The following is a 125984-nucleotide window of genomic DNA, read 5'->3' as shown; positions in this document are numbered from 1 at the left end:
TAATAATGGTTGCAACTTACTATCAGCTAACATTTTACTTGTTGAATCCCCTCCACCTGGGACTCAACAGAACATAGAAGGCACAGTGACTTCTTGAACAAAACAAGTAGAATGGAACTATTTCACTTTGTTGCACATTAGTTGTTGTCCCATTGAAACTACTTCTGTAGATATAGTTAGCTTCAGAATGAAGGAGAAACCTTTAGGATGGTAAGTGTGTAAGTTGATGCCACACCTTTTCTCATAGGGTTCATTGGAACACACAAGCCCACTCACCACTACAAGGTGATCATCTTCCATCTGGAAACCTATGTCCTCACTGTGGGAGGCTGTGTGGATCCAGAATTGGCTTCCACAGTCACTTACGGACCCACTGTTAGAGACCTTACCCTGGAAGACAATCTTACTCGGCCACAAGTAATTGCCAATGAAAATGAACACCTTTTCTGCATCCTGTACCACACCATGAGACTGCTTTGTGTGACAAAAATATGCTCTCATTATGAGAATGGCTATTCTAAGTATAGGGCCACCAATCCATACTATTGCACTAATATCCCAAGACAGTTCTTAGTGCTAGCAAAACCCTATAGGTAATAAGAAACTGCTTGGACAATATTAGGCTGGCTTTATTGGAGTTATAAGTAGAGTTCTGGGATTTTATTTTTTTACAAAAGCCCATAAACGTCAGCTCTTGAAAGTTGCATAAAGATAGATGATACATACAATAGATTAAAGAGGAGAGCTGACTCCTAATTCTGTGTCCATGAGCAGATCATGTGAAATTGCTGTGACATGCACATACCATAAAATGAGGCTTCATCACCATGTATTTTAGAAATAATTTTTATACCCATAAAGCCCCACATACATACATCCCTGGGGATGTGTTGGTATAGTTTGGTCTTCATTGTTCTCCTACATCCTCTCCACCTCCAGATGCTTATTGTGAGAATTGTGCAATTGTGTATTCATTAAACTCATTTGTACCTGCTTTTAATTAAAAAATACTCTGCATTTTCAAGGTTATTTCCTATCTAAGATCCCCTAGAGAAGCATCTAGTGCATGCCTCCAATTGTGCAACAGTAGAAAATACTGAAAAAACCATTGCTTCACTTTGGTAACCAGGAATAGATACAGGTGCAGGGATTGAGGGAAGGGGGCAATAACACAACAAACTCTGCCCACAGATGAAACCCCTGGTGTCCTATTCACAGATTTTTGTCTACAAACATGTCTGAAGTGTGGTAAATTGAAGTGGGGTAACCCCTGTTCAGGGCAGTACAAGTTTCTTTGCAGCAACACTCATGTTGACATTACAGTGCAACAAGGCAATCTGGGTGCATCATCTATACTTCCACCCTAAAAATGCAGTCCAGTTCTGTTAAGCCAGTTGGTTTCAGAAAGAGGTGGCTTACACTCTTAAAGCAAAGGTAAAGTTCACAGGTGCCTTCCTAATATTGTTCCAATAGGAGACCAGATTTCTGAAGATTAAGTTAGGTGTGGGGTCTTTATAGGACTCTTGGCTCATCTGCAACTGACTGAGGCTGCTGTCCAGCACATGTCTACTCTGAAGTAAGTTCCACTGGGTTCAATGGGACTTACTCCCAGGTAAGTGTGTATTGGATTGCAGCCTTACAGCAGTTTCACTAAACCCAACAGAGCTTACTTCTGAGTTGACATGTATTGGATTGCAACCTTAGCAGTGCTAAGATTTTTTTAATCTTTTGCGAAAACCAGCACATCTATAATGAGTATCAACAGTTAAGTAACCTCCTAGAGTTTACTTCTGTCCTTTCAAAGTCACCCCTAGCTAGAGATGAAATTTCCAGAAATTTTGAACCCATGGGAAAAAACCTGGGATTTTTTAACCTGGGTTTTTTTACCCTGAGGGAAAAATGGAAAAATATGCAGTACTTTTGTTTTAGCACCTTTTACAGACTGAAAGTCACTTTGTTACTTTAGGGAACATAACATGTATAACTTGCTTTGCCATTCAATTATCGTGTTTAATATATAAAAAACAGTTTATTCAGCCAATAGTTACAAATTTAATTTATTTTTTAATTGTTTAAATTTTGTGTTACAAATGGAGCTCTAAGCTGCTGAACTGAAAGGAACCTAGCATCTTTTTCATTTTGCTGGTTTAGGAGAAGCAGGCAAACACGATAAAAAAGTGAAACCATCAACATTAAAGTAAAAAAGAAATTATGTACAGTGTTCTAGGAATTAATGTGTATTGTCTACTCCTACAGTGTCAAGCAGACCTAAAGCACTCATTTCCATAAAAAGAGCTGAGGAAAAGAGGGCAGAAAACCAAGACTTATTGAATACTACATGAAATTTAATCAGTCTCATTTTCTGAGCTGTCACTATAGTTTCTTTATTCTTCATATTTGTCATCATATTTATCATGGACTTCTAAAAATTAAAGGTTTGTCCCAAATAAAATAAGCTTCTATACCATTCCACATGTCATAGTCCAATTTTTTTCAATTTTGGGAGTGAAAAAATGAAGAAAAAACCCATCCCCATCCCATTTTTCAGTTTTTCCTCCAAGCCTCCACATCTCTATTCTTAGCCCCAACATGGAAGCCACTTGTTGAACTCTCTCTTTCCATATTATATGTATCTTCCTTGCTTTTTCTTTCTACTTCTTTCTCCATTTAGAAGTAAATTAATTCCTAAACAGAAAAGATGGAAACAATGTTGTCAGTGTAAGCCATACTATGTAGCAGGTTCTAATCCACCAGTTAAAGACCATTATCCAAGAGCTGCAGTTGATGTTCCTTAGTTCACAGAAAGGACTGTGGCTGATAGGTAAGAAAACTTAGGTATGGCACGAGAACAAATGCTCCAGAGACCTGTAACAGGCTGCCGTTTGAAATGTGTCTCAGTATCATCTAGGCCCTCTTGTCTTAGTTTAAATAGATAACAGTGACTCAACCTGTGCTGAACCTTATCTGCAAAATCATGAAATAATGGAGCAAATATTAAATCAGATGAACACATAACAACTTAGTACACATACTCTCTGTTTAAAAAAAACTTTGCTGGCGCAAAATGATATCAACTCAAAAAATTTTCTGCACTTTTAGCAGCAGCTTTTTACATAGCAAGCTCTTCAGGGTAAAGAACACATCTTAATCTGTGTTTGCAAACCACAGTGTAAATTTAAAGTCCCATAAATGTGGAATGTCCAGGAATAATAAAGATATATGCGCTTTATCATGAACTGTTTGCAACTGTTTCGCGCGATCAGCTGTAGTGCGGAGAGCTCCAGCCACTGTGCTCCAGCTGACAGCAAACAGCTGGAGAGTGCAAGCTCCCACACTCCAGCTGAAGCACATGAGCTCCCCGTGCTACAGCTGATCAGCTGGAGAGCGGGAAGCTCCATGCTCCAGCTGATCCCTGTCAGTTGGAGTGCACAATCAGCTAGAGCACGGAGAGCTCGCGAGCTCCAGCAGATACCTGTCAGCTGGAGCATGGTGGCTGGAGCTCCCCGTGCTACAGCTGATCGCCCCACTGGCACCGCCGTATTAGTGGAACGCCGAGAAGCGGGGCCCTACTGTAGTAGGAATGGAAGAGAAATTCAATTTGGTTCAGCATTTAAAGGAAAATCTATCAAATTCGCACTTTCCAAACCAACATGAGAACCGATGAAATTCACACATATCCAGATTTTGGGATGCAGTTCTTCAACCAAACAATGTTTACAAAAATGCATATATTAGGGGATAGTGTGCATGAAAATGAATATATTCATGAAAATAACAGACAAAATGCATTCTATTAAGAGAAATTCACACTAAAAGCCTGAAGAATTCTTATGAGGCTTTTTTTTTTTTTAATTGCAAATTGCTGCAGAAATGCGGAGAAGTGAATTTCAGGTTAGAAAAACTAAAAACTGAGGAAACCAAAACTGACAGATCTTTCTATCCCCGATCAGTAGAGATAACATTCACACAGCAGCGTAGACTTTTCCTAAATGAATAATCAAACAACTCCATTCTTGATCCAAAAGACAAATTTTGTATAGAATTCTTAATATTATGGTGGATGGAACAATTGCTCCCTTAAATGACACAATTAAATGTGCAGTTTAAAGACAAATATGGATTCATATTTGACATTAAATCTTTGGTTAAAATGGGAGATGATGACCATGTAGAGCAAGAAGTTTTTTAGATTATATAATCAACTTCAAGAAAATACACAACTTTAGTAGCCCTTCAGTTTATTCATAAGTGCAATATTAAATATATTTTCCCCAATTTATGTGTAGTACTACACATTATTCTCACTCTACCTGTAACTGTAAAAAAAAATTATCTGCACTCTTCTATATCGCAAGAATGACATAATTTCTTTAATTTCATCAAATAGGGTACTAGAGAATTAACTCTTAAATGATTTATCACAATACTGTTATTTATCAGTTAAATGGCTATCACCAATTCATCATATGTCCCTCCTACAATATGCTTCTTTTTTCCAGGGTACGTGTGTGTTTCTGTTTATACAACAGCATCACATTTGGAGGTAGTGGGTTGTTTCTTTTTGTTTATGACTTGTATTCATGTATTTACACTGTAGTGTTGATATAATTCACTAATAGGCAAAAGACCTTGCGGTTTAAGAACATACAGTACCTATAGCCCACAGCTATTTCTATCAAACTTTAAAAAGCAGGGAAATTGCGCAGCTATAGTGAATGCACCAGGGGAGCAGGAGACCTGAACTCCTATCTGAGATATTGTACTGCCCTACAAAGTTGTCAAAATGCAAACACCATTTGGGTTGGTCTTTCACAGTCCAATCCACTTCCTGTGTAGCTTGGAAGAATTTGGTAACATGTGCCTCTGAGCATATGGTGAGTGGTGGCAACACCTGCAATCAGCCCAAATAATAGAAAGAAGACATGTGCTGTGTTGATCCTGTTTTAGCAGGGAGGAAGCAACATTATTAATACAGTTGATATAGTTCAGATGGTCACTGAATATGTCTGATTTCCTTTGCAATTTTAGTGAAGTTTCTTATATGACTGTCTCAAGTGAAATCAAAGTCTGGTGTGGGTGTGGCCCCCTGATTAGGCAAACCCAGCAGCTGTGAGTCTGGCGTTTAGAATTCTGACAGTTGGTTCTTACTGAGCATGCCCGTGTTATCATAGGCTGCCAGCCAAGATTTCTTAAATTAATTAAAAATCAGCCAGGCATTTTTTTTAACTTTTAAACTGCAGAAGATGAAGGTCAGAGTATGGGACAAGGTCAGTATTAGGATTACAGGTACTCTGTGAATATGGCTGATTTTTAATGAATTTCAACAGATTATGAGAACTCTCAGAGAAAAAAGTCCAAAAGGGCTCTGGGGTTCCCCCCCCTTTTTAGACTTTGAACTCTCGATCCTCTCTGACTGTTTTGTATATCGCCATGAAAATTGACAGGGTTGTTAAGCAAGTGTTTCTGAGTTCAGAACTATAAGTTTTGTAAGGTTTTGTTTTGAAATGTGCTTATGGGAAGCATCAGAATGGCATGGGGGGCATTTTCAATTTAACACTGGGGAATGTGAAAAACCCACACTGGCTATAGTATACAGCCCCTCTCATGGCTGTATAATACATTAAGTAATGTTCACTACTCCAGTTGTAATAAAAAATTACCACAATGAATGTAGCTTCATATATACAATTAAGTGAAACTTTATGCCGGACATGCTTTCATACCTTGAAGGGCCCCCAAATGTCTCTCTTGCCTGTTGTTGGCAGGCTGGCTACAAGCCTATAAACCTGAGACACACTCCACCCCAACATGGCCTATATGATTTTTAAAATGGCTTCAGTTTGGTTCATTTTACAAAGATGTTGCTTGAGACCTGATGGAAAAAGCAGCTGAAAGAGTTTAGTCTGTCATTGCAACCGAGAAGATGATACCAGTCATATGCACAGGACATCACCCTTTGGCAATCCAATCAATGCAATGCCAAAAGTAATTGTAAACATTGGCCCTCAGGAGAGGAGCCTATTATTCAGATCTTATTAAGCTTGCTAAAAGGTAAACGCCACCACCTGTCTTCACAAAAGAAAAGCCCATCACCCTGACCATATGACTCATAATAGGTATGGAATTAAGGAAGGACACCTGCCTGATCCAATTAATTCTGTATTTTCCTTTGAGGCTTTTGTCTAGAAAGGTTTAAAAACTGGACTCCTAGAGCTATGTCCAGGGGTTCTGGGTGTCCAGTTCCACTATGAAATCACCTGCTGAATCGCTGTTCTCTCTCTGGGACTTGGTCACCCACCATGCTGAATATCACTGTACCTAAAATTTCCTGCTGAATCACTTAGCCAGCCAGAACCCAGAGATCTGACTCTCCCCTGCTTTTCGTTCACTATCTCTGGACCCCTGCCTGCTGAAACAGAGGTCCCTGCTTGCTGAAGCTACTTCAAAAGCTCTTTTCAGGGCTCCATTACTTTTCCGGCTTTGCTCTGGACTTTTGCTAGCCAAAACAGAGATCCAATAAGACATTTTAGGACCCCTGCCTGCTGCATCTGCTGTTTCCCTGTGTGGCCCAGGAGTCTCAACGCACTCCAGTTCAATTTCTAGATTGCCCATCAGGGCTGGGAAAGATGTATCTTGCTCTATCCTGTCTTCTGGAGGTCCTTTCCCTACAAATTGTAGCTTCCACATCTGCTCCCTCTGCCTATCTTTGACTGTGTGTGTGACTGGTCCTCCCTGCCCAGCTGCACATGACTGAGGCCTAATCTGCAAAGTGAGCCCAGAGAGAGGGCAGGCTAGTGTGTCTTCCTCAGTTGTGCTGAACTCAACCCCTCCCCATCTCCTCTTATGCCTTGTGTGCTTGCTCCTTTGTGTGTGTTTTGAGAGTGTATGTGCTATGATTAGATTTAGCTATGATTAGGCTTATTTAGCTAATTTCCTCACACACACTGTTACTGAGCCAATCCCCACTGATGTTCATAGGTATGTACTGTTACTGAGCTATTCCCCATTGAAGTGTTAAATGTGTATATTTTGATTCTGTGTTTATATACTCAATAAATATCCCCATGTTTAAGATCTGTATCAGAGCTTGGAAAAGTTACTTTTTGGAACTACAACTCCCATCAGCCCAATCCAGTGGTCACGCTGGCTGGGGCTGATGGGAGTTGTAGTTTAAAAAAGTAACTTTTCCAAGCTCTGATCTGTATGAGTGTAAGTTACTGGGTAAATCTGCCAAAATGCACTATTGCCAATATCAAAAGATCCTAATTCACAAGATATAGAATATGTGAATGTGAAACATGTGTTTACAGAGGAGTCTAGCTAACACCAGGGCCCCCCAAACCTTTGGGCCACTACTGCTACAAAAGATAGTCCTTAAGTTCCCCAGATCCCAAATCATGCAGAGGTGTTTTTTTCCCCCCAGACACCTTGAATTAGGCCTGGAAACCACTAGACAATCAATGGAAATTACAAAGGACCTGAGTAATATGCTCCATCCAACCAGTCTCAAACAACAATCTGGAATAAATAATTGAGGTTTATTTATTTATTTAGATGTTTATATCCCACTTTATTTTTTGAGAGGCTGTTGGCAGCAAATTACACTATTAAATTGCATATATTTCATGTCCATCAAACCACTCCAAAAGACTGTGTAAATGGACCCAGAAGGAAACAGGAAAGAGGGGGAGAATGTAAGAAAAGGTGGTCAACAGCCCCCTCTTTTCCACCAACTTTAATTAGCAAAAGTGTAGCTAACTATTATTTGTTCTAGTTCACTTTGTGGAAACCTCTATGTTATTGTACTCTAATAAGCTAACAGTCCATCTTTCTAATTATCCAAATTGCTCCCAAAATGCTCAGTTTAAATTTAAAAAGTCACATGATTAGAAGGGTGGAATTAAGCAATCCTCCCTGGTAAGAGGAGGGAATAGTTATGGTAGAAATGGGTACAGGCAGTGTTTTCCCCCCACACCCCGATGTTCCTTCCCATTGGTCTCAATGAGAGTTTTAGGAAATGGGAGGGCTTTGGATCCAGCACAGCCCCTTTTTGCTATTACTACTATCAGAGTATGAAGGTTGACAGGCAGTTCTCAGCATGCAACAGGGGGGCTTCCAAGGGGAGACTTTCTCACTCATGTACCTGCCTCTCCATGGGTGGAGATTCAGAATGGGGGAGAAATTTGATTTGGTTTACATTTAAAGCTGCATCTCTCAGATTTGCACTTTCCAAAACAATATGAATACAAAAACAAAGCCATCCTTTAGAATTCACAGTTATCTGAATTTTGCAGTGCAGTTCTCCAACCAACCAATTTATAAAAATGGATCTACTCAGGGATAATGTGCATAAAAATGAATGTATTAGTGAGAATAACATACAAAAATGAATTATCTTAGGAGAAATCACTTGCAAAATTGTGCACATTAGTCAAAATTGCATAGAGAAATGTGTTTAGTAGGAGAAATTTGCACAAAAATACTGAAGAATTTTCATGAGGAGTTTAAAAAAATCAGAAATTGCTGCAGAAATATGGATAACTGAGGTTAAGACTGGAAAAATGAGAATATCAAAGCAGTTTGAAGTAATACTGCAAACCTATATTTTAAAAAATCAGCAACAAAGCATCACAAGTTCAAGGATTTCTGAAAATATAGCAAATAACCACAGATCCAGGGCAGTACAGCTGTAAAATGCCTGAGTAGAGAGGTATGTTTTTAACAGCTATTGGAAGCGCACCATAATTTGTGCCTGCCAAAAAATGTGGGAGGGGCATTCCAGAGGGTGGGTGCCACTATGGCAAGGGCATGGTTCCTTGTTGCCTATTAGGAGACAGCTCAGCACAACTAACAAAACCTTCCTCGTTGACTGTAGTGATCTAGAGATAGAGATCTGCTCTCTCTCTTATGGCCCCTTTGAATATCCTTCTAGTTCTAGGGACCATAGGATTGGTCTATAAATCTATTTAAATCAATGGGACTAACTTTGGCTGCATTATGCCAATATTGTATACAGTATCTATTTTATTTATTTATTTATTTATTGAATTTTTATACCGCCCCACTAGCATAGCTCTCTGGGCGGTGTACAACAAATATGAATGAATACAATAAATGAATACTCTGTAACAGAGTACATAGCTTTAACAAACAGGATCTGCAACAAAACATTGCAGCATGGACTACTCTTGTTCAGGACACAAAACAGACAGCTATGCCCTCCTCCAGGAAACCACTTACTCACATGTTCTATTCCTCCCAACAATCCACATTTCATGGCCACTTAGCATGCTCAGTTCTCACTGACCTAGTGTATTTGGAGTAGAGAGGGGTTTGCCCCCTTAGGGTCTTTTTAAAATATGTTGTGTGTGTATTTCTGCAAATCTTGGGAGTCCTACAAGGCTACTGATACCTCTCTCTGGTACCTGGATGGTGCCATTTTGGCTATGTAAAGATGGGCTCTTAAGAGACTGAGTTTGCTATTAATACATATGGTATGAGTTTCCTACTAGTCAGTGTGGCATAGTGGTTAGAAAGTGACAGATTCGGACCAGGATTCAAATCCCTGCTCAGCTGTGAAGCTCACTGGTTGATCTTGGGCCAGTAGTGACTCTCAGCCTAACCTACCCCACAGGATTGTTAAAAGGATAAATGGAGAGAGGGAGAACCATGTCTGCCACCTTGAGCTCCTTGTAATAAATAAAATATATAGGATTTCATGCATAAATTTCTCAATAGTTCTATCAGTATTTCCAATCACCACCCGAGTAATTATTTGGGTTTGCCATAGGTTTTAAACGATTCAGATATAAAATGAAGTGGTGGCATACTGTTTTCCAAATACATTCAAGGGCATTCTTCCACATGCAGGTAAATCAGAAGTTGCAGGTGGCCTACTTACAATAACATAGCTCCAGGTTATAGAGATAGAGAAAGCGAGCACAGCTGAACAGTTAGGGAAACACAGCATCTGGAACCATTTTATGCCTCATCTATCAATCTGCTTTATGGGACTAGAGAATTAACATTTCAAACCACACATCATTGCTTCGTGACTGATATATCCCAGAACTGTGGCCATTACTTCACCCCAAAGCAATGTGGATGGACATCTGCAGAGGTCACATTGAAGGAACATGGGTAACTACCTTCCAATGTCTTTCACTTAAAAGTTATAATAAAATTTTATATGTTATAAAGTTAGCAGAGACTGTAAGAAATATTCCAATATAACCCCACATTTCCACATCTACAAAGGTCTTTCAAGGATCTCAGGAAGCTTATATTTCTCAGTGACAGGAGGGGTGTGTGTGCCAAAAACCATGAATACTTTTAGATAACTGCAGAAGTGTTTTTTTTAAAGTCAGTTCAAAGTTAGTTTCTACACAAATTAACAGGCTTGGCATCATATAGTGTATGTTGTGTGTTCTTTAACAATCCCCCTCCCACACAAAAAAATTGCCAATGAAAATAGCTTCAGGAACTGTTTAATAGGATCCTACACTGAGATTCTGGGGTATTATTTGTCGTCATGCTGGGACAATAACTTGGGCAAGATATAGCAACTACCTTTGACGTGCTGTTTCATACCCAATCCCAGCCCTGAAGAGTTATACCAGGGGTGGCCAAACAGCGGCTCGCGAGCCACATGCGGCTCTTTGACATATATGTACGGCTCTTTGACATATATGTGTTGGAGCTTATTGTTTCTATTATTATTACTATTATTACTTTTCTTGAAGAAAAGATTCTATCCTTTGAAAATGATGGATGCAAGATCTAATGTTCCTTACTGATATAATGAATCATCTACAAACTCTAAACTTGGCACTCCAGGGGAAGGATAAGATTGTTTCTGATCTTACTCAGACAATTTTCAGCTTTCAGAATAAAATAAGAGTTTTTCAAAGAGACATACTGACAAGAAACTTCCGTTACTTTCCCAATCTCAAAAGGAGAGTAAATACATTTCCTGATATTGAAATAAAAGACCACAAACTGGAAGAAAACAAAGATAAATTACAAGGACTGCTTGAAATTTCCTAGACAGGTTTGAGGACTTGCAGAAGCTGCAGCCCTGCTTCGCCTTTCTTGTAAATCCATTCATGGTTGATGATCAATGATGGTTGTCCAATTCTCAAACCTCTGGTTACAGAATCATCTGCTGTGGAAATGGAACTAATAGAATTACAGGAGGACCTGGGTCTAAAAATGATCCATAAATCCCAGTCTACAACTGAGTTCTGGAAGCAAGTTCCAGAAATAAAATATCCTGAACTGAAGAAAACCAGTGTGCGACTCATCTCAATTTTCAGCACAACATACTGCTGTGAATCACTGTACTCCGTAATGAAGTTTGTGAAGTCGAAGCATCATGCTATCCTTACAAATCAACACCTGACGGAGCTAATTCGTACATCCTTGACAACATATCAGCCGGATTTTCGACTCACAGCCAAGATGGAGACTCATAAGACCTCTACTAGCAGTAAATAGCCTGATAATTGCAGCAATGTCTGTTTGTGTAATAAAAATATGATTATAATTTTGTAAGGTGGTATCTAATTAAAATATCTCTAATTTTATTGGTTTACATATTTTCCTCCATGTTTTGACCAGATATTTACTAAGACAAATAACTATCATTAAAATATCTGTTTTTACCCCTTTTATTTGCATATTTTTCTTAGATGTTTCTGTAGTTCATTATTGTATTAAATATGCTCAATATAGTTAAAACAATAATCATTCAGGATTTTGAAAACATTTGGTATAGACATTTGTACTTTGTGATTATTGAAACTAATATAAATTAACAGTTTAAAAACTACACACATGAATAAATATTATTGCGTACATATATTTCTTAATATTTATATAATTTTTTTGTAACAGAATGTGCATGTAACAATAAAAACGTGTGTGTAATATTTGTTCATGTCTTGAGGCTCTCAAACATCTGAAGTTTATCGTATGTGGCTCTTACGTTAAGCAAGTTTGGCCACCCCTGAGTTATGCTGTACAAGAACTATTTCACCACTCTAGTGTGGGGTTAAGGGAAGTCAGGATCTTCTCTTCTTGGCTTTTCTGGTTCACAGAAGCTGTAGAGATCTGCATACTTCTGCATCAGCCACAGGGACTGGAGTTTCCAGAGAAACAAGGCAGTCTCAACTTGCTCAGAACTGAATTCTACTTCACCTTCACTGGCACAAGCTGCTACTTGCACAACAGGCCAATAAAACAAGGTCAAGGTACTACATAGAATGTTATCTCTCAATGAAATATTTGCAAAATATAAGGATTAGTCTATACTCCAGCATACCACAGATCAAATTTGTTTAGAATTAATCCCAGTAAGAGTTGTACTTGACTCCATACTAATCTAGGAGGGAAAATACATATTTACCTATCCATAGGAACAATATGGTGGGGAGAAACAGAGCACCCGTAAATCCAGAGACAGGTTTTTCTCATACTAGAAAGTGTTGTGATTAACCCATAGATGACTACCACTTATATCTTAAATCCAAAATACTACAGATGAAGAAATGAAACTGTATGCAATGATCTTGAAGCATCAAGATTACACAAATATATAAACTACAGACAGAACATCTACACCTATATAAAACAAAAAACACCCGCCCACTTTCATTCATGTTTATGCTAACCCCACTTCTCTGACCAATAAGAAGGGCCAAAGGGGCAGTGATTACCTAAACGTTGGTTTCCTTTGGAAGAAGGTCACTAGAGGCTTATGGCACTGTAATATTTGAATTTATTTACAGGCAGACCATCAGTGAAGAAAGCCTGCAATAGAAGATCAAATCCACTGCCCCGCATAGATCTCCAGAGAGAGGCACATCAATGCTGCTAGCATAGGGAGCCCCCAAAACTCAATTCTCTCCTTACGTTCAGATGTTATGTTAAATTACGGTTTGGTAAGCCTAGTCTCAGGTTCACACTCTTCCCCACTCCCACACAGACAACAGGAGGAGTTCAGAAGCTTCCCTTCTGCTTTTGATCAGCAATAGCTTGCCATTTTACCCAGATCTGGAATTGTGGTTAATCCTAACTATGGCTGGTTTAAACAAGCCAAGTTCTGAAATGACAGCTTGAAGTTGGCGTGTTTGAAACTAATCATAATTAAAGTTCAGACAAGAAAGCAACTTGTAGTTAATCAAAAGGGAAGCAGAAGCTTTTCAAGTTGAGGGGCGGGGGAGAAGGGAAGGGGAAAGCACATGAACCTAGCAGGAGGCTAGGTTTGTTCACCTTGCTAAACCATACTTTGGCTTGACATCCGAATGCAGCCTGTATCTCACTCCAGAAATTGCTTTGATTGTTTCCTGCTCATAGCTAGCTTGCCCCCCTCCCTCTGGCCAAAAGAGGGAATAAGGATGAGCCATCTTCACCATCTGTCATCTAGCCTTCTTGGGCCTTTTACCGGTTGTTTCCTTAGCAAAAGATCTGCTGACTTTGCCAGTCTCCAGCCGTACTTCTAGCTCTATCAAACTTCTCCTGTAAATTTCTAAATGGAAAACAGACTGACTTGGTGTCAGATAGCACCAACCCTAAGGTGAGAAAGTCAGTAAGATACAATGAAATAAAAGTATAAAACAAATTTCAACCTAATCTACACTGCTTTACTAAGAAATAGAAAGAGCAATCCATCTCAGGGAAAGCTGGCATAAGTAGTGCTGGCACAAGAGAAGTCGGCATAAAGTTCCACCGCATCCAATTGCTGTTCAGGAGCCTCTGGGTTGGCTGAATGCCAGTTTAGCCAGGAGCTGCACACAGGGAACAGAAAGTAAAAGCCTGTTGTCCCAAATATCCCTACCAAGGAGTAAGCCCTCTCCATCGATTTCCATTGTATTAATTTTCTTAGACTGACCTTTTTCCTAGCGTAACTTTTGCCTGAATTGGGACCTGCAGGAGTGCTCCGATCACGAGTTGGATGTCTATGTTCCCTCACTGTAGCCCCTTCCCTAACACATTCCTGGCACACCCCTTTTTTGAGATTTACACCGCCTTCACTTAAGACAGTCTCAGCTGAGCCAGGCTGAGGGACTTACTCCACCTCATCCAACTCCCCTCAGCCTGGCATAAATGCGAAACGGATTGCACCCTTAGTCATTTACATGTACAACAACATGGTTCCCCACTAGAGACAGCTAAAGACATATATGTAATAGAAATATTTTTATGCTGTATTCATAAAGAGTCTTGACTAACAGATAGGGAGATATCATCTAATCAGTTAAGATCCTCGAGACTACCAGGTCCAACATGTAGGCACAAGAGACACAGGATAAAGCAGCGTTACCCAACCTTTTTCGACCCAACACCGTTGCCTGGCCGCGATAATGGATTGGATGGGAGCTAACAGACTGAAGCTTAATCCAGACAAGACCGAGACGCTGTTAGTGAGTGCCTTCTCTGCCCAGATGGTGGATGTTTACCCTGTTCTGGATGGGGTTACACTCCCCTTGAAAGAACAGGTTCGTAGCTTGGGAGTTCTTTTTGACCCTTCCCTGTCTCTTGAGGCTCAGGTAGCCTCAGTGGCACGGAATGCTTTCTACCATCTCCGATTGGTAGCCCAGCTACGTCCCTATCGGGACAGTGACGACCTCGCCTCAGTCGTTCATGCTCTGGTAACTTCTAGATTGGACTGCAATGCGCTCTACGTTGGGCTGCCCTTGAAGATAGTTCGGACACTACAGTTAGTCCAGAATGCAGCGGCCAGATTGTTGACGCGGACCAGAAGGTCCGCTCATATAACACCTGTTTTGGCCCGTCTGCACTGGCTTCCTATTTGTTTCCGGACTAAATTCAAAGTGCTGGTTTTGACCTATAAAGCCTTACACGGCATGGGAACGCAATACCTGGTGGAGCGCCTCTCCCAATATGAAACTACCCGTACACTGCGCTCAACATCTAAGGCCCTCCTCCGAGTACCATCCCATCAAGAAGCTCGGAGGATGGTGACTAGAAATAGGGCCTTTTCGGTTGTGGCTCCCGAACTGTGGAATGGTTTCCCCGATGAGGTGCGCCTGGCGCCGACGCTGCTATCTTTTCGGCGCCAGGTGAAAACCTTTTTATACTCCCAGGCATTTTAAAGTGTATTTTTATAGTATTTTATTACTATGTTGTATTCAGGATGTTGTTTGGTTCTTGTATTGTTTGTGTGTTTTTGTTTTTTGAGTTATGTATTTATTGTATTTATATATTGTCCTTGCTTTTACCTTTTATGTACACCGCCCAGAGAGCCTTCGGGCGGTATATAAATTAAATTAATTAAATAAATAAATAAACACCCCTTTGCAAAAACATTTTGTGCTCAATGCCCCCCTCAGATTAAGTATGTGCCCATGCTTCCTATTCTTCCCTTAAAATATGAGTAATGCATAAAAGGTATTTTCAATGATTATTACTGATCGTTTTGAACATGCCTTTTTATTGCACTTAGATTACACATTGAATTCTTAGTATGATTTATTAATATACATACATAGTTATAGAAAAGTAAATAAAATGAGATTTGTTATAAAATACTAGTGTGATCCTTGAGCTTGATGAGTTTTGGCTAACTTCACAATATCTGGAGTATATAAATCCATAAAATACACGCAAGAAACAAATTGCAGATATAGTTGTTTCTTATTTCACAAATCCTAAAAACATAAACAAAAACTAATTAAGTCCACACAGTATGAACCAATAGAATACAGTGTGTTACTTAACAACAAACTCATTCAGTTTACCGGCATTGTTTAGTTAAACAAGTTCATTTAAACATCACAGAAACAACGGGTAGCGAGTGTGTCCCGTTCCTGAAGAAAGCCAGCAAATAACTGGTTGTCTGCGTCACCCGTTTGCACACGGCACTCATCCGTTGGAAGAATGCGCCCTCCACCAATACACCCAGCTTATCAAACACTCTCTCGTGACTGGTTCCAACATCCCTCAAGACAGCATCAGAATATTACCTAGTGCCGGGGCGTGGCTAATATCCCCATTCCTTGATATTACGCTGGCCGCTATTCAGAATTTCTTTACTAAAGAGCACACACTATTTATAGTGTTATTTCCATGAATTGAGACTATTAAATACATTCTAAGTAGGGACAAAACAGTATAAAAATTAATGATTTGTGTATTAAATAAAATTAAACTTAAATGCTTCAACTGTCGCATCAGACCGCCAAATGTCAATGCCCCCCTAATGAACCCAAACGCCCCCCTAAAGTTTGTAGTCACGCCATTGCCTCCCTGAAAGGCTGTAATGCCCCCCCAGGGGGGCACTACTGCCCACATTGGGAATTGCTGGGATAAAGGAAGGCATAAGCTCAATCCATCTATGCTGCAGGCATGATGGTCATATCGGAAGCTAACAAACACCTCTCTCTCTGGACACATTTTTGTGAGCAAGAAAAACATACCCCTGTTTAAAGAAAAGTCATTTAAACTTCACAGACCAAAGTTCCCTGGGGCTTATGCAGATGATGATAATAAATGGCATTGTAAATTTCATAGTCCTTTTACTTGCTGCTCAATTTTTACTGTTGATTCCATGGGTCATTTTTCTGTTTTGTATTTTGCATGTATACTTGTGAGCCACCCTGAAAACATTTTATGTTGAATGGAGGCTTATACATTTTAGAAATGAATACATAAAATTATGGTTTTAGGCTAGCAAAATCAGCTTCAGCTCAGTATGTCTCTGCGACAGACTAATTGGGTAGTCAAACTTTAAAGATATTTGAAATACTGCCTAGTTTTTGGGTAGTCAAACTTTAAAGATATTTTAAATACTACCTAGTTTTTGTATCTGTTCTGCTCTCATACCTACTGTATTATTATGCGTGTGGCAGTCACAAGACCATTGTACTATGCATGTACAGATCACACATCCATAACAACACATAGCTTTTTTTAACCTGTTCAATACACTTTGTAAATGTATTGAAGTTGATTAGATATAATACACTGTGACCGTATAAATAATTTAAATATGAGCAAAAAAAGCAGGATGGGATGAGGGGCTAAAACATGAAGAGGGGAGATGGAAGAGGGGATTTACTAGTTAACTTTTTCAACTTCCTCACCTATTAGACAGCAAGTGATTATGCCACTTACAAAAGCATGGATTGTTTAGGTAAGGCAATGACAGCCTGAATAATTATTTTTCTTTACCTTTTAGCATACCATTTGTACTTATGAGCAGCAAACCCCTTCAGTCTTTTTAGGTTGTATCCAAATAAGTTAGAGTAAATTCCAGGATAATTGGCACTTCCAGGATAAAATCTTTAGCATCTGCCAGGACAGACTCCAGTGTTATAGGAGGTGAATCAGGCGGGCTATCCAGAGCACAGCCTTGTCCCAATTTCGTGGATGAATTTCAGTTGGTACAGCTTGTGGACGTTGACAAGGTGCTTGGACAGGTTTGTGCAACCACTTCTGTGCCGGATCCTTGCCCTTCTTGACTAATAAAAGCTAGCAGGGATGAAACAGCCGGCTGGGCCAGGGAGGTGCTTAATGCCTCTCTGCGAGAAGGGGTGGTCCCTGGCTGCCTGAAAGAGGCAGTAGTGAGACCACTCCTGAAGAGACCCTCGCTGGACCCAGAAAATCTTAATAACTATAGGCTGGTAGCAAGTGTTCCATTCCTGGGCAAGGTCCTTGAATGAGTGGTGGCAGGCCAGCTCCAGACACTCTTGGATGAGACCGATAATCTGGATCCATTTCAGTCGGGTTTCAGGCCTAGTTGTGGCACATAAACAGCCTTGGTCGCCCTGTATGATGACCTCTGTCGGGAGAGAGACAGGAGGAGTGTGACTCTGTTGATTCCCCTTGATCTCTCAGCAGCTTTCAATACCATCGACCATGGTATCCTTCTGGGAAGACTGGCTGAGCTGGCAGCAGGAGGGACTGCATGGCAGTGGTTCCACTCCTATTTGGCGGGTCAGCTCCAGAAGGTGGTGTTTGGGGAACATTGCTGGGCACCCTGGACTCTCCAGTATGGGGTTCCGCAGGGATCAGTTCTGTCCCCATGCTGTTCAACATCTACATGAAACCGTTGGGTGCAGTCATCCAGAGCTTTGGAGTGCGTTGCCATCAGTATGCTAATGACACACAGCTCTATTTCTCCTTTTCATCTTCTTCAGGTGAGGCTGTTAATGTGCCGAACTGGTGCCTGGCTGCGACAATGGACTGGATGAGGGCTAATAAACTGAGGCTCAATCCAGACAAGACTGAGATGCTGCTAGTGGGCGGTTCTTCTGACCAGATGGTGGATGTCCAACCTGTCCTGGATGGGGTTGCACTTCCCCTGAAGGGGCAGGTTCGTAGCTTGGGGGTTCTCCTAGAACCATCTCTGTCACTTGAGGCTCAGGTAACCTTGGTGGCACGGAGTGCCTTCTACCAACTTCAGTTGGTGACCCAGCTATGCCCCTATCTGGACAGGGATAACCTGGCTTCAGTAGTCCATGCTCTGGTAACCTCCAAGTTAGATTACTGCAATGATCTCTACATGGGGCTGCCTTTGAAGATGGTTCGGAAGCTGCAGCTTGTGCAAAATGCAGCGGCCAGATTGGTAACAGGGACCAGACAGTTCCAACATATAAAACCGGTTCTGGCCCGCTTGCATTGGCTGCCTGTATGTTTCCGGGCTTGATTCAAGGTGCTGGTTTTAACCTGTAAAGCCTTACACGGCCTAGGACCACAATACCTGATGGAACACCTCTCCGAACATGAACCCACCCATACACTACGCTCAACATCCAAGGCCCTCCTCCGGGTGCCTACTCCGAGGGAAGTTCAGAGTCTGGCAACAAGGGAGAGGGCCTCAGTGGTGGCCCCCAAATTATGGAATGATCTCCCTGACGAGGTGTGCCTGGTGCCAACACTGTTATCTTTTCGGCGCCAAGTCAAGACTTTCCTTTTCTCCCAGGCATTTTAGCATGTGTTTTTAAATTGTTTTTTGTGTTTTAAAATTTGTATATTTGTTTTTAATGTTTTTAATTCCTGTAAACTGCCCAGAGAGCTTCAGCTATGGGGCGGTATATAAATGTAATAAATAAATAAATGAATTCACTTAAATCAAGGGTCTTCCATTAGGCAAATACATTTATTTCAGTTAGTTTATCCTGATATAGGCTGCACTCCTAAGCCCCACTGAATTAAATAAGTCTACATCTGAGTAGACACTGTTAAGATTGTACCAATAGCTACAGTCCTTTGATTTTGGAAATCCTGCCACAATTGCATTTATTTACATACACTTCATCCAATTTGCTTGTATCAGTTCACATTCCTAATATTAAGCCATAACAATGAGACTGAAAGTAGATTGTGGTGATGGAGTACCTTGAGAATCAGAACCATGTTCTGTAACCATAATGAAAATATTTTTCTCTTTAATATCTTATTCTGATGGATAATCACTATCTTTCCTTATAACAGGGGTTGTTAACCTGTGGTCTATGGACCCCTAGGGTAAACTGGGTGCAAAAACAACAACAAAATTTCCAATGCAGTAAAATAAATTGCATTTATTTATTGATGTAGCCCGTAGCTTTTATTAGATTCTCAAAGGGGTCCATGACCCAAAAAAAGTTAGGAACCACTGCCTTACATTATATTTTTAGGTAGGCTGCAGTTATTCCCAGATAGATCTGAAGCTACTTCTACAAGAAACAACTACAAAGACAAGTGTCCATACATTTGCATACATAAACATGCAACACATGGTGTGCATTTCTTGTAGAACATGATATCCTGAAGATCTATCTTTCACTCATGGTTGTAGATTAACACTGAAAAAAATGTCCATAAAACCCACTTCCAAGTCCTTAGTCTTTGTAACTTCTTTCATTATTGGTTCCAACACAGGACTGGCTGTGAGATATACTATGTAATTAAGGGCATTCAATATGTATCCTGAAACTGTGCTGTTTTGAAAAGAAGCAAATTGGAAAATAAAGATATTCTGGCAATCACACACAGCCCTCATCTTTGGTGACATCTTTGTCTCATATACATTGCCAGCTGAGAGACCACTGGTGCTTAAAAGGAATGAATGAGGCCAGTTGGTAGAGTATTGGTCCTGGGAAATGTTGAGCTAATCTCACTTCAGACAAGGTAATAATTAAATTGAGCCAGAACTGACTACTCAACAGCAATACAGTTTCCACACAATCAGATTCTGTGTCTGGTTCTAAAACACATCCTCAATCCATTCAGTTTATTGCTTGACCTGTGTTTCTTCAGATCATTCCACTGAAATCTATATATAGGATGTGGAATTGAACTTAAAACACCAGAACTCTCCAACATCTTCTCTTTTAAAATCTGATCAAACCCTAAGGTTTTTTTTAATTGACTTCTTGCCTGTTTAATAAAAGGCTGAAGAGATTATGTGTGGGTTAGACAGGGTTGTCACTGCCCCCAAATCAGGGGCAATGTGCATTTAACAGCTGCCTGGAAAAGACACTGCTCTTCAAAACATGGAAGTGCTGTAAAGGTAAAAGCTTTGTCTGCTGAATTTCTGCTTGCCACAAGGCTGTGAAAAGCTAGTGTGGTGATGTAGTAAAGTGTCTGACTAGGACTGGAGAAACCAGGCGTAAATCCCAATTCAGCCATAAAGGTTAGGCCAGTCACTATCTCTCGGGGTTTTTGTGAGAATAAAATGAGGGCGAGAAGTTGGGAGGAGAAAGAGAGAGAGACTATGTAAGGCAACGTTGAGCTCCTACGAGGAAAATCGGGATTGAAATAAAATAAAAAGATGCAAGCACAGGAACGGGGGCGGGGGGATGGCAACCTTCATCTCAGCTGTGCAGCATTTATTGATTCAGAAATCCCAGAATTCAATAGTACTAATTCCTAAACGTGCGTACGATTGCAGTCATAGTTACTGGGGTCATTTAATCCCCATTGAACACTGTGATTTACTTACTTACAAACATTGCATGGGATGGGGCCACACACCTTTAATCCACTCCTCACACCTACTGGAGAATTAGTCCCATGAGGTTTATTCCTGAATAAAGGTATTTAGGATTGAACTACCTCAGCCAGTGTAGCCGGTCCGCCTGCGCTCTTGCCTGCCGCCTTAGAATCCCCACCCCCAAGTTAGAGCAGGAAAAGTCCTAATTACGAAACCAGCTGCCGCTACAGCTGTAGCTCTCCCCTTTCCGTCTCAAGCGGAACCTTTGTGATGAGACTCGAGGGCAAAGGGGAGACAATTCACCGGCAGCCCTGGCAGAGGCGGAGCAAAAGGCGAGGCCTACTGAGCGCTGCTGGTGCCGCAGAAGCCGCTTCCTTTCTTGTCGCTACCAGGTCGGTGTCAGTGTCCCGCACGCTACAGCCTGGTCCTTTTGGCGCCACTGCTGACGCGCCGTGACCTGCTCCTTACCCCTTCTTTTGTCCTGCTGTGGAGGAGGCGGCAGCGCAAGAAGGGGAAAGAAAGAGGGCGAGAAGGTCACTGCGCGGTACCCCAGCGTCGGCGTCTTTCACTTTCGTATTCTTTGCCGGGGCTCCCCTGGCGAGGAATTAGAGGACTCGTCGTTTGGACAGTGTAAGGTGGCTCTATTTATCTTCCCTCCGCAAGCTCACGCAGCTCTTTCGAGAGGCCTCAAAGCCTGGGTGACTTTGGGAGAGGAAGGTGAGTCTCTTTCCCCCCGTATTTTACCCTATCTTGCTTTTCTGTGTGTGCCAGGCTCTCCCCCCTCCCCTTTAAGGGCAACCCTTACTGCTGCTGATCCAAGGTCACTCCATGCATTATGGGGCTCGGTTTCTCCATTCCCTCTTAATATCCTCCAACAGAACCTGTGTGTGTGTGTGTGTAGCTGATACTGTTAATAACATATGTACACAACACTTGATGTTTATATAATGCTTTAGAGTAGCTCTCCCCTGCCTTGTGCCCTCCAGCAGTTTCTACAACTCCCATCATCCCTGACCACTGGCCGTGCAGGCTGGGGCTGGTAGGAGTTCTATTCTGGAAGCCACCAGGTCGGGGAAGGCTGAGTAAAGAAGTAAAGAAGTACTTCTTTACTGAGCGCATAGTTAAACTACGGAATTTGCTCCCACAAGACGCAGTAATGGCCACCAGCTTGGATGGCTTTAAAAGAAGATTAGACAAATTCATGGAGGACAGGGCCATCAATGGCTACTAGCCATGATGGCTGTGCTCTGCCACCCTAGTCAGAGGCAGTATGTTTCTGAAAACCAGTTGCCGGAAGCCTCAGGAGGGAGGAGTGTTCTTGCACTCAGGTCCTGCTTGCAGGCTTCCTCCAGGCACCTGATTGGCCACTGTGAGAACAGGATGCTGGACTAGATGGGCCACTGGCCTGATCCAGCAGGCTCTTCTTATGTTCTTATGCTTTTGAGTGGCATTTCTGATGAATGTTGGACTCCAGCTCCCATCAGGCCCAGGCAGTATGGCCAATTGCCACAAATGTTGGAAGCTGTAGTTGTATGTCTGGAGAGCCACAGGTTCTCCATCCCTGATTTAGAGTGTTTACCTACATTTTTTGACCATTGCTGTATACGGCAGGTTAGTCAGCATGTAGCCTGTGCTGATTCCTGTGTTTTCTTTCTCCATCCATGTTTCTGGTATGAGTAGCTGCGTGCCATGTGTAAGTGATGTAGTTAGCACAGGGAATATTGCTATGGTAGTGCATAGAATCAGGCTCCCTGCTGTAAATTCCAGTGGGGACTGTATCTATCTGTAAGGCTTTGAGCCAAAGTGTCACGTTAAATAAGTTTCTTTCTTTGTGGGTGTGCTGTATATGTAGCAGTTACTGATGGATTAATGAATATGAAATGTATATTATCTGTTTTATTTGATGTGGAAAGATGCGTCATTCAGTACATCCAGTCTATATAGTTTGGCTGATGCAGTTTTACTTCACTCGTGTAATGCAGCTTAAATAAGGTCAGTCCTTGCCTGCTGGCTTACAGTCTAAAAGACATGATGCAGAAGGGGGGGGGGAGAATGAGGAGGAAAGAAGAAAATAAAGGATGGTGACAATTGTATTTCTTCAACTTTTGGAGGGCACCAGATGGGGTGCCCAGCAGTACTCTATTCCTTCTCAACTGTGTGCTGCTTAAGCACAGCTGATAATTCCCATCAATTGCCATGTGGATGGACAGGAGGAGTCAGCAACAGGTCACTCCAGTGGCCCTTCTGAGAAACCAGCTCCTTTTGATTCATCTCCCTGGAATGGAAACAGTTCAGAGAGATAAGGAGTCAAATAGAACTGGTTTCTTAGAGCTATTGGAGTGACCCTGGAGTCCCATTTTTGGCCTGCTGCAACATGATGGAAGAGCAGGCAAGAATTGAGAAAGGAAGGCAAGTCACATAGCACCTACATACAGGCGACCAGAAATGTACACAGTATTCTAAATGCTGTTAGAAATGCAGGCTTGCAAGGGCAAGCAATCAGTTTGACCCAAACACCAAGTAGGTCGGCCTGGGGCACAAAGGCGTTGATGTTTTTGAATTGCAAGCATTAGTCAGTACAGGCAGTATGAACATTTTTGTATCAATATCATATATGAAGGCTATGTCTTTTCATGCTTGTATCTCGAGGAATCATTCTAAGGGCAATACCATAGGCCCCCAGAATTACATAGAGCTGGGCCCATATACCAGATCTGGCTCCTGGACAGAGTTTGTACCTGAAGAAAAAGGGCTGAGAAATGAGACGAGGTGTTTGCAAAGGCAGTCGTAGACAGCAGCTTCTTCACATTAGTTCAGGTGTTGTTCGATCAGTTTGCAGTTCCGAGGTTGAGGAGCTTCTGCAGGTTTACATTTGGCGTAGGGTGTTTTAAGGGTATTTTTAAATGTATCTTAAGATGGGAACAGTGCTTGATACTATTGCAGTAGATTGCTAACAAGTAGGAGTGAAACCACATGAGCTGAACACATCAAGAGTCTTCCCACTTTATAGTTAAACACTTTCTGGAACACTCTTATGAACACTGTAAGGAAGGAAAAAATCATTCTTTTTGTGTGTGAATTAGTAACAAGTAGTAATTATATCATAAAGAGACAATTATGTTTTATACCTTCCTAGCTTTTTAAGAACATACGTCACCTGTGATTTCTCTCTCCCATTTCTTTTGTTGTAGGTGAAAAAGGCAAAATGGTACATGCTGAAGCCTTTTCTCGTCCTCTCAGTCGGAATGAAGTTGTTGGTTTAATTTTCCGCTTGACGATATTTGGTGCTGTGACCTATTTTACTATTAAATGGATGGTAGATGCAATTGATCCAACAAGGAAACAAAAAGTAGAAGCTCAGAAACAGGTAGAAACATATAGGAAAATATTTCTTCTTAATCATTTATTCAGATTGTCATTGAGGAATGTAAAACATAAAAGCTAATGACATGATTGGGAAGGCAAACAGCTCAAGTATGTTTTCTAAATAAAGTTATTATTATCATTAATTGCTGCTAGTGTCTAGGCCAGAGTTGGGGTACTGACTCTGATCATTGGTGGGCTATTTTGACAGGCGGGCAGGGGTGGCCCAGCTGCCAATCACCTGATGTTGCTGTGGCATCAGGTGACCCATTTTTCCTTTGCAGTGCAGCAAGCCTTGCTAGAAATGAAAATCCAAGCTCAACCAAGCAGGGCTTTTAAGTTTCCAGTGACATTAAATTCCACTTTCTGCTGGGATTGAGCTAGCTATGGAGTTTCCTGTGGGGGACTCAGTAGCATAACTGCTTGAAGCTGAGAGCCCTTGCTCATTTTTCACATCCTGACCTACACTTTTCAAGGGAAGCTGCCCTGGGCACCTACTGGGAGAAAGGGCGGGATATAAATCTAATAAATAAGGGAGAGAATAAGCAAGAGCTCAAACTGAATGAAACTGCTTCTATTCTCAGTGCGAATGGTCCCGTTGATTTGAATGGCTCTGTACTGCATTTTTAACAGCCCAACCTTGTCTTTAGTTCCAAGTAAAACTGCAAATTTTAGGGTGAGGGAAACCAGCAAAATGTGCCCTCACTGTGCCCTCTGCTACCATTCGAGAAGCTGCTCAGCAAGACGTTTTAACTAAAATGTTGTACAGTTATTGAAGGAGATCCAGACATTTTCAGTACTTCCCCATCTCTTCTGATGCCTGTTGAGTGCTTCATTGGGAATCACCTTCTCCTCCTCTCCAGCTGCACTTTTCCCCCCAAGCTTGCCTCTGTGTGGGTCACCTCCACAAACCAGCGCTAAACAAGCAGTGGCGAAATGAGAGCCTGGACATTCAGCCCCCTTTTGCTCTCCATTGCTGCCCAGCATGCTCTGAGATGCAAGAGCACATTTAATTTCCTGACCCACTTTAAGGCTCTGCCAAATGTTTCCCCCATTTTCTGGAGAAGCATCATTAAATGTGTAGGGAGGAGGGAAGTAAAAGCAGAAACCACCATGTATTTCATACACTTTCATCAGAAGCCCCATCTGTTTTCCCCAGAGTGGACCAATCATTTCCCACTTTTTCTGATCCTCACCAAAAATCACAGTCCTCCCCCAGCTTCTGCCACTGTCCAGCTGACTTGTGCGAGTACATACGGAAGCAGGGAATGGCCTCTCACACCACTGGCATGTACTCACCAGCTGACTACTCACAAGGAAATTGAGCCCTGGCGCTAAAAATGGTTCCTCACTCTAGGACTAGTTAGGAACATAGGGACAAAGGAAGTTGAGTCAGACCACTGGTTCAGTATTGTGTACTCTGAGCAGCTGCTCTCCAGAGTTTCAGGCAGGAGTCTTTACCAGCCGGACCTGGAGATGCCGGGGATTGAACCTGGGACCTTCTGCATACAAAGCACTTGTTCTACCACTGTGCTACAGCCCCTCCTCGGTGTTGATGTTAAATCTACCCTGCACTAATTGCTGTTCCTATGTGGGTGCTGCTTTATCCATGTCTGCAAACTACAGTCTTTGCTGTTGACTTGATTCCTGTGTGAAAATTGGTTGAGTCTTTCATCTTTCTTTCCTCCTGGCACAATCTCTTTTGTTCAGATAGGACACTGTGCCGGTGCTGTTCTTGATAAGCAGAGGAGTGGCACATACAGGAATAGGTTAACTTTTCCTGGAGGCACAGTCAAATCACTTTAAAAAAATGTGTTAGTGGCAAGCTGGAAGTCTCCATTTCATTTGTCCTGTATGCCCTTTGTTTGTTCTTTGTCTCTTGGCTGGCTCTTCAGAGGGAAGCTCAGAGGCTTGTGCCTTGTTGGCACTGGCACGCACCTGGATGCAGAGGTAGCCGGATCAATCCCTGCCCCCTCCTGCAGTTCCTATCTACTGTGCTAGCTTCATCACAGAGGGGAAGCTCTCAGTTGGGCACAGAGCAACACAGAGGTCTCTGGAGTAGCACAAATTGGTCCCTTGCACTCTGGGCCTTGACTGCAGAGAGGAAGCTCCCACCTGGGTGTGGAGCAATACAGGGGCCTCCAGAGTAGCAGGGTTTGGTCCCTCATCCCCTACCCCGAGTCTTCATCACAAATAGAAAGCACCCAGCTGGGTGCAGAGCAACTTGGAGGCCTAGCAGAGATTGGTGCATTATTCTCTGGGCCTTTCAGCACAGCCAGACTCTTCAACAACATGCCTCCACTTTGAGCAGTAGCCACCTTGCTACGCAGGTACCTAACTTTTGCCTGGAAAAGGGGGAGTGCACTCCAGTCCTGGCTCTCACGGCCTGCTGGGGAGGCTCCTCACGCTGCTCCTCTGCTGAGGTGGACAGTGGGTCTCTTAAGGGGGGAGAAGGGAAGCTCTCAGGTGGGAAATCTGTGGCAGGCGGCATTTTGGATTCTCCTGAGGTGATTTAGGTTTCTCACTTCCTCTCCACCCAGCTGGGGGGTGGGATGTTGGGCTGGTGACCAGTAGGCATTACTGTCTCTAGTAGTTTTCCATGAAACCTGCAAGTTTGAAGACGTAACTGTGGTTAAGGGGGAGTTATGTCTATGCTCTGTCTGGGAACGGACTGCCAGGGTCGTTGCTATGGTAGCCATCTGATAGCGACTGGGAAAGTTCTAACAGAGACTATGTGTTGTGCTCTTCTGAATTATGCCTCTGAGCTGAGAGGCTGTCTTTTGTGTTTATCTATGGAGAGAGATGTCCCAGAAGGGGGGTGACTGAAGAATCTCTACATGTATTTACTCTTAAGCCTCTGGCCTTAATGTCTTTCAATAAAGACTCTTACATGATTTAAATGCTCTGAAGAAGTCTTCTTGCTCAACTTAACTCCAACGTAATGTATGCTGTTTCACACAACAACGCACACAAGCCAACAGTGGTAGCAGAGGATGGTTACGCTCCACAGCGCATTACACCGGAGTAAGTTGCTGGTCTGAAAGGCAGACGGAGTTCCAGAGAGGGCAGCTTGATTGATTGAACCAGACGGAGGTGAGCAACATGGCTGTAAACCTGTCTGGGGGAGGCTTGCCGATGGAACGACTTAATGAGAAGAATTTTGGCAGCTGGAAGCCGAGGATGAGGGCTTTGCTGATAACAGAGGATTTATGGGACGTGATTGAGGAAAAAAACCCGGCGGTACCGACCGCGGCCTGGAAGTGTCGAGACCAGAGGGCGCAGGCGTTTATAATCTTGGCTCTATCGGATTCTCAACTGATGTGTGTGAGAGATGAGCCGTCGGCTAAAAAGATGTGGGACGCGTTGCAGGAATTGTCCCAGGAATGGCAGCGGAGGCAGGAGGCGCAGAGAGCCCAGCCGGTGGAAGCTGTCAGAAGCAAGGAGGAGAAATATGCCGAACCGGAGCAGGCTGCCGAAAGCAGACAGGAAAACAAGCGGGAGCAGCAGCGGCTGAAGTCTTGTTTTGCCAGTGGGGCTCGTGGGCATCTCCGTAAAGATTGTCCAGTCAAGCGAAACTCCAGGGACGGAGGCTTGAAGCAGGGAAGTGTGAACTTTGTTTGTAAACAGAAGTCTAAAGACTTGGAACAAATTAACTTTATTGTCGACAGCGGAGCAAGCCATATATTAATCAAAGACAGGAGTCTGTTTTACACGTCTACAGATGAGCAGGACTTTGTTTTACTTGCTGATGGATCACGGAAATCTGTAAAAGCACGTGGTCTGGTGAAATTTGACAAACTTGGACTAATGTCAGAATGTTGGTTTATTCCAGGATTGGCTCATAATATTTTATCTGTGAGAAAACTGGTGAGTTGTCAATTTTCAGTCTGGTTTGATAAAGGAAAATGTTGGGTGCAAAGAGGAGAAAATGTTGTGTCATGAAACCCTGACAGACAAGGGCAGTTTAAAATGACCGTGGGTGTGAAGTGTGCTGATGCCTTGAGTTCAATGGGGCGGAAAGGGAATGACGGTCAGGGCTGTAAACAGACAGCCGTAAAAGGCATGCCGTCGGTATTCACTGCCCAGATGGAGGAAGTTCACAGAGAACTAGAAGAGCCAGCATCATTTCAAGCAATCAGGCTGATGCCTGAGGCAGAGCAGCACAAATGGCAGCAGGCCATGCAGGAAGAATTACAAGCCATGCAAAAGAATGGCACATGGACATTAGTAAAGTTACCCATGGGTAAAAAGGCCATAGGTTGCAGATGGGTGTTTAAGAAGAAGAAAGCAAGTTCCGGGGAAGTATAGAGGTACAGGGCACGTTTGGTTGCCAAGGGATTCACCCAGCAGCATGGGACAGATTATGATGCTGTTTTCGCCCCGGTTGTGAAACATGAGTCCATTCGTGTGCTGCTGAAGCTGGCAGCGATGCAGAACATGAGTGTAAATCACTACGATATAGGGACGGCATTCCTACATGGTGATTTAAGAGAGGAGATATATATGGAACTGCCTCCGGGTTCTGTGTCAAAGGAAGGGTTCGTGTGTAAACTGCATAAATCAATATATGGACTGCGGCAAAGTGCACGCTGCTGGAATGAGAAATTGGACAGAGTGTTGCATGGAATGGGATTCCAAAGATGCAAGGCAGATCCATGTGTGTATATAAAGAGACAGGGGATGAAAACCACGTTCTGTGCAGTTTATGTTGATGACATCATGTATTTTTATCATGAGCAGCAAGAGGAACAAGAATTTAATGAGCAACTGGGCAGGCAGGTGGACACAAAGAATTTGGGGCCTGTCACACACTATTTAGGCACGGATATTGTGCGTGCAGAAGACGGAAGCATAACATTGAGTCAGGAAAGTAAAATAAATCAGATCATAGAAGAATGCAACATGACAGAATGCAATGTTGTGAAGACTCCAATGGTTGTGGCTTTCCAACAGAATGTGCAGGAGACGCCTTGTACAGATCCTGAGAAGTACAGGCGCATAATAGGGAAATTGCAATATTTGGTGAAGGTGTCTCGCCCAGACATATGTAATGCAGTCAGTATTTTAAGCCGGAAGGTAGAGCATCCTTCAGAGGCTGACTGGCAAGGGATTAAAAGGATAGTGCGTTATCTGAAAGGCACGAAGACAAAGGGTCTGGTTTTGTCAGGAGCAAAGACAGGAGGTCTTGAATGTTTTGTGGTTCCAACATCAAGTGCAGAAGCCGAGTATGTGGCCCTGTCACAGGCCTGTAATGAGCTACAGTGGTTCGCAATGCTCATGCAGGAGATAGGCATTGATATGCAATTTCCGATTACTGTATATGAAGACAATCAGACCTGCATTAAGATAGCCACATCAGAAGCTCATACCAAGAGAACAAAACATATTAGTGTCAGATACTTTCACGTAAGGGATTGTGTGCAGCAGGGGTTTGTTAACCTAACATTTTGTGACACTAACAACATGGTGGCTGACATAATGGCCAAGCCTTTGTGTGAGGAGAAATTTGGCAAACTGGTGACAAGGCTTGGAATGAACCAAAGTGTGAGTGAATAAAGTTTTGAACTGTACTGAATTGTAGAAATGTATGACTGTATGACTATGTATTATGGAGATGTATTTCATGTGTATTTTGCAGTCTTAATGGAAAAAAGGGGGGCTGTTGGGCTGGTGACCAGTAGGCATTACTGTCTCTAGTAGTTTTCCATGAAACCTGCAAGTTTGAAGACGTAACTGTGGTTAAGGGGGAGTTATGTCTATGCTCTGTCTGGGAACGGACTGCCAGGGTCGTTGCTATGGTAGCCATCTGATAGCGACTGGGAAAGTTCTAACAGAGACTATGTGTTGTGCTCTTCTGAATTATGCCTCTGAGCTGAGAGGCTGTCTTTTGTGTTTATCTATGGAGAGAGATGTCCCAGAAGGGGGGTGACTGAAGAATCTCTACATGTATTTACTCTTAAGCCTCTGGCCTTAATGTCTTTCAATAAAGACTCTTACATGATTTAAATGCTCTGAAGAAGTCTTCTTGCTCAACTTAACTCCAACGTAATGTATGCTGTTTCACACAACAACGCACACAAGCCAACATGGGAGAGGCCAGGTCACCACCCTGGGGGGGGGGGGAAGTGTGCCAAAACCCACCATTTTCAGCTCTCTCTTTCAGCAGCCATGCTGGCCTGGCTTAAAAAGACGATGATGCAGAAGGTGTGGGCTTCCCTAGCCAAGGTTGGATCGGCACCCATAAGAGAAAGAGCACCAAACGTTCCAGGGCTCACTTCTCCTTACGGTGTTCCCTCTCCTCTTCCTTGGACTCTAGCCCAGATAGGAGGAGGGGGAAGAGCAAGCAAAGAGCTTCTGTTCCCCAGAAGTCTAAAGCCTTTCATGAAGACAAACATAAGAGGCCTTCTTGTAGCTCTAAGATCCTGTCTGGCAAATTCTCCCTCAGTCCTGATTCAGTTGGGGAGGGTGGCCACTTGTCATCGAGTTCCTCAGGCTCAGAAAGGGAAGGAGGAAGCTCTCGAGAGGATTCCTTGCTCCTTTCCTCTGCCATGCATAACAGACTGTTTTCATCTGAATCTTGTCACATTTTAGTCACCAAAGCCGTGACTTACCTCCAATTGGAACTCCTTAAAGAGATTGCTGTCCAAGCAAAGGAAACTGAGGAAGGGAAGCGGGGTCCTCGGTTGTTTTTCCCAGATCCAGGGACCAACAAATAGTCATCCCTTTTCCTAAGTTCTTTAAGGATAGTGCTAAAGAAGAGCAGAAACAACCAACTAAGTGTAAGTCTGCTCACTCGCCCTTCAAGAACCTCTCTGGCTTGTCTGCCACCATTATGGGCAGTTTCAAGGTCCCAGCCATTGTTGAGGCAATTTCTGCCCTTGGGACCAAAACTACTGTTAACTAGGAAGGGGGGGGGCACGCTATCTGATCACAACAACAGACTCAGCAAGGCAGCTCTAAAACACACTTATGAAGTCTCAGCTATGGCTACGAGAGCTTTAGCAGTTAACTCCTTCCTTATCTGGGCTGCAGTCAAATGGGCCAGGCCTTTTAGCCGAAGTCCCGCCAAACACATCAGGAAGGGACTGAACAAGCTAGCAAAAATGGGTGAGTTCCTGATTGACTCATCAGTGGATAGCCTACAGTATTCAGCACATGCATTGGGATACTCTGTAGCAGTGAGGAGCAACATCTAGCTAAAACAGTGGGACGTGGACCACCATTCCATTGGGGGGAATGTTCCATTCAGACTACTGCAAACAGACCTGCCAGCCTACTGAAGAGGCAGCGACAGTGGCCGCCCAAGGAGGCTCTCCTGCCCGCAAAGTACCAAGATTATCAGGAACATCTTTGACAAGAAGGAGGCTGACCAGTTGCCACCCTGTAGGCATTACGACTGCCATAGACTTGCTCCTGGGGGCCCAAGTTCCCTCTGGGTGCATATATTCACACGCCCCAGCGGTCTTCCAGCATTTTATGAATGACATCTTTCAGGACTACCTAGATCGCTTTATGACTGTTTATCTGGATGATATTCTCATTTACTCGGACTCCCCGGTGCAGCAGAGATCGACATGAGAGCAGTGTTGCAGAGGGTAAGGGAGCATCAACTGTATGCTAAGCTGGAGAAGTATGGGTTTGACCTAAATGCTTTGGACTTTCTAGGCTATCGTATCATGCTGGCAGAGGTAGAGATAGACGTAGGAAAGGTGCACTGTGTCCTCTCCTGGCACCCCCCCCAAGACTAAAAAGGACTTGCAGCAGTTCCTTGGGTTCACCAACTACTATAAACGGTTCATCACAGCTTTCACCAACTTGACATCCCCCCTGACGGACTGCCTCAAGGGCTTTGGGCCGTTTTGGTGGTCCGAGGCAGCCCAGCTAGCCTTCGAGCGCCTGAAAGAGTTATTCTCTTCAGAACCGATATTGCAGCACGCTGACCCCACCAGCCTTTTGTGGTGGAATCAGATGCCTCGGATGCGGCCATCGGAGCGGTGTTGTTACAACCCGCCAAAAAAGGGGGTGAGCTGCTTTCCTATACCTGTTTCTCCCAAAAACTGACTAGCTCGGAGCAGAACTATTCTGTCTGGGAGAAGGAGCTATTAGCCATTTGAGATGCGTTGGAGGCCTGGCAACACCCGCCCAGCATGACGTGGAGGTCCGCCCCAACCATTGGAACCTCAAGAGCCTACGAACGGCCCATAAGCTCAACCAACAGCAATTGCGCTGGGCCCAGTCCTTCACTCGGTTTTGTTTCCACATCAACCATGTTCCCCAGGCTCAAAACCGCAGGGCCGATGCACTTTCCTGCAAGCCTGAGTACAATGAAACCTGGTCTGAGCCCCACTACGCCACATCATAACCCTATTAAGCTGGTGGCGATGGCCTGTCCCGACCTGTGGATCGAGGAGCTGTGCATTGCTCAGGAATAAGACCCTTTCGCTCAGGAGCTGGTGCGAGAGCTAAAGCAGCCCCCTCAGGACCAGATTCCTGGCTTCTCCCAGGGGGGCTGCTCTACCATTATGAGGCCCTGTGTGTGCCCCCAAGGAGATCTGAGCCAAAGTCCTATGGCAGTGCCATGACACCTTGACCGTGGGGCATTTTGGGATGTTCAAAACACTGCAGGCCATCATGCATGATTTCTGGTGGCCAAGAATAAAGCATGACGTCAAGAGATATGTTCAAACTTGCCCCACATGCATTAGAACCAAGCACACCCCTGGGCGACCAATTGGGCTACTGGAGCCAGTCCCCACACCTGAGGGACCCTGGCAGATCGTAACCCTGGACTTTATCATGGACCTACCTGCCTGTCTGGGAAAAACTACTGTTGTGGTGGTCGTGGACGCCTTAAGCAAGATGACCCGTTTCATTCTGTGTGCCAGCATACCGACAGCCCGAGACACTGCGCAGTTTATTCAACACATTTTCCGGGTGCATGGGCTCCCAACCAGCCTGGTCTCAGATCGGGACCCCCAGTTCACTGCCTGGTTCTGGCGTTGTAGCTGCTACATATTGAGCTATGACTGTCTTCATCACACCACCCCCAGACAGATGGGCAGACAAAGTGAACGCCACCCTGGAGTGATATCTCTGCTGTTATGTCAGTTATCAGCAGGATAATTGGGTGTCTTTATTGCCCCTGGCTGAGTTTGCCTACAATAACTCTGTGCATGCCCGTACCCAGCAGACTCCCTTCTTTGCCAATTTGGGCTACCACCCTCACACTTTCTAACTCCACCCTGGCAGTTCCTGTGGTGGCAGAGTTTGTGCAAGAGTTGCTGGTGATGCAACAACTGTTACAAGAGCAACTGGCAATGGCTAAGGCTGCCTCTAAGAGAGTCACTGACCTGCACTGCCAGCCCAGCCCCGAGATACAGATGGGAGATAGAGTATGGCTATCTACACGTTATTTGCCAATGAATGCGCCTTGCCACAAACTAGAGGCTAGGAGAGGGGGGCCTTTTGAAATAGAAGCACAGATCAACCCAGTAGCGTTCCATCTATACTTGCCCATCTCCATGAAAATTTACCCAGTGTTCCACTGTTCGTTGCTAACCCTGGAGGAGCCACTGAACCCCCAACGGGCACCTGATGCCCCACTACCACCAGTAATTGTCGATGAGCAAGAGGAGTATGAGGTGGAGCAGATCCTTGACTCCTGTTGGCACCGAGGAAAGTTTCAGTATTTGATGAAAGATCCTGGGAGGCAGCATTGGACGTCCATGAGCCAGAGTTGGTGAGAGAGTTCCATGAAGAATACCTTGGCATACCCAAGCCATCAGGGTGGGCGGAGGCTGTTGTGAGACCTGCTGGAGGAGGGTGGACTCATGAGAATGAAGTGGAGGAGGAGGAGGACTTAGAGTGGGATGGTCAAGCCAGTGAAGGGGAGTTGGGCTCAGAAGGCACCCTAACTCTGAACTTTGACAGTTCAACCCCAGCAGTTCCAGATATGTCTATGGAGAGTCAACCTGACCAACCAGTTGTTGCCCAGCCTGACGCTTCCCCTCTCCCTGCGTCAACATCACCTGCAGGCAGCCCTCCTCCCTCTGAGGAGGAAGACAGGATGGTGATGGGGGCTTCGCCTTCACCTCACACCAGGAGGCTAATGCGGAGGCAAGTTCAACAGACATGGTTTAGATGGAGTCTTCGCCTGCATGCGCACTCCCAACAGTGATAGTTAGCACACACAAATAAGGTGCCCGCCCAGTCTCAAGCTGGGGGGGGGGTAGTTGCTGAGTCAACGTCTTAGTGCAGTGAAGTTGTGCCAAGTTAGACCTAGAGAGATGCTGAGTTCTGAGTAAGCTGTAGGTAGATTCATGAAGCGCACTGAATTGAAACTTACTACAATAAATGAAAAAACTACAACCGTGTCTGAGTTCTTTGAGTTCAGGCTGGACAGTTTGCCTTGTCAACGAACTCTCAGCTGGGCAAGTTCATGTCTCAGTGCTGGGATTCCCAGGCTCAGGTGGTGGATGTGCTCTCAGCCCCCTGGCCTCCCCCTTCCCTTCTCTTGTCCAGACTGCTCCACAGGTTCTGGGTCCTCCAGGGATAAGTAGTGGTAGTGGCACCCCACTGGCCCCAGCAGCTATGGTTCTCCAACCCAGTGGACCTGAGCTCCAATCCCATATGGAGGCTGCTATCCAGACCAGACCTATCACAGCACTTCATTCTTCGACCAGATCTGGATTGACTCCAATGTCATGCCTGGAGGTTGAGCAGCAGTCACTGAAGGAGGAGGGCCTGTTGGAGAAGGTCATCAGCACCATCCTGGCTTCACACAGAGCCTTTGCACAGAGGAGCCGTGACCTCCGTTGAAAAGTCTTCGACAGATGGTGCAGGCATAAGCAGCTAGCAGATGGGGAATGTCAAGTTGGCACCATCCTAGATTTCTTGCAGTATTGACTCAACCAAGGGCTGACACTCAGCATACTCAGAAGGCAAGCAGTGGCCCTGGGCAGCCTGTTCCCACCAGTGGTGGTGGGGTATTCTATATCAGGATGCTCTGGATCAAGAGGTTCCTCATGGAGATGGCTTTCTTGCCAGTCCACCACAGGATCCCTTCTTGGGACCTCATCCTAGTTCTCAGGGCTCTGTCAGCCTCTCTCATTTTGAACTGGCCCACTCCATTCCCTTCAAGGAGCTCACCCTTAAGATAGCATTTCTCATGGCAGTCACATTAGCAAGAGGTGGGGGAATTGGGGGCCTGTCTGTCAGGGAAGAACTCCGCACCTTTCATCCTGACAAGATGATTCTATAGCCTGACCTAGTTGTCTGCCCAAGGTCAGTCCTCTTTCCATAGGAGTAATGCCTTACACAGCTTCTACCTCAGTCTGCTGCACTGCAGGGAAAAGAGGTGGCATAAGCTAGATGTCAGGCACATTCTCAGAATCTACATAGCCTGGACCAGGCCCTTCAGGAAGACCAAGTTGTTATCCATGTCCTTCAAGCAAGGAGCAGAGCCCAAAAACTCTCAAGATCCATTAACAACAGATGGATCACAGAACACATAATTAAGGGCTACCAAGCCAGGGCCAGAGTCCCGCCCTGGGGCATTACTGCCCATTTGGTCTAGGGAACAGCCACCACAGCACCCCTACACAAAGACAGGATGAGATCTCCAAGGCTGCCCAGGCTCTCCATATACCTCCTTCAGATTCTACAAGTTGAACAACTTTACCTCCACTGATGCTGTCTTCATCATTGATGATGCTGGATAGTGACCTAGGTCTGCATCCCACCCAAGGATGTAGAGGGTCACTGCTTCGATACATCCCATTCCTATATGCTCCACTCCTCCATTGACTGAGAATGGAAAGTTGGCCTTACCATGAAGTGTCCTTCTAGGTAGCAGAGAGTGGAGCATACAGCCCCACCCTGCTGAGGTTCTAGGCTGGTGGGTCGACAGGGTCCCGTCTCTGGGACTCTTAGGTGTGTTCGTGCTGTAACCTGGATAGCAAAAAGAGGGCTCACCATGACAACCTTCTTCACTATAATCTAATGTTCCATTGTTCTTTTTCTATCTGCTGTTCAAAGTATGGTTTTCCATAGGTTAAGCAGCTGGCTGCTCAATGGTTCAGCTTTGTACTAAAAGTAGGGTGAAGATTACCTCCCCCTTCCAGATGGCCACCAACACGTTTTTTCTAAAGTGATTTGACCCATTTCTCTATGCTCCCCTCCCCGCTGAGGACACTTCATGGTAAGGCCAACAAAGGACACTTCATGGTAAGGCCAACTTTCTGATTTATTCATAACAGGAGTAAAATACAATTGGGACATACTTTCATTTATCATAGTAGAAGACCCTGAGACACTGGACTTGTTTTATTTATTTAACCTGTTGATCAGTGATCAAATAACAAGGTAGCCCCATTTGCTCTAAAAGTGGGGTGGGGTTACATTCAAACAAATCAAAATTTAAAGATTCTATTTAAAGATCTCCAAATTTGCAATTCCCTGCCTGTTTGCCTACACATTGAAACTCTTCCTCCAAAATGTTAACTGTAAAAAATGAGCAATGTATTGTTACTGAATGCTACCTGCTGCTTCTTTTTAATTTTTATAGGCAGAGAAGTTAATGAAGCAAATAGGTGTGAAAAATGTAAAGCTTACCGAGTATGAAATGAGCATTGCTGCACATCTCGTAGATCCTCTTAGCATGCACGTAAGCAACTCACTTTTTTGTACTCATTTATAAAAATGGTGCTTTAGGGAGACAGTAAAATGCAATATTTGGAATAAAGCAAGATATGCACAGATGCTGTTAATGCAGAGATTGCACTTTAATAAGTTGAGAATCTTTCTAATTTAGGAAACTTACAAGTGTGCTTGATAACAGCTTTCTGGCAGGGAATCATCTATGTATTTCAGAACAGGAAACAGGTCAAGAGACTTTTCTTCAGGGCCAACTAGAAAACAAGCTTATAATCTACTTTGCATATCATAAAGCTAATTATAATTGTGCTCAAACCTCTAACACACTGACAGTGTAATCCTGTGGCTGTTTACCCTACTAAATTCATTGGGATAATCTCCAATAAGTGATTTTGGGATTGTAGCCTAAATTAACATAAAAATGAACATCAAAATATCATAGATTCTCCTCCTTTTTGTTTTCTTTCTCTAGCTCACTCTTCTCAAGATATATAACTACAAAAAATTATAGTCACAAAATGTAGCTACCGTCCTCAGCTTCTTCAGAGACTTGAGATCGAGGTTGTGGCTGTTTATGTCCTTGATTAATGATACTGTTCCTTTCTTTAATACTGTATTTGTACCTCAGGTAACATGGAGTGATATTGCAGGTTTAGATGAAGTTATTACAGACCTGAAGGACACAGTAATTTTGCCAATCAGAAAGAAACATCTGTTTCAGAACTCCAAACTTTTACAGCCACCAAAAGGTAGGTATGGAGAAGACATACACTATATTTTCTCAAAATTGGATGTAATAGATTTCAACTGCATTCATATGTTCATATCTCAAGTTAATAAGGTAAGACACGAACAAGCCTTTTGGCCACACAAACAGCCCCTTCGCACAAGCAAGTGAGCAAATAAACCAGGAAGTTCTCCATTAACTATAGCTTTCTCTTTTATCTGAAGTAGGAAACTTGTTAACAGTTTGCTACAAACTGTTATATTAAGGCATTATTATTGACACTTAAATTAGAAGCAGTGTACATATTTAAGAGATAAAACAGTCCCTGCTTGTAGGCTTGCATCTGATAGAAATGATACAGGAAGAAAAAGGATGAGAGGGGAGGAGGAAAGTAGGTATGAGGCAGCTGGTCTTTCACTGGCCAATGAGGCAGTTGATCTTCCCTTTCCGATGATGTTCCTCCAGGGAGACAGAGGCCACAGCCTCCCAGGGGCCTTTGGAGCCCTGGTTGGTGACAGAGACCTCAGTATTCCTCTCTTTGGTTCTGCAGTCCTAGAGCAACTACCAGTTAGAGCCTAGTATTCTTTCTTGCAGGAATGGGGGAAAACAAACTCCCTGCAGCTGTTGCTTCTCTGGCTGGTGGATTGGGCCAGGTTAGTATCACCCTTGTCATCATGATCTTCCTGGGAGGCAATGGGTACAGCCTCCCAGTGGTCCTTGGTGCCTTGGCTGGAGGCTCCACAGCCACAATTTGAAGTTGGGCTTCAAATATCCTGGGCTTGTTTAGAAACTGCTAATCATAGTCTTCCAATTTGGACAAAGCAGGAAAATTATAGTTAATGGATTGTGTGTGCATGGCCAAAAAGCTCATTTATTGACTGATTAGATATGGTCATCCAAACTCACCCTTTCTCAAGGAAATGGTTAAAGCCATGAAAAAACGCCCCTTTGAAAAAGCAGAGCTTGAGCTGTGCCTTTTGGGGATCAGCCATTCAAAATGAAAGGTGATGTTCAGACATGGTTGAAAGGAGGAGCTTGTGCTTCTCCTCCAAAATACTTTATAGTGTCACCTCAGCTGTACGTATGTAGTTATAAGTACTTACTTACAGTACTTTAATAGCATTTAATATCCTGTCCATTCATGTACAACACATAATGAAACTCCTAGGATTGCTTAACAATAATAGTGAAAACAATACAGTGGCCAACCCCTCAGCCCAAAGTCTCAGTGCTAGGCTAGCATCTCTCAGGAGAATGTTCCACAGGTGAGACACCAACACTGAAAAGGCCTCTCTCCAGTTGCCACCCACCTCATGTCAGCAGCTGGGAGCACCCAGAAAGCACCTCTTAAGATGCTCTCAGTCTTTGGGCAGCTTCTGGACCAACTGAAGTTTCAAAAGCATGTATGAAATGGGACTAAGTCAAAACAGACTTCAAATAATGACTTGGTAGTAATCAAAGGTTTAAAATATCTTTTCTTAACCTCTTAAGTAAGAACCCTCAATGTTGGGCATGGGGAACCTGTAGTAATTGCTGGACTGCATTTCCCATCATCCCTGACCATTAGCCATGCTATCTGGGACTGATGGGAATTGCAAGTGTGACAGCATCTGGAGGGCTGCAGGTTCACCACCACTGCTATGTGAACAGAAGAATGCAATTTTTTTTAAAAAAAAATACAATTTGATAGGAGTTTTGATGAAACTCAGGCACAAATTTACATGAGAGCAAGTTCCATTAAACTCGGTGCAATCTGTTTCCAAATAGACTTTTTGTGTTGAACTATGAGGAATCCGTACTTTTACTTTCTGTTGTACAGTCCTTAGTGACAATCTATCACTTTATTGATCCTTTTCTCTCCCATAATTTTTTTAAAAATAGATAATTATATCCAGAACAAAGTGAAATGTTCAGGATTCATTGGGTATGGGCGCAATATATGAACGACAGTGCAAAGGTTGAGTGTGTGAAGGCGCTGAGAAGCCATCTCTTAAGCATTAAGATGTGACTCAATTGGTGTGCATACTGTGTCTGTCAAGCTACAGCTGCAATAAGATATTAACAATGTGTTGCTTTTTAGGAGTACTTCTCTATGGCCCTCCAGGCTGTGGTAAAACCTTGATTGCCAAAGCTACAGCCAAGGAAGCAGGTTGTCGATTTATTAATCTTCAACCCTCAACACTGACAGACAAATGGTATGGGGAGTCTCAGAAGCTGGCTGCTGCTGTTTTTTCCCTTGCTATGAAGCTTCAACCTTCCATCATTTTTATTGATGAAATAGGTAAAAAAAATATTTTCTATGTAGTCATAATTAAAATTTAAAAAACCTAACCACCAAAAAAAACCCCCTTCGTTTGCAATTAATCCTACAGACTATGCAGGCTTTAGCAGCCAAAAAAGTAGTGTGATCATGGATTTTATTTAGGTAGGCGGTTGCTTTGAAAATCAGAAAATGCTTGGTAACGCAAATCTACCTTGAGGTAGCAGAAAAACGTTATGACTAGCGTATTTAAATATTTGTGTATTTAAATTTGTTTTTTTACTATGGGAAGAAAATGAAAGGTTTTCTGTTTTTATTCTGATACAAATATTGATGGAGTAGCAGAGTTATCTTCCCTCCTTCAACTTTTATTTATATCCACTATGAATATTCAGATTTGGTGTAAACACTAATACATTATGCAAATATTACCTTCTAAACATTTTGCACATTTTAATTGTTAGTTCTTAGTCCATGATTTACAAGATGTCAATCTGAGTTGTATTCTAAGAGCTAAAAAATTTAAATGTGGAAAAAATTAAATAAGATTTGCATAATCTTGCAGTTAAAATATGAAGATCATATGTTGCATGACACTTAAATCTTGCAAGAGTGAGGCAGGGGACATGCAGAGGATGGGAGAACTTTATACCAAGAAAATTCTAGCTGTGTCCAGAAGAAATCTACATAAAATAAGTTTAGCAGTTCCATACCTTTGCATACTTCACTCTTTGTAGGACTTAAAGCAGTTTTACTCATTTTTGTAAAGTAGTTGAGTATTGGGGGATGAACGTATTGTACATAGCAGAAGAATGATTTGATGTTTGCATGATGTGTGTGTGAATAATAATAATAAATACTAGAATTCTTCTGATCCGCAGGTGCCTTTGTAATGTACAAAGCAAGAATAAATACACTCTCTAGTTAAGGTGTAAATAGCCTGTGTTAAGTGATACTGACTATACACTTTTGTGTAAGAACAGAACACATGTATTGCAGGATTGGGACAAAGTCTACCTAATTCAACGTTCCTTGCAAGATTTCCAGCAACCTGCAGGCAGTCCACTGAAAATTAGTCCTGTAGATCACATTATCTCTACTCCCCATACCAAAGTCTGATTTTAGAAGTCTGCAGTTTCAGAAGTAGCTTGACAAATGACAGGAGGGATTGAGGGCTACTTGCTTGAGAAACAGCAGCTGAATCCCATTCCTTAAGTACCTAGAATTAGTTGTGTGGGTCATAGGAACCTTCTTAATGTGTATGTAACCTCTCAGTCAACGTATGTGTCTTGAATAATTTATAATGCAAGAAGGGTAACCAGAGTAACAAGATAAAACAGGGATGTCATAGGCCAAGAACCCAAGTTCTCATGCAGATGCTTTCTTAAAATTCAGATTCCTTTCTACGAAGTCGTTCAAGTTCTGATCATGAAGCCACAGCTATGATGAAGGCCCAGTTTATGAGTCTCTGGGATGGTCTGGACACTGACTATAATTGCCAAGTAAGTAATTTTGCATGGCAAAAGAAATCTCCATGCATAATAAGCCCACAACAATGTAAATGCTGTACGGCAAGGAAATGCAAAATCTTTAGATTTTGCTTTCTGCAACAAAATTGTGTACTTTTATCTTTCCCCTTAGCTGTTCTTTACAAGCTAGTATTTTTATTTGATGGCAAGGAATCAACAGTGTACAAAAGTTCACTTTCACAAGTATGAGGAAGAATGAACAGCTAGTTTTAAAAGAATGACTAGGAAGGCCTCTTAAGGCATCTATAGCTGCACAAGACAAGCTCCTGTGACTTTGGCTTAAATGTCTTGTAGATAGCTAACAACCTTTTACAAAATGGTTGTCATATTGGGTATTTAGTTGGATACTCTCTTACTTTGCTTAGACATGCGTGGACGGAATCCTTCACTCTTTTAGAATAAGGCTAGATGACTTTGGCAGTTGAGATGTGTATCTCCGAAGCTTCTCAGACTCAGAGACCTTAGGTGGTTATCTCAGAACCACAGGATATTGTGGTTGCCACCACAGAGGTCAATGGTGGGGAGGGAGAAAAGACGTGAAGTCCGCTTTGCAGGGGCAAAACAAGACCACAAACTACTGTTAAAGCCTCTCTACCAAATATAGTCAGGATAGGAAGCTTCCAAAATTTCCATGGTTAATGTCATCCCTTACACTCGGGGGCCCAGGTGCTATCCTTGATTCCCACTACTAGTGGCCAGTGCTGTCCTGTTGGCAAACTACTTTCCCCTCTGCATGAGGGAGACTAAGCAAGTGCATATCATTGAGTAAGCAATTATTCAGAGATACATCTTTTTTCTAAAAGAAAAAGTTACTCTTGTTCCAAAATTTTTTGGCATTGTTTCTTTTCATCTCTAGGTGGCAGTCTCTCTCTCTCTCTCTCTCTCTCTCTCTCTCTCTCCCTCTCTCCCTCCCTCCCTCCCTCTCTGACATAGCAGATAGAGTAATGTTGTTAAGCATGCATCCCAGGCTTCTTCACACATTACAATTTTCCTTTGCAGAGATAATCTGTATCAGGTCATCTATGGCACAAGTGATAAGATATTTATTGATAGACAAGTGTGTGTGTGCCACATTCTGTACAAAAAATGATGATGAGTGGAACAGTCCTAAGCCAATGTATTTGAGGAAGAATTTTTTTTTTCAGGAATGAGCTTCAGTAAGCATAAATACTAAGGTCTTCTGCGGGATCTCTTTTTAATTCATTTGGTTTGGGAAATGGTAGCTGGGTGACACATAATCTAGAACAAATTACTTTTCATCTGTTGTGGAGGTGAACACGAGACCTTTTTTCCTCAGCTCAGATACTATTTTATATTGCTGAAAACCACATATGTCTTTTAAAGCGTCATAAACTGACTCCAGTTACCAGTTTTGTTTGCAGCAGATAACTTTGGGGTTAGACTATTCCTAAGACTATTTCCCAGCAATTTATTAATGGTTTCTTTATTCTGTTTGTCTCTCAGTATGCAGACAATATGGTAGTATTCTCTCAAGTTTTAGAGATTAACCCATTTTAGCTCATTGTGACGGAGGTGTTTTCAAATCAGTTGCACCAAAGCATTTTAGTTCTTGAGAAGAATTGTGAACTATATTGTGGAACATACTGATTCCTAAACTATGTTGACATGAGCCAAATGTTTTAGAGTTTTGATTGTCATGTCAAAAATTGCATCTTCAGTTATAGAGAACCTTTGTTTTTTTGTCACATCACTTAAACTTCTCTGTTTCTTCAGCAGAAAAGTAGTGGACCAATTTTGACTAAGTAAACTTCAAATCACCCTTGGCTTAACTATTAACTAACAGTGGCAGCAAATCCATTGACAGTTCGTCACAAGGTGCTCATAAGGGAGTTGTAAGTGACTATTAGAGATTGCCTCTGATTTGCAAGTGTGGAGCCTGTGCATCAGAGGCAAGCTACAATAGTTGCTCACAACAGCTCCCTATACAAGCACGTTGTGGCAAACCATCATCAGATCTGCCACCAGTCACCAGACAGTGGTTCCCAAGTGTGAAAATGTAAGACTCAAGCCTTTCCGATGTTGGGTTATAAGGGTCAACACAGCATTACAATACGCCAATGAAACAAAAAGTTATAAGAGGCATTCATCATCCCAGTTAAGGATTAAGAGCTATAGGTTTACTTATAAAGTGTACGGCCCACTTGCACAGGCTTTGCGACCCGCACATGGTGAAACGCTGCCCTAGGGCACAGCTCAGAAAAGTTCCCATGTATTTGGAGCTAGGGAACTGTGCAATTCCTGAGCTCATCTGACCAAGCTCAAGGAAGCTGCCTGCCCTGACTTCTGATTCTGATGAATCTTGTAACAAAGACATTTCTGTTCTTGCTTCTTTTTTGGACTTCATTTAGGTGATAGTGATGGGAGCAACCAATCGCCCTCAGGATCTTGACTCTGCTATTATGAGAAGAATGCCCACACGATTTCATATCAATCAACCTGTAAGTCATTGAAGAATAATAGCAGTAAATTGTGTAAATATTAAATATGTGGCACTACCGCTTCCCACCCCAGTTATTTGTTGACTTTCTCTATTTTTAGTTTATTTTGTGCCCAAAGGATTCGTAGAGCAGCATACAGTGTTTTTTTAGAAAAAGGTAAAAGGAATATGAATAGCAAGCATAGGAATAAAAGTAAAATCTGAGCAGCATAAAACCAAGTCAGTAGTACAAAATAATCATCAAAGCAACATCACAGCAAGGAAAATAAACTATTCAAAGCCAAAGGCACCACAAGACAACATAGTCTGCTGACATCAGAATTATTATTAAAACAGGAGCCAAATATAGTTCCCTGGGGGAGTTAGTTCCGAAGTGTAGGCACTGCATCCAAAAAGGCCTTGTTCCATATCCCTCCCGGCCACAACTCCTGTGGTAATAGGACATAGATAAGGGCCTTCATTGATGAGCTCAGCAGGCAAAGATGCAGTTGTTTTTAAAATGCTCTACTAGCACTTTGGTCATTGTATTCTGCACTAGCTAAAGTTTCCAAACACTTTTCAAAGGCTAGTGTAGAACACATTGCAGTAGTTCAACCTTGTTGTAAACAAGGTATGCCAGATAGTGTCCATATCTGACTTCTGCAGAAAAGGATGCAGCTGGAGGATTAATGGGAGATATGGAAAAGCCCTTCTGGCTATCCAGAAGCAAAGCCAATCCAGGAATGCTCCCAAGCTTCACACCTGATGTTAGGATGTGCAGCCCCATCCAAATCGGGTTGTACAAAATTCCCCAAGCAGCTTTCCTGCTGACCAAATGTGCACTTGTCTTCTATGGATTAAGTTTCACCTTGTTAATTAACCAGTTTGCATATTAACCAATTTTCTCTCTCTTATTCTTGGGGATCTGGGTTTGGTTTCCATCATAAAATCCTTCACTTACTATTTCTGAACACTTAGGAACAATAGCAACTGGAAATTCTCCTCAATGTCAGGGATTTATTTGCCTTCCTGTGTTAAACGCTCCACCCCTTTCCCTCTCGGAAGGGAAGTTTCTGAAAGAAACCATTTTTATATTTGAGAAATTAGCTGTTAGAGGATAGGTTATTCTGGAAGCAGTACCATCAGTTCATCCTCCTTGGGTCCTTCCCCTGGAGTTGATTCTCCCAACTTGTCCTAATGCTTTCTTGATGAGGAAAGAGGAGAGGGAAATCTGGGTGGTGCTGATGGGGAGGATAAAAGCATAGTGCTTCAGTGGAGAGTCTGTGCACTTGCATGTTAAGATTGTGAGCATGTTGCCCCAGCACTGTCTCCTGTGCAGGCCCAATGCCATGAACAGGAAATGTGCAACAACGTGGTGCCATCCTGTTACAAGACATGAAGTACAGGACATAGATTTTTGGTTATCTAAAATCTGAGCAGGTTCTCACACTATTCTTTTATTCTTAATTTAAAGGCATTGAAGCAGAGAGAGGCAATCTTGAAACTGATTTTGAAAAATGAAAATGTAAGTCAGTTGTTTTAACAATTATTTCAGATACAACATTATCTTTGAATGATTTGCAGTATTGAAGAGTTGTGAGATTCATAGAAGTGCATAAGTGGCTTCAGCCGGCTATTGTATCCTAGTCATGGTGTTTCAACTTTCTCTAATGGATACCAGTTGAGCTGAAAGAGCATAATTTTTACTGGATTGTGCCTATAGCCTTTTTTGTTGTTCTTTACCAAAGTTGAGACTGGAACAGAATCAGGTGTGACACATTTCTTCATAGTGTTTCAGTCTGAACTATTATTCACACACAAAAACCCTTGTGGTTTAAGAATGTACCTATAACTAACAGATATTTCTGTCAAAGTTTAAAAAGCAGGGAAATTGGGCAGCTGTAGTGAATGCACCAGGGGAGCGGGAGACCTGAACTCCTCTCTGAGATACGGTACTGCCCTACAAATTTGTAAATATGAAAAGACAATTTGGGTTGGTCATTCACAGTCCAATCCACTTCCTGTGTAGCTTGGAAGAATTTGGTAATGTGCGCCTCTGAGCATATGGTGATTGGTGGCAACACCTGCAGTCAGCCCAAATTACACAAGCAAGACGTGCTGTGCTGGTCTTGCTTTAGCAGGGAGGAAGCAACAATATTAAAACAGAGATAGGTCAGATAGTCACTTTAGAAGTGTTTGATTTACTTTGCAATTTTAGTGAAGTTTCCTATGGTAAATTATTTTCTTTTGCTTTTGTTTCTGTGAATATGTGAAATACAGCAACACTTTGCATAACTTAAATTTTTAAAAAAATCTCCAAAAACAATTGTGGAGTAATGGCACTGACTATTCTGCAGAATAGCCTCCGGTGGAAATGAGGATTGTCTCAGTTTGCACAAGATGAAACGGTGGGAGGTGAAATACATTCTAGCAAATTTCTAGATGTGCTCTATGTTTTTAATTGACCATGCCCACCCTTAAGCATAGCAGGCTGAACACATACATCTAGGGCAGGCCAGGTTTGTTTTTTCCAACAGCTAGATTCATTGTTTAAGTAGCAACATACTGTAATCAGTCTAATTTTACATCAGACTGCAGTTTCACATTCAACAGTGCACCCAAAACAGAACTAGAGTATAACCTCTAGTTTGAAACACAAAAGGCTGTTGTCACCATCATAAAAAGGCTTTGAAATTAATAAGAATATATTTGACACAGATTTCTAGGATGAATAATGAGAGAAATATAATTTTCTAGGTTAGATTCTCTGTAAAAACAGTAGTAACACAGGAAAGAAGCAAAGTAAGAACACCACCAAGCATACCAAAAAATATAATTTTTCATCTTTGGAGATGCAGTCCTGATTGCAGGTGTTGCCACCACTTCCCATATGCTCAGAGGCACATGTTACCAGATTCTATCAAGCTACACAGGAAGTGGATTGGACTGTGAAAGACCAACCCAAATTGTGTTTTCATTTTGACAAATCTGAAGGGCAGTACAATATCTCAGAGAGGAGGTCAGGTCTCCTGCTCCCCCAGTGCAAGCACTACAGCTGCCCAATTTCTCTGCTTTTTAAAGTTTGATAGAAATATCTGTTGGCTATAGGTACGTTCTTAAACTGCAAGCTTTTTTTGTCTTGTTAGTGAATTTCTGTGCTTTTTAATCCAGGAGGTAAGAAATGGGATCCTGTGCAAGTTTGCTGAGAATGGATTTATTTGCATGCTTATTGAATTCAGTGGGATTTCCTACCCTACAATCATGCTTAGGATAGGTGAAACTGACTACGGGGGAGGAAGAGGAAGGGGGGGAGGAGGGAGGGCAAAGGGGAGGGGCTGGGGAGCAGGCAGGAGGGGGAGGGTTGGAGGAGGGTACATTTAATCATTGACATGTTTGAGTTTAATGGGATTTACTCCTGTGCAGTCATGCTTAGGATAGGTGAAACTGACCGTGGAGGAGGAGGAGAAGAAGGAGGGAGCGAGGGCTGCAGTCGGGAGGGGAAAGGGGGGGAGGGGAAAAGCAGGTTTGATCATTTACATGCTTATTGAGTTCAGTGGTATTTACTCCTGTGCAATCATGCTTAGCATAAGTGAAACTAACCTAGGGGAGGGACAGGGTAGTGGAGAGGAGATTGGGTGGGCACTGGGCAGAGGGAAAGCCCCTTTTCCTTTCCAAAAGGAAAACATTATTAACAGTATCATTATTTTTTGGGGTTTCCCCCACCTTTTTATTCTACAGCAGACACATGTAGTCTCCCACCCAAATATAAACCAAAGCTGTCCCTACCCACATCCACACCAGACATTTATTCCACTTTAAAGAGCCATGGCTTCTCCCAAAGAATCCTGGGAAGTGTAATTTATGAAGGGTGCTGAGAGTTGCTAGGAGACACCCTATTCCCGTCACAGAGCTACGTCCACCACAATTCTCTAGGAAGAGGGGCTGACTGTTAAACCACTTTGGCCACGGAAGCACTGTCAGGGGAAAAGGAGTCTCCTAACAACTCTCAGAACCCTTCACAAACTATACTTCCCAGAATTCTTTGGAGGAAACCATGACTGTTTAAAGTGGAATAAATGTCTGGCATGGGTGTGGCCCCCTTATTAGCCAAACCAAAGAGCTGTTAGTCTGGTTTTTAGAACACTGACAGTTGATTCTTACTGAGCATGCCTGCTCTATTATAGACTCCAATGTTAATTTTCTTAAATTAATTAAAAATTAGCCATACACTTTTTGAACTGTTAAACTACAGAAGATGGTCAGAGCATGGGGTAAGATCAGTAATAAGATTATATGTACTCTGTGAGCATGGCTAATTTTTAATTAATTTCAACAAAAAAGCTGCAACGGGGGCCTGGATTATTTTATTCTTGTCTTAGACTTTGAACTCTGGATTCTCCCTAAGCATTTTGTGTACTGCTGTGAAAATTTAGAGCGCTGTTAAGGCAGCATTTCTGAGTTGAGGATTATATGTTTTGTAAGATTTTGGTTTGAAATTAGCTTATGGGAAGCAGCAAAATGCCATGGCGGGTATTTGCAATTTAATATAGCGGAATGTGAAAAATCCATGCTGGCTATAACATACAACCATTCTTGTGGCTGTATCATGAGTACCTGGTAAAACATTTTCAGCGCATCTACGTGCTACAACTTGTTTGCTAATAGGTGGACAGGCGTGTGGATCTCCTTGAAGTTGCTAAAGAAACAGATGGATTCTCAGGAAGTGACCTGAAAGAAATGTGCCGTGATGCTGCGCTGCTCTGTGTCAGGGAATATGTTAATTCTACATATGACGAAAGGTACCTTTTATTGGCACTACAAATTTTTTTAATAAGATTTGGAATACAGTGGCCATCTTCAGAAAATGTGTTGGGCAAAACAACTTCAGATTTAGCTATATGCACTAGAGGCCCAAAAGAACAGGAATTACCTCCTTTCTATCCTTTCACTTTCTATGGTTGGATCCATGTGCTCCTGATGCAGGAATAGCATGCACATCTCTCTGCATCTGGGAAGCGGGTTGGAGAATATTCACTAGTTCCATTTTTAAACATGAGTTCAAAGAATAAGAAGTGAGAGTTATTCAGTAACGGAATTACTCAAGAAACTTTTGTATATACAGTCTCGTAGATCTTTCTACACTTTCCTATTGAGAATTAAGCTACCATGCTTTTTTAAAAAATGTGTTGCACAGTATTTGAATCACCTTTACATCTTTTGCTTTTTTAGTAATGAAGAAGATGAAATTCGACCGGTGCAACAAAGGGATCTGCACAGGGCAATTGAAAAGATGAGGAAGTCCAAGGATGCAACGAATCAGAATGTTCTAATGCACATTAGTTTAGATTAAGGCCGCTCTAACATGGCCTCATTTAGTGACTGTTTTTTGTCATTTAAATAGTGGAATTGGATTGGAAACAGAAATATCCTTTTAATAAGCGTTTCTGGAATTTTTTATATGCGGATAACTAAGTTATGGAAGTCCTAGTATATTGCAAAGTTGGATATGGCCTTTGTAATAGATCATGACATGGAAGAATGTAGTCCAGATCAAAAGCAATGTCTTCTTTTTGTAGCCTTAAAAGCCTGTTGATTGGTTCTAGTATGGCACACTATTTCTGTGGGGAGGGAAAACCAAGTCCATGTATATATGTATGAGTGTGTGTGTGTATATACGATATGTATATATAGCCACACAGTTTATATATAGACATAATATGTAGATAACTTGAATATGAAAAGTCTTTTTTTCCTTTGACACTTATTTTCTGGATCAAACCAAATGAAGAGGATTAAACTATTCAATACACACCAATTTTTGTGTAGTACCTTAACGTCAAGGCTGAAAACCTTCTGGAAATAAGTCTTTCTTGAATGCAGAGAAATCTGACTTCTTCCTCTTAACTCATGGAATCTACTAGTGCCAATCAGTTTAGGTAGAAGACTTATGTAACTCCTCATGAACCTTTTGATTTATATATGGATCATTGTTTCCTTTTTTAATACGTGTTTTTAATATGGTCAGGATTAACCATCATGGAACACTAGTAACTGCATATCACCAGAATTTATTTTTCTATTTCTGAATTGCAAATAATTTCCTCTTTTTTAAAAAATACTAAAGACTTGAGGGCTCTTGTTGCTAAAGTTTCTTTATCACTATAAGACTATATTGTAGAACTTGCTAGTACCTACAAGTGGTCACAACACAAAATTATAGCATTAAGTGCATTGATCTTAAATTTTTGCACAGTCCCCCCCCCCCATTTTGTGTAGAGTAGCTCTCCACTAGATCTTCTAGTGGATAGAAAAAAATACTAGTGTTCAAATATTCTAAAGTAAAAGTGAGATGGCATTTCAGGATTAATATTAAACATTTTGTTTACTCTGTTTAAAGTTGGACACTGATAAGATGAATCAATACTAATCAAAACTGCCAGTTACCCAAAACGTTCAGAGCAGTCATAAGCATTTTTATATGCTAAAACATTAGTCATTGAAAAGAGCATTGAAAAAGATGTATTAAAAGCAGGTGAAGGGAATGGCTAATTCTAGACTTCCATCAACTCAATTTATATAACTTGATTGTGGCTATTTTTGCAGGTGCTGTTTTGGGCATTACCACTTTTTTTTATAAAACACAGGATGCTCAGTGGTTTGCTTTTTTTTTCCAATGAAGAAAAGTAGTTTGTGGCTAAGAGAAACACAGGAAATCCACAGTACAGGTTTACGGTCAAGATCCAGAGGAGTGCGTGCACAAACACAACCTGTGTGTACATCACAGTGTTTCTCAGTTTCCTTCCCAGGAAAATCCCAGAAGAAAATCACCAAGTTGCTTTGCAGTTTGGGTGAGACTAAAAAGCAGTCTGGGGTTTTGCATGAAACCCTTTTTCATGCAAAAAAAGGGAATGCTGCTGCAGTATACTATTTATTTTACTCTATGTTGTCTGTTGAAATCTCTCCCATCCAGTCACTGGATGAGTAATAGGGGCCATTCTGTGGGATGAATTCTGAGAATAATATTCTGATGGTTGTTGATGTGCCCCTTTGGATTTCAGCCATGTTGTGTCTGACCACTGAAGTAGTATTACTTGCTTTCACTGTTGGTACTCACCAATACATCTGTCTTACTGAATCCTTTTAAAAGCCATTTATGTGAGTACCTTCTGCAAGACTGAATTTTGGGATGTTGAAGTGCATAGGTAAATTGTGACAAAAGTACTGCTTTGTATAGCCTTAAATCTGTCATCCGTCAGTTCCTTTCCATTATCGTGTCTATATTTTAAAAGAGAAAATAGCTTTTTTTTGTCCATGCCCCGGTTTTATTCATTGAATTTCAGTAAAACCTCATAATACAAAATCAGTACAATTCTCTGAGCATTTCATAAGGATGCTGTTTGTTTTTACCATTTATTATACCTTGTAAACAAGGTCATACAAATTGAGCTTTTCAAATAATAATGAATCCACTCATAATTTGTGTGCCTTTTCTAGAAAATTACAAATTATGACAATTTTCTGCAAAAATGACAAAAGTTACTATATTGTTCCTTCTTGTGCCCTGATACGTTAATCTAACCATTTTATGTATTTAGTTAGAGGCACTAAGCAGCTCCACTTAAAGCAACGGGAATGATGCCATTCAATTGGATGTAGATAGCACCTGATTTCTTTCCCTTTTTCTAACAAAATGAAATGCTTTATTGAATCCCTTTTCCAGTTCTTCACAATTGCCTATTTTTCAGGAGGAAAATCAAATTTCATTTGGGGGTAGTGGGCATGACCCAAAGCCTGTAACAGCTTAGGAAACTCAGCAGAGTTTCTCTGCATGCACAGAAGTACTAGCTTGTCCACACGAGGTCTCTGGATTCTGTTCTCTATAATTTCGAACAATAGAGCCTTTGAACAAGAGATCTAGCTATGTCACTCTGTAAAACATTACTTGGAAATCTCAAACCATCTGCCTTTTCCCACCACTTCTCTCATAGTACTTACTTGATAGGCATTGTTTAGTTGACTGAGGGAAGTAATGATATGAAGATTTTGATTTAATTTCCTCTAGACTCCTACAATTCTGCTATAATAATCCACAGAACAATTCTTTGGGCATTCACTCTCCCCCCCCCCAAACACCTTACATTTATGTGGACTTTCTGGCTGTAAGACCCACACAGCTATCTCTGCCTAGAGGTAGTTCTTCAGCCAATATAATTAACTGTTTACTATATTTAGATTATGAAATTAAGAGCAGTCTTTCAAAATATGATAAGTTGCTAATTGTTGCATCCTTTCCCTCCTCCCCCACTAGATAGGATCAGATATGTTGGCAGACGATCCCAGTTAAGGTTTCTGGTGATTTCCTCAAAAGGTAAAGATGCCCCAAATCAAGCAGTGCACCCCCCCCAAGTTTTGGCACTTTCCCCTCATACTTAAAAATCAGATATATTCCCCCTTTCTCTGGACTGGAGTCTTAGTGTAATACCATTTTGACACTTGCTATTCAAATTTTTATTAGTCTTACACACCCCAATAAATCCTAACCAACTTTTGTGTTTTTGCTGAAGCATCTTTCTTTATTATGACCAAGCTCTTCCTCGAATTGATCACAGCTAATTTTCAACTTGTTTAGTTAGTTGTGATTATTTTTTCATATTATACTTTACCACACACTTATTTAGGCTCAGTCTTAACAAGTACCGTCACTTATTCCAGGGAAAGGTTTGTGGAAATCTTTCAGTCCATACAGTACTGGGTTTAATTGGGTGGAATTGTCAAGTTAGGCTGCTTCACACAGCAGTGCCCTACTTGATTCAGACCAATCAACCAGTACTCCTTTTTTGAATAGGTGACCACCTCCATAAGCGGTATACCACTTATTTGATGTAGAATGTGGGGTTTAGGCGCCATGTGGAGGCTCAGAGTGTGCACCTTTTGAAAAAGGTGGGAAGAAAAGTTCAGGTGCACATGTTATGTATACAGCACTTCTCATGGAGCTCCTGCTTTGCCACAGTGTATGTGTGGAGGAGGGAAGGAGCGTATACCTGTTCCTCTAACACAAAAAGATGTTTAAAATGAAGCTATGAATAGTAGCTTTGTGGGTGGCTATTGTTCATCCTTACTTTGAAAGCTAAAGTTACCTTTTGTCTGCCCTTTCTTTTCACTTGGTGGAAAGTGGACCTACCCCTTTTAGTTAAGGAAGCTTTGCTCAGCACAGCCTATGGTGAGGTGCTGAAATAAAAGCAACAGACAAGACACTTTGTCGCTAAGCACACTTGTTCATTACGTGCTACTACCTGAATACAAAGCAGAGTTCCTCGACTCTCAAGAGAAAATAATGCAGCTACTTGTGTTAAACAGTGGTTGTTTTCTGTAGGAACCCAACCCCCACATCCAAAAATATTTGACAGATGAAACTGGCCTTGACTGCGTTTAAATAGATGATGAAGCAATAAGTGTGATATGATTGTAGCAAAACATTTCCACTGCTTTTTCTATGTGCTGCTGCTGGTACTTTTTTTCCACATGGTTTTTAGGATCAAGCAAAACTTTATGTATTATGACCACAATGGTGAAGTGTAAATGAGGGGAAAACAAATAAAACTCTCTGGCCTCTTTTTGGTGTCCAACTTTCTTAGTATTCTATTTCATTTCCTGCAAGGATTTTTTCAGTTGTTCAAAGAGGTATGATTTTTTCTTTAAGAGCCAAACTACACACAGTAATGGAGCTTCCAGTGTAATGTTCATTTTGTAAAAATAGATGTGTATGGTCTTGAACTGAATTGGGACTGAGATGGGAGTGGGATCTAACACTTTCTCTATGTTGCTGTAAGCTCTGATTCAGATCCCCCTGCTTGAGTTGCTGTGGCACAGGATCTTCCTTATTTGAAGCTATATTCTCATTCTACATCACCATCTTTCCCCTTCAGATGAGGGTTCTTCATTCTAATTAGTGTTGCCATAGCAAAATAGCAGGAGAAAATCAGGTGCCAGAGGTACACCCACAAATCAGTAGATCAGCAAAGCAAACGCTACAGGGAAAGACACTGAAATTGCTTCCTGTTGACATAAGAGACATCTGGGAAAGCAGAAATTCCTTTTCGACCCCTCAGTAGCCTTGGGGCTCTGGCTCAATTAGCTCTCATTTTATTTAAAATATTTCTATCACACTTTTCAGCAAAAGCTTTCAAGGTGATTCCTTCCTACTCTGCGCTCAGCCTTCAGTCTGCGTTCATGTGTACATAAGCACGCACACAAATTGTCACTGCTTCTGTCTTGCCTTCCTAGTAAAGGCATATAGTTATTTTTGCCCCTATGGCCTTTGTGAATGAAGGCTCAAAGTGAATCTTTACTTCCCGCAAAGAAATTGGACTCTGACAACATTCTGTTGCTGGTTACTTCACCCTGAGCATGTCAAACGGTTAGACGTTCCATGACATCATGGCAAGAAGAGCCAATGGTTGGGGGGGGTTGCAGACCATAGATAACAGGGAGGCAGTAGATTTTGACGTTTGATGTATAAGAAATGGAAGGAAATAAAGATTTATTGATATTAAAAGCAAATTCTAGTAGTGGAATATCAAATTCAGAAGACATTTTAATTAAGATATGTATCAGTTAATGCATACATTCCAGTTTCACGTCTGTAATAAATATGTTATAAAATAGAGAATATATACTACTTTAACAATTTAAAAGGAGTAATATCTCATATGCATTTAGACTGGTGATAATGGACAGTATTATATGGTTAAAAAGTGAAAAGAAAATATATCAATACTCTTTAAAATATCAATTAAATTACAAAATGGCAAGATCACTTCTAACTTCAAGTTCCTTTCCAGTGGGCTTTGATATAAAATGCATTATTGCTAATATACATTAGCCTGCAATGTTGCAATGGGACCATCCAGTAAGCACTGCTGATTTTCAATCTCTTTAATTTCAATCTCTTCAGAAGATTCCATGCAAGTCTCTTGTACACCAAGAGTAGTAGTTGTTTTCTGCCCAGGGGCTGCACTCATTTCACACAAGGCATGAGAATATAGGGGTTGTCCTGTTAGCACAACTTCACTTGCGCAATGGAACTTCCCCTCCCACTAAACCCGCATGGAGGAGAAAGGGGAAAGTTCTGTTGCACAAGCAGAAGTATTTGCGTTAACAGTATTAATTAGATGCAGCCCTATATTTTTAGGTTTTTTGTCCTAAGGATTCAAAAACAGAACTAGAAACATTGAAAAAGCATTCTCAAATACATTTTTGAGACTGTAACAATATCTTTGTTGCATAATTACTGCAGAAAATAAGCATATTTCACAATATTTTAACAAAATTATTCCTGGACAAGGCAGAGGGAAAGCCAGATTTTTTTTTTAAGTTTGCAGTTTGTATTTAAGTGCTTGGTCAAGTTCTGGTCACAATCCAGTCCATGCCCTGGCCTAGGAACTCTGTTGGGCTGGCCTACCTTTCCACATATGGGAGGGAGACTATCAGAGGAAGAGTGGAAAGAGGGAGTTCCACATGTGCACTCTACTTGCATGGGAGAAGGGCTTAGCCCTGTATATTGCCATTCACTTGTAAAATAGCCAGTGTGGTGTAGTGGTTAAGGTATCGGACTACGACCTGGGAGACCAGGATTTGAATCCCCACATAGCCATGAAGCTCACTGGGTAACCTTGGGCCAGTCATTGCCTCTCAGCCTCATGAAAACCCTATTCATAGGGTCGCCATAAGTCAGAATCGACTTGAAGGCAGTACAATATTATTATTAACTTTTACAGCATCCATGTATACAGTTCTATTTCTGTGCTCAAAATCATATCCTATGTACAATTCACTGATGCCACTGACTTCAATGGGATTATGTTGTCTTAAATCCAGCTACTGCTATTACTGCCAGGTTGTGAATTTTGCCGATCAGCTGTCCTCTCAATGGTCAATATATGGGCATCTTCCAATTCAGGAAAAATATCCAATTCCAATTGCCAGCTCTCCTAAACCTACAGATGTTTTTACATGACCAAACACAATACAGTTTCCAAATCTGTAAACTGAAAACTCTGCATGGGATGTAGAATACATTTCTCTTTGTATTCCACATTAGCAACATTCAGATGTGTAAAAGAGAAAAAAGCTGCAATTCTGTACCTGGGAGCAAGGTGCACTGAACTTAATTATATTTATTTCTGTGTAAACATGCATAGGAATGCACTGTTAAGATACTTTTAAATAGCATGTGAAAATACCCTGGTTATAATCCTGAAAGTGGACTTAACTGCATTGGTTTCAGTGTGCTAGCTCTCATGCCTAACTTTGTGTTAGACTTCAAGCACCTTTTATTGATTTTAACTACAGCAATAAAGACTGATGGGAGGAAATATATCAAAGCAGTCCTCCATCTTGTCATGCTTTTTTAATGCTAAAGCTCACTAAATTTCTCAGCTCTACCAGGAGATGTCGGGGAATGAGCCTACGGCCTTCTGCATGCAAAGCAGATGCTCTGCCACTGATCTACAGCCCTTCCCTATAGGAATAACTGTAGTTTAAGACAAGACTTGGGGAACTTCCCAGTTCATAATTCACCCTTGGCCACTACATGTCACCAGTTTAGCAGTATTACTGCTCAGTGATTGCTAAAACAGCAGTCAAAAGCCACAAGGGCATGCTATGATAAAACTTACATTAGCACTCATATTTGAGGTAATAAGACAGAAAGGGAATGTTGTCAATTAACTGTTAACCGTACCAGTAGTCTGGGAAAGATTACTGCTAAAAGGTATTTTCTGCACATACTATCAAGTGCAGAGTCTGAAGCACAGGCCAACATTTGGATTCACCAAAACCTCAGTTTTCATTTTGTTAAGATGTTTACATGCTCATGATTGTGCAGAAAAATAAGATTTTAAACTACAAGAACTGAGTCAGACAAAGATTAAGGAAGCAAAGGCTTTCTGAGATAGAAGATGCCTGTATCCTGAATAATTCTCCATCTCTCCCCCTCTCCCACATTCACACGTGAATTTCTTTCCCTCATCCATACTGTCTCTAATTCCTTCCTATGGACAGGTTCTCCATTCAGGAAGATGAATTTGATTTCCAGCATGAAGAACTCATTTTAACTGGAAGGTAGAAAGCTAAGCAGAAATAAGCTGCCTGGTTTTTTTTTACATGTACCCTAATGTGAAACAGGCAAGACATTTTGGGGGGGGCCTCTCACCCTCATGTTCAGTTCACTTCAATTTAATAATTTACCACTGACAAGAAATCAGTGGCTGTCTGAACCAGGGGTTGTCACACTTTCTGCCTTTTCCAGATGAACTTGTCTCTCATGAAACACTAGTGTGCCACAAAGGATTCTGGGACATATTCTACAGTGTATATTCAGCTCCTGTGGGATAATGACGAGGCCTTCTGGGGCTCATTTTTGTACTGTTCGAACCACAAGTATAATTTAGAACCCATCCAAACCTCTTCCATAAATCCAGATTACAGGGGAAGACGGGTAGTGGAGGGCTTGGCTTTCAGGGACTGAGGTAGTAGCCTCAGCTAGCTCATTTTGGGTGTCATGAAGCAAATTGTGAGTTATTTAATTGTTTTTTTATTATTATTATTTAATTATTATGTTTTTATTGCCAGGTTAAAGGAAAGATGCAAGTAGATTTTCTTTCTCAGATGCCAAAATAACTTGACTGGCCTTGGTTACTGTGTACAATGAACCAGAGGGCAGTGCACCATTTGCTGTTCTGCCTGCATCAGCAAATTGTCCTCAGCTGGCACTGCCACTTTACTGATAAACCTTCCAGGAATCCCCAAATTTCCTGGAACAGTTTTCAAATCAGTTTGAGATCATGAGAGAAAGTTGATATGGAATTACGAGTTCCTGCCTTACTAAGAACTGTTCATAATTCAGGATACCAATGTTTTCTGAACAACATCTCATCAAACCTTTCAAAGAGAAATGAAAGGCCATGACAGAGTGAGGCAGAAGCGACACTTTCAATTTGCTGCTGCTCAGGGGGAAGAGGAGGAAGAGAGGTCATACTTTATCCTAATTTGCTCAATACAGTTAATTAAAAGCATCAAAGAAGAACAGATAAATAACTCCCAAGATTTTCAGCTGCACAATTCTCTTCCAAAAAACGGTGATAATTCAGTATATGGCTTTGGACTCTCCATATGTACTATAAAATCTCTTCTATGGCTTTCTTTTGAAATTAAGAGGAAATTTCCTAATAACTTCAGAGGGGAAAAGCTCAGTCAAAACAATGCTTGGCCAAGGAAGAAAATGCCCACAAATAGAGTAGAAAAATTCAAAGTAGATGAAGTATAATAGCATGCATATCAATTGGAGGAGCTCATCTTTAAAACAAAGGCACTTTTGGGTAAAAGCAGAATTAATTGTTTTTTCCCAGGGATTGGTAGTATTCGGTCAACACTTTCCATGCTTTTGGTGCCATGAATCCATCAGGGGGACTTTCACCTTCACGAGCCAGCTTCCTCATGCGTGTCCCGGAAATGAAGTCAAATTCATTGTGCCTAGTATGAAAAAGAATGTTATCTTTGAAGACAGTATAAATAGAGTGAAACGACAACAGCAACAATAATGCACAAAAGCTGCATCTCCTCATCTTAGTGAACATACAAAAGAAACGCATGGATGTTATGCCTGGAGCTGGGTACATATGTCCCTGCATTTTGGGAACAGCTCACAACATGCAGTGGGCTGCACGATCCCAGAACTGAAACCCAAATTTCAGGGTGAAACTTCACGAAATCATCCCAGAGCAAATCAAGCCCATGAGCCACAAAATAATGTTCACTGTGCTATTTGTCTTATGAGCACTCATAGCCTGGGCATATGTGGAGACACACCTTTTAAAGAACTCTCATTCTGTAATTTTCCAGAGTGAATCCTGGACAGAGGAGAGGCAGCACATTTAAAATGACATACAGCTACATGAAGCTACAGTTACAATTAGAGCTAAGCTGAAACGAAGGAGCAGACTTTTCAAACATTTTCATGCATTGAAACAAGCTTCCCCACATTTGGCAATTTGAGTTAATAACAGATACGCAAGATGAAAACAATCTGTGAGGCTTCAATTGCTTTTAGATACTCTCATGCCTTTTATTTTAATGTCTGGTTATTGTTCACATTGAAAAGAAAGTAAAAAACAATATCAAATGCAAATAAGCTCACTGGGCTTGGTAGGTCATTACAAAACCGCTCAGTCTCCTATGAAAAAATGCTACCTGTGGCAGGTTGCCGTTGACTGTGTCACTCACCTGTCTGGATCATAGAAGACCATTGCCTTTTGTACTTTGCTATACGCTGCTACTCGGAAGGGAATGATTTCCACAGAGGTCAGTCCCGGAGCCATACTGAGCACCTTTGCACCTTGTGTGGGTTCATACAGATCTTTCTTGGTCTCTGGGTGGGGCATACCTGCCGGGTCTCGACCCACAATGTAAAAATTGGCTCCAGCAATCATTCGAGCCCTGCAGTGCCACTGGACCTAAGAAAGTGTCACAGGATTAGAGTTTTGTTGAAAAAAAATCCCTGCACACTATTAAGAGATGTGTTATTTAAACAAAAGGTGACTTCTAGATGCAAAACTGATCTTCAATAGCAACATAAAACCTATGCTTCTCGATACACACCCTAGCATCACCAGCATAACGTTTAATCACTGTAATTAATTGCACACAAGCACTTTTCTTTACAATTGCATTATATCTATGGGAAAATGGAAATGGACTGCCTTCAAGTCGATTCCGACTTATGGCGACCCTATGAATAGGGTTTTCATGATAAGCGGTATTCAGAGGAGATTTACCATTGCCTCCCTCTGAGGCTGAGAGTCTGTGACTGGCCCAAGGTCACACAGTGAGCTTCATGGCTGTGTGAGGATTTGAACCCTGGTCTCCCAGGTCGTAGTCCAACACCTTAACCACTACACCACACTGGCTCTCCATTACATCTGTACCTATATACATTATGCTGTATTTTTAGTTACTGAGTTGTCAGAAGGAAGGAGAACCCACATAAGAGGAATACTGTGCAAGTTCTCTAATGATTTTCCAGTTCTAGAGAAAATATCTTGCCTATTAAATAACAATGGATGTGTATCAGGCAGCCCACCCTCTCTCTTGTACTGTCCCATTAGCACTCCTCTCCAAGCAAACAGCCCCCCTCATCTCTTAGTAACCCCTTCTTTTGCCTTGGTTCCCCATCTCCCCTGACAGTTTTCTCTATCCTTGTCCTCCACCTTCCCAATCGTCAGGTTCTTAGTTTTCAGATCACTGCCTACTCTGCCCCTTTCTTCAGCTTTCTTGCCTCTGGTCTCTATGTCCCTCAGCTTCTTCACCTCGTGAGAGTCTCTCAGCCTGCCGCTGCGAGAGGTTAATCCTAGCCAAGCTAATAGCTCACCTCACACAAACTGGCCCGCAAATGGCTTTGTCACCAGAGCAAGTGAATATTCTGAGCCATTGCACCAAGTCAGTCAAGCAGCATCAAGAGGCTTCACCATCAATCTAACACATAGTCTTAAAATGGTAAATCTCAGAACTATCTATAGTTTGGAGTATTTGGCCTACCACTGCAGGACACAGAGACTATATCTACAGCCAGCAGAAAAATATATCTGACCACTTCCATCAAGCTCTTCCCTCAAACTTTCATCTACAGCAGCCATTCCATCAGGCTATAAAACAGGGGAAAAGATGGGGTTGCAGGACCTTTCTTTCAGCTCTACTTGAAAATCAGCAACTTTTTGCTCCCCTCCAATTCATGTTGCTCACTACAAGATCCCTGTAACTAAGAATTAGTGCCGAAGCTTACTGGGGCTTGCTTACTGTTCCCTCCCAGGCCCCTTTCCTTTTGTGTCCTGTCTCTTAGATTGTGAGTTTAAGGGCAGGGACTGTCTTTTCACCTATATTAGTAAGCCACTTTGAGAGCTTTAAAAAAAAAATATATGAAGGATGTAATGAAAATGAAATGGACTGCCTTCAAGTCAATCCCGACTTATGGCAACCCTACGAATAGGATTTTCATGGTAAGCGGTATTCAGAGGAGATTCACCATTGCCTTCCTCTGAGGCTGAGAGGCAGTGACTGGCCCAAAGTCACCCTTGCAATAATGCCTAATATTAATAATATTGGTTTTGCACCAATTTGTCATGGCTTTCCCGAAAGTATCTTGGAAACTGTACTTTAGGCTGAAAACCTATGTACGTTTATCTGAGAATAAGCCTAACTGAACTAAGTGGATTCATTTCCAAGTATGCATAGGACTGCTGCGTTAATGAAGGCATTGAGAATGCTCTGTTGGCAATTCAGAGTCCCATCACAGAGCTGCAATTTACAGGGTTCCTTGGGGAGCTCAGGTCTGTTCTGCAGCCACACCCAGACTGAGAAGCCAGATGCTCCTTCAGTCTGACCAAGCCTGAAAATTCCTATTTATATTATGAGAAGTAGTAGTACCATCCTTAAAATAAACCAAAGGCTTAAAAAAGTGCAGAAAAGAAAAGAGAAAAGAAGAAGACAGGCTTAGTGTCTAAATATTGGCAATACCAAACAAGGAAGGGAGCACGGAGGAAAGAAAGGAAAATCAAACTATGAGTAAACAGATTAAGGGAGTAAAACCAAGATAAAAAGTGTAAAGTCTTAAGAGAAATAATTGAAAACAAGAACGAGAAAGGAAAAGAATCCGCATCACAGGAGGAAGCAAATGAGGGCAGTCAAACTATGCTCTTATCGTTCCTGCCCAGGAGGTTCCATACCTCTGTGGGTCCAGCATACAACATTGGAGAAGGGAAAATGGCTACAACAGTGGCCTTGGGATCCAGGACATTTTCCTCCAGCACTGCAGCATGCTGCTTCATGCGCCACTCGAGAGGCACATCGTCATCCTTGGTCCATCCCCCAAGAGGATGCAAGAGCAGCACAGGATGCTTATAGCCCCTTTCAAGCAGGCGGCGTTTGGTATCCTGCATCAGCAGAGCGTGTCCATTGTGCACAGGGTTGCGCAGCTGAAAAGCAAACACTGCATCTGAAATGTTAAGAAGAGGGAAGTGTCAATCTGAGAGAATCCAGGACACACAAAAGTAAGTAACAACAGGGCTAAGCAGTGAAAAGTATATGATAAATTATCTACATGAAATGCCACAGCTTTTAGTATTTATAAATATGTCCCCATACTTAACATACAGTTCCCTAAATCAGACTCATTATAAAGCAGGGATAGGGAACCTGCCCCCCCCCAATGTTCTTGGATTACAGCTCCCTTCATCCCTGACCACTGGCTGGGGCTGGGAGTTGGGAGTCTGTTATAAAGCAGAGAAAAGCAACAGTATTCTGACATTTATATCATTTGCTCCTGGGAGGTCTTATTTTTATAGAAGGATATGAAAACATGATCCCGGGAGGCGTGGCCAAGACCTAGAGAGAATAGCCGCTTGAAATGAGAGCTCTGTGAATGACACCAGACACATTCCACCCCGGTCTACAGGCTGTTAAGACTATTTGGAAATTGTTGGGGGATGTCTTTCCCATCCTGGAAAGCTAAACCAGGAGTGATTTCAACCTTTTTTAAACCAAAGGAAAAGGACTCTCCAGCTGGGAAACCTCCAGCTGAAAAGCTGCAGGCTAAAACGGGGGAAATTAATTTGAATTTGAAAGAGGGCTTCGCAATGCAATTAACAGAGATGAAGGTTATGTTGGCTGAAAAATTTAAAGAGTGGATGTCTCCGATGGAGAAGGAACTAACAACAAGTACAGTAGGGCCCCACTCATACGGTAGGTTACGTTCCGGACCCCCTCTGAAAAGCGAAAACTGCTGAAAAGCGGAACTCATTGAATAGAATGGCGCGCGACACCCGAAAACCGCCGTAAAAATGGAACAAGCACTGTATGAGTGGGGCTTTAGTCTAATTGCATCTAATTGAGACTGCTGTACTAGCGAAGCGCTGTAAAGCGGGGCTCTACTGTACCCGGTTGGAAGAGACAGCGAGAACTGCTTCTGCAGCAATGGGTACGGGGATTAAAAACGAGAAAAAACTAAAACAGTTGCAAAAAGAAAATTGAGAAATTAGGGGAAAACTCACAGATTTGGAAAATAGATTGTGACACCAGAAGTTACATTTGTGGCTTTCGTGAAGGAATTGAAGGGGAAGACACAGCTGTGTTTTTAATACATTGGTTTAATTCCTTGATTCCAGAATTAGAGCTGAAAGATGAAGATATAGATTGTGCACACAGAGCTATTGGGCCTTGGCCAAAGGAAGGTGGTCCTCCAAGAGACTTTGTGATGTGTTTTTCTTGATATCGAAAGAAGGAAGAAATATGTAGACCAGCCTTTCCCAACCAGTGTGCCTCCAGATGCTGTTGGACCACAACTCCCATCAGCCTCAGCCAGCATTGCCAATGGTCAGGAAAGATGGGAATTGTGGTCCAACAACATCTGGAGGCACATTGGTTGGGAAAGGCTGATGTAGACGATTCGGAGAATTACAATCTGTTACATATGAGAATCAATCTATAATGATATTGCAGGATATAGCCCCAAAAACATTATGCAAGAGAAAGGAATACAAACCTTTTACAACAAAACTACAAGAAGCTGCTATCAGATATCGATGGGGATTCCCCTTTAAATTAACAGTGCAGAGGAGAGCCGCAACGTACACAGCTGCAACAGTGAAGAAAGCAGCAGAACTATTGGTATTACTAGATGTGGATTTACCCCAAAGTAACTTTAATCAAGAACAAATGTCTGAGGGAGACAAAGAGGATGTTGGTGAGACAGAAAATGCAAAACGGGAAACAATTCTGAAAGGGCAACGCACAAAGAAAAAAAGAGGCAGGAGAACAATAAGCAGGAACCCACGACTGCAACATCCTGATCCTTGAGATCAGTGACAAGCAGAAACAGATGAGAGTTGGGGAGGAGGGGTGGAATATGATCCAAATATGATGATTAATAAGTGTATTAATTATTATTTATGAAATATAAGTGGTGTCTAGAAGAGCAATTTAATTCTATTTAATTTATGTATATAAAAGATTCCCCCAGAGAAAACTTGGTAGAAAAAAATGGAAGCGTATTGCCCAAGCTATAGTTCTGGCAATACTTGCTGGGGTTCCTGCCGGGAGTGGAAACAGGAAGTTAAGGTTCTCATTGTTTTGCTTAAAGTGAGGGTTGTTTTTATTGGGTGGAAATGGGCCGAAACGAGTTTATGTCAATGCAAAATCAGTACAGTGTAATGGATAATGGAGACAGAGGACGGGGGGGGGGGGAACATTAAGGAAAATTATGTAAATCACGGAGAGGACAGATCTTAAAGTGATAACGTTAAATGTGAAAGGAATGGGAGACTCAGTTAAAAGAAGAAGGTTGACAAATTATGTTAGGACAATGAAACCAAATATAATTTTCCTGCAAGAAACTCATGACACAGCAAAAGGAGATATTGTTCAGACATAAGTGGTTCTGGTCACAATATATAGCAAAAGGTACTGCTAAGTCAAGGGGTACAGCTGTAATATTTGACACTAATTTAGACTTTAAGGTGACCAAAATATTAATAGATAAAAACAGAAGATTTATATTTTTACAAGGCTTATTGAATAACACTAGACAACTGATAGTTGGCTCCATATATGTGCCTCATAAAAATCAGTTAAATTATTTACAATCTATATATGATAAATTAATGAGATTTGCTCAAACGGAAATTATATTAAAGGTAAAGGTGTCCCTGCACTTATAGTGCGAGTCGTTTCCGACTCTTAGGGTGACGTCTTGCGACGTTTACTAGGCAGACCGTATATATGGGGTGGGATTGCCAGTTCCTTCCCCGGCCTTTCTTTACCCCCCAGCATATGCCGGGTACTCATTTTACCGACCACGGATGGATGGAAGGCTGAGTGGACCTCAACCCCTTTTACCGGAGATTCAACTTCCTCCTTCCGTTGGAATCGAACTCTGGCCGTGAGCGGAGCTTCAGCTGCGTTACCGCCACTTAGGTGGGGACTTAAATTGGAATATTTGTGGCCACTCTCAAAGAGAGATAAAGAAATTGATGGAACACCAGATTCAATCGAGGGAGGTTAGAAAATGTCAGGCTTAGGTGGGCAACACAGCCAGTTCCAGACAAGACTGTTAGGAGTTAAAGACACAGTGAAGCCGGTAATTGACAGCACTTGGCAGAAACGCCCAAGGTCAGGCTGCAGCTGTAACTGATAAGTGAAGCAGCAATAAAAAGGCTTCAATGAGCACACAGAGGTGTGGGGGTAATAGGAAAGCATTATAGAGTTGGTTGGTGAGCAAGAGACGGAGCACGGTGTGAAAACAGTAAAGTTTTCTTAAAGACGTGGCTGATGGTCTATTATTTCGGTCGGCGACTGGCACTGATAAGCAAGCTAAAACGCTACTGGACTCTACTGGTTATACTGGTAAATTGGTGCTGCACTCTACAAGGGTTATGGGCCCAGTTCCAAACCAGTAACACCCAGTTAAAACCAGTGAGCAAGCTTGAGCTACGCCGGACAACCGAAGGAAGCTGAGCCGGAGAGCTGGTGAGCTGTGGGAGAGCGGCAAAGCAGAGATAGAGAACTGTGTTGCCTGGAAACCAAAGTGATAAGAGGTCTGCAAGAATGACTGGAGTAACTTTGGCTGGCATTCCACTGGAACGTCTCTCTGAACGAAATTACTCATGCTGGTGGCTGCGGATGTCAAAATTAGAAAATAGATTTACACAGGCAATGTTTCAGGCCTGGATAAAGAAAGCAGCAATACTGATTCCAGTAATGTCATCACTGATCCCCTTGGCGTTCCACCCTTTATTTTAAAATAAAAATAGGGCCTATAATATTCTAGGGTGGGGTGCAAAGGGATTATATCATCTGAGTGACTTTTATGTATATGGCACCCCATTAAGTGAGGAACAATTGAAAAACTGGCTACAGGAGACGCCACTCCCATGGTTGTTATGGAGGCAGCTGAAAGATGTCTTAAACAATCCGATGGTAAAAGAAAGTGTAACACATGGACCCTCTAGGTTTGAAAAACTGGTAATGAACTATTCTGAGTACTCTAAGGGGGTGATATCTTACACAAGATATTAATAGAAAAGACAAATGGAGACACCTTAGATTTAGGTGGGAATGAGAAATGGGTATTCAAATAGAGAGAGAAGATTGGGTGACTATGTGGTACAAACTGCCATTTACTTCAGTATCTACTAAACATAGAGAGCTTTCACTAAAATTGGTACATAGGTGGTATATGATGCCCAGAAAGATTTCATTTATGCAACCAGCTATACAGCCTCTCTGTTGGAGGGGATGATGGAAATAGGAACTTATTTGCATATGTGGTGGGGGTGCCAGAAAGCACAAAGGTTCTGGGCAACTGTAGCAGATGAAATAGGACAGATAGCACAACCGCAAATTAACCTGTCCCCACAATTGATGTTATTGAACCTGTTCCTGAATGAAGATTCATAATTACAAAATAAGAAATTAACGAGTTTTTTGTTATTGGCAGCACAACTCACCATAGCACAATTTTGGAAGAACATGGTAGGTCCTAGTATAGAGTACTGGTATCATATGGTATGGGATATAGCATTCAAAAAGCTAACAGATAAATTAAAGATGGCTTGAGACATAAGGAAGAGAGACAACTTCACAGTGGCTTGGTTTGATTTTATTAGATTCATTAGAGAACAGGATGGGGGCCCAGTAATGTCTACAACATACTCCCGGATATGGAATAGTTGATGGATAGTCAATAATCATTTGCAACACGTTCCCTGGAAAGGTCCAATGAATGCAAATAGGAAAATATTACAATTTAAAAAATAAATATGTAATTGATTTAAAGTACAGTAAAGATGGAAGGCCCAATTTAACACTCAAATGTGTGAAATTGTGGAAATGTGAAAATGTAATGTTGAAATTTGTTAGTTTATTTTTAATCTAATACTTCTGTTGTTTTTATGAGTTTATTATGTTTAAATAAATTAATAAAAAATTAAATAAAACATGATCTGGCCAAAGTTCAAAATTTTATGTTTTCATTGATTTCAGTGAAAGACAGTCAATCATATTTTTTTTTCATTTTTAAACATTTTGCAGCCCGCTTCATTTTCAACATCTCTTAACTTGCACAACAACAACAGCAAACCTAATTAAAAGAACAATAAATCTGTCATAAAGACACTGTAATGCTGCAGAATAGAAATAAACATCCTAATATGAAAATTCAGCATTCTAGGTCAAAAACTCTCCTATATTGCTCTGCACAGGCTGCTCAAATTTAGCAGAGCTCACCAATCATGTGCTTGGGGTCACCAGTCATGTTTTGCTGCCATCCTGAGATTTCAGAATGGTGCTGTCCATCACTTGGAAGGCAGCTGTGCTAGTCTTGGCAGACCTGTTAGTTATGGAGGTCTGCTTTACACCTAGGGCTGCCCCTGCCATTCAGAGGGGCCAAGCGATCTGCTTTGGGCAGAACTATTGGAGTGCGGACATAGATGAAGGTGTGAATTAGTGTCTGGATGGTGCCAGCCTTTTTAAAGTGCTACGTTAGCGGAGGATTCCATTTGGGATCTGCTCCAGGCAGCAAAATGTCTTGGACTAGCTCAATTTATATATTTTCGTCAACACTTGTAAAGCTGGGTTCAGGCAGGTCTCGTTGGGTGACTGTTTCCACTGTTGCAGGCCACCATGGAGAAGGCCCCATTCATTTCTCCATAGTACTAGCAATGTTACATGTAAAAAACGTGAACACTTACCAGCATTCATTTCTGTAAACTTCTGTCTCAGCTCTAAGGGTGTCAAGCGGTATTGGTCCAGCCCATCATTCCACTTTATTTTCTCTAGCACAAGGAGGTCTCCCCCAGCCAACCAATCACCACTTTCCATCACCATCTATCAAAAGACACTACTGTTAATTATGGTAAAGTGATACTTAAATGTGATAATGGGGTTACAGCCGCTATCTAAAGTAAGAGAAAGAAGAGACCTTATTAGAGTGATTCTGTGGATGTTAACTGCTTAAAAAGCCAAACTAGCAGGAGTGGCTGCTGATGGGGAATTTTGGAATCTAGGGGTCCTTGAAGAAATTTGCAGGCTTGAAGCAAAAAGGTAGGCCTTTATTCTTTACAAGTGTGCGCAGGGTCAGCCTCCCAGAGTGCCTGGTGAGGACTGCAATGAGGCACTGTCTGCATGGCTCTTTTATACAGTACGAAGTGCAGCATGTGACATCCTTACACCAATCATACAATATCCTCTAAACATTACATAAAGGTTACGCCTTTCTGCAGTATTTCTAAACCAATCAGATATCATTATTAAAATGAGCACATATTTATTCATAATTGGCAATCATCTACTATTCCATTGTTCTACCATCTTCTTGACTAATGTCAATCTGTCCCCTTGACTAATATTTCCAATATACCCGTCTCCTTGACCGATGTTACTACTATTCTGCTGTCCCACTTTACTGATGGTTTTGGGGCCAGTGGAGCCCAGTCACTCCCAAACAGGACCTTATAATATTGAAGTTGCTTTGCCATGCATTACATTACATCACTCCTGATCGGTCAAGCTTACCCAGTCCAACTGGTGTTAGGGAGACATCTTTTACATAGCTACTCCCTTAAGCAATATGAGCATTCATCAAATGTTAATCATACATGGACCTGTACCTGCTCATGTCAGGATTGTTAAAAGTTCAAGGCAGACCATACCTGTTGCTTCCTTATGATTTTCCCCGGTTCCTACAGCTCTCAGAATATATTTCTTAACTTATATATCTATATCTATACAGGAAACATATGAGAATAGGAATATATGAATTCCCCATAATATTAACTAAAACCTTCCATCTTTACCATTGGAAGATCTAACCAGCACATCCAGCACTTGTTACATTCTCACTACATGCGTGCTTGCTCATTAACAATATAATTAATCAAAAGTTAATCATACAAACAGGCCTGTTTGCTTCATTTTATGAGTTGACAAGTTCAGGCTGAACTTCACTTGCCTCTCTGTGAGACTGGATTTTAGGGGTCTCAAAGGCCTGTGGGCCTTTTGCTTAGTTCCTTGTGATTTTCTTATATTTCATAAACATATACCTTCTAATATCTATGTTTATATGTGTGGATACATAAAAATTCTCCATTACTGCCAAACTGTAGCTGCTGGGCAATTCAAGACAGAGATTGTCCAAAGGCAAAAATTAGTTTTCCCTTCTTTCCCAGCTACAAGTTTGGGAGAGAAAACAGCTTGAACATTTGGAATCATGGTCATATCAGCATGTACATAGTTTTGGGAACTTTGGCTATTTACAGTAAAGAGAGTTCACTGTTGCTAGCTCCATGGAATTCAGCTTGCTTTCGCAATCAGTTCAGCAAGATTTCCCAGGAAGTAGATTGGAAGGAGGGAGATACGGGGTTCTGAGTATGCCAGAGAGAAGAGAGTCTGTTCTCATTGGTGCATTCTGGTCTGTTCCCTTCCCCTGCACTGTCTTCCTTTCAGCTTTCAGGCGGTGCCTAGGTGAGAGGTGCCATGGCTCAGCTTCACAGCCTTCATCAACCCAGCTGCCATTCACAAGGTCTGGGGGGGGGCATGCCAAATGGACATGGAATTTGTGCATGCGCTATGTACTTCCTTATTATGAAGCTACCTTTGGCTCCTAAATCAAAGATGTAACAACTGGACCTAGTTATTTATTTCAAACATTTTCAACCTTCCTTTTCAAAAGCTCGGATGTTTTACAATCCAATATTAATGTATCAAAATAAAGCTACAATTAAAAATGTAATTACAAACACAACTATATCACCTTTCCCAGCTGCCCCAAAACAGAAACGTTGTGAGCAATGTAAAACACAGGCAGCAACTATTGATCTTTCCCCAATAAGTGAGCTTTACACAGCCACAGAAAAGCCAGGAGGAAGGGTGCAACTGTATCTGTTGAAAGAGTCCTGGGGCCACTTCCTAGGAGGCCCTAATTCTTGCTACAGTGGAATTTACATTCTGTATTGAAGGAATGCATAACTATCTATCTTGATAGGCAGATAGGTTACTCATATTTATTGCCACAAAAATGGAAGAATGTATTCTGTGATCACTTACTTTTACATGTGGGTGCTTTGCACATGTGGTCCCCCAAATACGTGCACAACGTTCTTCCTTCCTGTGCTCAAAAAATTCTGGATTTCTGAGTATTGCCACCCTCCGCCCATTGTACTCCAGTGTAAATGCATTGCAACCTTCCAGATGTTTCTTGTCTTCCGTAGATATTGGAAGTACAATGGGAATGGTCAGGTTAATAATACCATCTGTTAAAAGAAAATGTCACATTTCAATTAACTTTTTTTAAAACAAAAATCGTTGTTAGGGATGGCAAACCTGTGGCTCCATACATGTTGTTGGACTCCAACTCCCATCAGCCCCAGATATCATGCCCAATGGTCAGGAATGACAAGAGTTGTAGTCCAGTAACATCTAGAGGGCCATAGCTATGTGGGGGGAAAAGTTAAGTTGCTCGTCTGAAAACACTGTGAAACAGGAAGGTCCTCATCACCAGTTGCAGGCTTTGGTTATTTATTTATTTAATATGATAATCAATCTATATCTCACACTTCAATGCAAAAACATTCCCAGGGCAGCTTACAACATCAATCTTTAAAAGGAAAAAGAAAACAAATGGAAAGGCCAAGATAAAACAGCAGCAATTAAAAACAGATCCAGCACATATTAAAAGCTGAACTAGAAACATAAAAAGTTGGTGCCAAAAAGGGAAGTGTAGGTGCCAGATGAACTTCCTTCCACAAATGGAGCATGGCAGTTGAGACGGCCCTCTCTGTAGTTACACCCGGGTATCAGAATTACCTACTCCAATGTGAGCCTGCCCATATACTTTGATCCTCTTTGGAGGCTTTCCTCTGGAAGTAGGGGCACCTAAAGGAGGGCCTTTAGAAATGTGTAAAGTGAATTGGCAGGCACATATCATAGTAGGTCTCCCTTTACATACCGATTTCTCAAGATGTCTTTACAAATAATAAGAACAAACATTCTGAATGGTGCTGAGAAAGGGGTTCAGAGCCAGTGCAACTGCTTAAGCTCTGATAAGGCACAAACCAATCCACTGTCCCAGTTCACAGGCTAGCAGCCATAATTTGAATTAACTGCAGCTTCTGAACAGTCTTCAAAGGCAGACCCACATATAACACATTGCAGTAGTCTAATCTGGAGGTTACCAAAGAATGGATCACTTTAGTTCTGTCCACAAGGGGTCACAGCTGACACACCAGCTGATGAAATGTACTCTGAGCCACAGCATAGTAGAGTAGAGGTGAAATGTATTCATTTTATAAATAAACCTTTTTAGTCTTTCCACTCTAAGGTCAACTTACACTGAAACACTAAAATTAATAACCATTCAAAATACAGTTTAAAGCCATTTACAACAACGGAAGCATCAGACCAACAAAAATATTACACATATCATCTGAGATTAAAACCACATTAAACAACACCAAGGCATAGGGAGCTGCATTATGTTAGAGTGTACACTGGACAATGTACTCTCATACTTTGGACTTAACTAGTATACTGGCTTGAAAAGTTGGCCACTAATGGGCTACTGCCTTAGGGAAAAGAAATAGTTTATTCACCTTTTAAAAAAAATTTTTAATAACATAGTAAGAACCCTGCTGGATCAGGCCAAAGGCCCATCTAGTCTAGCACTCTATTCTCGTAGTGGCCAATCAGATGCCTATGGGAAGACCCCAAGCAGAACCTGAGTGCCACAGCACTATCCCCACCTTAATTCCTAGCAATTGGTACTCAGAGGCATATTGCCTCCAATGGTGGAGGTAGAACATAGCCTTATCCTCCATGTACTACTTTTACAATCTGCCCTTAACAACTACAAATAAAAAATGTCAAAGAGTTTAGTGCAGGGGTAGGGAACCTCTTTGTCCCAATCTGACCTGCAAGGCTATTTCCCCCAAACCACACCCACCTGCCCCATACCTAACATCATATGTGTCATGCGGCAGGTAGAGATGCAGCTGGATTGGTTGTTCAACCAAGTTCCCCACAGAGAACTTGATCATGTAGCTGATCCCTGCAGAAAACAGATTTGAAGTCTCTGCCCAACAGCTGATGGGCGGTGACTTCAAGCCTTCTAGATTCGCTGTGTGACCGAACTCCCTCGAGTTTAGTAGATGCAGGTGTTACCTCACAATTGAACTTTAGACTGTCTTTTATTTAGAACACTACAGATCCATAATACACACTCACCTTGATCCAGCAGTTCCTTGCATGTACCCCAATGCATGAGCATTCATGCGCATGTAGCACAAGGGTTTCCTCTTCCGCTTCAATAGGAGGAACAGCTCTGTGTATGGACACAGTACTGTGCCCTCTTACTGGAGTGGATGGCGAAACACACAAACCCATAGGAGTGCCTGTGTAGCTCCTGAATCAAGGACAAAGTTAATTCCTTAATTCATAGCCAGAGCTCAGAATGACCCACATTTTGATACAACAGCCATAATTATTATTGGTTTGTTCACAGATTGCTTTCAAACCTCATATAATTGATAACATTTTATATAAGTGATCTTCGGACCTTTGCTCTTCATGATTAGTTTCAGGGTTGTTGTTTTTAACCAAAGTTCATTTTCTTCCACATTACAGAAAAAATTGTCTTTAAATCCCTTCTTTAAAAGTGATGTAGACATACGCGAAACTTTTCTATGCTTACTATGGTCCAGTTAGCATATAGCATTTAGGCAAACCTTGGCTATTGCTCATGGTTTGTTTGGAGTGAAACAAACCATGACCCCAGGTTTGCATGTAACTCTAAGCCAAATCATGGTTTAGCTCTGGTTAGGACAGCAGCAGGTGAACCAGGTGAGGAGCAAAGTGGTCACAATTTTTGTTCTGTGTACATGCCATCTTGGTCATTCTCACTAAGACATACTTTGGCTTAGCATTACATGTGAACCAGGCCATTTTAAGTTGTGTAATACTGGGTGATATCCAACATTAGACATACTCATAGTTACTTAAAACCACTTATTTCCTACTATGATTAATGTTGGATATCACCCACTGAGTTACACCACTTCTTATTCTCAAACTATCACTTAGGTTTTGTTGCACGTCTTGTGTCCCTATGGCAGAATATTTGCAACCCCTTTCATTTTGTTGTTGTTCAAACATAATGTTTATTTATTTAACCAGTAAACTTACCCAATTTTATGTTAGTTTTTTTTTTAAAAAAAAAGTTTGCAACCATAATAAGCTGTTTGTGAAGGTTACAGTTCATAAAATAAAATCAATGACAAATTTGAAACGAAGTATCATTGCAGTTTTGTTTTAACCATTGAATGCAAATAATTTTCATTATGATTTCAAAGTCAATTTTAATGGATTCGGTAATTATTTAAACTACTCTAACTATCCTTGAGATTGTTCACTTGATTATCTTGATTATGGGTTGGATTCAAGGCAGCATGAACAGAACAAGCACACTCATTAGCATTGTTCCCTGAAGATTTCATTTAAATCTGTTACACATGGGCAAAGCAAGCCCTATAGCTCGGGTACAAGCTAAAGGGTTAATGCAATAAAGTATCTGGAACTACATCACACCATGCAAAGAAATTGTGCAACTACACGCATGTACTACACACATGTACATCAGGCACATGTAGTTCCTCACTGGAAAATACAACTTGAAGGCTGGAGTGCAAACATGTCCCCATTGAAAAGTCCTTACCTTACAGTAACTACTTAGCAAGTATTGGGAAAGCAAGGCTTGCTTTGCTTTTGGTGCTTGGGAATTTAAAATGGCTGTGCATGCAAGTGGTTGCTGCAAGTGCTTTCCGACAGGGAACTTCCTTCCTTCCACCCATTAGGGCTGATTTTGCACCCATGTCAGGGATTTAAAGTAAAAACAGTTGCTATGGAATCCAGAGCAAGAATAGCATATGATTGTGTGGAAACAAAACAGGTTTGTATTTCAATGCTTGCACAACGCTTTCCCACTAAGTTGGAAACAGCCCTTCCATGAGCACAAGAGGCTTTCTGCTCACAAAAGGGCACCTTTGAATCCAAGCCACTAAGCAGATTCTTCTGTCCTAATTTTAAATTATATATTTGCAAAGTCTATAGGTCATTCATATTTAATCCATGCATAATCAGGAACTTTTAATATATTCATAGTGCGATTCAACCAGATACATTTTTTAAAATTTAACTTATCCATTTGAGTCACTCTTATCCAAAGCTCTTTGAAAAAATACTTTAGAGATAAAACTGCAAAACCTATCAATTGCCTTATCATCAAATATTCAGTATTCAGTCCATTGACTGCAAGTCTGACCCACAGAAATTAATAAGAGCTTTGCCAATTAGGGACGGAAGCCAATTAAGATTAACCTGTTCCCAGCCAATGAAAAGGCTGGAGAAACTTGTTATTATACAAGTGTAACTGCTTGGATCGTGAATATACCCAGTCTTCTATTTCATAACATACATTTTCTAACTTTTAATGAAAATCTTTTAACTGTAATTATTTTCATATCATAGTGAGAAACAATTGAATACATACCCAACTCGGATATATCAACTCTACCCCTTCCTGGCAAAATATAAACACAATTATCAACCATATTTTAACTCCCCCCACCCCACTCCACAGCAAATAACTTCTACAATGTCAATCCGACACACCAGTCCTAAACATCATCTTGCTTTTTGACGGCATTCATGCAGACCAAATCAGCAAGAGAGAGGGATAGACTTTTGGACAAGGCTTCCAAGCATGCAGCTAACGTGGACACAGATGTGTGTCCTCATCTGCATCATGATGCACATCTGAAACCCACTGAAGCTAGCTGGATGTGTCTTTTTATACAGGTGGGATGCATATCTTCACCCTGAACCACAAGACTACAGCTGGATGAGGGCCCCAAGCTTTTCCCATTTTGTGTTCACAATAATCCTACATAGTTGGTAAGATGGAAAGATTATGCATGCTATATACAGTGAAGGTTTATCGCAACTGAATCCCATAACAAGCAGTGGAACAGGACTTGTCAACATCAGGCTTGATATTATTCTTTTCAGAGAGCTGAAGGTGATATGAAAGAGGGATCACTGCTCCTGGTACATATAGCCACTCCACTTCCACCTCTAGCAGGCCATTTTGCAGGTCGTGTATTCTTTCAAAAAAACAGCATATCTGATTTGACAGGAGGCAGTGGTGGGACAATAGAAATGTGTGTGTACACCATGAAAAGTAAAGCATCTTAAACTACTTTCAGTTCTCAGGGTTGTATTCAGCTATGTCCCACTCAGAGTAGAAATGAATGAACCTATGTTAGTCATGTCCATTGATGCCAATGGGTCTGTTATGAGCAGGACTAGCATTGAATGCTACCCCTGGTTTTAGTGGAATTTAGTCACAACTACCTTTTGTTGGATGATGTCCAGCAAGCAGTCCAAGATCACACAGTGAAATTCATGGATGTAGTGATTTGAACCCAAGTCTTCCTAGTTCTGACACTCTATTCACTACACCAGAAAAAGCATTTTTAAGCCTGAGGACTTACAACTTGGGACATAATAGAAAATGCTTCTTTGGATATACTCACTGGAGTTTTAGCTTTGAAACATGATGCTACAGTTGTTTCAGCTGGACATGTATGGGATCTAGCATGAGTACACATGAGTGTAATCAGTAAAAAAATTGTTGTTATCAAAGCTGATCTCCCAATACAATTATAATATGAACTGTTTAAATTAGAAGCTGTGCTCCATTCACCTCAACAGGTAATAAGTGCTCTAAATTGATTTCTTCAATTGAATTTCTAAAAATGTGCATGTAGGCAGACAAAAGCTCTAAGGACAAAGTGTAGGAACCAGCAAATCATACCATCAAGCAAGGTGCCAAAATGGATAACTTGCAAGTATTCTTTCTCCCGCATAAACCCTTTCAGTGGGGTGGCCCAACCTTCACTTAGGACTTGAACCCACTGTAGATCCAACTGCAAAAAAGAGAACATCAAATGGCAGATTTACAACACAAGTAAGGATTGCCTGCTTTCAAACTTCAAGAATAGTAGACTTTTGCAAATTAGTTTCTAATTAAATATGAAAGAGGGGCCCCAATTCTTTGAAAGGGCCCCCAAACCTTTTTCTTAGATAAAAGCAACTCCATTTCTGCTATTAAAAGAAGATAGTTACAATAGACCAAATTACTAAAAAGTATAATTTAAAACCAAAAAGGGATAACACATCCTAAATTGTTCATTCCTTACAAGTGAATGTCATTACAATGGTTATATTGGACAGAAAACCCATATAGTGAGTGAATGGGTGCTCTGCAATTATTATTATTGAAATGCATCTACCCAGGAGTTTCCACTTGGTTCATGATCAGGTCACACAGCGCCACCAATTATAGGAAATCTTGTACTGCAATGCAAAATTGTCCCCAAGTATGTATATTTTTTCTCATTAGAAGTGAGTAGTAGCCAATCTCAGGTGTCAAAGGCCAGGGGATGGTATCCAACGAATGTGCCCCATCAGTGCAAGGATTTCTGCTTGCACAAGGGGACTTCCCCCTTCCTCCCAAAATTTGCTCTGGAGGATTGGGGGAATCTCTAGAACAGATTTAGGGGGTGCATAGGAGGGAGGAGACCATGGTGGGGGAAAGGGTTAGACTTCCCCTACCTGCCCTCTGCAGTGCTGATCCAGCTTGCTGTCACCACCACCACCTCAAGCAGCTGCTATTTAAATTTTTAAATGTGCACATTAGTGCACTCGGGGCAGGAATTTGATGCGGACATCCAGGGCCCCATTAAGTATGAAGGGCTTACTGATCCTGAAGTAATACACATTACCATCTGGCCCTCCATGACACAATTTGAAGTAAGTGAAGTAATACACATTACTATATAAAATGTATATTAAAAATGTGTAGTAAAAATGTGTGTGTGTGTGTGTTTGCACAGGGTGTGTGTGTGTCCTTGTAAGACGAAGAGGTCCAGAGTCTAACATCCAAGTGCACAGCCACATTCAGACAATTAATGCCTCATCTAGTTTGGCTCCAAGTCTATTAGCTGCAGTCTTGCATTCAAATGCTACTCAGATTGACCTTAATTACCTTATTAATTACCAGCCCAAGGTAGTATTTTTACAGAAACAGCTTGACATCCATTTCCAACAACACAGTTGTGTAAGGTTAAGTGACTGCATCCACTAATTTTAGCCAGTAGGTGGCTATATGGGTCTTCGGAAACATTATGGGTATGATTGCATTGAGATTAAATGCCTCAAAGAGAAAAGAATCCTGGAGTAAATTCAGATGAAAGTGTTGACTACAGCAGTTATTAGATCTTCATCTTATGCAAGCAAAAGAGCAAGAACACAGCATTTAAATAAATCTATTATTAGCTAGGACAGTGAGTCTCCAACCTCGTACCTTCAGAGAGACTTTTTGATGCTGATTTATCGGCACATCAGCTGTAGAACACCTGCATGTAGCTCATTATCTTAGGCAGTGTTTTAGAGTATATCCAGAATTAACACAGGGTGATGATGGGCTGTTGGGCCCCTCAGTGCAGTCCTGGATGAAGTAAATGAGTACCCTAGAACACTAGTCTTCAACGAGAGGGTTGGAAGATGGGGGCCACGCTACCAGCCTGTTCTAACGTGAACCACAACAGCAGCACACCACCATACAAATATACGGTAAAAATTAAGAAATGGGTCCCCAAATGCACATTCAGGTTAAAGGTGGGTCTTGGGTCTGAAAAAGTTGAAGGCCACTGCCTATGAACATATCCCAAATTCTCCTGCTTCAGCTTATTGTATTCTAGAAGACTGGTAGTGATGAGCAAGAACTCTTTATTTGTCTTATTATTAAGAGACCCTGAATAACCTTCAGAGGAACCCCAGGTTTTCTTAAAATACAGTTTGAAAATCACTGAACTAATACAACCCGAGGTACCAATGGGTCTGCGATGGCAATATCTACTTAGATTCTGGCTTCCTGAGACTTAATCGCAACTCATCTTGTAAACTCTTTCATTAGCGTATCCATGATGTTGCGGTACATGCATTAGGGGCCAAGGACTTCTGCCACAGTTAGCTGAGCAGAAAGGAGTCTTTCTGGGGACCCTTTCCATACAGTAAGTCAGGGATGGAAAAACATTGCTCCTCCAGAGGTTGTTGGACTCCAACTCCCATCAAGCCTAGCTACCACAGCCGATGGTCAGGGAGGATGGGAGTTATACTCCAACAACTAGTTCCCTACCCCAGTGTAAGTAGTAACATCCAACGATGACATTAAAGCATAGGATAACAGGGAAATGTTTTACATGATGTTTACATATGACTGTATTTTATCGAGAAGGGTTGGCCCTAAAAGGCAGCTTACAAATGCCTACAATAAATAAATAAATAAATGAGGTGCCAGTACTCATATCTTGATAAACGTGCCATGGGTAGCATAGAAAAGAGGTGACAGTACTCCATACCAGTGAGTATCATCACAAAAAAATATATGATCTAGCTGGACCTTGATTCCACAGATGAGATATTCATGATTACACAGAAGACAGAGTGATATGGACCATTCCCTACAACAGAACAATTTATCAAAGTTACTCTCCCATCTTGCACTTGACAAAGGAGACTCTAGCCTACAAAAATGTATACCACAGCAAATGTGTTAAGTCTTCAAGGTGCTACGGGACTATTGATGTATTTATTTGCCACCTCACTACCAGGTTCAAGGTGATATACAATAAAGTTTCAATAAGTTCATATTTAAAACCTACAAAGATCACTTTAAAATGCAATACAAACAGGGAAAACAGCATTTTTAAATATATCTCTCTCCTCTATTAAAAGCTAGAACTAGTAAAAGAAGCCAGTAAAAATCTGTGCTGGGAAAGCGTTTTAGAAGGCCTTATGAGAGGCAGCCCAAGAGATTTTGATACCCAGGGCAGAACATTCAAATGGCACCCTTCCAACAGTGGTAAAAATATAGTAAGTTATAAAATTGCTGCCCTTTAACGGATAAACACAAAAAAACTTGTCAGCTGGGTTATGGGAGAACTAGCTTCCTTTGTAATTGTACAACATACATCATGATGAGGATTTGAGAGCCTTCTAGGGAAGACACTACCAGTCTAAGGCTGTGGGCACACTGTGGTCACTTCAAAATCAGTGAGAATGGTTTTTCTGGCTGCATTTTGAAGTGACTCTGCCCTCAGCTGGACACACCTCCCTTCCACATTGCTGACTTCAGATCTTTCAGGCTGCCCACAGCAAAGTGTTGGGCTAACCACTGTCTCTGCCTGAGCCTACAGCAAAGAGTTTCCATTGGCCACACCAGGAAGACAAATGGGTTGATCTATCAATTGGTACACAATAAGACCACTCTCATCCATGATTTGATTGTGGATGAAGGTGCCGATTTCGTGTGCATTACTGAGACCTGGGTGGGTGAGCTGGGAGGAGTTGATCTGACCCAGCTTTGCCCACCTGGATACTCGGTGCAACACCAGCACAGGCTGCAAGGACAGGGGGCGGGAGGAGTTGCTGTGGTCTACAGCACTTCCATCTCTGTCACCAGGAAACCACTCTGTCTTGGAGCTGGCTGGTGTCAGGCTGAGGAGACAGTAAACTAAGGCTGCTGCTAGTGTACCGTCCACCCTGCTGCCCAGCAGCTTCTCTGACCAAGCTGGTGGAGGCCATGTCAGCTGTGGTGTTGGAGGAGCCCAGAACAATAGTGCTGGGTGATTTCAATGTTCATGTGGAGACTGCCTCTAGTGTTCCGGCTCAGGATTTCATGGCCTCCATGACGACCATGGGGCTGTCTCAAGTTGTCAATGGCCCAACACATAGGGCAGGGCACACCCTCGACTTGGCTTTTGCTCCAGATGGAGGAAGGGGTGGTCTGGAGATGGGGGGGGTAGATGTCTCCCCACTGTCATGGTCAGATCACTTCTTGGTGAAGTTTAGACTTATGGCTCCAATCCTTCCCTGCAGGGGTGATGGACAGATTAAGATGGTCCGCCCCCAGACACTAATGGAATCCACAGGATTACTGAATGCCCTGGGGGAGTTCCCAGTAGACAGAGCTGGTGACCCTGTTGAAGCCCTTGTCATGCTGTGGAACAGCAAGGCATGTCGGGCTCTTGACACAGTTGCCCCCGAGCACACTCTCCAGCATTGTGGAGCCCAGCTTGCACCTTGGTACACCAGTGAGCTAAGGTCAATGAAACAGGCTGGACGACAGCTAGAGCACAAGTGGCGAAAGACGTGCTGCGAGGCTGATCGGGCACAAGTAAAACATCATAACCGTGCCTACTGTGTGGCGGTGAGGGTGGCAAAGAAGGCCCACTTCTCTGCCTCCTTCGCATTCTCAAGTAGCCGTCCAGTGGAGCTTTTCCATATTGTCAGGGGTCTGTTGACATCAAATCCAGGAAGTGGAATTTTAGACCCTTCGGAGGCCCACTGTGAGGGTAAAGTTGCTCGCCTCCGTAGCAGTCTTGATGCCCCATCCACATCTACTGTAGTCCGCAATGAGGTGTCCAGCTGCAACTTCTTGGGAATGGTTTCAGTTGATGCCGCCTGATGACGTAGACAAGGTGCTTGCGATGATGCGGCCAGCAACATGTCCTCTTGACCCTTGCCCTTCTTGGCTTATTAAAGCTTGCCGAGGGGGTTTGACCGAGTGGATCCAGGGTGTGGTCAATGCATCATTGTGGGAGGAAGTGATTCCAGCCGCCTTGAAAGAGGCGGTGATCCGACCACTCCTAAAAAAGCCCACACCGGACCCATTGGTTTATGACAACTACAGACTGGTTGCAAATACCCCCTTTTTAGGGAAGGTGATTGAGAGGGTTGTGGCGCAGCAGTTGCAGGTACTCTTGGCATCCTTCTGGGCCGACTTGGTGAGATGGGTATTGGAGGCACTGTTTTACAGTGGTTCCGATTCTATCCCCAGGGTCGCTCTCAGAAAATAGCATTGGGTGACTGTATTTTGGCCCCCTGGCAGTTGTGCTGCAGGGTACCATCTTGTCCCTCATGCTGTTTAACATCTATATGAAGCCATTGGGAGCTGTCATCAGGAGATTTGGGGCAAAGTGTCAGCAGTATGCTGACGATACTCAGCTCTATTTCTCTGTAACATCTGAATCGGGAGAGGCTGTGCAAGCCCTGGACCACTGCCTGGACTTGGTGGTGGGCTGGATGCGGGCCAATAAACTGAGCCTGAATCCTAGCAAGATGGAGGCACTGTGGGTTGGTGATTCCCACGTTCGGATAATTGGTCAGTTGCCTGCTTTGGATGGAGTCGTACTCCCTCTGAAAGAGCAGGTCCGTAGTCTGGGGGTGCTCCTGGATCCATCTTTGTCACTAGAGGCCCAGGTGATCTCTGTGGCTAGGAGTGCCTTTTACCAGCTTTGGCAGGTAAGACAGCTGCAGCTGTTTCTGGACCGCGATAGCCTGACCACTGTTGTCCACGCACTGGTAACCTTCAGGCTGGATTACTGTAATGCGCTCTATGTGGGGCTGCCCTTGAGGTTGGTTGCAGCTGGTGCAACATGCGGCAGTGAGACTGCTCACTGGGGCAGGGTATCGCCAACATGTCACCCCGCTACTGAAAGAATTGCACTGGCTGCCCATTTGCTACCAGGCCATGTTCAAGGTTCTAGTTTTGGTGTACAAAACCCTATACAGCTTGGGACCAGGATACCTGAAAGACCGTCTGACCCCTTATATACCCACTCAATCACAGTGCTCTGCAGGTGAGGGGCTCCTGCAGATACCACCTTATCAGGAGGTCCATTCCGCACAATATAGGAAACGGACCTTTAGTGTGCCGGCATCTACCCTGTGGAATTCCCTCCCCTTAAATATAAATCTGTTACCTTTTCGGCACCTTTTGAAGACTTTCCTCTTTCAACAAGCCTTTTAAGTTGAGACCTATCCCAGTCAGCGTCTGTGTTGGAATTGCTTTTTAATATATATATTTTAAAACAATATGTTTTTTAACCCTTTTTTAAAGATGTTTTAAAAGCTTTTTTTTAAAAAATGTTTTTAATGCTGTTTTGTTTTGGTGTATCTTAGGGTCTGTTTTTATGATGTTTTTATGTGTTTTTAGCGCTTCTGTTTGCTGCCCTGGGCTCCTGCTGGGAGGAAGGGCAGGATATAAATCAAATAATAAATAAATAATAAAATAAAATCAGTTGTGAAATCTGCCTGAAGCTGAATTTTAAAAAAACTGCACTGGAGCTGATCCAACCAGGTTTAAGAGTAAAAAGGGATGGAGTTTGATTAGTGTCGTGTGCCCGTTTTCAGAAACAGAGGTGGAAATGACTGGAATTGGCACAAACGTATGCGTATCTCTATCCTAAGTGTCATCACCAAGAATGACCTGCACTATGCATTGATGGGCTATACCTCCCCTAATGGATGCCATGGAGCAATGTATAATCCTTGGATCTAAGCACAGGAGGAGGAATGTATGGGTAAAGGCTTTCCTTATCATTGGATTGTTTTGATGTAACAGAACACAACTACCTTCCAAAAGGAAGGTAACACAACTGCCTTCCTACAGGTTACCCTCCTACCTTGGTAATCTTTACAGAAGGGAGTGTATTTGCTTCAACCCAAGCTTGTTCAACCTTATTTTCAGGTACAAACAGTTCAAGGACATCTTTGATTGCAGTTGGAGGAACAATGTTCTAGAAGAGAAAAAGAAGACATAAAGGTCTCTAGTGAAAAGTATTCATTGTGAAAAGGGTTAGGGGTGGGGGGAAACAGTCACATTTTTCTATGTTTCATTAGATATCCAGGCTGAAACAGGGTACCTGTTCTTGCAAGAGCTCCACAATCTGCTGGATACATTCAGTCACAGAAGATACATTGGTTTTCAGCACAAGTTCAGGCGCTTCTGGTTTCTCATATTCTGAGTCAATTCCAGTGAATCCTAGATTGCAGGCAATTCATTTATGTTAAGATGGTAACACGGCAATCAAAAAGCAAAAATGGCAAGGAAATGTGCTCCCTTTCAGGACATCCATGCTTAGGAATTACTTTTGCATCTTTTATATTAACTGCTGGAGACTTCTCATCAACTGCATGTCAAACATCTACAGAGAAAGGGTTACCTCCTAAGGCTACAGAGTTTTGTGTAGCTAACTGGGGCTTAAGGTTGGAGAGCTTCTACTAGAGTGGCCCTCCCTCACTACGTCACAGCAGGCTCAGGTCCTTACCTGCAATTAGCCATGGCAGAGCCACAGGAAGCCCCCAGCATCCCTCAGCAGGGTATCTGGGTGACACACGGGTTTGAAGTGGGGCACAGGTCTGTCAAACAAGTCTACTGCTCAAGGGAGACTATGTGAGCTGGGGATTCCACATGGGAAATAGGTGCTGCAGACATTATCAATAGATGTCCTACCTTTGATTTCTCCAGCTCTTGCCTTTTTGTAAAGGCCTTTCACATCCCTGCTCTCACAGATATTCAGAGGAGCATCCACAAAGACTTCAAAAAAAGGAAGCCCAGCCATCTCATGAATCTTCCGCGCATTCTGACGATCCTGTATAAAAGGAGAAGAGTCACATAATAACATAGCAATGATAGCATTTTTTTCTTTTGCATTATGATACACATACAAACACACACACACACACACACACATGACAGAAAACTGGTACAAAGTGCACATACTCTCTTGTTTGTTTATCCTGCCTTTCAGGGTATCTCTCTGCACGAGGCAGCTGACATATGCAATAGCAAAATACAATGACAAAAGTCCTAAATTATTAAAAATAAAGCAATAAAGTAACAGAAAACATCAGCATTAAGGTAACATTTAAAATAAAATTAGAGATAATCCCATATTTAAAATACTGACATATATCCAAACATGGAATGTAGTCACACCTACAGGGCATATTCTCTCTCTCTCTCTCTCTCCCTCCCTCCCTCTCTCTCTTCCTCTCTCTTTCCCTCCCTCTCTCCCTCCCTCTCTCTTTCCCTCTCTCCCTCTCTCTTTCCCTATCTCCTTCTCTCTCTCCCTCTCCCACACACACACACAAACACCACTGATCCAGCTATATTTCAAAAGAGGAAAGCAGCTCCTTCTTAAAACATAAACTGATTTTTCCAATGGTGACTGATAATGCTGGAAACATATTTATATTTTTAAACAGATCTCAAGACTTTCACATAATTTTGCATTATGCGAGCAATCTTCACCCATCTCCATTCCAACACCCCTTGAAGATGCTTTACATGGAAAACAAAATATATGAAAGGAATGTACTTTTAGCCCTTAAATGTGTTATTTGAGAATGCTATATATAGAGACTGTTCTTATAAAAACGTGTACTGTATCTTCTTTCAACAACAATACTAATAAAAGTGGCTTTTAGTCATGGAAAATGTACTGTTCCTTGAAAATATTTTCCTGAGAGGTTTACCTTTGTGAATGGAGAAATGAAGCTAGTTATGCAAACCAGGCCAGCATCTGCAAACAACCTCGCGACTTCGGCAACACGGCGGATGTTTTCTTCTCGGTCATCAGCAGAGAAACCAAGGTTTTTGTTGAGACCATGACGGATGTTGTCCCCATCAAGGGAATAGCAAGGGATGCCGTGAGACATAAGGTACTCCTCAAGCGCAAACCCAATGGTTGTCTTGCCAGCACCGGAAAGTCCTGTTAATCATAGGTAGCTTATAAAAGCTGTGATTTTTCATGTAAAGCGAAGAATCCCTCAAATTCACAAATATGTCATAAAATACATTTCAAAACCCACAGAACTTAATTCATTTAAGAAACATTTTAATTCCTTTATAACCAAGTTATCTAATTTATCAGAAAAACATGTGTGTGTTTGTATGTGAGGCTGTTTATTCTAACTGCTCAGGGAAAAGATGTCTACAGTGGAGTATTGACTAAAAGAACACCTTCTGCAATGCTTTTTTCAGTCCATTTTGGCTTCAAATAGAGAGAAGAGCTGTAGCTGGGGGAATGTGAACCAGGGAACCACTACGGTCAAAGAGGGGCTGAATATTCAAATATTTGGCAAAAGTTTTCCCCAAATTTAACAGTTTAGTTTTGTATTCAAATTCTTGATGAGCCACAGACTCACTGGCCCAGTTGGCATGTAATGTTAAACCAAACAAACCATGGCCTAGCATAAACAAGCAAATATGCAGGTTCCCAGTAAAAAGACTGTGACCACTTTACTACTACTGCTGGCCTGCTGCCACCATGTTGTTGTGAGCTGAGTCAGACAAACCACAAACTGTACCAAGGTTTGTTCTACGACTTGCCACTCATGGTTTGTCTGGGGGAAATAAACCCCAAGCTCAGGTTCAGGCATAATGCTAAGCCAAACCATGGCTTAGCTCACGGTAGCATGATAGCAGCAGGACCAGAGGAAGAGGAAAGTAGCCACAATCTTCTCAGTGGGAGCCCACGTTTGCTCATTTGCATTGCTCACTTAGGGTTACATGCAAACTGGGTCACTGAATAAGGACCCAGGGCTCTCAGGCCCAGTTCAGTTCAAGAATAAGCAACGGTGAACCTCAGGCTTACATGCTTCCCCCTCTCCCCCCCCTTTGTGCACAAGTGGAAAAAACTAGAAATTTCCACTTAGTTTTGAATAAAGGTTATGATTAAGTTATGTCTGAACTCAAACCAGCATAAAACCATGGTTTCAGATACTAGTTTGTTATCTAACCAAAGTTAAAATAAACCAGTTTCCCAAATTGGTAAATTGCAGCTCATTAAAAACTGAAAGTAGTCTTCAGTCTCCTTCCCTCCTGTGCAAACAAGGAAGGGGCAGAAAAATAACGCAAAACCATAATGTCTGAATCGGGAGTGTCAGCTTAAGCTCATCTATTAAATAGGAACAATAGGGACCTCAAATGGTTGCAATGCAATTATAGTATTCAGGCATAGCAATCTCTTATTGCTATATAAAAGAGCCTTGGCCTTGTGTGCACTCCCTTCCTTTCTCTTCCTTCAGCATAAAAACTGAGAAGGGAATTGGAAGTTTCTTCTTCCATTTTCAATTTACCACAATTCAGCATTATGTTTGACTGTGGTAAATCTTCGTTATGGTTTACTGAAAATAAGGAAGCTTAATTAAGTATGGTATGAAGTTGACTTATTTCAGTAAACCATAGTTAAGACTAACCACAGTTTCTCCAGGATTAGACATAACCCTATATTTGGGATTAGTTAACAACAGAAGTGAAAGCTTTCAATCTATTTGCAGCTGTGTCAGAACTCACTAAGCTTGTTCATTTAACAATAAATCATGATTTTCAATCATTGTTGTACTAGAAGTACAATATAAAATATGAGCTTTTATATTTAAAATATAACATATTTTAAAGCAAGTCTGGAATATTTTGGCTTGAGGACTTCAATAACCCTAGGCCAAACCTCCAGGGACTGCATAGCAGCAGTGGTTCCACATGCACACTCTCACATGTATGCATACATGCCACACACACTACACAATATACACACAGCCCCCTCCCCTCAGCTGGTCCATGTAGATCAGCTGACATGCAGGGGTCATCACCTCATCAGATTACCCACTCATCAGATGAGCCATGCCACGGGCAATATTGGTGGGTGGGTGGGGCAGGGGCAAAAATAAATGCTTGGGAAGCCAGACTCAGGCCATGGAGCAGTGGTTCACCACCCCATGCCTTAAAGTATTTTAGAACTTATATCTCTTGGTCAAGCTGAACTGAATAGTCAATAATGGACCCAAGAATATATTTATATATTTGTTATATATTTGTGGGGTTTTTCTGTAAATTTAATAGAAAGAAATAACTTTTTCCATGTGTCAATTGGTTGAGTTAATCAGGATGACAATACCTGTTAGCCACACTGTACAGCCTCGAAATCCACCTCTCGATCCCACAACTTGTCCTCTCTTACTCCTGCTAACGTGATGAGCTTGGTATACCACATTGGTTGACCTGTGGAGATTCTAAGAATACAAAAAGAAAGGAAAATTTGAAATGAAGCCATTTTGCTTTGATTGACAATACCAAAAAAGCAGACAAACTCCAACTTGAGTATATAATAAACCTAAAACAAGAATGTGCATTGATTCACACACAAAGGCTGAGAGACAGTGACTGGCCGAAGTCACCCAGTGAGCTTCATGACTGTGTGGGGATTTGAACCCTGGTCTCCCAAGTCCTAGTCCAACACTCTAACCGCTATGACACACTGGCTCTCACTAAACAGGCATAGAGGGCCTTTAAAAAAAAAGTACAGTGCTGCAAAGAACACTCACAAGCTAATATTACCCCTTGACCAGTTCATTTAGAGTTGCCTATAGTTATCCATATTGGTAATCCAACAATAAAGGGATGAGGTTAGGCTGAAATTTGGGCCCCAGATGGTTGCAGGGATTGGACAAGCCAAATGAGCATATTTGTCCCTGTGGGTGGACAAAAGTTCCATGAATGCAGAGAGAAACAAAAGAGGCCTGATGGATATCTTTTATCACTATTAGGTAATATTTATAATGTTTTTACCACATGGTGCAGTCCACACCTCATTTCCTTAGCGTCCCTCAACAGAGTTCCATTTTCAAGTTTTGATGCAATAACATAAAGTTAACATCTGGTTAAAGAAGCAGAAAGCTCCCTGCAAAGTTCTGCACAACGTTTACCTACCACAAGGCACACTGTCCTCTGTAAATTGAAAGAGAGATAATAGTAAACAACAGACAGTCAAAGTTATCAAACAATGGGGAAAACACATTATTTTCCTTCCATGGAAAACATCATCCTCTTCTAAAAAGATATCTCGTACAAAACCATGCACACTGAAGCATGAGTTTTAGCTTCCAATCATTTCCAGTATTTTTTTAGAGATATAAAGTATGTAACAACAAAAAGTAATTAAGATGGGTCTCATTAACTTTCAGCTCTCTCAAGTGACTGTTGGAACAGACCCCCTGTACTAGCGGAAAGTACTTCTGCACATACGAAGTGGGGCACTTTATTTTTATCGATCCCCCCTATTTATTGCAGCCCTCTGTGCCATATCCCATAAAGTTTTGGCAAGTCCCTCAATCCTCCGGAGCAGCTTGGGGCGGGTGACACAGGGAGCTGCAGGAAGAATCAGTGAAAAACAGGTGCCCAGTCTTGCACAAGCAGAAGTGCTTTCTGCTAACTCAAAGTCACAATTGGATAACCCCCATTATCTCATTATGTCTTAAAACAATCCTGGAAGTGAACATTCCTATATTTTGATTCCCACAGTACAGAATCAGTAACTGAGGCTCAGAGACAGAGGGCTTGTTTACATGAGACCCAAGATCCACATTAAAAATGCTGCTTTTTCCATCGCGACTGATTTTGACAGTTCACATACTTCCGCCCTCGCTACAAATAAATTCGCTGTTTTTCTTTGTAGCATTCACACGCATTGCTATCAGCATTTCCCTGTTGCCGTGCCCACACATTGGCATGTTAACTGCGGAGGCGGGGAAGGGGTAGTGTTTCCCTAAACGAAGTAGTAGGCGCTTGAAAGAAAGGGAATCGCTCCCACCCATGGCTGTTAGGCTGTCCCTGTGCGAGATTGGTGTGCCTTTGGCACCCTGGGACAAGCCTCAGCATGCGTTCTGGGAAACATAAAAAACCCCAAACAATTATCTTTAGAGAGACATTAAAATCAGCTACTAAAGGAAGCATTGACTGTTTAATATTATCGCTCTCCGTGAGTGGAGCAGATGCCGGGATGAGACACCAAGGCAGCTCCCCTTTCCCCTGTGCTTTTGGGCACTTATAAATTACCCCAGCAGCGCCTTTGCCAGCCTCCTCTCGCCGTGGCTGCAAAAAGGGTGCATACATCAGCCCGAGGAGGGTGGAAGATCCAGCTTTGGGGGGGAGCAGTGGGATGCTACCAGGCAGAAGAGGCCCTCCACACACACACTGTCTCTCTCTCTCTCTCTCTCTCTCTCTCTCTCTCTCTCTCGCACACACACATGCTAGACGTAAACAACAGTGCCAAAACCACAGCTCCGAGGAAGGAATTTTACGAGCTCCAGCCCTGCTACCCTCGGGGAGTTGTTGGTGTCACTGCAGAAGAGAGAGAATGAAAGGGTGAGGAATGTGATTTTGTATAAAGGAGCGGAGGAGGAAATGTATTGGAGGGGAAGCGGGAGTAAACGGGAGAAAGGAAGGCAAGAGCAACCAGAAGTTGCTTCATCAACCGCAGGAAACAAAATGACACCCAGAGACAGTTAAAGGGGCGGGAAAAAGGGAGGATCTAATGGCGAACAAACTGCGCAGCCAGAAAAGGCGCTTAAAAGGTAATACACGGTAGAAGCAGGTGCAGATTTTAAAAGCAAATTTGGGTTTTTGTCGCATCCATTTAATCCAGAGTTAAAGGCAAAAGCAGTAGAATGCACACGCGTTGGCTAAAATGTCAAGTAAACGGTCCAAATTAAAAGGATCTGCAAGAAGCACCAGATGCTGATTTTTCTGGCATGTAAACAGGCCCAGAGGCTTATCAGTGAGTAGAGATTTGAACTCTGCAGCTCACACTCTATAAATCCACTATACCAGCTCAACAATTTCATAAAATTCAAACATTTCTTATAATGCCTGAGTACCTGAATAAGAAGCTGGTCTTAAAACATTCCAGAAATTCTTAAGATTTGTTTAACTCTGCACACTAGTGGAATTCTTTAGCTTGTAAGAAATTCCAGAATAAGCTCAACCTCAATTTTGACCTATTCTTTCTTCATGTTTTAGCTGAATCATTCTTAAAGAGACAAAACTCCCTGGCAACTGTGTTTTGTGCAGAAGGAATCCACACCCTCATTAATTCCTCCAAATAAATCCTCTGGTGTTTCAATATGCATACATTTGCTATTCTTGCTATCAGGCATGCAGAGAGCATATGCTAACACTATGAAACTTTTTTTTAAAAAACTAGATGGGTTGAAATGGGGTTACACAAGGTCTGACTGTTCATCAAGACATATTGCCTTAATCATAAACATTTTAAAAACTTTGATAAAAAACAACTCGAGTACTGCCAAAAAATTATCACCAGAACTCTAAAAACAAAAACAGACTTTTGAGAAAGAGTCCTAGAACAGATTCCAAGTCTAAATCATAAACGCAATTTTACTGTGTTTATGCTACAAATTATAACCAGAAAATATCTGCTCTACTAGGGGCAAAATATTTCGTAAAACTTGACAGCCTAGAGAGCTTAACCAAAATCTATTTTTTTAAAAAAAATCACTCACATTTATAGATCTTAATGCAAATGTCTGCCATAGAAACTCACATATTTACAATGCTGTTGAAGTCTTGAGTCTTCAGACACAGAGACAAAAAGCAGTTGGTATTGCACAGTACATTGGCATTCCAGATGAAACAAACAACTAATCTAGGAAGTATGAGGAAGCTTTCAGACGACAAACTACCCACTCACTCCCTGGGCTTCAAACCAGTGCTGCTAATATATAGAAGAGTGAAGTGGCAGGGCCTGCAGACACCTTAGAAAACCATCATGTTTCAATGGTAAAACTCCCCAAAATAACTTGCAACACCCTCATCTTCAATAGCTACTATAACATCTTACAGTGATATAGTGATTTCTTCCAAAGTAATTGTCCCAGAGTGTAATATATCATATAGTTTCTCCTCTTTGTCACATTCCAGCATTCACACACCATCATAACCAAGAAATGGATGCTGGGCCATTGAGCTGAATCACAAGCCCCAGCAGGGCTAGGACTGCAGCCAGGGGACATCCAGAGAAGGACCGAGATGGAGCAAAGGTGCATAGGAAGCTGCCTTATACTGAGCCAGACCTTGGTCCATCTCACTCAGTACTGCCTACACTCACTGGCAACAGCTCTCCAGAGTTTCAGGCAGGGAGTCTCTCCCAGCCCTACCTGGAGATACCAGGAATTGGCCTTGAGAACTTCTGCATGCAAGGCAGATGCTCTACCATGGAGCCATGACCCTTCCCCGGTAGCTGCAATCAGAAAGACTGTTCTTAGAGGAAAAGGGGAAACCTCCTTCCCTTCAAAACTGGCTGCTGTTGTTCCTTACATAGCACCAGCAGCTATGTATGTCATAAAAGGCAGAGTGGAGATTTAGAGCTGCCCCAGACATCATTTGTATTGTGCATTCATGAAGATTTGAGTTGATGATGGTATTGGGGTGGTTGTAGTTAATCCTGCTTTCAATACTGTTCGTCCCTGCAAAAGTTCCAGGGCAGACATACTGCTTTGTTTCCAATCAGTGCATGCTCTGTAACTTCCTGCTGAAATCCTTTTTGATACCACAAATGTTCCAGTTTATTTTTTGTCCCACTTGTGTTGCCTTATGGTGCTCTCCCAGATGGCAATAATGCAACAACACTGGGGAGGCATCACAGAAAAACTAATAAAGCGGAATGATGTGTGGGCAGTCCAGTATAAATTTACCATTAATGCATTAAGAACATAAGAAGAGCCTACTGGATCAGACCAATGGCTCATCTCATCCAGCATCCTGTTCTCACAGTGGCCAGCCAGCTACACATGGGAAACCCTCAAGTGGGCCCTGAGTGCGGACTTCCGGGAAGGGTGACTTCGCTTGTGCCTGCTTTTGAGACGGGCTCCCGCCGCAGAAGAAGCTTATTCAGATATAAATCAGTCAGAACATTTTTTTTTTTGACTGATGAAATTTCTCCCGGGCAGGGAGAAACGTAGAGATCAACCTCAAAAGCCTGTTTTTGTTGGGAGGACTGGATTTCATTAATTTATGAGAAAAGGTCCAGCCAGCAATGCCGGACGGACTTCCGAACAAGGTCTATCTGATTAATGCGACACGTTTATCTTTTCTTCAAAGAGAAAACGGACTAACAGGCAAACACCCTTCTTTCTATTATTTTTCTTACTTGGTTTAAATTGTTGCAGCAAAAGGAGATTTGTCAGATTGATCGGCTTTGAAGTACTTCTGGGTGAGCTATAACTCTTCTCTGTTATTCACGAAATTAACAGCTTATCTCTGTTTCTGTTGCAAAAAGCTGTCCTGGAAGTGCATTCTAAAGATATAAACAGAAGAGGGATTTCTATTCCGAGGAACATTATATTGTCTGGGACTATTCTCTTTTTGGTCTATTTTATTTTGACGAATCTGCTTCTTCACAACGCCACTAACTGTTTCGATGCTGGGAACTAAATTTGTTTTGTATTCTTGAACATAGAGAGATAAGGCAGGCTGCTCTGTTTATACTGTGATGTCATCAAGCCTGGAATATTAACCCAATTGTTGCTGAAATAAGAAGTGGTTCTTCTTTATTTTTGTTTTGTTTTGTTTTCGTGGTTTTAAAAATGGCAATCAAGAAAGTGGCTGAGAATCTGGAAGTAATTATGTTTCAGAAAATAATGGATGAGATTGAGATAACGAAACAAACCCTGCGACAGGGCAGTAAGGAGCTGAAAATTGAACTGAGCAAAATGACGCAGGAGCTTAAAGAGATAGGGGATCCTGTGAGAGAGGAGAATGAGATCAGAGATGAGAAAAGAAAAAATAAAGGGAAGATACAAGCCCTGGAGATTGGAACAAATGTGGAATTGGAAAAAGATCTGGAGTTTATGGATATTAGAAATAAAATCTACTGTTTGGAATTTAACGTTATCTCTGAAGAAATTAATGAAGATATTAGAGATAAAGTTATCAATGGCTTGGATAATTTTCTGGACTGGAATGACGTGATGGAGCTTGATATAGAGAAAATCTATGGAATTAACTGCAGCCATGTGACAATGGAAAAACTCTCAAGAGATGAGCCAGTGCATTTTGTAAAAAAGAAGAACAGAGATATGACTTTACAACAATATTTCAGCAACTTATTCAGAATCGATGGCAAGAAAATATTTGGGATAGAGGAAATTCCCATCAGACTCTTATTATATGACTATGGCTATGACAGCAAGATTATTATGGAATACTGATAATGGAAGATTGGACACTGAAATTACTGGACTTAATAGGACTATTGAAGATGGAAGATGGAATTAATATGGATAATGGAATAATGGCTATTGAAATTATTGGACCTAACAGATTTTGATGAGATGGATTAATCGATATGTTTATTTGGACTATGGTTATGACAATAAGATTATTATTATTATTAACGAGATGGATTAATCGACATGTTTATTTGGAGAAAAATTGATAGATATATTTCTTAAAGAATTGAAACCTCTCTTTGACTTTTTGTGGAAAGAATAAAGTAATGTTTATGAGATTTGATGATTAATTAAGATAACTACTGGAGGAAAGTGATTTTATAATATAATTTAAGAGACAGGATTGTTATATATTGTAGACCTATAACTGATCTGCGACAAATGGGAAGTCAACATTTTATTTTTTTGTTTAATCATTTTTGTTTTGTTTTGTTTTGTTTTCTGTCTTTGAATTTTTTATGATTTTGTTTTGTTTGTTTTATGAAAGTTTGAATAAAAATTATTGTAAAAAAAAAAAAAAGTGGGCCCTGAGTGCAAAGAGCACTCTCTCCTCCTACAGTTTCCAACTACTGGTATTTGGAAGCATATGACCTCTGCCTCTACAGGCTTAGCAAAGCCATCATGGCTAGTAGCCACTGATAGCCTTTTCCTCTATGAACTTGTCTAATCCCCTTTTAAATCCATCCAAGTTAGTGGCCATCCCTGCCTCTTGTGGGAGTAAATTCCAGCATTTAACTATGCACTGTGTGAAGATGTACTTTCTTTTGTCTGTCCTGACTCTTCCAACATTCAGTTTCACTGGATGTCCACGAGTTCTAGTGTTATGAGAGAGGGCGAAAAACTATTCTCTGTACATTTTCTCAATGCCGTGCATAATTGTATACACTTCTATCACGTCACCTCTTACTCTAAATTACTTTTTCCCTAAATTAAAAAGCCCCAGTTGCTACAACCTTTCCTCATAAGAGGGTCACTCCATCCCCTTGATCATTGTGGATTCCTTTTTCTGATCCTTTTCCAGTTCTAAAATATCTTTTTTGAAGCGAGTTGGCCAGAAAGTTACACAGTATTCCAATGGCAGCCACACCACAGATTTATACAATGGCATTATGATATTGGCACTTTTATTTTCAATACCTTTCCTAATGATCGTTAGTATGGAATTTGCCTTTTTCACAGCTGCTGCACACTGGGTTGACATCTTCATTGAGCTATCTACTATGACCTCTATGTCTCACTCCTGGTCAGTCACCACCAGTTCAGACCCCATGAGTGTATCTGTGGAACTCAGATTTTTTTTTGCTCCAATAAGCATAACTTTACACTTGTTTACACTGAATTGCATTTGCTATTTTACTGCCCAGTCATTCAGTTTGAAGAGGTCCTTTTGGCCAACTCACTGCTCACCACAAACTCTAGATCATTTATGAACAAGTTAAAAAGCACAGGTCCCACTACCAATCCTTGGGGGACTCCACTTTCTACAGCTTTACTTGGTGACTAGTATGTTTACAACCTAGGTTAGTGAGACAGGACTTACCCTTGCAGAAGCCATGCTGGTTCTGCTTCAGCACTATTATTGATTCAGTTACTAGCTGCAGAATACACCTGAGAGGGGGAAAACCCGTATGGAGGGGCCCTTAGCCACCACATCAGCATTGTTTCTGTATATCTATCGTTAAAAATTCTTTTTAGACATTCAATAAGCTTCAGATAATAATCAGGGAAGGGCCAGCAAGCATAACCACTCTTCCCAATACACACATAAAAGAGGATAAATGTTCAAACATTTAAAAAAGACTGCAGAAAGAAAAGTGATTTCTTCCTTTCCCAAGGGTTGGGAAGAAAACAATGATTGTAAAGAACATGGAGGTGAATTTATTTAAGGGTCAGCAACTGGGGACTCTTGGACCAAATCTGCCCTCCCAAGAGGTAAAACTTGGCCTCTCGGGTGCCAGTCTAGACCCAGAAATCATGGGAAATTAGTGTTATTTGTGGCAACTCAACATGCTGGCAGGCCCCTTTAGGGAGCCAATAGAACTGAGGAGATGGCCTATGACAATCAGTTTTTAAGTGGCCCTCCAAGAAAGCTTGCTGACGATCAGGGATTTAGATTAAAAGGAATCCTTAACAAAGACAAATTTAAAACAGAGCAGTTCATTACTGTTGAAAGCCACTTACAGTTATATACCTTCTACCTTTTGAGGTTTTCAGGGAAATGACGAAAAGACATCTACAGGAAATGTTTTAGATACAGGGCATCCTGCCTCAGAATAGGACCCTGGACAAGGTGTTCCTTTAGGAACTCTAGAATTTATGCATATGCTGTCCTCATTCATTCCTGCCTTAACATGGGTAGCACATATTTGAAAGGTGTATGACTGAGTCCAGCATTACTCCTCAACGTCTCGAACACCAAAAGGCCTCCTTGTTGTCTAAAAAGGAGCAACCTGACATGGTGGCACAAAATCCCCTGCATAAATAGTCACTGATTCAGTGGGTTACTCACCAGTGCCAGTGCAGTTGCTGTTCCAGGGTCTCATTTTTCATTCAGTGCTCTTTGAGCAAATTGAGGGAAACCACTTTTGCCCGCTGGTACAATCTTAGTACTTTATTCTTGTTAATTTTGGCACTGCTACCCCAGTCTTTCCCCTCTACCAAGCATGTAACACAGAATGTTTTTAAGGAGAGCCACAGAGACAACCTAGTTACCTCAAACAAGCAGTCATTCAGCTTGGAGACAGACAGACAGACTGAAATGCCAAGATCTCTGAACTGACAGATATTTTCCTCCTGAACTGCTAGCTGAACAATACTCCAGATTTTAAGAAACAAGCTTTCACATGTATCATTTAATGTGAAATGTAGCACATAAAGTCCATTTTAATACACCTAGATCTTTCCGTCTGTGGTACTGCAAACATTGTTACAATAAAGTATAATCAGAAGCAATTTAGCATCTATTTATATGGATGTTTATATCTCACTGTGTTTATGTTCAGACAAGTAATTCTTCATACTTCAGGGGCCATCTACGGAATACATCATCCATCAAGAGGAAAGAAAGGAATCACAAAGTTGTGACAATGTGGATATTTAATACTGGTTTGGTTAAAGCACAGCAAAAGTAAGACAAGGGGAAAGTGGTGGTTTCAAAAAATGTGACAAAATGTGACATATTTCATGGACAGTCTTCTAAAAACAGAGAAAAACAATCCATTTCAGTCAAATAGTTAATTCACACTGTTTTTTGTTCATTTATAGAATTAGTCTGCAGCTGTGAGTCAGCAGTTTCATGAACAAAGTTTTGCAGACAAACATGATCATAAAATATAACCTTTTCCCCTTCTATCATAAAGAAAGTAAGGAAGTAAATTACACTTGTTGGACTGTAAAATTTACAAGTGGAAATTTTTCAAGAGATTATTAGCTAATGCACTAGAGCAGGGGTAGTCAACATGGTGGACTCCAGATGTTATTGGACAACTCCCATTAATCGTAGCCAACATGACCAATAGTCAGAGATTATGGGAGTTGTAGACTAACATCATCTGGAAGGGATCATGCTGGCTACTCCTAGGCTATAGAATTCAGTGAAGCCATGCTACACTGGAAGAATGGCAGATGTGATGCCATCATGACATATATTCTGGTTTGATGGCTGAACAGGGCAGAGTCATGGGAAGAGCACACACTAAATCCCAATATCCCTTCAATCCATGGTCACAGCCCCATCGATGTCACAACTGTACACTAGCCCCAGACCTAAAGCAAGACATTTTCCTCCCATTAAAGTCAACAGCTATTTGCAGTTGACTGCCCTGCCCACATCACCAGGGCACAGCATAGGATTTGGTGTAACTCAGCACCCAATCTTGCACATCACCAGTATATAAACCCCACACAGCAAAATCATTGCTCTGATGTTATGGGATGCAGCATGGAGCTATATCTCTCTGGCCTACACAGAAGCACTCTGGTGACAGGAACCATGAACAAAGGACACTTCGCACAAAAAGGAAGACCAGAAAACCGCTTGCCTTCAAGGCACACATGTTATTGCTATACTTCTCTGCCTACAACTGTCAACAAGTTCCTCATCTTGAAACTCTGGACACAAACACCCCACACTAAACTCTATCCCACTCCCAACAACTGGGGGTGCTAGTTGCATTCCTTGTCCCAAGGACAGCTGTGTGTGCTCTCTGTTCTGCCCAGGGGGAGCTCTGTGGGTGCTGTATTGCAAAGACTCTCCTTCTTCCCCTTTTGAGTTTAAAAGGAGTGTTTAAAAGGAACGATGGGGTCTTCAGACTCCTGTCTGAAGGGATACCTGGGGGCTGGCAATAGCAGGGTTGTTATGGGCTAATGGAGTATGGGCACTGTGGCATCACTGGCATGTTGTGCATGTGGTGATACAGGGGTGTGTGCTAGGGGGGTCTCCTTATCCCACTGTAAGTTCATTGACTCTCTCCATATGTGAGCAGCAGTGGGTGCCATCACACTGGCATAGTCCCTGATTGGTTGATACTGGCAGTGTTTCCAGGGATGCTGGGAGCAGGCCTATCATTGATGCCATTTTTTGTATTTTCTAGTGATTTTTCCCTTCCCTTAATTGAGCATCCATCGGATATAACAGCTGTTCTGCCAGAAAAGCACCAGCATATCTCTAGTCCCAGCATAACATGAGTATATGTGCACATTGGTAAATTTTCAAGATATGAGAGACAACTGCATATAAATAAGAATTTAAAGAGTATAAGACAAATTTGCCAACCAAAATCTTTGAAGGTTTTTATAACTGAACAAAGAGAGCCAGTTGTAGTGTAGTGGTTAAGGTGTTGGCCTACGACCTGGGAGACCAGGTTACAAATCCCCACATAGCCATGGAGCTTACTGGGTGACCTTGGGCCAGTCACTGCCTCTCAGCCTCAGAGGAAGGCAATGGCGCACATTCAGAGGAAGATCTTCAAACTATCCTAAATGTCTTTGCAGAAACATATGAAAACCTTGGCCTCTCGCTTAACATCAAAAAAACCAAAGAGCTTCATCAGCAAGTGCAAACCAATCCCTCTGTAGCGCCATCAATCCAGCTTAATGGTGCGACACTAGAGAATGTCGATCACTTTTCTTATCTGACATCTGACGCTGAAATTCAGCATCGTCTGAGCTCTGCGAGTGCTGCATTCTCCCGAATGAAGCGTAGAGTGTTTGAGGATCGGGATATTCACAGGGAGATCAAAATGCTTATTTACAAAGCCATTGTACTATCGACCTTACTGTACACCTGTGAAACATGGACCATCTATAAACACCACTCCCAACTTCTTCAAAGATTCTACCAACGCTGCTTCCGGAAAATTCTGCAAATTACTTGGGGAGATAGGCAGACTAATGTTAGCGTATTGGAAGAAGCAAAAACCACCAGTGTTGAAACAATGATCCTCCAACATCAACTTCGCTGGACCGGCCATGTTGTTTGAATGCCTGATCACCATCTTCCAAAGCAGCTACTTTACTCCCAACTTAAGGATGGAAAACAGAATATCAGTGGACAGCAAGAGAGGTTTAAAGATGTTCTCGAAGTTAATCTAAAAACATGTAACATGAGCATCAAGAACTGGGAAGCCTTGGCCCATGAGCATCCCAATTGGAGGTTGGCCATTATCAAAGGTGCTATGGACTTTGAAGAAGCACGAGTACAGGGCAAAAGGGACAAATGAGCTAAGTGGAAGGCACATTAAGCGAATCCTCATTGTGACCATCTTCCATCTGGAAACCTATGTCCTCAGTGTGGGAGGCTGTGTTGATCCAGAATTGGCCTCCACAGTCACTTATGGACCCACTGTTAAAGACCTTATCCTGGAAGACAATCTTACTCGGCCACGAGTGATCGCGAATGAATGAATGAATGAATAAGTCGGAATCAACTTGAGTCTATCATCATCATCACTGAACAAAACATTCTGCTGTATTGTAAAAACAAACAAGCCTACTATTTTCCTCTCAATTTTGAAATAAATTCATTATTTTGAGTCACTTCTGTAAACTGCTGTAATTTGTCAAGAAGAATTGTAAAGTCAGTTTGCCTGAGACGTGGGGACTATTACCTACAAGCTGGACTAGTTTCAGTAAGCCCTGCTAGCCTGAGGGACCAGTGAAAACATTTAAGGTACTAGTTTATGTTACTGCAAAAAACACAAGACAGAGCATGAAAAGTAATACATGATAATATTTCTCATTCTTTTTAAAAAGAGAATTACTACAAAAAAATTAAATTGCACTACTGAAGCTGCTTGGTTCACTTTGTCTGCTTCTGAGAACTACCTTTAATTAATTGAACTCAGGAGTTAAAATGGCAGCTGGCCAATCCTGCCTGCTCATTCTTCTAGCATATGATTCTACTTAGCGCAAGTTCCACAGTCTAGTGAAAAACAAGATCAACTGATTTCAGATCCTAAATTGCGACAATAGGAATCCATTGTTTCCTGAGCAAACTTCTGCTCATGTCACAGGATTTCCCCTTCCTCTACTCCCTCCTGCAGTCCCCCCCAAATGTGCTCTGAAGGGTTGGGGGACCCCAAAGAGCAACTTTGGGAGACTCATGGGGTCTGTAGGGAGAAGGAAAGAAAAGTTAAAAAAAAACAGAGGATATCTTTTTTGAAAAATCACATCTTGTTTCCAAGCTAATAAGCTACTCTACGCCCTTAGGGTCTCTCGACAGAATAATTACTTTCACAGTGCTCTTTCAATGATATTGTCTAGATTTTAAAAAAAAGTTAGGGAAATCAGAGAGAGAGGTGAAAAGGAAGAAAAAAAGCACACAGCATAATTTCCCCCTAAAGCAAAGTGAATGCAAGCTTCTACAAAATGATCATTTGTTTCCAGGGGTTAGTCTGGAAAAAGGGGAATGCACTTGAATGTTCTGTTCTTTCCAAGATCAGTCAGTGCCGGTATCACTCTTTTTATATTATTATTACTCTCTTTATATTAGACACACTTTTCTTCCTTTAAAATACAAACACACATCAACAATAGCCCAACGGCCAAGGTCCCAGTATTGCACAAAATACAACAGCCAAGGCTACCACCAAGGCCATCTCCATGTTTCTGAGAATCCCTATGCACGAAACAAATAAATAAATGGGGCTTAAGTTGGCCATCATGACCAACTTTCCACATCAAGTTCAATGGGACCTAATTGTGACGAACTTGCTCTGGATCCAATTAGTAGCTGGATCTTCACATACTGATTTGGATCTGTGATATTCTGCTTACGTTGGGCACATTTCATATTGCTTGCCATAGGATAAGAAATCAGCCTGTCCTGACTCTGAATATAATACCTCCTTTAGTGGGCTGTTGTACAAGTTTAGACAGGATTTTAAATGTGAAGCTAGGAAGAAGTGGTCCAGGATTAAACCATTGCGCTTCAGGTATATGGCTGGCATTGGCATTTGGAAAGGCAAAGCAGTTGTTCAAGGCCAATGGTGGTTTGAATGGCTCATCACACTGAACCTTAGGCTATGTGCATACTAGTATTTTTTAGCAGCATGACCATTTTGTCTGGATGCAGTTTGAAACACATCTGCACCCAGCTGTACACATCTTTATTTTTTTATTCATTTTTTATCTTATTCTCTGGGTACACACCAGTGGGTGGAGAAGGGTGATGATGACCAAACACTTTTGAAATGAAGACAGCCAACCTCTCCCCCCCTGCCTGCTCCTCTCCCCCTCCTCCCTTGCAGTTACTCACTTTCCTTGTGTCATTTGTGGATGTCCCCCCCCAGTCTCGCTTTTAGGTCAAGGGAGAAGAGCAATGCTCTGTTGCTTTAAAGCTTGTGACTAGATGCTCTCTTCTTATTACTCTAAAGTTTTACAGTTAGAAAGGAAGCAGCTGAGGAGGTGAGATGGTTTTGGAGCCTATGAGGGAAACAGAAGGCAAACAAGAGCCTTCTCAACAGAGAATGTGTGAAGGGAGCCATTGTTCATACACACATATACACACAGAGAAGCCTCCACACTCCCTGGTGTGTGCTGGCAATATACTGGGGGGGGGGCAAGCGCCACCCCTGCTGCTGCTTCTTTTCTCAGGACCCAGAGGTAGCTGGTCACCTCCCACTTTCAGCCAAACAGTTTTGAAGCCTGTGTGAAGCTGGTTTAAAGGGAAAACACATCTGATCTCTAAAATCCCAGATTTGGGAGTAAAAAGGGACAGAGTTTGACTGATGTTGTGTGTCCCGGGATTCACAATACAGAGATGGACTTGTACTGAAACCAGTATAATTGCAAGTGATTATCCAAACTTTCCACTTCTCTCCCAGTTCTCAGAAGACCAGCAAGAAGGAGTGGATTACGGATTGATGAAGTGTCCAAATGATATACTCAGGCACTATATATACTGCAGTAATGGCAGAACAGGTTTAAAGAAAGTTCCCATTGTAACCCACTACCACTAAATTGTGAGAGCCAGTGTGGCATAGTGGTTAGAGTGTTGGACTATGACCTGGGAGACCAGGGTTCAAATCCCTACACAGCCATGAAGCTCACTGGGTGACCTTGGGCCAGTCACTGCCTCTCAGCCTCAGAGGAAGGCAATGGCAAACCACCTCTGAATACTGCTTACCATGAAAACCCTAATGATATGGTCGCCATAAGTCGGAATCGACTTGAAGGCAGTCCATTTTACCACTAAATTGTAGCATGACTTAGCCTGAGAAGAAACAAGCAAGCAAGCAAGCAAGCAAAGATTAATGGAATACAGGGTATTTTTTGAGAAGAGATGGAAGCATACCAGCTTTTTAAACTTTTAGTGGGATGGGCAATAAAAGCAATTCTGTGGGCTATCTAGATCTTGCACATATGTAACAAGGGAAAATGCTTAGGCCCTATTTTAGAACACACAAAAGAACATAGGAAGCTGCCTTGGCAGGATCAAACCAACAACCTTTTGCATGCAAAACATGTGCTCTATTATGGTCCTACCTAGCTCTTCCTCACTACCTCAAATGAACCTGGGACTCAATTCAAGTCTCTCCAAAGATGATCCATCACACAATATTACCTTCATTATCTCTGCATCAGTTCAAGGTAAACAAGATAATCTTCATAACCATAGCCATTAACACGATCAAAAGACAATTGTCAGCTATTTCCTTATTTGTTGTAAAATCTAAAACCCATCAACTCAAGATTAAAAACACAATTTCCCCACTTTTAAGGAGCTACAATAGAGCATTCAAGTTAACACAAGCTTCAAACAATCCAGACAATTATATAAAATAAAGCATAGCTCCTGTTAAGTGGGAGGTTTTCACTGGGCTCTGCTTTCCTGATAAAAACGTATTGGCTCCAACCCAGGAAACTTTGTTTACAAAGGCGGGCTGTACCCATGCTGCTGTGCATAAGAATATCCCCACCAATCAGTTAGAGCATTATCAACTTTAGCTGCTGCCAACCAACATAAACAATAGGGGTTAGATACACCAATGGCCTGCCTTTTAAAATCCTTTCCCAAAGACTAGTTGAGAGGTTGCTCCAATCGAGAAAAATTCTATTTGTGATCTCTCCCTCATATTTTTTGGGTTGTATCAAATATAGCACTAAGTAAGTGTCGTGTCAGCTCAAGGATTTTCATGTGTGTAATAGGACTACTTCCTCTCTTCCTATGCACCCCCTAAATCTGTTCTAGAAGTTTCTCCCATCCTCTGGAAAAGATCTGAGGAGGGTGCAGGAGAAGGAGAGGGACGGAAAGTCCTATTGTGCAAGTGAAATTCCTTGCATTGATGAGACAGGTTAGTTGAATACCATCCACTGACCATAACAGTACAGATAACTTTTGATGTGTTGTTCTTTGTCAATAATAGGGGACATCATATGACAATTTTTTTAAAATTTTGAGAGAATTCCCTTAAGAATGAAAATCATTGTATGCCAGCTATAAAATCCAAGAACTATGTGTTGTACATTATGATCATAAACTCAAATGCTAGGCTTCTCAAAACAGGCCTCCTGTGGCCTCCTCCTGGTGCTGGATGTAAACCTTAGTCCAACCATTACTGGTGCTGTAGGGCAGGGGCATACCTAGTTCCTGCCTTGGCTTACTGCCACATGGTTATGCAGCTCAGTTACAGAGAACAGGCATTCTACAGTGTCTTCGAGCAGTCGTGTGCACATAAAACTCTTGCAGACATATTCACTACTTAGGATGGAGATTGTCTGGCAAGTAGGACAGAGCTAGCTAACTCCACTCCATTTTCCAGGCATAAACCTAGACTTTAGTTGCAGCAGTACAATTTTATTATTTATTTCATATTATCTGTTATATGCAACATTTCTATACCACCTATTAGCAATTCACAAATAAAAGTTAAAGCCATTGAGCAATAGCCAACATCAGTTGCCCTTCCTCCTTTCCTCACTGCTGCTCCCATGCACCCCCCATCTGCTTTGGATGATCTGCCAAGTCCATTCCACTCATGGGCAGACACAACTGGATAACTCCTATGAGGTATAAAAATAAAATCTGAAATAGTTAAAATGGCACCAGAATAAAATGAGCAACAGAAGACAGTAATGCAAAGAGATTAACAAGCACTACAACTAAAACAACCTGAGACGACAAAGATCTTTACATGGTGCTGCAAAGAAAACAATATAGGTGGGTCGCTCTGAAGAGGGCATTAAACAACTTGGGTGCCACCACCAAAACGGTCCTCTCCCTCGTGGTCACCTGCCTCATCCCATTTGGAAGGAGAAAGATCCTGGAGGTTAACTAGGGTCCAGACAGCTAAAGCAAATCTAAGGGGATTGGGCAGGGGGGATAAAACTTTTTATCTCAAAGGTCAATATTTTAATACCTGGTCTGTTCAGTCTGCTAGTTCCTCTACATTAGCTAACTGTGTATGACCACACAAAGGGAAACACTACACAGAAAAAAAGTATATACAGTATATGCATAATCAACGTTAACAATCCAGAGCTCCTCAACAAAGCAGGTTGATATAAGCCAAATATGTTACATGTAAAGCTGTTGACTGAATTTAAAAAAAACAATTTTCCATATTTGGATGCATTTGGGACTTCAGAGAGGGACTGAAACAAAATTCTAAAACAAGCAGTCATACATATTGTAGACAAAGGTTTATTCTGCTTTATGAGGAAACAAAATCTCTACAGACTTGAAGTAAACCAGCCATATTTCACCAATACTGTGTAATCTTAAGGGCATTATATTTCACAGCTTGGAAGTAACACACTGAGAAGGAAATGTCAGGAAAATAATTCCATCTTGTACAGTTGCAGTAAAGTCAGTTTACTGCAGTGGTGATGTTAACATTTCACTATTTTGAGGTATTCATGATTTCTTGAAATGTGCACAACAAATTTATAAAGCTGTTACTGGCCAACCTTATAAAGTTGTGTGCATCCTTATCTAAATATTATGAATCTCTCTCTCGTTAACATTATGGTTTAACCTGAAGGTGTTCATCTGACCCCTATCGAGTAATGCAATGTACTTAATTTCTGCAATAATGCAAGAACACTGTGTTTCTTTAGAGTAATTACTGTTATCCACATAATGTTCTTTGATAAGCCTGTATAGGAATGCAGTCTCTTTGACCTCAGTCCAGAATATTTCAAGTGTTAAACTCCGGTTTTCAAATCCTGGTTAAGAGAGGAAGCTTAGCAAGCCTTTTACATACTTAACACCATTGGTTCGATGAAGTAACATTTTACCCCCTGGTTAAGGAGCAAGGGGGCAATTTGCCCCCAAGGGAAGAGGTGAAGCAAAGGGGGAGGGAATAGAGAAAGACACAAACTCATGGCCTGCTCCAAGTCTTCCTATAGCTCAGTGACAAGAGACATTATACCTACCCTATCCTGTGTCTTACCCATGCAGGAGTTTAAAGTTTTGCTAAATATTTGCATCAATGTATCTGTTTCTGACATCAAGGTAGTATCACTGTGATGCTAATGTGACATTAGGGTGTTGTGACAATACAGCTGTTGGCACGCTCCAGTGTAAGCACTTACTGCACTTGCTCTATTCGTATACTTAACTATTAAAAAGCCACTTAACTTTTGAAACCAAGAAACGCCAATAAAACTATAAGAGAGCAGAGAGCAGAGAACAGACCTGTAATATGTATGTAGGTGCTACTGAAAAGAAAAAAAGCCATAAATGCCTTGACTAAAATACAAAACCAGATCCGCAATGTCTGTGGTCAGTGGTCATGCATGACACACTGCCGTTACTTCAAAGTACCCCTTCAGTTTGAAAACAGAAGTCTATCCATAAGGAGACAGATAACAGTATGATAGGTTAAGGCAGCCTTTCCCAACCAGTGTGCCTCCAGATGTTGTTGGACCACAACTCCCATCAGCCTCAGCCATGGCTGAGGCTGATGGGAGTTGTGGTCCAACAACATCTGGAGGCACACTGGTTGGGAAAGGCTGGGTTAAGGACTAAACCTGCTACAAATGCATGCAGTTTCTAAAAATGAATTTAGAGCCTCATCTAAAATAATGTCCATTGATTTCAAGATGGACCTCTGGGAATTAATAAAAAGAAAAAAAGCGTTAAAACAAAATTTCCTTTCCATGATTAGATGTGGGTGACATTTAAACAGACTAAGAAATGTATAGAAGTTGCTTATTGATGAGGAAACATATTTCTGCAGAATTTCTTAACCCAAACAAGAACAGAATATTAGTTGGAAGGCAATCTGTTGTTGCAGTCTGTGAATTCAGACACTAACTCAGTAGTTATATGTATAGTTCTGGTATAAAATGGAAGTATACACCATGAAAAAAAATTCTCGAACAGAATTAGAGCACATAGGCTAGAGCAGCCTAGCCAACCTGGTGCCCTCCAAATGTTTTGGACTATAATCCCATCACTCCAGCCAGCACATGCTTGCTGGGGCTGTTGGGAGGTGTAGTTCAAAACATCTGGAGGGCATCAAGTTGGTGAAGGCTGGGTTAGAATGTCATAATCTTGCTGGATTTATATATAGGAAGCTTTGGTTTAAATCTTCTTGAGCAAAGCACACTCTGTAATCTTGTGTGTCACTTTACTTTTAAATTTAAATTGCTGGCTGCCAGCAGGCAGTAAGGTGGGGAAAAAGGAGCTGACTTTCCTACTTGGTTGTTGCACTATGTAGTTGTGACTTTTCAAAAAGGCTGCACACATTCAGTATTGAGTTTACCCTACTATAATGTCCAAAACATATTAGAAGATCTTAAGAAACTTAAGACTTAAGGCTAAGGGATAAAACACAGTTGAGTTTTTAAAAGCTGGCTGAAAACTTCTGCTATTAACAAACAGATGATGCTTGGCTCTACAGTTATTCATTGAATCCAAATGCCTTTCTTTGGCCAAAAAATAAAATAAAAAATTCAAAAAATAATTCCCTTGAGCTCTCTTGAGCACTGTGTCTGAGTTCTTTTAATGATTTGGGAAATCACAGTGAAATCAAATCACTCTCTTTTCAAAAATGTACATGAAAATGCTTTTCAGGCACTGTTTCCTTTCATGACCTTTCATTATTTAGGCTAGCTCACTGACCCATTGAGCCATGCAACTGATAGTAGTTGGACTACTGCACTGTTATTTGTGGATCTTTTGTACTGGCTTGTATCTCTCTCCCTCTTGTATCTTATTATTGTGCAGATGCTCTCCATGTATCTTACTTGATTTTTGTTTTCTGAGTGGCCTTGGTTTCGTACACTTTGTATCTAGTGACTTTGTTTTACTGCACCTGACTTTGTATTTGCAACTCCATTGTTAATGGATAGCTATAATTCTCTCTGTGTGTGTGTAATAAGTTGATCCATTTATTTTCTGAATCGTGCAATGAGGCTTGGACAGTTGGTAAGCAGAGACATGAATTCTAACTTGACCGTTCTCATCATTGTTGCTCTGAGCCCATAAGAATGCAAAGATGGAATACTATCCCTCACTGCCATCCTCATACCCCCAGGGCATGACTGAGTACTGTAGTCACCAGTGGATCCTATCTTTTTCTGTTAACTCCCTTAACGTTGTATTGGCACTGCAAACTTCATAGTAATAAAATAACTATTACTACAACTACTACTACTATATTTTTAATTGGACTTCTATTCCCCCTTCCTCCCAAAGGAAGGTGAAATGTGGGTTAAATATTTTGCAAGTACTCTTACCTATCTGTGCCTGCCCATATTCACCAGTAGTCATCAGGCAGCGGAGCCCTCCATCATCTTCAATATAACTATAGACTCTATAGGGGGTGGGGGAACCTTTTAGCCATAAAGATCTGGTCCCACCCCATGGGCCAACTTTGACAGGTGACATCAGGATTGACAGGTGGGTTGCCTGGTCCACAGGTCAAAATCCGTTGTGTGGGGATCCCAAGCCACTATAGCACATGGGGCGTTAACAGCCCATTGCTGTGCAAGCCACCCTACGCTGATCTTTTCAATGTCCAGCAGTGTGGAAAGGCTTGCAAGGATCAGCACAGGGAGGCTTCCAAGAGCAGTGCCAGGAGGGCAGTTTCTATAGAATGGAAACTGCTTACCCCTCCATGAGCAAGGCATCCCCCGCTTTACAGCGCTTGTTCCGCTTTTACGGCAGTTTTTTGCATCCAGGTGCCATTTTGGTCAATGTAAGTCAATGGGATCCGCTTTACAGCGGGGGTCCGGAACATAACCTGCTGTATGAGCGGGGCCCTACTGTATTTTTATTTTAAAAATTCAAGTCAGAGATAGATGGGACCAGGATACCATCTAGCACTATTAGGGTTGATACCTTTCAGCTTGTTTTGCCTGAGAATGTGGACAAACTTGCTTGGAGTGGTGAGACCCACAACCTGCTTGCTTGACCCTTGCCCTTCATGGCTTTTGAGATCTACAAGACAGGAGAGAACCTCAGAGGTAGTTAATGCCACCTTAAGAGACTGAGTGGTTGTAAAAATCAAATGTAAAAACTTTGATCTTAAACAACTACCATCCAGTCTCTAATTTGCCTTTTTGGGGGGCAAAGTGATATAGCAGGTGGCCTCCTCTCAACTCTAGATAGTTTTAGATGATATAGATAACTTGGAAGCTTTCAGGTCTGGGTTCAGGCCCAGTTATGGGATGAAAACAGTCTCGGGGCCCGTCCAAACAACTGTATAATCTGCAATATGATCGCTTTGTGTAGTGATTAATTCTCCGTGGTCCATACGACGTTGTTCGTTGTTGCGGATTTTTGCCCTCACAAATCCGTATTTGCGATTCCTTGGAAAATGCGATATGCTTTCTTAAAGTGGAAAACAATTGCATTACTTTCATGGAGCTCGGATGCAATGCCACACAGTTTGCCTAAATAGGCATGCCAGGGGTGATCCAAGGGCATTTCCCCATCAGATTCTGAGCCCCTTCTCTCTGTCCCAGCCAAAAGCACGAGAACTAAGTGCAACAAATCTCAACCAATCAGGAAACGGGCCCGTGTTCAGGGGTGCTGCCAGCAGTTCTGCACAGATCCAAAACTGTGCATTTGCGAAGAATCAAATGTAGGCATTTATTTGTAATGGTAGCGTGAGAATGCCCAGCCTGAAGCTGAAGGAAAGGATGGGTTTAGTGGCTTTTGTTGGTTTTAATTGTGTGTGTGTTGTTGTTTTGCAATTTTATGATTGCTTCGTGATAATGGGGCATGGCAGAGAGAGAGAGAGAGATGCGTGCCAGGAGAAACAATCTTGAGTGTGTATTCAAACCTGATTATTCGGCTGCATGTGCATTCCCTAGAGAGGTTTGGTCGTTTACACATGCACCCCCCTCTTCAAAACAAACAGCATTTGGCAGTGGTGGGAGCAGGGTGCTTTCTTTGTTCTCTTGCATTGGGATGGATTGGGGGAGGATGTGCGGTTCCTTTAAACCAGGTGACCCAGTCCCGGTGTTCCTGCTTGAAAGCCGCTTGACCAACTGAAGCCCAAACAAAGATCTAAATAATTCCTGATTGAGAAGAAACCAAACACAGGGGGGAGATGGCGGTACAGCCAGGCTCATGAGAGGCTCCTATGCCAGCTTGGGGGGGGGGGAAGAGGAAGGAAGAGAAAGATCAGAGGCTCCCAACAACTCCGTTGCCCTCCCACCCTTCATAAAGGTTTGATGAGACATTTGAGCTGCTTTCCTTCTCTGGGAGGGAGACTTCCTTCTACATCTGGAGAAAGCGGGGAGGGAATTTGGACTGAGGAAGTCACAGTGCCACGATCCTGCTGCCTGTGTGCTTACTCAAAAGTAATTCCTGACTGAGTTTGGCTGGGTTTACTCTTAGGTAACCATACAGGGCCGGAGAGCCTAACCTGGGGTGGGGGGAGGAGAAACGAGAGGACTCTTTTGAAGGTACAATGTGCCATGCCAGCAAACATCTACAAAGGTCTACAACTATATTTTTTGCGGTTCTGCAGTCGCAACTCCATTACAGCCAAACAAGTCTGCCACAACTGCAAAACCCACAGCAAATTCAAAGTTTCGCGCTCTTTCGCTCAGTCTCAAAAGCACCTGTACGTTGAAATGCAGATTAGATGTGGTTGGGTGGACACAGGAAGGGGGGCTAGCACACATCATATTTTGTGGATCAATTGACTCATAGGGGTGGAGTGACAGGCATAGCTTTGGGAAAAACCGCAATGAATGTATTTCACGTCTGGGTGCGAGAACAGCGAATTTGTTAACACTGAAAACAGTAGACGAACAGGCAAGATGGAGACTCTCCGATTACAAAGTGAATATGGAAAATGTGGATTATCGAAAGTAAGTTTGGATGGGTCCTTGGTCATCATGGTGGATGACTTATGCATAAGGGTGGAGAGGAGGTATATTACCATGTTATTCCCCCTGAACCTTATTTTTTTTTTTATTATTTATTTATTTATTTATTTATTTACTTTTTTGTTGGTGTGTTGATGCAATTTGAGATGAATGGGTGCCTGATTATATGAATGTATGTCTGAGTGAGTGTGTATGTTTATATGCTGTATATATGGCTGTATATATAGCTGTTTTTATACGTTTAATTGTTGTATATTTTAGTTGTATTATGTGCTTCGGAGAGAGTTTTATCCATCAGGCGGGGAGACTTGAGGGGGCCCCAATTGCCGTAATGACGGGCAAAGGAAGGTATGGCGCTGTGAGAAGGACGTGCCAGGTAAGGGGAACGCGGTCCAGACATGTTGTGGCTGTGCCTTGTTCCGGTCCTTCCCACACCCGCAAGGTCGTTGGTAGTCCTATCAGCCAACTCTCAGATCTCCAGTTGCTGTTATTAAATGCCAGATCGGTATATAATAAAACCTCCCTCGTCCACGATTTGATTGTGGATGAGGCAGCCGATCTGGCATGTATAACCGAGACCTGGGTGGGTGAGCAGGGAGGAGTTGGTCTCTCTCAGCTCTGCCCACCGGGGTACTTGGTTCAGCATCATGGTAGATCTGAGGGTCGGGGAGGTGGGGTTGCTGTCGTCTATAAGAGTTCCATCTCACTCACCAAGCACCATGTTCATTCAGTTACTGGCCTGGAGTGTTTGCACCTTGTGTTGGGCCAGAGGGACAGGCTGGGAATCCTTTTGGTGTACCGCCCACCTTGCTGCCCAATGGCTTCCCTAACTGAGCTGGCGGAAGTGGTCTCGGATATATTGTTGAGGTCCCCCAGACTAATAGTACTGGGGGATTTCAACATTCATGCCGAGACCACTTTGTCTGGCGCGGCTCAGGACTTCATGGCTTCCATGACAGCCATGGGGCTGTCTCAATATGTTAGTGGTCCAACACATGTATCGGGGCACACTCTAGACCTTGTTTTTGCTACTGAGCATGGGGAAAGTGATCTGGATGTGGGGAGTTTTACAACACTCCCTTTGTCATGGACAGACCACTGCTTGCTGAAGTTTAGACTTTCAGTAACCTCTTCCCTCTGCAAGGGTGGGGGACTTATTAAAATGGTCCGCCCTCGGAGACTAATGGATCCTGAAGGTTTTCAAAGGGCTCTGGGGGATTTTCCGGCTGATAGGACTGGCGCTCCTGCTGAAGCCCTGGTCGCTCTGTGGAATACGGAGATGACCCGGGCTGTAAACACGATCGCTCCTGCACGCCCTCTCCTGTGTAGAGCTCATACAGCTCCATGGTATACTCCGGAGCTGAGAGCGATGAAGCAAGATAGGAGGAGGCTTGAGCGGAAATGGAGACGAACTCCCGACGGATACAATTATGCGCTGGTTAGTGCTTCGACTAAGCTCTATGTAGGAGCAGTGAAGGCAGCTAAAAAACATCATTTTGCTGCCACTATTAAATCATCTCTTTGCCGCCCAGCGGAGCTCTTTCGAGTTGTCCGGGGGCTTCTCCATTCAAACCCTCCGGACACGGTGGAATCATCGGAGGCCCGCTGTAATCAGTTTGCCGATCACTTCCAGAATAAGATCTCATGTATCCGCCAGGACCTAGACTCTCAAGTTATAGCAGTAGATCCTAGTGAGATGTCCGGAGCACAGTCTTGTCCTGTTTTGTTGGATGAGCTTCAGTTGGTTCAACTCGAGGACGTGGACAAGGTGCTTGGACAGGTACGTGCAACCACTTCGGTACTGGATCCTTGCCCCTCCTGGCTGATAAAAACTAGTAGGAATGGAACAGGTAGCTGGGCCAAGGAAGTGATAAATGCCTCTTTACGAGAGGGAGTGGTCCCGGGCTGTCTGAAAGAGGCAGTGGTGAGACCACTCCTGAAAAAGCCTTCCTTGGACCCAGACAATTTTAACAGCTACAGGCCAGTGGCGAATGTTCCATTCCTGGGCAAGGTCTTGGAACGGGTGGTTGCTGGCCAGCTCCAGGCGCTACTGGATGAAACTGATTATCTAGATCCATTTCAATCGGGTTTTAGGCCCGGTTTTGGCACTGAGACAGCCTTGGTCGCCCTGTACGATGACCTATGTCGGGAAAAAGACAGAGGGAGTGTAACTCTGTTGATTCTCCTTGATCTCTCAGCGGCTTTTGATACCATCGACCATGGTATCCTTCTGGAGAGGCTCGCGGAGTTGGGAGTTGGAGGTACTGCTTGGCAGTGGTTCCGCTCCTACTTGGCGGGTCGTCTCCAGAAGGTAGTGCTTGGGGAACATTGCTCGACACCGCGGGCTCTCCAATATGGGGTCCCGCAGGGGTCAGTTTTGTCCCCCCTGCTTTTTAATATCTACATGAAGCCGTTGGGAGAGGTCATCAGGAGTTTTGGAGTGCGTTGTCATCAGTATGCTGATGACACGCAGCTCTACTTCTCCTTTTCATCTTCTTCAGGTGAGGCTGTCGATTTGCTGAACCGTTGCCTGGCCTCGACAATGGACTGGATGACAGTTAACAAACTGAAGCTCAATCCAGACAAGACTGAGATGCTGTTGGTGGACGGGTTCTCTGATCGGATGGTGGATATATACCCTGTCCTGGACGGGGTTACACTCCCCCTAAAGGACCGGGTTCGTAGTCTGGGAGTCTTTTTAGACTCTTCCCTCTCACTTGAGGCTCAAGTAGCCTCAGTGGTTAGGAATGCGTTTTACCAACTTCGGTTGGTAGCCCAGCTACATCCCTATTTGAGTAAAGAGGACCTTACATCAGTGGTACATGCTCTGGTAACCTCACGTTTGGATTACTGTAATGCGCTTTACGTAGGGCTACCTTTGAAGACAGTTCGGAAGCTACAACTAGTGCAAAATGCGGCGGCCAGATTGCTGACAAGGACCAAGCGGTCCGAGCATATAACACCTGTTCTGGCCAGCTTGCACTGGTTGCCAATATGTTTCCGGGCTAGATTCAAAGTGTTGGTATTAACCTATAAAGCCTTATACGGTGCGGGACCACGATACCTTGCGGAACGCCTCTTCCGATATGAACCGGCCCGTGCACTACGTTCTGCTACGAAGGCCCTCCTCCGGGTTCCAACTCACAGGGAGGCCCGGAGGGTGATGACAAGATCTAGGGCCTTCTCAGTGGTGGCCCCCGAACTATGGAACAGTCTCCCTGAGGAAGTACGCCTGGCGCCGACTCTGCTCTCCTTCCGGCGCCAGGTCAAAACCTTCCTATTCTCTGAAGCATTTTAAGTTACACTGATTTAATTTTAAAAATGTTTATTGTGTTGGATTGTTGCTTGTATTTTAGTATTGTTTTGTTATTTATTGTATTTTTATGCTGTTTTATGTTCACCGCCCAGAGAGCTATTGCTAGTCGGGCGGTATATAAATTTAATAAATAAATAAATAAAATAAATAAATAAACCTCTCAGCAACTTTCAGTACCATTGACCGTGGCATCCTTCTAGATCTACTATTGGGTTTAGGCTTATGAGGCATTGTATCATAATCCTTCTTAGATGCCCATTCCCAGAATGTGGTGCTAGGGGACTTCTGCTTCATCCAAAGGGCAATGGCTTGTGGGATTCCACGGGCTCCATTTTGTTCCCCCTGCTCTTTAACATCTACATGAAACCACTGGGAGAAGTCATCTGAAGGTTTGGCAAAGGTTCCAAACTCAGCAATACCTTACCTTTCCATTTTTGGATCCCGGGCAGGCTGTCAAAATCCTAACCAGTGTGTGGTGGTAGGTAAAAGAGACTGAATCTGAGCAAGAAAGAGGTGCTGTGTGTGGGGAGATCCCCAGCTCTGAAATGTTGTTTACAGCTGGAACTGGACAGAGTGGCCCTCCCCATGAAAAACCAAGCACATAGTCTGGGAGTGGTCTTTGATTCGGCACTAACAAGAGAAGCCCAGGTGGAATTATCGACCAGGAATGTTTTCTACCAGTATTCACTCCCCTGTAGGCCAGCACCTTGAACACTGCCAATTAAGACCTGGACCTACATTTTAATCTTTGGAAAATAAGTCCATGTGCTCTGGTCAATTTCTTCAGTACCCATTGTTGGTATTGCAGAATTTTCCGTCACTGCTGTCATATCTACTGACAGTCCCACTGCACAAAGTCCATATACTTTTGATTCTAATGCAAGCATGTAAATAGCCACTCCTTTAGTAACTTGTGTGGACTAAGAATTATATCCAGGTGACCAGGCTTGGAAACATTTGAAAACTGAAAACTTGATAATAATTTTCTTTTCCTTTTCAGGTACTATATATTCCGAAAATAACTAACAGATCTGTGCAGCCAGACTTTTGTGTCCAAGTTAGCAAGATAGTGACAATAGCTACCCGTGCAGAATAGGGTATTTGTTTTTTTTAATTGAAGCACAGTAGTTGTACCATTTGAATTTTTTTGGCATATCCCTCTCTATAACAACATCTGTCTGTATTTGAGCTGTTTGTACGTTTTTAAAATGCAATGTACAAAATAAGGTACAGAATACTAAAGATGATTAAGCCCTGCAGATCTCTGGATTCCAAATTTGCTTTTACCATGTGGAAGAGAGATTTTTTAATTATTGTGACTTAAGACCAGGGCTTTTTTGTGATAGTACTCACTGATACACAGTAAAGGCACCTCTTTTTTTGTTGACTGTGCCAAGTCAATCCCAGTTCTCTTATCAAAGTTTAAGTACCAGCACCTCATCTTTTACAACAAAAAAAGCACTGCATAAGACACACAGCCATTCATTGACCTGATCTATAATGCCCCTGCCATGAATTACACCTTGCAGTTTTCCAATACATCTCAGTATGGTAAATAAACAACTGTACACAAATCATGCACTAACCAGATTTTACATCCTTTGGACTGCAACAAGCCCCATTAGGATATTTCTCTAATGATTTTTTTCCAGCCAAAGAACTTCCCTCATGAATAGAGTCTAGGAAACAGCACAATTAATGAAATACCCCTGTGGAGGAACAACAAAAACAAAGCTGCAGAGTTTGGCTACAAAAAACAATAGAATAGAAATATCACTGTATACACTCCTTGTCCACACTCTATTGATTTTATTCTTGTCTGATCCTGCATCCATTATTTTAAAATTTGGTAAAGGAGGCTTATGTGATCATGTATTGATTTGCAGTCAAATCAAATAAAAACATGCGTTGCTGTCTCAAGTAGCCTTTCAAATAGTGTTGGAAACCCACACAATTCCCACAACTCTGTTGTTCCCCTTTCCCCGCCTCCTCCAATACTTACCATTTCTGCCCTCTGTACTATTTCCCCAGCTAAAAAGAGCACAAAAGGAAAATTTCACTTCTATCTCTCAGAATAATCTCTGATTAACAGCAAATTATAGTTTTTGATTTGGAAGGTTTTTATTTAAAGCAGGAAAATGCTGCAAGCCTTAATATTATTTAGAGCAAGTAATTTAAGGATAGCAGTCCTGTTCCAGCTGGCAATCTACATACAACGTGTTTGTTTTAAAATAGGTCCATTAAAATCCTTCAGGCTACTATGGACAACCTGAAAGGTTAGCAGCGGTCTAATTATAAATTAAATTTCAGTTTTTGAGGGATGTTTTAAAAAAAAAAAAGGAGAAGGAGAAGAATAGTACAGAGGGGTGCAACTATTGCCTCTAGGTTGATTTCTTCATTGGGCTCGGTACTTAACTTTTTTACCATGAGTTTTAAATCTAATTGCTTATTAGCTCACAGTCCTCAAGTGTACAGAGACATCTTTATGAGCTTAATTCAATCTGCCTTGCCAGTATGTGTTAGTGATGTGTGGCCTATAGATACCATTACTGGAGTGAGACAATCATTCACTCACCGAGTTCATTGTCCTTTTACTTCCATGCTGCCAACAAGGTTATTAAGTTAGTGTTTATTATGGCAGCAAGTCAATAAAGTCAACAGTTTTTCCACTTTAGAGTATGGCTATCCACTCATTCTAACTCACTAAATAACCTTAGTTATTTAATTTATATGTATTACTGAGCTGTGATTTAACACTCATCTAAGGAGTTTCAAAAGGATAGAATACAAAGTCTCATCCATCCTAGCGATCCCTAAATAATTAGTCCAAAATGAAAGCTGTGAATTAACATTATAATTTTGAAAAATAAGATTTTCAACCAATTAACATGTTCGGGCGACTAATCAACTGCCTTTTCACAAATTCATTTAACTGGTTTAAATGATTGACATATTACCAATAATACCAATATATAATCTGCATGCCAGAGGAATGGCTATAGCTCTGCATCTGCTTTTCATGCAGAGGGTCCCACTTTCAATCCCCTGGCATCTCCAGGTAGGGCTCGGCCCCTGTCTGAAATCCTGGTGGGCCGCTGCCAGTCAGTGTAGACAATATCCTTTGCTATGCAACGAGAAAATGTGACAGCTCTAGACACCCTGAGATGTCCCCCTATGACAATGCCAAGCAGTTAAACTGGTTTGAGGTACAATGTGTCTAACTAGCTGTGACTGTTGGCAAGTTAAACTTTTTATGCACACATCCATTATGTAAAGTAGTCAGTTCATGGCATCTGGAACTGTTGCTTAAGAAGCATAGTTCAGATTTAAACCAAGGACATGAGGTTCTCAAAGATAACCAATAGTTGTATAACTGTAACTTCCAACTAGTGAGGAAATGGGTTTCTTTCTCCACCCCACCCCACACAATGAAGATGGCAATCATCTAGAGACAAAAGTAAACATGGTTTATGAGACCTATCCAACCTATGTTGGCAGCAGTGCTACAGGCTTTCAAGCTTCATTGTTCTTTTCTCTTGCAAACAATTCTGTGAAGTCTGAAAGGGTACACACCCTGATTCAGGTCTGCAAAAATCCCAGGCACATCAAAATAGTTGTTTCCTGGGCATATGCAGAATCTTTATTCAGGCTAAGTCCCGCAAACATGATTCAAAAAGACAAAGAGAGGAGGCAAACTTCAAGCAGGTACAATTGATACAATTAAATTGCCCAACAAATTCAGGAACAACTGCCAATATTTCTATATACCACCTTACTGTGGGTGCTGTCCTCCTCCTCCTGCTCCCCCTCCTCCCCAATAGAAATTAGACAAATAAAGAGTGATATTTTCTCTATTTTGGCTGAAGTTCTGCATGCAGAACTTTTTTTGAGCAATCCTTCAGACAGCCTAGGAAACACAACTCCAGAGTGCCAATAACTCACACAATGAAGCTGAACGTTAAAAAGGAAGCAAATAAGATTAAAGCGTTTCCGAGGCTTGAGTGGTCACAATCTGAAGAAAACCATGATAATGGAGGGAGGATCTTTCAGGGTTTCTACTCACCTATCAGCTTATTTCTCTTAGCTGCTTCCTGAAAAATGCACTGCAGTGGAGACAGAATGCATGCTAGAAGGTGATGAGCTCTGATGTAATGTGAAGAAAGGCAGCAGGATTGTCCGGTTACCATGTAAAAGACTATAACCTGGGCCCCAGCCTTCTCACTTAGACATCTCTGTACCAGCGCTATGATAGCAGTCTCTCGTGAGTGAACCATATAACCCCATCCCAGCCACAAGGCTGTATCTCCAATATCTGGCAAGTCTCCTAATGTGCACAGAGGATGAACTTGTAACTAGTAAGCGTTTCACAACACTGACCTTTTTCTTTGCCCTCTGTGTTGTGGGCATTCCATCTCCTGTAACCACCTCTTGCTTCCTGTGCTTTGGCTCTTGCTCTCTGCTCTTTACATGCTGTATTCTGGACCACAGTAACTCCGTGGCAGGGAATTCCCAGCATTCTGTGCTAAATGAGGACATTTCCAGGTACAGATGTTTTGTCCTGTACTTTAACTCTATCTGGTACCCTGCATGAAATGGCAGACCAAGGAGTTAATGTGGTCACTATATGCGGCACTATGCATGCAAGAGGAATCTGTTGCACAAAATAACTGTCTCCTGGTGGGTTTTGTTAGTTTTTTTTTTTTTTAGGATTCTTTTGTCCACTCCACTTTTCAGTGTTTTGGTGTGGTAATCACCTTAGTCTGCTCTGTGATTCTAGCTGCTCTTATCATTAAGTTAGGTTTATCATTAGGTTAACTTAGGTTAAGTTAGGTTTTATAATTTATTGTTCTTTCTGTATAATCTTATGAAATCTGTATCTTGCATTCTATCTTGGGATCTAGTGAAATGAAGGGCGAGTTATCAATGCTCTTAGTAAAATAAATATGACCCTTCTCTTAAAACTACACAGGCCGCTTTTAGCTCAGCATTTTGCTATCATTCCTGTCTACTAGGCTGATAGGCATGGGCCAGCTTAGGTTAAACTCTGGGTGCTGTGCAGGGAAAATGCTGCTTGGCCCTGAAACAAAATGTGAACCAGCTAAACCACCCTATCTCAAATACGTTCCACGCCATAGCTGACGCCATGGGCAGTCTGAGTCATGCCCTAAGCATCATGACACAATACACTAGGGCCCTTTTTATTTCAGAACACCATGGCACCACAAAACAAGTAACCCCAACTTGGGCTGTTTTCATGCCAAGAAAGCCTTTGAATCTCTATCACCTGAATATCCTGTTAATGCCAGGAAGAATGCATAAGCACACAACTTTTAAATGGAACAAGCCTATTCCACGCAATATAGAATTTACATACAAATTACAGATGTAAGAAATGCTAATAAATAAATACTAAGCAACCATCACTTGTTAAAAAGTTATTTCAAAATGCTCATCTAGCAGCACACTTTGGAGCAGGGTTTGAATCAAGTTAGGCTTCAAATCCGGAATCTATTTTCAGTGCCTGGTAAATGTAAAGAGACTACTACTTCTGACCATATGCAGAGTACTTATCCCTTGTCATGGACTAATCATAGTTGCCACAGTACTTTTGGATCACACAGCCAGGTAAAAGAAAGACAGTATTCATTTTTTTAAAAAATGGTTTTCAAAGGTGTTGTTTATTGCCATTTCAGAGACGTTCACCTATCATTTAAAGATTGTTAGCCAGGTAGACCCAGAGGATTTTGTTGCAATTTGATGGAAGTTTATTTTATACATGAACATCCAACCATTTCAGACTTTCATTCCATTTAAGTATGAGTTTATTTAGAGGAATTTGTAATTTTTTGTTTCTTGTCTTTTTTGTTTCTAGTATCTGTTAACTCAGTGGATGTCCCTGATACTTCTAGATGTATTAGAAGCACAGTGACTGTTTTGGTTATTTACTTGAATTTATGTTCATTATTTGGTTGATAAATATATCGTTTTTTTAAATAAAAATAATTTTTTAAAAACTGTTTTAAGCACTTATCCAAAGCATGTGTGGTGACGGACTAGTTGAGTTTAACAGGCTATCCAATTTTTTTAAAAAAAACCTAGACTATGCAAAGTGTGTGACGGTTGCAACTTCTTTCAGTTTACACAGTGCACTGAACTACCATCTTAGAGGCCACACACACATGCAAATCAGCTTGAAGATAAGTAACTAGTTAGGTCTCTGGTTTCCCCTTAAAGATGATGAAGCCATGAAGCTCACTGTATAACCTTGGGTCAGTCACTGTCTTCCAGCCTAACCTACCTCACAGGGTTGTCATGAGGATAAAAATGGGGAGAGAACCATGTACACCACCTTGAGCTCCTTGGAGGAAAGGTGAGATATAAACGTAACAACTAAGAATCTGCCCTAATAATTTATATGTAAATTCTAGGAAGTGTGCACAGATCTTTATGCAAGTTCTATAATATATATGTAAAATCTAGGGGGTGTCCACAAGGAAAAAAATAACTTCAGTACCCACTTCAGGGAGGGGCCCATTTTCGGTCCTTTTTGAAGGGTGGGCTTTTCACCTATGGAAGTCAGTGAAGATAGTGCTGTTGTCAATGAGTTACATAGGAAGAAAACGCACTGAAGACACCTCTGTCAGGCAGCTATCAAAGTCCCAATACACACCTTCAGAGCAGTCTCTGTTCATACTGACAGCGTGAGCGGGAACTGTTCTGAAAGTGTATATCAGGACTTTGACAGCTGCTCCAATGCCCTACAAAATGAGACCAAAGCTTCAGGAGCAGCCTGCTTCACTTTGGACCACTTCAGGGGAGATTCCCTTCAGGCCAAGCCTGAACACCGATCCAGGCTAGCTGAAGGATCGTATCTTCCCATGTGAGCCTGTTTGAGCTCCAGAATCTTTGGGGGAGGCCATTCTCTTGGTCCCATCACCCTCACAGGCATGTCTGATGGGAACACAGGAGAGGGCTTTCTCAGTGGCTGCCCCAGAGCTCTGGAACTCCCTTCTTACTGGCTCCCTCCTTGCTCTCCTTCCACCAGCAAGTGAAAACTTTTCTATTCCGACAAGCTTTTAGGAACTGACTGCAAGGGCTTTTAATAATGTGTGTTGTTCTATTTATGTTTGGCTTTTTTAATGGATATGTTAATGGCTTTAATTCAATATAGTTTAATTACATTTTAACAATAATGTTTGGTATGGTTTTAATCTGTATTTGTTTTAATTTTTGTAAGCCACCTTCTTTGGTTAATATTTGGGCTTCATTTGAAGTGGATAACATCCTAGTAAATTCTACATAGCCTGCCATCTAGACCACAGAGGTGAGGTGAGGTGAGTGATGTAGGAAAACAGTCTCAGCCTGGCTCATTCTGACTGACCAGCTGCTCCTCCCCCTTTTAAAAAAAAGTATCAGCACCTTTGTTTTTTAAGCTGGAGGCAGAGGAATAAGACCAGAACTCAGATGTAAATGCACAGGAATCAGCTGCTGCTGGGTTAAAACTGAAGGGGAGACAGAGTGGGTTGATGAGTAGGAAAAATGGGGACTATTTTTAGGGGGGATACAGCCAAGATTAAGCACATGTAACACATTCCTACAAGGGAGAGAACCTGGGAGCAACCACAGTCTCTCCTTGCCTGTACTCTTCCCCATTCTTCCTTGAAGCGGGAGAACTCAGAGACAGTGGCACCATGTTGTGGTAGGAAGGAGGGTTTGAGGGGCTTCCTGGTTGGGGGGACCTCCTGCCCCTAGTCTTTCCCAGCCTCTGCTACAGGGCAGGGAAATTCCTATGTGCCATTTACTTAATGGTTTGATTGCCTCTCCACACCAGCAACAGTTGTTGATTGGCTGCTCTTCCTTCAGAATAAATGTGGCACTGTTAAACTCGCTTTCTTCAAACAGGTGCTTAGCATCACATGTATAATTACTAGGCCCTGAAGCTTCCAGCCCAAAGCCTGGAAAGTTAATGCCCGATGACAGTGGTGTAATTAGTAAATTCTGAAGTGCAGACCCTTTTCATTACTATCCTTCTAGGACTATACAACAACAAAAGATATTTTGACCAACACAGACATCATGGTTTCAATTCCAAGCTAGCTTTTCTTCCTTACTCCCCCCCCCTTTGCTTAACACTCAACCTGATGACGAGCTCTGGTGTCAAACGTTTCATCAACTGTTATGCCATTTTGATTTGTCATAAGAAAGGGATTTTAGGATCCCCCCCTTCAGTTTAACGTCAGGTATGCACCCTAACGCAACCTCTCTCTGGAAAAAAGCTTATTTATTTAGCATGCACTGGGCTGGTGAAAAGTGCCCCAGGAGATGACATCATCAAGCCTGCTGTGGAATAAGTGCCCTGCTCCACTATACCAATGCTCACTGAATACACTGGGTTGACTTCCAAGCAAACCCGCTGAGCAAACAGGATGACATTTTTCTGCTGCTCTTTAAGAGCGGCTGCCTCTGCCCTAGTGGAGAATAGGGTAGTGGCAGCAGCCAATCAGGCTACAGCATGAACAGAAAGAATGAGCGCGCGAGGGTACCGTTGCGGGGTAGAAGCAAAAGCGCGTCCCGCAGACACTGGCGCGATGCTGCCCCTACAAGCGCGGAGGGAGAACTGCTGAGCCAGCACCTACCACCCTTTGCTTCTTGTTGTCAGACATGTCGCCTGCTTCGCGCAAACGGACCCGGCGACGGCGAAGACTCCCTTGGCTACTGGCAGGGGAAAGGCAAGCACCTTGCTCCCGCTGAGGTGGCTAGCTAGCTGAGAAGTTGTAAGGGGAAGGGAGTAGGTATAAATGCTGTTGAGGAGACACGTAGCACTTTCCTGGACCGCCTTCCCAACCCACCCCTCTTCTGGCTCCTCCCTCGTTTCTTCCTCTTTTACCGGCTGCCACAGACGGGAAGAAGTTTTCGGCAAGGGTAGCGCGGAGAGAGTCTCTGCGGAGTGGAGGGGAAAGCTTTTCTTCTCTCTTGCGTCCTTTTTGTGCTTGTGAACTCCCGCGCAAAAGGCGAACTCCCCCCCCCTTTGATTCGGTCTCAGACGGCACTCAAAAATGTTGCCTTGGAAGCCAGTCTCACCCACGCGTTTCCTTAATTAAAAATATGCTGACAAGCAGTGGACGAAGACGAAATCAAATGCCCAACCCGAGCCACAGACTTATGATCTTAACTTTTGAAAATAAAAAAAAATGATTTTTCCCAACGACGCTGAAGTTGGTTCCCAGTTCCTTATTTGCTTGAAAGTTTAAAACACTAAAAAAGAAGAAAAGTTGACAGCTACAGCAATTTCAAGCCAAAGTTAACATGTCTCTGAACCCCAAAATATATGTTGGGGTACTCTGTATGATATACCGCTGTGATTGGGGAACTCTCCCTGTCAAGAATAACAATAAATTTTTGCAATCAAAATCATCAGGCTTCTCATCATAAATGCATAATGATGTCATAAAATCATAAAAAATAAGTAACTGAGGGTGCCCACCCCAAACTGCTCTGGGACAGGACAAATCATACACCCCAGGAAAGGGAAGGGTGTCCTCTATGAGATGCCACTGCGTCCCACCTGGCTCAGAGCTTCTGCTGGGTGTAGGGCACGGATGAGAGCATCTACGCAAAACCAAAATAGACAAAAACACAAAGGGACAAATAAGTAACTCGGGGTGCCCTGCCCACCTCAAAATTTGCTCTGGGCGAGGACAAATCATACATCCCAGAAAAGGGGAGGGTGTCCTTTATAACATACCAGTGCATCCAACATGGTCCTGAGCTTCTGCTGGGCACAGGGCATGAATTAAGGGCATCTATGCAAAACCAAAATGGACAAAAAGCACACACCAAAAATAAGTAACTGGGGGTACCCACCGCAAAATCTCCTCTGGGCCAGGATAAATCATACACTCCCAGAAAGGGGAGGGTGTCCTCTACAAGATGCCAGTGCATCCAGTCCGTCCCAGAACTTCTGCTGGGGGCAGGCATGCATGAAGGCATATGTGAAAAACCAATATAGATAAAAACAGGCAGAAAAAAATAAGTACCTGAGGGTGCCCACCCCAAACTCTCCTCTGGGCCAGGACAAATCATACACCTGAGGAAAGGGGAGGGTATCCTCTACGAGATGCCAGTGCGTCCTGCCTGGCCGAAAGCCTCTGCGAGGTGCAGGGCACGCGTAAGGGCATCTACACAAAACCAAACTGGACAAAAACAAGCAGAAAAAAATAAGTAACTGGGGGAGCCCACCCCAAGATCTGCTATGGGCCAGGACAAATCATGCATCCAGGAAAGGGAGGGTGTCCTCCATAACATACCACTGTGTCCCGCCTGGCCCAGAGCTTCTGCTGGGCGCAGGAGACAAATAATGGCACCTACGGAAAACCAAAATAGACAAAAACAGGAAGAAAGTAACTGGGGGTGCCCACCCCAAGATCTGCTCTGGACCAGGACAAATCATACACCCCAGGAAAGGGGAGGGTGTCCTCTATGAGATGCCACTGCGTCGCACCTGGTCCAGAGCTTCTGCTGAGTACAGGGCACGGATGAATGCATCTACGCAAAACCAAAATGGACAAAAATACGCAGGAAAAAAAGTAACTGGGGGTGTCAACCCCCATATCTGCTCTGGGCCAGGACAAATCATGCACCCTAGGAAAGGGGAGGGTGTCCTCTACAAGAAAGGCAATGTAGGCTGCAATCCAATACATTTCAACTCAGAAGTAAACTCCATTGGGTTCAATGGGACTTACTCCCAGGTAAGTGTGTATTGGATTGCAGGCTTATTCTTCCCTTGCTGATTTCTTCTTTAGTAATTACTTTTTTTTTCCTTAGGCTTTACTTCGTTTTCAGTCATAGATAGCATCTGTGAGTGTGAGGCTCGTGGTTCTACAATGGCCGCATGTATGTTTGTAGTCAGAATGACTTTATTTCCCGGTAGTAATAAACCTTGCATTTCTTTACTCTTTCAACCAACAGGCTTACCAGCCTATTTATTTCCGTCCTCCACTGCAATAAATACCAAACGCCAATAAATAAATCATGGTTTAGTGTTATGGGCAAAGCAGACCATACACTCAAAGAAGAGTAGTGGGCATAGGGAGAAAAGCACTTTAGAAGTTTCACAAAAAGTAAATGTTGGCCCATAGGAAAAAATCCATATTGGGTCAATTTATTAGGTCATCCAAAACTAAAACAGTGGCCATTCATAGAAAAAGATGCTTCTTAACTTTATATTCATTGGATATGCACTGCAAACTTATTTTCTCTCAGCCTTAGTGTGTGGGATGAAGAGGAGGCATTGTTTTAAAGCAGAAGTGGGAAACTGGATCTGGACAGCAGAGCAGATCCTTCTTTCCCACACACCCCGCAGACCGACTGTGAAAGGTTGGTGGGGCTGTCCACCTATCAGTCACATGGCATCAGGTGACAACTTGAAAAGGGCTCACCTTTTGAAGTCAATTTAAATATAAAGCACTTGCAAATGGACTTCAAAATTATGTCAGCCACGCTTTTATCTACCTCACATGTAATAACCATTTAATGAATTTTCCTGATTTAAGAAATTTCAAATTTGCCTTACTGACCTCTTTTTGTCAAACATATCCTTCATGATTTCTTTGTGATAAATTTTGGGATCTGCAAACTGTATAATTGCTGGATAACATTTGAAACTGTAAAGTACTTTTGCTAACAAATATTTAAATAAGGTTAATAAGTTTCCCCTTTAGGATGCACACCTTAATGTGGTGAGGGGGTTTGAGAGTGTTGAAGAAGCTGAGAGCAATGCCATCAGGAGTCTAGATCAACAGGCTAGACTCCTAGCAGGGGCTCCCACGGCAGAAGTGTCAAAGCTGAGACACCAGACTAAGATGTATCCAAACTCAGAGGAAGGCAATGGTAAGCCACCTCTGAGTATCTCTTACCACGAAAACCCTGTGAACAGAGTATGCAAAATGCAACACGAGATAGTGCTGGAAGAGGAGAGCCCCAGGTCAGAAGGCACTCACCGAGCTCCTAGGGAAGAACAAAGGACAAATACGAGTAACGCTGTGACTAATGATGCAGCTGGGTCAAAGCCGAAAGAAAGCCCAGAGGCTGATGTGCACAGATGCAAAAGGAGAGTCCGGAGTTGTACAACGCACACAATAGGAACATGGAATGTGAAAAGCATAAACCAGGGAATGTTAGAAATTGTGAAGCAAGAAATGGAAGGCATCAACATTACAATACTTGGTGTGAGTGAATTAAAATGGACAGGAATGGGATATTTTCAGTCAGGCAACTACAAAATATTTTATGCAGGAAATGAGAAATTAAGAAGAAATGGGGTTGCTTTAATAGTGAGAAGTGATGTAGCAAACGCAATTAGGAGCTACAATGCAAGGTCTGAGCGAGTGATATCAATGAGATTAAATGGGAAACCTATTAACAATCATCATCCAAGTCTATGCTCTAACAGCAAATGCAGAAAAAGAGGAATTGGAGAGATTTTACGCAGAAGTACAGGAAGAAATTGAACACACACCAAAACAAGATGTGCTGATAATCATGGGTGACTGGAATGCAAAAGTAGGGAACAGAGAAGAACTAGGAATTGTGGGGAAATGGGGCTTAGGAGACAGAAATGAAGCAGGAGAAAGACTTACTGAATTCTGTGAAGCCAATAATTTGTTTCTTGCAAAAACATTTTTTGAGCAACCGAAAAGACAACTGTATATGTGGACATCACCAAATGGTCAATATAGGAATCAAATTGATTATATAATTGGTAGTAGAAGATGGAGAGGTTCCACACCTTCTGTGAAAACAAGACCAGGAGCAGACTGCGGTACAGATCATGAACTGGTAATATCAAAAAACAGAGTAAACCTAAAGAAGA

At 42.1% G+C, this 125984-nt stretch overlaps 3 protein-coding genes across 10 annotated transcripts; 2 read left to right on the top strand and 1 right to left on the bottom strand.

The window, feature by feature from the left end:
- The first annotated feature begins 10063 nt into the window (after window positions 1–10063).
- On the top strand, window positions 10064–11551 carry LOC133388369 (general transcription factor II-I repeat domain-containing protein 2-like). Its single transcript, XM_061634341.1, has 2 exons — window positions 10064–10140; window positions 11156–11551. The coding sequence occupies exons 1-2, from the start codon at window positions 10137–10139 to the stop codon at window positions 11494–11496; spliced, it is 345 nt and encodes a 114-aa protein (XP_061490325.1). The 5' UTR covers window positions 10064–10136; the 3' UTR covers window positions 11497–11551.
- A 9399-nt stretch (window positions 11552–20950) lies between these two features.
- ATAD1 (ATPase family AAA domain containing 1) lies at window positions 20951–53525 on the top strand. 3 transcript variants are annotated; one of them, XM_061635392.1, is made up of 10 exons: window positions 20951–21044; window positions 24133–24308; window positions 36870–36968; window positions 37587–37707; window positions 39766–39966; window positions 41341–41447; window positions 43844–43933; window positions 45386–45436; window positions 48577–48710; window positions 49141–53525. In XM_061635392.1, exons 2-10 carry the CDS (start codon window positions 24147–24149, stop codon window positions 49259–49261), a joined length of 1086 nt encoding a protein of 361 aa, XP_061491376.1. In that variant the 5' UTR covers window positions 20951–21044; window positions 24133–24146; the 3' UTR covers window positions 49262–53525. The 3 variants fall into 3 exon arrangements, with proteins under 3 accessions (XP_061491376.1, XP_061491375.1, XP_061491374.1); XM_061635391.1 differs by lacking the exon at window positions 20951–21044 and adding an exon at window positions 21064–21333; XM_061635390.1 differs by lacking the exon at window positions 20951–21044 and adding an exon at window positions 21064–21658.
- Window positions 53526–54487: 962 nt separating this feature from the next.
- On the bottom strand, window positions 54488–121913 carry PAPSS2 (3'-phosphoadenosine 5'-phosphosulfate synthase 2). Of its 6 annotated transcripts, XM_061635384.1 has the most exons (14): window positions 121750–121913; window positions 117491–117696; window positions 86874–86988; window positions 84451–84686; window positions 83426–83564; window positions 82836–82954; window positions 82596–82709; window positions 75881–75992; window positions 74555–74584; window positions 70060–70265; window positions 67707–67842; window positions 61689–61957; window positions 59194–59423; window positions 54488–58443 (listed from the first exon to the last, which is right to left on the bottom strand). In XM_061635384.1, the coding sequence occupies exons 2-14, from the start codon at window positions 117647–117649 to the stop codon at window positions 58302–58304; spliced, it is 2007 nt and encodes a 668-aa protein (XP_061491368.1). In that variant the 5' UTR covers window positions 117650–117696; window positions 121750–121913; the 3' UTR covers window positions 54488–58301. The 6 variants fall into 6 exon arrangements, with proteins under 6 accessions (XP_061491368.1, XP_061491369.1, XP_061491370.1 ...); XM_061635385.1 differs by lacking the exon at window positions 74555–74584; XM_061635386.1 differs by lacking the exon at window positions 117491–117696 and having other exon boundaries at window positions 121750–121911.
- Between the last annotated feature and the right edge of the window lie 4071 nt (window positions 121914–125984).

This window comes from Rhineura floridana, chromosome 7 (assembly GCF_030035675.1).
Source record: "Rhineura floridana isolate rRhiFlo1 chromosome 7, rRhiFlo1.hap2, whole genome shotgun sequence".
NCBI classification, from domain to species: domain Eukaryota; kingdom Metazoa; phylum Chordata; class Lepidosauria; order Squamata; family Rhineuridae; genus Rhineura; species Rhineura floridana.
This window is presented reverse-complemented; position numbering and strand designations above follow the sequence as displayed.

What these genes read in the sequence shown, in the direction of transcription:
- PAPSS2 (XM_061635384.1), bottom strand. Translation starts at nt 117,649, where the DNA reads ATGTCCTCATTTAGCACAGAATGCTGGGAATTCCCTGCCACGGAGTTA. An exon ending in TCATTTCTCCATTCACAAAG is followed by an intron (nt 83,565 to 84,450) that starts GTAAACCTCTCA and finishes CCTTTTATACAG; the next exon opens with GATCGTCAGAATGCGCGGAA. An exon ending in AAGAGCTGGAGAAATCAAAG is followed by an intron (nt 82,955 to 83,425) that starts GTAGGACATCTA and finishes CCTGCAATCTAG; the next exon opens with GATTCACTGGAATTGACTCA.
- ATAD1 (XM_061635392.1), top strand. Translation starts at nt 24,147, where the DNA reads ATGGTACATGCTGAAGCCTTTTCTCGTCCTCTCAGTCGGAATGAAGTT. An exon ending in AAGTAGAAGCTCAGAAACAG is followed by an intron (nt 24,309 to 36,869) that starts GTAGAAACATAT and finishes TAATTTTTATAG; the next exon opens with GCAGAGAAGTTAATGAAGCA. An exon ending in TGATTTTGAAAAATGAAAAT is followed by an intron (nt 45,437 to 48,576) that starts GTAAGTCAGTTG and finishes GTTTGCTAATAG; the next exon opens with GTGGACAGGCGTGTGGATCT.